At 35.1% G+C, this 124,703-nt stretch overlaps 1 protein-coding gene across 4 annotated transcripts; it reads left to right on the forward strand.

Annotated features, from left to right (window-relative positions):
* Positions 1–54,336: 54,336 nt before the first annotated feature.
* LOC128868041 (transcription factor E2f1) lies at positions 54,337–120,843 on the forward strand. Of its 4 annotated transcripts, none has more exons than XM_054109775.1 (6): positions 54,337–54,503; positions 101,008–102,436; positions 102,541–103,374; positions 108,705–108,927; positions 109,010–109,912; positions 118,985–120,843. In XM_054109775.1, exons 2-6 carry the CDS (start codon positions 101,882–101,884, stop codon positions 119,095–119,097), a joined length of 2,628 nt encoding a protein of 875 aa, XP_053965750.1. In that variant the 5' UTR covers positions 54,337–54,503; positions 101,008–101,881; the 3' UTR covers positions 119,098–120,843. The 4 variants fall into 4 exon arrangements, with proteins under 4 accessions (XP_053965750.1, XP_053965765.1, XP_053965758.1 ...); XM_054109790.1 differs by having other exon boundaries at positions 54,337–54,492; XM_054109783.1 differs by lacking the exon at positions 54,337–54,503 and adding an exon at positions 56,690–59,007.
* Positions 120,844–124,703: the final 3,860 nt, after the last annotated feature.

Here is a 124,703-nt window from a genome sequence, read left to right on the forward strand (position 1 = left end):
GAAAATTTTCTTTTAGTAAAATATTTGATTGTAAGTCAATTAGTTCTAGTTGAATTTCAACAGGGGCTTCTTGCACATCGAAATTGAAAGGTTGGCTAATTAATGATAAAGGTTTTTCAATAGCTTTGAAATCTTGAAATCTTCTTTGGAATTCAGAATGCAGGTCTTGTGTTATTGTACTATATTTAAAAAAATCTGTATTTTTCAATGATTCTCGCCGTGCTTGCAATGAAGGGAAATGATTTAATAATTTATTATTAAAGTTTTCAGCAAATAAACTTAGTTTTGTCATAAATGCTTTGACGTTTGAGTGCATATTGAAAGCGAATTGTTTTTTCCCTTGTAGATTTATATTTAGTTCATTCAAATATTTTACGATATCTACTAAAAATGAGAAATCGTTTAGCCAAGCTCTATTTTGCAATTCAGGAAAATCATGTAGTTTTTCTTTTATCGACAAGAAGGATACTATATAAGGCTATTGGGCAACCGCACACTAAATACTAACCTCAATGGTGGTGTGGAAACTAAAAATTCCAGACCTTTGATTCAAAAATACCCAATTCATGTTTCTACCGGTGTGGCAATATTGGAAAATGTTATAAAAAATGCACATTTTTCAGCGCTCTCACGAGAAAAAGAGTTTCACATCTAGTCATCTATGGCATATGCCGTACTCACAGGCATTTCGAACCTAGCGCGATCTCCTTTGTGTTTGACGAAAAAACCGCCCTGAGAGCGATCGTCGCGAGCGACCCGTGTGAAACACACGAGGATTGTTTTAAGCTCACGACATCGTCCACACTAGTGTAGTTAGCCGACCGCCCATTTTATTAAGACTATTATATATACAGTACGCACACTAATAATGCTGATGTCAACAAAATCTCATAAAAGAGTTTAAAAAAATTTATGTGCGGAATTTTTCAACGGGCCGGATAAAATTAGCAAGAGGGCCGGATCCGGCCCGCGGGCCGGCTTTTGCCCACCCCTGGTCTACAGTAACAACCCGGCGACGATTTGTGAGCTCAGAGCCAATATTGAACGCGAAATTGCTGGAATTTCGGCCGATTTATGCAAAAGAGTGGTCGAAAATTGGGTTCAACGATTGGACTTCGTAAAACGTACACGCGGTGGTCATGCAAAAGAAATCGAATTTCATACTTAAATGTATATGTTCAAACTCGATAATAAAAAAAAAAAAAAGTTAAAAAAGTCAAACCGTTTGTGTTTTATTCAAAAAAGTTCAAAAGTTGAAGCGCTCTTACTGAAAAACCCTATACTAAACTCTGTTGTAAAATGGAATAAGCTTGAGCTTATGTGCGTGCTCATTCAGTCGTTGCTCAGACAGCAACGAAGTAAAATGGGCGAAGGCTGCGTTGATTTTTTTCATATATCACTAACACAAACTCAGTTTTTTCGTAAATAAACTGCTGTCATGACCCCGGTTACATCGGCCCAATCAGCTGATTTCTTCAAAATCGCCGAGAGCCGTTTAACGCGCTGATGTTGACCACACCTCTGTACTACATTCACCCTGTTCTAAGCGTTTCCTTTGACTTTTCACACGAACGAAAAATTCTGGTGATATCTACACCATCCCAAATTATTGTAAAGACGCAACATATTGACAATTTTTGATTTTGACTATTTAGTTAATCTTTCAATTTCAATAAGTTTTTTATAAAAATACAGTTCATTCTATAACAAACCATAATAATCCAAGCCACAAACTTTATACATACAAGATTTATATATCCTCGACAAATTTTCATCAAAATTTCAAAATTTTTAATCATGAATTTGAGATACGTAGTTTTATAGCCCATTAAATTTTAGTAAAAAGTAAAAGTTTGAAGTTGCTTAAAATTTTTGTTGAGTTTTGATATTTATTTTTCCCTGAAAATATTGCCTAATGTAATTAAATGCGAAAGTTGTGAATTTGCATTTGAATTAATGTACTGTAATGTAAAGATCCCGTCAGGTCCTGGATATTTGAAAGGTGAAAATGATTTGATTTGCAACCAACTCCAACAAACTTACTTCAAGATGAAATTGCAACAAATTGAGATTCAAAGGATTTATTTTCTAGTTTGGGAATGAATGCAATTATCCAGAACCTATCAGCGGAAATTCTTCTTAATTAGCATAAAGCAAATAAGCGACTATAGTTTCGGCGGTTGGCACATCAATTAGCAGGAAAAATCATTTATGAAGTAAATTTTGTCAAACCCATCACTTCGCATTTCCGTACTTTTAATTTTGTTTTACGAATTTTAACAAAGCCACTATGCACACCGTGCCAACTATGCCCATCGAACACAGAAGCAGCAGGAAATATGTGGGTGCCCCTGCCTTTGTGCGGAAATGGCAACACTGAATCAATTGACATGTGCCAAACACATACATACATACACATAATCAATGGCACACGAGTTACAAAGCTAAATGTATATGTGTATATGTGTGTTTGTATGTAAGAACCTGAAATGCTTGTTGCAACTACAAAAATTTACACCTTTTTAAGTTAAGTGGTAGTTTTTGCGCGAAAATAAGAAAAATTAAATAAACATTGAAAAATCTAAAAAAAATGCGCATGTATGTGTCTGCAAAAAGCTGTTAGACCAATATCTGTCAAAAAACTCTACACATATACATGTATGTATGTATGTTTGCTTGTACGTGCAGGCGACGGAACAGTGGTTTTCGTCGTATCGCTGAAAGCAAGCAGTCAGTCAATCAAACAGATAGACAGACAGACAGACAGACAACAATCCATCCATCCCTTGAAAATGCTTTGACGAACTTGAATTCGGCAAAAAGGGAATGACCCGCAAGCGACAAATATATGGGTTCACAGAGCGCATACATATATACATACACACATATGTACATATGTAAGGGGATATAACATTTTTTCGACTGCTGGTGATGCTCGTGGAATGAGGGCAGTGAACGGAAGAATTTAGTATGAGTACACGCGTACATACCTACATGCATACAGTTACTCACAAAATTGAACTGTGTCGTAAAGCTGAGAAACGGTTTGATATTTTTTAAAACTTAATTTAAAAAAAAGTTTAAAAAAAAATGTACACAATAAAGACAGGTGGAGCTCCATTTCTTCATGTGATATTTCGAAACCCCTGTGGTCTCAGTACAATATACGGACGACTCAGAAAGTCCAGGGGACTTCACGGCATTCCATTTTCAAATTCGTAGTTGTGTTTACCGGTCATTAGACGATCGGCTCACACGCGGAAATGCTAAGTTTATCGTTTAACCCATTCTCCATTGCGGTTCTGGGTGGCTGTAGATATCTGCCTCTTGAAGGTATAAAAACGGTATTATGGTACTAACGGTATTATCTACCTGTAAAAACAAAAATACAAAAACTCGAATAATTGCGGTGACCAGTTTAGCGTTGTTAGTTCTTGGCCATGGAGCGACGTATAAGATATCCTTACGGGTCACCATCCTGTTGAAAGCCAATGTCCGAAGCATTTAAAGCCAAGTTTTACACAGGTACACAAATGTACTTTTAAAATCTCAATACAAAAGCTTCTACTTTTATTCGCTTTCAATTTGTGTTAACCTACCAACACCTTCTGGTTGTCATGCGACTTCACACATAATTCAAACTCCACAAAACTTCAGTGTAAGCTTGACATAGCGTGGTTGCAATTTCCTACCTTTGCTTTCCCATACCCAAAACGATCTATTTTGGTCTTGTCTGACCATGTAGGCTCTTGAGCGCCGTACTTTTCCGCAAAACGCAACCTCCTGTGCCGAATAGCGGTTAATTCGGGTTCTTTTAAGCGAGTCTTTTGCAGTATTCACTGTTCAAAACTTATATCTGAAGCGCACGTCGCTTAAAAGGGGCGAGAGAGCCCACTCGAATCGCTAATCAGACCTTATCAATGAATGCTGACGGACTGTCTAACTGCAACTACTGACCAATTGCACCCTATTCCCCTGATTTGAGCTGCTGTTTGAATGGTGACTAAGATTTGCTATGTTTGAGTACCTCGAATGGTATCCTGTGCGTCTCGGGAAGTAGGAGGATGAAACAAAGAATAGCCTCTAAAATGCCCACTTCTTGGGGGTAAAGGTAACATGCAATCCGTTAGTTTTCCTACAAAGCTGCTTTGAAATGATCCCGGTACTCTTTAGGGGAGCTCGGTAAGAACTTTCTGCACCGATGACTCTAAGACTGAAAATGGTACTAGAGCGGAATGGCATTTGGACAGTAACTTCAGGTGATTTTTTGCTTTAGACATGATGAACACGGAGTTTCAGTCGGAAATCTTTGCAATACTTGGCCGAGCTCCTCCTCCTATTTGTGGCGTGCGTCTCTATGTTGTTCCACAAATGGAGGGACCTACAGTTTCAAGCCGACTCCGAACGGCAAATGGTTTTTCTATGAGGAGCTTTTTCATGGTACACTCGAAAGTTTGTCATTGCCTGCCGAGGGGCGACCGCTATTAGAAAAAACTTTTTGTTCATTTTGGTATTTCATGCACAGAGATTCGAACCGTGCGTAGGTTCCGAATGGTAATCACGCACCAACCCATTGGGCTTAGGCGGCCGCCACCATACTTAATACTGAAAGTAGCAGACTGGATAATTTAATTGAATTAAATCAGGGTATGTAGTTTGTATTGATAGCCATGCTCCTCTGGAAACCTTCGAAAGAGCTCACACCTCTTCGAAAATTGTTGACGAATGTAAGTTAAGCCTAAACTCTGTTGTAAAGTGGAATAAGCTTCAATTGATGTGCCTGCCGGGTGTTCGAGGCAACGAACCAAAGCTCACCCGAAGCAAAATTGTGAGACTACTTTCGGTTGCCAGGTCATAGGGGACTCGGCCGCAGAATTCGGCCCGTTCATTTCACTCGTAATCACACACTCGTTCAATCAGTCGTTGCTCAGACGGCAACCGAGTAAAATGGGCGAAGGCTGCATTGATTTTTTTTCGTATATCACTAACACAATCTCAGTTTTTTCGTAAGTAAACTGCTGTCATGACCCCGGTTACATCGGCCCAATCAGCTGATTTCTTCAAAATCGCCGAGAGCCGTTTAACGCGCTGATGTTGACCACACCTCTGTACTACATTCACCCTGTTCTAAGCGTTTCCTTTGACTTTTCACACGAACGAAAAATTCTGGTGATATCTACACCATCCCAAATTATTGTAAAGACGCAACATATTGACAATTTTTGATTTTGACTATTTAGTTAATCTTTTAATTTCAATATTTTTTTTATAAAAATACAGTTCATTCTATAACAAACCATAATAATCCAAGCCACAAACTTTATACAAGATTTATAAAAACTCGACAAATTTTCATCAAAATTTCAAAATTTGTAATCATGAATTTGAGATACGCAGTTTTATAGCCCATTAAATGTTAGTATAAAAAGTGCAAATTTGAAGTTGCTTAAAATTTTCCTTGATTTTTGATATTTATTTTTCCCTGAAAATGTTGCACATTTTTTCAGAAAAGTTATCAGAAAATTTCGTTGATTTTTGATATTTTTCCCCTAAAAATGTTGCATATGCTACAGAGAAATTGTAGAACATTACGGTTTATTCTTCTGGAAGATACTTCTCTATAAGGAAATTGCTGGATTTGGGTAGCCAATAGCATTTATTTCGAATGTTCAGCAACGTATTGTAGTTTTAGCTATCAGAAAAGTATTCCGTACTAAATGCAATTTGCTCAAGTCTCCAGACTTTTTGTCAGGCAGAGGAATTTGTGAAGAATTTTGTGCAGTGAAATCTTCCTTTGGCGGACACTCACCGTCAGTCCGCCCAAGAAAGGCGTTCACTCCAGACGTTACGGCGGCCCACTAAGGCTTGGTTTAGGAAAAAATATCCGCCCGATTCCGAAGTGTCCGTTTAATAGAGGTGTTCGTTAGCGGAGGTTACACTGTATATAAATATATTTTCAACCAATGTATTATTATAAAAGATTACGAGTGAGAGCAGAACGTGGACTCTATATGCAGAGTCCAAATTTGTATCGATAACTCGCGAAACGTATCCTAACCTGCAAATAAATATTACTTTCTGGCCACTAGTTGAAGAACTTGAACTGCATTCGTTGCTACAACTGTCCCTGCAGGGATATTCACTCAAGTACGAGTGCTACATATACACACAGTAAATGGGTACCTTGTCCTAGGATGTCATATGCGCCAGACATTTGCACCCTTGCGCAGTGCAATGCCAATGGCTTTGGCACGGTTGGAAGCCATTGCCAATGGATTTACGTTTCGTTCCGATTCGTGCATTTCAATTTTCGATTTTCTGTTGCTATTTGTGTTCGTTCGCCTTGTGTTCTGCATATTTTTGGCAATGCTACGAACTTACCGATTTTCGCCATGCAATATGTGCACACACACATACATATCTACATCCATACATAAATGTCATTTTCGTGCATTTGATCTTATTGTAATTTTTGTTTTGTAACAATCGGAAATATTGAGCATGTGCGAAAAGTAACAACAACCATTGCGAATGAGCGCACTTCAGCACCCCTCGCTTAGCGCATAACCTTAGTGGCAAGCAACTGCTGGAAGAAAGGAAAAAATTGCTGCCAAGGATATGCCAAACACTTAAGGTGGTACATCAGCTAAGGGTGTTTCTTGTTGCGCGACACCCATGCAAGACGGACGGTAACAGACAGCCAGTCAGCTAGTCAGCCGGCGCATATCCAGGTGCGTTGTTTTTTTTCTAGTTTCTTTGAATGCGTTTTGTTATTATTGTTGCTTGTCGTGCTCTACTTTAAGCCATTGCGTTAAACATTTCCTTCGCCAGCTTTTATTTTCTTTTATCATGCAACAGCAATGAGTATCATAACTGTATTTGGGATACCGGCGTGCTTGCAGCTGCTTTTATTTTTCCCTTTTCATCTGCCCATATTGAATTTTCTGCTTTAATTTAATTCAATTCAAACTTTTTTTTTGCGTTGTATGTAATCATTATCGATAAGTCGCACCCCACAATTAATTAGGGAAATTTTTCACACGCGTGAAAATTTACGACAAATCCGGTGCATTGCAAATTAAAGAGTTTTACCTTCGGAATGCAGAATACAACGCAGCAGCTCGTGATTTGCAGCATTCAGCCGATGATTTTCCCAGTGACACACGGGGGGTTGTGTGGGAAACTTTACCGCTAATCAGCATTCAACAAATGACTTCACGTGTTGCTCGCCGCTTTGTAATTTGCCTAACATAGAAATTTCCTGCGTCGAGTTGAGCTTCCTGTCTGTCTGTCTGTTGTTTTGGTTTTTTTTTTTTTTCGAGCGTTCACTTTGTTTTGCTTCTTTCAGCTCCTACACACATTCATACGTACACTTGTGGTCTTATCAACGGTATTCAAATATTTGACAGGAAAAGCGCAAACTAAAGACTAAACAGCTAAAGGCTGAAGATATCCTGCACTCCAACAAAATCTTGATTCTCTCAGTCAAACAAAAATTCTTTCAAATTATCTGTCTGTGCTAAGCTGTATAGTACCGAAGAGTTGTGTTGTTGTTCTTGTTGTTTTGATCTTTAGTGATCCTCTGGCTTTGCTAAGTCCATTCATGGTTCCATTCAAGCGTCAAGATACCAGTATTTGAATTCGTTTGTGTGCATACTAGATATGTGAGTGGATGTGTGTGTGTGTGTTTGTTTGTATGTCGTGTCATCTTTAGTTTATCATTTATAGCAGTTTTGTTTGTATGTCCTTATAAATAACTTGGTTTCACTTTTGCTGCCCCGCTGCCTCTTGCCTCTTGCTTGCTTATTATCGTCGCCTTCGCCATCAGCTCGACGGTGGTGACCCTTGTCTTTTCCATCCATTGCTTTTTGGCTTGCCGCGCTCATCTAAAGATTTACCGATCGCACAATAATTCTTGGAAGTGCAGCTAAAGTAAATAGTTCGGCTTTGGCTTCTCTTACGCGTCAATTCCCTGGTTCTCTACATTCCTATATACATACACACACATATATATATATGTATGTGTGGGCATACCTACAGTACTTAGTAGCTCTTCTTCATTTTCGGTTGTTGTTGCTGCTGCTGCTATTTGCCTTGAAGCAATGGTAGCACCGTGAATCTGCCGGATTGCCAAGAAAATGCAAGTAAGCAATCCTCCGGACGGACATTGTTTGTATCCCAAATTTAGAAACCGGTATCAGGTAATAGCGGCGTTAGTTTTATTGCAGAAGTTTTGCCGTTGTTTTTTTTCTCGATTATTATATTCGTTTGTGTATACACTTACATAGGTTTGTATGCGTGTATGTGTGAACAAGTAAAAGGAAAATAGTTAGAATTTCATTGTTGTTTCTATATTTATTTATGTGTGCATTCTTGTTGGATTCCAGTCCCGTCCACTTTAGTCAATAAACGGAGGAGATACATTTTACGATTTGGGGAGATGGTTTGAATGAATTTGTTGTTAGGTCTTAAAACTGATTTCCTTCAAAGCCGCTTTGCTATGACAAAGGCAATGACAGAACAGAATTAGAAGTAGAACATAAATTGGAGTAGAAGTTCAAGTTGGTTGCGCCACATCATTATTATAAGTTTTTTCTTCAATGAAAAGCTCCAAAATGTTTAGAACCGCATTCACTTGGCACTTCACGTTTTCGTGGTTTTTGAAAGAGATTTTCAAATAGTCTTTTTAAACTTTCAATCAAATCCGCAGAGCTGGGTACATTTTTTTGAATGCCTTCGGTTGAAGTGAACTGTATTCTTGAAACAGCCTTGATCGAAGCGTGTGAAAATCAGCAAGCGTCAGGTCTGATACCTACGGCTGATTGGATAAGATTTATAAACCACTATTTTGTGAATAGTTTTTATCCCATATATCAACTCACTCGTGACTAACTGTATCACCCGGAATATATTCAGAAAATCCAAAATACAAGCTTTTCTTGGCAAATTGCTTCATATAAACGTCTCATAACGCCCAAATAATAGTCCTTATCAACTTCCCGACCTTCTAGGAAAAATTCTTAGTGCACAATACCGTTGTAATCCATGCAAACCGTTAGAATCGCTTCCTTTTTGACTAAAAATGACGTTTTTTTGGTCTTGGCTCATTCGAAGCGCTCCACTCACTTGCCCGATGTCTGGATTGCGTGCCGTACTCATAAACTCACGTTTCATCTTCAGTAATAATGCATTTGCTGATTCAGATTCAGATTCGGATTCAGCAATGGCGACATAAACGCGGCCTCTTTTTTACGTGAACGGATACATCACCAATGTTCAAGTCCTCTGCCAACGCTCTGGTGGTTAATTTGCTGTTATTGGTCAACTTTTCTCTCACTTTATTGATTTTTTCATCAGTTCTCGATGCACGTGATAGTTTTATCAGGTTTTAACAGATTGCAATAAATAATTCCCATCTAGTCTCACCACCCATATAATATCACCTTCCATGTCAATGTGTCCAGCTGGCTTGTCTTCACGGTAACCAGCTATGGCTCAGTACAGAATGGTGTTTTTATGGTGTTCACGAAGCATTTCTGGTATTCATCACGAGGTTTCAACTTAAAAGACAGACAGTTAACTAGCTTTTTTATGAATCAAATTGCTTTAAGGCGTTTAGAAATTCTCACTGGTGTTACTCCCAATCTCGCACTGAGTAATGCCTTCAAATCCTCGTTTCCGAATTTATTCACTTGGCGTGGCCGTTCGTCGTCTTTGGTGGCAAAGATTATTATTTTATGGCATTGACAACAGAAATCGCATAGTTTCAAAGTCAGATCAGAACATGTTGATCGTAAGTTTCTTTAAGCAAGAATTCATGCTTGGGACAAAAAAAAATCGAATATTTAAACTTTGCACAATTGGCATATCCTGACTCTAAATACGAGGTGTGTTCAAAAAGTATCGCGAATTTCGAATTTTCGCAGGTTATGTATATTCGATTTCGGTTTTTTTGTGGCGATATGTGGGTATTCATGTCTCTCACTCATGCCGACGAAATCGGCCATTGTGAATGTTCAGTTAATTGTTGACAGCTGCTTTGCTTGCACATGTTTCCGCTCGTCTTCGATTTTTACCTATTCAAAAAGATGGATCAATGAACCTGTATCAAATTTTGTGTGAAAAACGAAGTTAAGTGCACGAATGCATTCCGAATGTTGACAGTGTCATACGGAGAAAAAGCTACTTTGGACCAAAGCAAGGTTTATCGGTGGTACAAAATGTTCTCAGAAGGCCGAGAAGATGTGAACGACGAAAAGCGTGCCGGACGCCCGAGCACTTCAACAACAGACGAACAAATTGATGAAGTGAAGAAAATGGTATTGGCCAATCGTCGAATCACCGTTAGAGAAGTTGCTGAGGTCCCAGACATACCGATTGGCTCGTGCCATTCGATTTTTTTCAATGATTTGGGCATGAGACGGGTCGCCGCAAAATTCGTACCAAAACTGTTCAATTTCGACGAAAAGCAGCATCGCATGAACATTGCTAATGAGATGTTGGACTCTGTCCGCGACGACCCAAATATGCTCCAGAGGGTCATAACTGGTGATGAATCGTGGATTTATGGTTATGATGTGGAAACCAAAGCTCAATTATCTCAATGGAAGCTGCCGCACGAACCAAGACCAAGTTCGGTAGAGTGTAAAAGTTTTGCTTACCGTTTTCTTCCATTGCAGGGGCGTTGTGCATCATGATTTCTTGGCACAGGGTAAAACGGTCAATAAGGAATATTACCTGCAAGTTACGCCCGGATTTGTGGAAGAACAAAAAGTAGCTCTTGCACTTCCTGCTCACACATCGTTGCTTGTACGCGACTTTTTGGCCAAAAACAACACACTAATGATGCCACAGCCACCGTATTCTCAAGATCTGGCCCCCTGTGACTTTTTCTTGTTCCCAACACTGAAGAGGCCCATGAAAAGACGACGCTACGCTACGATTGACGAGATAAAGACGGCATCGAAGGAGGAGCTGAACAAGATAAAAAATGATTTTTGAAGGGCTTCTAAGATTGGAAAAAACGTTGACACAAGTGCATAATATCTCATGGGGATTACTTTGAAGTGAACGAAATAGATATTAAAGAATAAATAAATAATTTTTGAAAAAACACAAAATTCGCGATACTTTTTGAACACACCTCGTATACTTAAAAAAAAATTATATGTATTTTTTTTTAATTTTTGTAAAATGTTTTTATTTTTGTTGTGAAAAAGATTTTTTTCTTTTTTTTCAATAATAGCTAAGACTAGTCATCTCCGAAAGTATCATAGTGAGATTCCCATAACTTTAGGGGTTATATTCAAATATATAAATCGAATCAGTAAAAAATCAGTTATCTTTTTTGTTTTTGTTTTTAAAATTTGATTTTTAAAAGTATGCTTTATCGTAAATAAAAAATAAAAAAATTAAATGCACCGAAGATATTTGCGCTTAAAAAACTCCACACCAAAATTTTCAACATTGAATAAATCTCGAAATTTAAAATTTTTTGTTTAATTATTTTTATTTATTTTACTCAATCCTGCAAATCAACCAATTTTTAGAAAAATGTAAGACTTGGCTTGGAAACGCTCAAAAGTTAAATTTTTATTTGATATTGTTGAATTCTAAATACAACTCTGCAAACCAATCCTACTCTCTTATAGTTCACTTACATGGAACTTTATACTTGTACAATTATACGTTAGATAGTAGGCGATGCAAGAGAACTTTGTACTTATTATACGTTAGATAGTAGGCTATGACAAAAAATGTAAAACGGCAGTTAGAATAAAAACGTGAATTACATCGGCACGAGTTTTTCTTTCTCTGCGCGGAAATACTGCTTCAAATGGTTATGGGCCCAGGTATCGACTTGGGTTTCTAAGTTCACGGTCAACATACATAAATAGAAGTTGTAATAATTCGGTTGATTTGCTTATCCGGTGTTAAAAGCAATAGTCGCGGTAAAATGGCTAACGCTTTAGCCAACATCGAAAAGTTAAGTGGGGAAAATTATACCACTTGGTGTATTCAGTTAAAGAGTTTACTGATTACTCTAGATTTGCGGAGTGCAGTCGTGGATAAGTGTCCGGAGGAGGAGCCTGGAAAGACCATCTGGATAGTATGCGACAGAAAGGCTCTCGCTACTATAACGTTGAGCGTCAAGCCAAGTGAGCTGATACATATTAAAAACTGTACCACAGCAAAAAGTGCATGGGACACGTTGAACGCGCTCTACAAGGCAGATACGGCGTGTAGGAAAGTTAACCTATTTAAAAAACTGATCCGATTTCAATTCAGAAGCAACGAGAAGTTTTCAGCTCAATTGAAGGAGTTCTGCTGTATTGTAGATGACTTAAAAGAAGTTGGCATATCCATGGAGGACGACTTTTTATCAATTTTGTTGCTTTGTTCATTACCAGACGAAATGGAGAATTTTGTGGTGGCAATCGAGAGCAGGGACGCATTGCCGAAATTGGATAATCTCGTCGCGAAGATTCTGGAAGAGGAGCAAAGGCACGGCGACAAATGCAGTAGCGCAGAAACGGCTTTTTCGGCAAACGAATCGAAAAGACGCGTTGGATTTTTTCGAAATAAAAGCAGCGGCGGCAGAGGCGTAAGGAGTGAGGTTGGTGTAGGTAGCGGCAGAGGCGCTGGCAGCGGTAACAGCAGCAGAACAAGACAAAAGGAAAATGGAACAGCGAACGAAAGCACAACTTCCAGCAGGTACAACAACAACAATATAAAGTGCTTTAAGTGTGGACGGAGAGGTCATATACGTTCTCAGTGCAGTTTTCAATCAAATAATTCACTCGTAGATGATAAAGCTTGGTCGTTAGTAGAGAAAGCGGAGAATTTGAGCGAGACTTGGATAATCGACAGTGGCGCAACGTCTCACATGTGCAAAGATGCTAAATTGTTTAGTTCTCTTGTTTGTGTAAAACATAGAATAGTTTTAGCTTCAGGTGCTTGCGTTTATGCACGCGGAAAGGGCACGGTTAATCTGAAAACAAAGTACACAACTGTTAATTTGAGAGACGTTTGGTATGTACCTGATCTACATTCCAATTTTTTTTCAATCGCTAAAGCTGCAGAGAGTGGAAATGTCATCACATTTACAGAAAATAATGCCATAATGCAAAACAAAAACAAAAAAACAATTCTTACTGGTGCATTGGAAAATGGCATATATGTTGCTAACGTTTTAGTGAACAAAAGTGCGGACTGTGTAAATGGGGTTAGTGATGACGCGAGTGATTGGCATAGGCGGTTTGGCCACATAAATACAAATGATTTAAATAAACTTTCAAAAATGAATATGGTAAATGGTTTGAACTTTAAAATTTCAAAAAACACTGAATGCTTTACGTACGCTGTATGCAAAATCCATAGTAAGCCTTACGTGAAATATAGCGGCATTTATACAAAAAGTGTATTAGAACTTGTACATACGGACTTGTGCGGGCCTATGGGTGTGAATTCGGTTGGCGGTGCATCGTATTTTATATCATTTATAGATGATTACTCGCGATATAATGCAGTGTATTTTTTAAAAAGAAAATCCGAAGCTTTTGATATGTTTAAACTTTTTGCTGCGACCGCGGAGAAGCAGACTGGCCGCAAAATAAAAACGATTCGTAGTGACAATGGGAGAGAATTCGTCAACTCTCAGTTTAAAAATTGGTTACGAGAAAAAGGCATTCGGCATCAAACCACTGTGCCGTACAGCCCTCAGCAAAACGGTGTGTCTGAAAGAGCCAACAGAACTTTGGGGGAAATGGCGCGATGCTTATTAAGCTCTTCTAAAATGCCACAATCATTGTGGGCTGAAGCGGTAAGCACGGCGGTATATATTAGAAACAGGTGTCCTACGAAAGTTTTAGGTGCAGTTACACCTTACGAGAAATGGCATGGGCGTAAACCATCGGCTGCACATTTCCGTACGTTTGGTTGTGATGCAGTGGTTCTGCAAAAGGGGCCAAGACCACGCGGTAGTAAGTTTTTGCCGAAAGGGGTTAAGCTAAAGTTTGTTGGCTATCACCCAACTACGAAAGGTTATAGATTAATTAACTTACAAACGAATCAAATCACAATTGCACGTGATGTCATATTCTTCGAAAATTCATTTGAATTAAATTTAAGGGGCAGTGATGTCAACGAAGAAACATTTTTTATTGAACTTCAAGCAAAACCGAGTAGCGCTGAAGAAGAGTTAGTAAGCGAAGACAGACGTGAGGAGCGTGAAGACGAAGGCAGCGAGCGTGAAGAACATTTAAGAACTGAGACTGAGTCTGATTACGAGGAGGGTGTTGCTGTAAACAATAACAAGAGGAAGCGAGGAAGGCCAAAAATGGTGCGTACAGGAGGTGTAGGAAGGCCGAGAAAAGTCTATTGTACAGAGGCTGGTCCGGAGATGCTGAACTCTGTTATTGAAAATCCGAACACGGTCCGTGAGGCGCTAAACTCTAAAGATGCTGACAGGTGGAAAGAGGCAATGAGAGTAGAGTATGAATCGTTGGTGCGGAACGCAACATGGGACTTGGTGGATCGACCAGCTCATAAAAATGTTATCGGCTGTAAATGGGTTTTCGCAATAAAACGTAATCCGGATGGCTCAATTAAGAAGTTTAAGGCGAGGCTAGTTGCGATGGGTTGCGCACAAAAATACAACGTGGATTACTGCGAAACATTTGCTCCGGTGGTACGTCATTCAACAATTCGTCTAGTTTTGGCATTGGCCGCGAAACACAAGTTGCTGGTTAACCACATAGACATTGTTGCTGCATACTTGAACGGCGATTTGGAGGAGACGGTTTATATGTGTCAGCCACCCATGTTTGGAGATTCGAAAAATGTTAATAAGGTATGCAGACTTAAGAAGGCTTTATATGGCCTGAAGCAAGCCGGTCGAGAATGGAACCGGAAAGTTACGCAAATATTGCTGAAGATGGGATTCGTAAGGTGCAAGTCGGACCCATCGGTTTATATTCGTCGCAGTAATGCGAATGTTAGCATTATTGGTCTCTATGTAGACGATATGATTTTGGCATGCTCAAACAAGCATGAGATGCGGAGTATAATAGCGGCGTTGAATCAATACATTGAAGCGATCGATCGCGGGCAGATATCATTTTATTTGGGGATGGAAGTTGAACGGGATGGTGATCAAGGTGACATCACTATACATCAGAAGCGATATGTCGAGCAACTTCTTCAACAATGGGGCATGGAAGATTGTAAACCAGCGGCAACTCCATGGGCTCCAGGCACGGTGCTTCATAAATGTGACAAGCAGTGCAGTGACTTGAAGGCGAAGGACTACCAAAGTCTTATTGGCGGGCTTATGTATCTGGCTGTCATATCTCGTCCGGATATTGCACATGTGGTGTCAAAGTTATCTCAATATAACTCACATCCGCATACAGAGCACATGCAGGCGGCAAAATACGTTCTTCGATATTTGAAGAAAACACCTTATGGTAAATTAACTTTTTCTGCTAGTTTTGAGAATTTTGTGTGTTTCACAGACGCTGACTGGGGTAGCGACAGCTTGGACAGGAAGTCCTATACAGGTTATTTTGTTACAATGGCTGGTGGAGCAATAGCTTGGGAGTCGCGAAAGCAGTCTGTGATTGCGTTAAGTTCGATGGAAGCTGAGTACATAGCATTATGCCAAGGTACTAAAGAAATAGTTTTTCTTCGTGGTCTGTTGAATGAGTTGGGTTACCTGGAATATACAAGAGGCCCTACTTTGATTGTGTGTGACAACCAGAGTGCGCAATTTATGGTGAAAAATCCCATGGTGCAGAAACGAAGCAAACACATCGACATTCGATACCATTATATACGAGAGAAACACGAATGCGGACAAATTGAGGTCGAGTATGTTCCGACAAATGAGAATGCAGCCGACATACTTACCAAAGCATTGGGGAAGCAGAAGCATATTGAGAATTGTAACTTAATGAATATTGAAATGTAAACTTGAATTTTTAAATGTACAGGCTTGGTTTGAAGGGGCGTTTGTTGAATTCTAAATACAACTCTGCAAACCAATCCTACTCTCTTATAGTTCACTTACATGGAACTTTATACTTGTACAATTATACGTTAGATAGTAGGCGATGCAAGAGAACTTTGTACTTATTATACGTTAGATAGTAGGCTATGACAAAAAATGTAAAACGGCAGTTAGAATAAAAACGTGAATTACATCGGCACGAGTTTTTCTTTCTCTGCGCGGAAATACTGCTTCAGATATATTTTTACAAAATTTTAACATACAACTTTGAAATTTGTGAGCACTATTCTGAGAGAAAAACAGCCAACCAGCATAATGAAGAGCTGCCAAAAAAGAGGTAATGAATATTCGAATAGTCTCTCGGCATGAGTCAGTTGGTCGCTAGATCGATTCATTAGATTGCCAGTCAAATCTGTTGACACTTTACACTTGCACCAAACAAACGACACAAAAGCAGCAGTAGAGGGCAACGACAGCTGCATACAAAACCACCAACAGCCAAAAAGGAATGAAGAATACCCACACATTTAAAATATCTAACCTCTAACAATGGGGTTCGTCTCGCACGTTGCAGTTTAGTGAGCTCTTACAAGCGTCATAGTACTTAAGCCAGTTTTTATATTTGACTGGCTGTTTTGATTTTAATACAAACCTTTTTTCTTTAATGAATAATACATGCATACACACATACAGTTACACATAGTGTTTGCCTCTACGTGAACGTACCCACTATGCGCAGCCATCACGCGACCTTTAAAAGTAGTCGCGTTTTTTGCTAAGTAAGTAAGTATGTATGTCAGGACATCCACATAGCTTCAACTCTTCCTCCTCTTCCTTATGTATGTACAAATATAGGTATGTTCGTACTGTACGACATCGTGTGCTGCCTTGAATACGGGCTGCACCCCGTAGTTACAGATGCAGAAGCTCAGCGGTAGCCTTAGTTGGTTTAGCGTGTGGCACTCATATTTGCTTTATATTCTTATAAATTTTATTAATGTCCTTCGTGTTTAATTGCTTTTTGAAAACTGCAGTTTTTCATGTATTTTAGCATTACTGCTGATGGTGTTTTCTTTTCTTTTCATTTCATATTTATTTCTCTAATGTATTATAGGTATATGCGGTGGATTATGTTAAGTAGTGGTTGTGGCATTTTGTACAAAATTGTTCTTACAAAGTAAAATACTCTTTCAACCCTTAGCTCAATTGGATGCCTGCCCGTGGTGTTGCAGTCCTAAATATGTAAATGGGTGACACAAGGAATTGTGTAGGTATGGAGATTAGTTGCAAATAAAAGAGTTCGTACTGATTATATTTTCCTAAAATAAAGCATTTAAAAATACCGTAAGTTGATTGGATGGTTCTGCTCTGCTGGCGACAAATCTGTTTTAATCCCAAAATTATGAACAATACCCACAAATATACCCTCATGATGACCATGGAAATAGAGCATTATTTGTATAAATTTTGATTCAGAATTTTTAGACAAATTTCGGGTATGCAGTTTTGTTGTCCATTAAATTTTGGTATAACAATGAGACTCAAAACTTGCGTTGATTTTTGATAATTATTTTTTGTCCATATAACGAGTGCCAGAATTTTTTTTTTATGTGGAGAAAATGCGTCAGACCGCCAGAAAAAAAATTATCAAAATTCCACGCTGTTTTTAAGCCACTTCAAACTTGCACTTTACTATACTAAAATTGAAAGGACTACAAAACAGCATGCCCGAATTTTTTCTAAAAATTCGGAATAAAAAGTCATACAACTAATGCTCCATTTTCTGACTAAAAAGTTGAAAATTTTTATGAAAATTTGTGAATTTTTTTTTTTAATTTTGTACAAAGTTTCAAACATTAAGTCATATTATATAAATAATATAAATATTCACAACATTTCAATTTTTCGCGCCGCTAGTATTGTGACCGCCTCAAAAGTGCCGAAAGTTTACCGAAATAAAGTTTCACTGACCACAAGCCACTGTCTCATAGGTCGACATGCGCAAATATTGAACGTACCTTGTTTCAACAATTGCAGAAGTTGCAAGAACGAGGAGGAGGAAGAATTCGTTAGGCACCTTCTCTGTTACTGTCCCGCCTGGCATGCCTTTAGGTTAAGATACTTTGACTCTTCGTTTCTAAATGATACTGATGATCGTAGGGATATAAGTGCCAGCCAGAACAATGGGTTTGCACTTAAAACTAAAAGGTTTAGAGAGGAGTAGCAGATAAACTCTGCTACTGGGGTATCACAATGAATCGGCACGGTCTAAGTGAGTTGGTCTTTGCAGTTGGTTAAATGGACTAGGCTATATTTTTTATATAACTACAGTTAGTTTAGGACCAGGTTTCAAGTACATTGCTTAAATCATTCATTGCTGGTAGATCACAAAATTTTGAAATTAGTTAGAATTCACATTAAGTTTTTTTTATGCGTAGCTATAATGCACAATTTGTATGTGAATTACAAAAAAAATTAATTTTAAATGTTCTATCCACTGTTTTCTTTCAAAAGGATGCCAAATTTTCAAGTGATGACAATCAACTGATTTCAACCTTGAACTGATTCGTATTCTTACATGGAGTTATATGAAACTTATAATTCTGTAAAATTTTAGCACTTGACATTCTACTAAATCAGCATTAGCCATGATATTGAACTGATTTTGGTATAATTTTATTGCCTATGCCTAAGATAGTACTCTATTCGTATTTCACGTGAAATAGTTGCCAACATCGGGGTAATGCCTTCCACGACAATGATGTTACCTCTTGTTTTCATTTTTTTAAGACTAAGGTTTCTGAGCTCTGTTTGAAGCACATTCCTATTTATCATAAGAAAGTATATAAGTCACCTTGGCATACCAAACGGCTTAGGCACCTAAAGAATCTAAAAAACAAATTCTCTAAACTGTATAAAAGGTCTGGAGACCCAATGCACTTCTCAAAATTTCAATGCCATTTAAAAGAGTTTAACTGTTTGAACAAGTTCTTATATAGAAATTACATCTTGAATTTCGAAAACAATATTATTTCGGATTCGAAGGCCTTTTGGCAATTCATCAAATCAAAAAAGTCTTGCTCAATGGTGCCAAACAATGTTTTTTATAATGGTAAATATGCAAATTCTGCCATAGAATCTGCCAATTTATTTGCTGACTTTTTTTGCTCTAATTTTGAACCCGACCTAGACTCCGATTCTAGTTTGCCCTCTAATAGTTTTTCACCTCTAAATTTTGGGACTTTGTACCTATCTGTTACTGATGTCGTCAAGGGTATTACGAAGCTTAAGTCTACAACGAAAACTGACTCGGATGGCCTTTCGGGCATTTTGCTGAAGAATTGCTTGTGTCTCGCTGAGCCTCTTACAATTATATTCAATAAATCGTTGTCCTCTGGTATCTTTGTTGACGACTGGAAATTTACTTCCATTACGCCTATATTTAAGAGTGGAAATAAAAACGATGTTAGCAATTACAGACCGATTTCGAAGCTTTCGTCTGTCTCAAAACTTTTTGAGATAACAGTAAATGATAAGTTATATTTTGCTGTCAAAGGCCTAATATCTACCAACCAACATGGTTTCGTTGCAAGTCGCTCCACTGTCACTAACTTGTCTATTTTCAATGATTACTGCATTTCAGCCTTCCAGAACAGATCTCAAGTTGATGCAATTTATACAGACTTCTCTAAAGCGTTTGACAAAGTATCGCACCGAATACTCTTGTCGAAGCTTGCATCATTGGGTATACACTCCACTTTTTTGTCTTGGATCAAATCATATTTGTCCAACAGACACTGCGTTGTAGCCGTCGATAATACGACATCCCGTGCATTTATTGCATCCTCCGGTGTCCCACAGGGAAGTATTCTAGGACCCCTCCTCTTTATACTCTTTATTAACGATATTGGTTCTTGCTTTTCATTTGCAGAACACTTGTTGTATGCTGATGATCTTAAAATATTTGCGGTGATTAACAGTGTTAGGGACTCTGAAAAGTTGCAAACCGACTTGCACAATGTCCGGAACTGGTGCTATTTAAACCATCTGTCACTAAATATTAGCAAATGCTTTCACGTAAAATATGCTAAATCAAACAACACTTTGCATACTTCGTATAATATTGCTGGCTTACCTTTGCAATCCGTTGAGGAAATTAAAGACTTAGGCGTTATTTTCGACTCTAAGCTGAATTTCACCAGCCATGTTAACCACGTCATAAGACGATCATATGCGATGCTAGCATTCGTTCGCCGAAATTGTTCTGCATTTACCAACCCACACACTCTCAAAACATTGTATTGTGCTTTTGTTAGATCAAGATTAGAGTATGCCGCTATTATTTGGAGACCGTACCAAATAGGTCTGTCTAATCGGATTGAGAGAGTGCAGAAAGTCTTTCTTCGTTTTGCGCTCCGATCTTTAAACTTTTCTGAACCTGTACCATCGTACCGCTCTCGATGTTTACTAATTGACTTAAAACCACTTGATAGCAGACGGTCTATTCTATCGTGCTCATTTATTATTCGTATTATTTCTGGATCTATTGATTGTCCTTCCCTCTTAAGTAAAATTCAATTTAATATACCCAATATGAGGCTCCGACAGTACGAAACCTTTAAAATTGGCTTCTCGAGAACCAACTATGGGATGAATGCTCCGATTCCTAGGGCATGTTCAGATTTAAATATGTTTTTCAATTCTTCTGGTGCTGATTTTACATGGCCGTATGGCATCTTAGTCAATCATCTTAAATCGTTCTTTTCTTAGTAACTAATAAACTATTGTACATTAGCTTAATATAGTCTGTAAGAATGTATCCATTCAAAGACAATAAATAAATAAATATATTAAATAAAATAAATAAAAAAAAATCGAAGTTGTGAAAAGAGCGTGAAATTTCACACCATTTTCACGGCAAGTTTGAATTGTGTGAAAAATGCCAGTTCGTAAATTTCCAAAAACAATTCCAAAAGTAGGTACATTTATGTTAAAACTATCGCATTTAAAGATCCAGGAAAAGAGGCAAGGTTTTCCTCAGCGAGGAAGAAAAAATCGGGTGGTGGTTACTAGCACGTGGCAGAATATAAGCTGGAGCGCCGGATTAGCCACCATCTGAGCACTTGCCACACAGGCTGTTTCTTCCAGCAATGTTGCGTGCATTATATTAATGATACATAAATGGGCTTAGTGCAATACACAATGTGGCGCAAAATTAATCACCCAACGTCAATCATATTTGACACTTGTAAACTAGACAGCTGCAGTATACAAACAGACAAGCAATGGAGCGCGTAAAGGAGAAAATAATTTTTTTATATAAAAAAAAGTTATTCAGAAACATATTTGGATGCTTAGTTTTGCGTCACCCTGTTGATGTAATTTCATATATTCTTATATATGTAGTATAAAACGCATACTTATACGTGAGCAAATCAATTTGTTGAAGATTTTTTGTTGCTTACACTTGAATTTACAACGTTTAAGGTTGCATTTTGAAATTTTAAGATTGCTGATAAACTTTCACGTGCATAATGAATTTATGCCGTTTTTTGCAACTTTGTTAATTAAAAATCTAAAGTAGTTATGTTTTAGATTTGTAACGCTTGCAGTCCGCCTACAAGAAATGTAGTAGTATTCTAGGTCTAAAAGGAAGAGGTTGCTGTACTATTTTTTTTATTATTGATTTTTATAAAATTTTTTTCCATGACTTTTTCTTATTTAAATTTTTTGAATTTAATTTGTATAAATCTTTTTTAATTTTTACACATTTTGTTTGTTAAATTTTTCGTTTTTGTTTTTGTAATTAAATTTATTTTTATTTTTATATTTTTTTAGACTTATATTTGTTAAACTTTTTTTAGACTTTTATATATTTTTCGAGTATTTTTTTATATTTACAGTTTCTTTTTTTAGAATTTTTTTTAAATTTGTTTTTTAATTTTCATAACTTTTTTATCATTTTTATAATTTTATTTTATTTTAATTTGTATAAATTGTATGTTTCTTAAATTTCTTAAATTGTTTGTTTAATTTATATTTTTTTTGCTTTTATATTTTTCTTAATTTTTCGTCCGGCGTAGTCGAATGGGTTTATGCGTGACTACCATTCGTAATCCGGAGAACGTAGGTTCGAATCTCCGTGAGACAGCAAAACGAAGAAAAAGTTTCTTTCTAAAGTGAGGGTCCCCCCTCGCCAGACAATCGCAAACCTCCGAGTGTATTTCTGCCATGGAAAAGCTCCTCATAAAAAAAAAAAATTTGCCGTTCGGAGTCGCCTTAAAACTGTAGGCCCCTCTATTTGTAATTTTTATTTTATATTTTTGTTAGTTTTATAATTTTTGTTTCTGTTGTTTATAATTTTTTTTAAGGTTTGTTTTTCTTTATTATTCGTGCAGTCATTTTATATTTCGTCCTCTATGTCGATAAGCTTTCCGAAAATCGTCCGCCATTTTGAATTTGGAAAACCTAACTTCAGACCGCAAAAATCCCATTACAAGAAGGTTAATTAAGCGTTTGAGTCCCAACTGCTATTAAAATCTACTATTAATCCCAAACAGAGCACGCTTTCTCTAAATTAGTTCGAAAAGACCCAAGCATCTGTTTTATTTTATCCGAGGAGTATCAAAAATTTTATTTTGTAATGGATTATTGCACGTATTGTAAAAAGCGATATTAACAATAAAAGGAACTTCGTGATGTGCTTGCTTCAGTTAATCTGAGCCCGCAGACTTCAACAGTTGGTAACGCACCTTCAGTTGTCCACACTATTCAAAATGTACTGGGTTTTCCCGACATAAAATCAACAGCTAAACTAACAACTCAACAGTTAAAATTAAAAATATTTTTAAAAGTCGTCCGCCATACTGTATTTGCCACCATAATTTTAATACAAAAAACAGCGTGTTCTTAGTTTAAGATCAATTTATAGGCTTTCTAATGATGAATGAATAACTGAATGAAGCGAGCCTTTCATATCGAGTTCACCAATTTTTAAAAATTAAACTATTCGGCGGCCGCCGTAGCCGAATGGGTTGGTGCGTGATTATCATTCGGAATTTACAGAGAGATCGTTGGTTCGAATCTCGGTGAAAGCAAAATTAATAAAAAAAAAACATTTTTCTAATAGCCCCTCGGCAGGCAATGGCAAACCTCCGAGTGTATTTCTGCCACGAAAAAGCTCCTCATAAAAATATCTGCCGTTCGGAGTCGGCTTAAAACTGTAGGCCCCTCCATTTGTGGAACAACATCAACACGCACACCACAAATAGGAGGAGGAGCTCGGCCAAGCACCTAACAGAAGTGTACGCACCAATTATTTATTTTATTTTAAACTATTCGAGGAATTTTGTCTCGCCTTAAGTTTCCATAATAATATAAAGCTGCTCAGTCGCATAGAATTTTGCAATGAAGCTTAAGTTTTTTCGTTCCAATAATTTTAGAAATTCAATGGTTTTCAATTCTCAATTCAATTTTAATTTAATTAAAATTTTGTCAAATTAAATTTAAATTTTATAATAATTTTACTTTTCTTTAATATGAGACCATTTTTTAAAACAGATCTCAGATTGCAATTTTTTATACTCAAAATTTAAATTTTGTTATATTTTCTGCTTCTCATTAACTGACTTACTAGAATCGCCAACGCTAAGAAATAGATATGCACTTGTTAACTAGTTATGGGATGTGGTTAATCTTCTGGAGGACTACTGCTCACCACACAAGTCACCCCGAAAAGTAAACTAAGACGGTTCAGACGACTGCTGTGAAAATTCCCTCACTTTGCATAGCACAAAAACCTGTGTCGCATAAATCTTAAATTTTAGGGTCTGCACCAACATCCTACTGCAATCGGATAGATCAATGATTTCTTCTGTACAAATTGAGAATTTTCAAATTCTGGGAAAATCTAATTATTCGATAGCATAACATTGCTCTGCTTGGAACCGAAAAACCCTTTTGCACTTATTTACCTTTTCTATTATCTCTCGTTCGCTGCCATGTCTCTGGTGCACACATATTTGTAAGCAAATATACGTACATACAGATAGTATATGCTGCTCCTAGTGATTGCCAAGACTAGTAACGTTTAGTTCTTCCATGTCAGTGCCAAGTACTTTTGCGCTTTCATTACTATTTTATGTTTTTGTTATTTTTTCTTACGTACAAGAGTCATAAAAACTGTATACACATATTGCTCAGCAGATACTGCCTAGGCATAGGGCATAGGACACAGCTCAGCGTCTCATATGGAGAACATATGGGTCTTGCGAAGTGTCTTCTCAAGAAAAGAATGGCTACAGTGGCGATCATAACTCAGCTCGAGATGTTTTTTGTTTTGTAAAATTTAATATGTTTATCTAGTTAGAATTTGTTTTTTCCAATTTCATAACAAAACCTTATCAATGAAATTTTCAAACTTTATAAAAAATTTAGAAAAATTCGATCAAATTTCATCTAAGTTATAAGTCTTTAATCTAAATTTTCAGAAAATTCTTGGGTATGCAATAACATCGACCATGAAATTTTAGTAAAACAAGTGCAAATTTTAAGTGGCTAAAAAATCGTGTCTTTCCAGTCTAATAATATCTGCAGTGGCGATCATAAATGAGCACCTGACTACTTGTTTTTAATATTTACTATGTTTTTCTAGTTCGAATTTCTTTGCTATTGCTTTTTTAACTATTATTTCTTATCAATACTTATAAATTAAACTTTTAAACTTTATAAAGATTTTTTAAAAATTCAAAAAATTTTCAACTAAATATTGAACTTTTAATTAGGATTTTTAAAAAATTCTTGGGTATGCAGTAACATCGCCCATGAAATTTTAATAAAACAATTGCAAGTTTTAAGTGGCTAAAAATCACGTTTATTTATTTATTTCTTGTTTTTTTTTCATACTTTATTCCACTTAAAAATGAATTTCTGGTGGAAAAAATGTCTAAACGCACCAAAAATTGAAAGAATCAACTAAAAAAAACCAAAAAAAAAGAGAAAAGGCTAACATAAGGTGTTGAGCATTTACTTTCATTAAAAGACATCCGAGCATGCACGGAAAATCTCGACATCGTATGCGACGAAAAATGTCAAAAATAAACATTAAATTTTTGAGCGATTTAGTTAATAAAAATTAAATTAAAATATAATAAATTAATTAAAATAGGCACAATACTTACAGCGCGAACCCCTCAGACTCACATTTACTTGTATGCAAGTCTTCAAAAAAAAAATCCTTTCTCTAATTCTTCCGAATCCACCTCGCTTCCAATTTTGAGCTGCCGGGTGGTTCCTCTTTCATTTCGCTCTTTACCTGCTCAGGAGGTTATGCCGGTTTAGGTTGAGGCGGCTGCCTCCCCAAAGAGTGCATGGAGGCGCACTAAAACTGTTGGTTTTGTTGTTAGATGGGATACTTGCAGAATATTTTAGGAAAATTGGTTTCAAATAATAATAAGAATTGTTTGCACGGAAGAAGTGTAGTCTACTAGTCGCGAGTAGCTTGAATGAAATCAACATTTTTGTTTGTTCAAATGTTACGTCTCTGCGGGAACGGGTTGTGTTCAGTGCAGTGGCTATTGAAGGTTAGAATTCCGAAAACTTTGTAAGGGAAGCATGAAGCATCGCCTTGAGAGCCATGATGTGAAAGCTTAGCTTCATAATTTATTTATCAGCTCAAAAGTATTGTGAAAGAATATGGAATGCTCACTTATAAAAAAGGATGAAAGGGTATATTCGTTTACCAGCAGAGCTGAATTTACGAAAATGACTCGGAAACATATTAAGAGACCTTTGTAATTGCTAGTAGCTGTCAATGTTAAATTGAAAAGTTCTCGGTTATCTATATATTTATTTATTGAATTAATTAAAAGCAATAATAAAATTATTACAGTAAAAAGAGCACTAGCTGCCAAGGCTTTCGACTCAAACTATATAATTTAAAGAGAATTAAATGGTAGTTGTATGGAGAGCAGTGAAAAGTTTAGTTGCCGAAGAGCCCGTGGATTGAGTTTAAATATTTTTTTCTATGTGAACCTAATATAATATAATAGTTCTAGGACATCTTTTACCACTGCAACAAAAGTTTAACCTCAAATATTTGAATTTCAGGTTAAACTTGGAAAGTTTTCGAATTTAAACCACTTATTCGATATAGATGAGAAACTGTAAAATATTTAATAACTTTTTTAGGTTTTTTAGCCTTTTTCTTGTATAACAATTTTTTTCCTCATACTCAATTCCAATTCTTCATACTACAGTGTGGGCCAAATAAGACCTACTACTACTACGCAGCAGGCCCATAGTTTGTCTAGCAGTATGCGCAGTTGCTCCATCTAGTTGAAACCACAAATTAGGATACAGCTCCGCCATTGGTCGCAAAAAGTTTTCAATCAATGTTCTGTAAGAAGCTCCTGAAATCGATTCCGGCTTTTCATCCTCATTTTCGAAGAAATATGGACCGATAACTCTAGTGGCCATAAAACCGCACCAAACAGTACATTTAGATGGGTGCAACTGATAGTGTATTGCCCTTGGATTTTCAGAGCCCAACAATCTACAGTTTTGTTTGTTGACATAACCATTTAAATGGAAATGCGCTTCATCCGACATCAAAACATTATTCAAAAAATCAATTTGTGTGGCTAATTGGGTAAAACGAATAGCGTATTGTAGTCATTGTTGGTGGTCTTGCGGTGTCACTGATTCCACAATTTGAATTTTGTTTGTTCTACGCAATGTCGTTCTGGAAATGCCCAATTGGCTGGAACGACGGCGAGTTGAGACAGATGGATCATCTGCAACACTCTGCCGGACAGTTTCCATCTTGGCTTCAGATATTACAATTGATTGTTGACAAGAATAGAAAAACTTGATAATTTTAACGCGTTGTGTTGTACTGTAGGTTCCATAATAAATTTCCAACAATTCAATTATAACGTACAAAAAGAGAAAAATAAATATGTCAAAAAATAAAAAAGTTATTTGTGCTTAACATTAGTAGGTCTTATTTGGCCCACCCTGTGTAACTTAGTGCATGTTCGTAAGTCTTTTATATGGAAGAAAATGCTCAATGCCTCAGCGAAAATCAAATTCAATCAGAACTTTGAAGCTCTTCAACCGTACATCATCATCATCACATCCCTTTGCCCCAAATAGAGCATAGGACCTCAATTCCAAATACCAATTTCCAATTTCTGGATCCATTATGAAAGTGTCCTATCAATTTGAACGTTTTGTCGAGGTTTCAGTGGCAGAACTATTTCCATATAAACACAAATCCGGCGTGCATACTGTCATAGCAGGTTGATTTCCCCTATTTCTGTGGGTAACATGTGGAAACTGTATTCCGTGCGGGCTTAAATTCATGTTTTTATATCTGTACCCAAAAAAACGCAGAGTTCATCCATAAGTAAAAAGCTTAAGGAAGATCTGCCGATACTCAATAACATAAGGCCGCTTCTAACCTGAAAAACAGACACCTTTTGCAGCCGCTCGCTCCGAGACATAGGCTGCGAACTTTGGGAGGCCTTTAAATTGTATATGTCAAAGTAGCATACAAATACAGAAGGTATAAAATTTGTATGTAAGCTTAAGGGGGAACGCCACTGTGTAAATTAAAAAAAAAAATCTATTTTTTTTTTTGAATTTTCTGAAAGTATAAATATTCAAAAATATGTAAAAAAATTATTAACTTAAAATCTTAAAAATTGAATACGCAGAGAAAACTTTAAACGCTTATTCCTCAAAACGACTTTTTTTGATACGGTGGCAACGATTTCTCGAAAACTAATGAACCGATTTTAATTTTCTTGTTCTATTGTTGTACGTAGCCGATTTTCAAAATTTTGAAAATAACTAACTTTTGTGCCTGTTGAAAATAAAAAAACTGGTGAAAAACACACATCAAAATTCAAATCAGCACCATTTTGTCAAAACAAAAAAAAAAAAAACGGGACGTACAACGAAAGCCGCTATTGTGTGGATTAATAAAATGTTTGGTATTTTGATTTCAGATGATTATTCATTGCTGTATCGTTGCCACCAGATAACGTCATTTTTTTTAACTCGTTTCGTTTATTTACATAAATTTGTCAATTTTCAATAAAAATTTACATTAATTTAATACATATGTACATAAAAATTGCCTTTTGTCCGATCCTCGAATAATCATTCCTACTTACAAAAAAAATTCCCAAAAATCGACTATTTTTTAACCCCCCACAGTGGCGTTCCCCCTTAATTGCTCTGAAATGGACTTTAAGACCTGGTCCGATCCGAAAAGAGCTAAACTTGCCAGTGATGTTCTTCCAATGCCTGACGAAGTTTTAAATATTTAGAATGACCCTGTACAACTCGATTCTTCTTTTACTGACGCTTTGTACTCAGACTGATTAAAAACCGCTTTTATTTAATAACAATTAAATATTAAAATTGTATCATACTTAAATACAAACAAAATTTTAATTATTATACACAAGCGGCAATATTACATCTGATGTAATGTAAAATAAAAAATGGATTAAGAATTGGACTACTTCACTTCAGTTTTGAGATATCTTTCAATTTTAGCACTAATAATAAACTCCTTAATATTTCTATTGTATTAAGCACACCATGCACACACGCCAATAAATTATTTCCAAAACCTATTGAGAATTGCATGAATAGGTGCTGCTCGGATGAAAAAAGGCTTAACAACCCTGAAACGAATCCAAATCGAAAGCTCCAAATAAGTAAATTCACACAATAATACCAAAGTCTGTTCAATAGTGCAATCATTTCCGATCTAAGTGGGCTTCTAAATGTCCTTACAAATATTTCCCTACAAACAATTAGCCGCTTGACGCGCGGCAATTAAACAAAAATTTCCCTAAACAAACGAGAAGTAAAAAAAAATCGCGAAACCAGCATTCTTGACGTCGTTACACACCACACCCTCTGCCCATGAGCGAATGTCTTTCTTCCGTTCCATGCCAGCCATTGCCCTATTCATAGCATTCATAGGCTAATATTCGCATGCCGAACGTGTTGCAAATAATCATCACCTGTTTTTGTCGGCTGCCAAGTGTTTACATACACATTCACGTACACGTATTTACAAACGTACAGTGTATTTTCTCATTGGTATGTGTGTGTGTGTACAAATGTTTTTAAACCTGCATGACAGGCACTTTGGTGGCCCCGCTGACGTGCCTTTTAGTAATGCGCTTGGGACGTAGACGCCACCTTCCACGAATAACTACACAACAACTGCGCATATATGCACATACATACATGCATGGATGCATGCAAGCATAGGCGTATGCATATGCCCATGTCTTCAATTGGCTCACAATATGCCTGCGTACAGCGTAGGCTGAAGATGCTTGATGACATTTTGTTTAGGCCAACCGCAATGATCTCACCAAAGTTGCAATTCAGTGTGACTGCTTGAAGCCCGCTTATGGGCCGCTAGTAGACGTTATAGTTGGTGATAATAGTCTCTAGTGTCTGGCATTATTCTACTCGCAGACGCGGTGAGTGAGTTGTTTGTTGCTTTTGGAGTCGTAAAATTTCTGTAGTTGTAAAAAGCAGAGAAAACAATGTATGTATGTGCATATGTGCAACAACAGTGCAAGAAATTCAGGATAATTCGCTAAATTCACTACATACACACATACATGCATGCAAACATAAGTGTTCTGAGACAGCCATACAATAACAACATAGGCGAAAAATACAATTAGACTGCAAGAAAAGTATGTATGTTGAGTGCTGGTTGCATTTGTGTTGGTGCATTCATAGGGGTGTCACACAATTAGTTACCCTCTTTTTCAACCCATTTATTGCATCCCCTAAGCGATTGCAACTTCATTGTTTATGCTTGCGTTGTAGTTGTCTATACTCCATGCAATTCAGTGCGTGTGTTCTTGCTTTTGTCTCTCTCTCCCTCTCACTTCCTCTCTGTCTCTCATTTTCTCCTCTGTTCTGTGTCTCTCACTCGCCGTAGTAATCTAACTGGAAAAGGAACTGCTTTAACATTTATTGTATTCTTGTTGCCCCACGCACCTCAGCTGTTTCTCACACTGCCTGCAGCCCGGTATGAAATTAGTGTATTCGTTGGTGGAGTAACATCCCGAGAGAGAACGTTGTTGTTTTACACAATTTGTTGGTAAATTGAAATTCATGAAATACAGTCACCAAAGGTAATTGAGGAGTAAAGCAAAAACAAGACTCGTTTTTCGCATGCAACAGTGTTTGGCTGGTATACTTGTAAATTGAAAAGTGATACACACAAATACAGTAAAGCAAGGTTAGCGATAAACTGTGACAAAGTTCCGTTCTTAACTCTATACTGATAACGATTAGGCGTGGATTACCAAGCAGCAGGATTACAAATGTCGCAATAACTCTCATATTATTATAAATTTCCTAGTCGTCCTTATTTTTTGGTGAGATTAGGTTTCGAAAATACTACCACAATTGCGTATCTTTGATTCTGATGCATTATTTATGGATATGATATTTATGCTGCATGGATTATCTTACAGCTAAACTGAGGAGCTTCTAGTGCGTCTCGTACGATAACTATGTTAACTTTCCTAATCTCATGAGCGACTGGTGAATTTTGATTCAAGGATGATAGATTCTCAGGTTTGGTCATCAGCTATGGAGAAAAACGAAAGTTGAGCGAGTAAACATCGGCAGCAGAGTTCTGCCCGTTCACATTACTCGTACTCACACGTTCGCCCAATCAGTCGTTGTTCACACGGTAACGAAGTAGACTGTTTTGATTTTTTCCGTATATAACCAACGTAATCTCAACTCTTTCGTACACAAACCGCTGTCATGGTCCCGTTACGTCAGCCAATCAGTTGATTCTTTCAAATTTGCTGAAAACCGGTTAACGTTCTGAGATTGGGTATATCTTCTGAATTTTTTCCTCTGCATTACTCTTGGTATTGCCAGTTTGCCATTTTTGTTAATTTTGAACAGTGTTTTTAAAATAAGCGACATATTTCTATGACTGTCAGTAGTTGAAGTTTGCCCTGCAGCCTTAATGTCTAATATCGATGGCGCAAAATTGATCAGCTCATCGAAGGATATATAGTTTCTTCAAATGGCATCGTAAGTTAAGCATATTTGACATTTGTGAACAAGGCAACAAAAACAATGGAAAAAACACTCAATCTAATTTCTTTTATTTAACAAAAAAAGTTAATCCAACCCAAAACTCATTCATGATTAATATTTTCGCCACCTTGTGTAAGTTGAAATTTTCTGCTCCGATTTGCATAAATAGGGTATCGCAGCAAAGGTTATAAATCAGACAGTATTTCAGTTTGATTATTTCCAAAAGTTTTCGTACAAAATAATTTTTTAAAAAGCACTACTTTTTAATTTTCAAAATTTCGTTCCATATTCCCAAAATTTTTTCGACTAAACTATGAGCATTAAAAATTCTGCAAAATTACCTTTTAAATAAAATATTTTCCAAGGTGGAGTTTCAAAAGCTGAAGGGATAATGAATATTTGAAAGTACTCTACCCAATCAAAAGAGAAAAAAACAAAATTTAAGAAACATAATTGATCAAGAAAGTTAAACTAAATTTGTTGTTTCTAAATTTGATTTGAGGTTTTGGAAAGGATTTACTTATTACGAAATATTTTAACCTAAAGGACGGTCAATAAAATTTCGACCGCGTGGATTATATCACCGATACTAAAATTAACTTTTCTCGCAAGAGGCCTGTTTGCCAATTTTAATTTTGTCCAGAAAATATGCCCAGAATCAGACTCAACAAGCAAATTCAGGGATGGAAAGCTTTCGAATTAAACTTGATTCAAGCGCACCATCATCATCAGGGCAACAGTCGAAGCGGCTTGAAAGAACACTTCTTCAGAAACTTAACAGATGTGTCGAGCATAGAAGTATTGGAATGCTTCGATTTAAGTGGTTAAACAAGTAAATATATCGATTAATTAAAATCAGTCCGAATGTTCTGTCTCTCATACGAGTTCTCCAAACCCAATCCGAACTAAGTTCAGCTGCTTTAAATTGGCTGTAATTTATTTGAATTATTGAAAAAAAAAAACATTTATTATTGTAATTTATTACTAATATTTGACTTTATTTGAATTATTTTGTCATATATAAATCTTTTGTAAACTAAAATATCTATTTTCCACTCACCGCGACCCATTTTATTTTGTTTTACTGTAAGCCAATCAATATTTTGTTCTTTGCTTGAATTATGTCTTTACAATTTTTCTCAAAAATTTCAACCATCGTCCATGTATGTATGTATGTCGGCTTGTTTTTATTCAGCAATACCTAAGCCAAAGTAATGCGATCGATTCTCTACTTCTTGTTGTTGTTTTTTTTTTATTATTTCTCTTTTTTGTCGTCACACTGCATTCCTGCACGATCGAGCCCTTCTCTCCCTCATTCTCTCGCTCTCTGCCGTTATGTTAAAAGTTTTCAAAATAAAGACTGGTGTTGTGTCTAAAGACCAAAGGAGCCGAGGATGCCTAACGACATACAGTAGGCGACAAAACTATGTCAGCGAAACTAATTTTTAGCGAATATTTTCTTTCTTAAAATCGTTAAATGTGCTTGAGGAGTTTCAAATGTAGTTAAGTGGCCAAGTGAATCACTTTTTTGTTATATGTGACGAAAAGTCAGTATCATATCTCCGCGGGATGAAATCGATCACTTTGCGTTTGGGCAACATCAAGAAATATTTCAAGCTTATTTACAAAGTTGTGTAGCCAAAAACTGTCTTCTCTGACGAAGCGAATTTTCATCTAGGGGCTACGTTAACAAGCAAAACTGCCGCATCGGGAGGTCGAAAAATCTGCACGTGGACGTCGAGAAGCTGATTGATCCTCCGAGAGTGACAGCTTGCTGCGGATTTTGGTGCGCTGGTGCCATCTTTGGTTCATTTTTCCTTGCAAATGCTGCTGGAAACGCCATTTCGAAACAAAGGTGAGCTCTATAGGGGCATGAGAAATCAATTTTTGTGGCCGGAAATTAAAGACATGGACTTTGACGATCTTTAGGGCCACCTCGGCGTTACGATTTGACGCCTTAAAATTTTTTTTTGAGGAGTGCCGTGAGGGCCCATTGTTATGCGAACAATTCATTAACGATTCAGGCACTTAAGACAAATATCGAGCAAGCCATTTGCGAAATGGAGTCCGAAATTGTCAGCAAAGTCTGAGAAAACTGTTCGATAAAATTTTTGATAATTTTTTCTCTTCCGAATAAACCAATAATACACTAAAATTAGTTTTTCTTCCGCCGTAGCCGTATGGGTTGGTGCGTGACTCCCATTCGGGAATGTGTAGGCTCGAATCTCCGTGCATCAAACAGCAAAATGATGAAAAGTTCGAGTATACCTTCTGCTCAAATATGAACGAGACATTATCAATAAAACGGTCCGCGGATGACATATGGCAAAAATAAATTTTTTGTTTTTTGGTAGGACTGTTATAAGCTTACATGGCAAATTTCAGCGTGATATGTCACATAGTTTGTTTTCTGTGCTACTGTAAACAAGTCAAGCTCGAGTGTGTTCTTCGAATTCTCTTTTATGACTTCAATTGTCTCAAAATGTTTTCCACGGAGCGGCAACTTGAGCTTGGGAAACAGGAAAAAGTCACATGGAGCCATATCAGGCGAATACGGTGCTTGCGGAACGATATTAACATTATTTTTGTTCAAATAATCGCGAACAAGACATGATGTGTGAGCTGGTGCATTATCGTGATGCAAGAACCAAGACTTGTCGTCCCACAATTCCTTTCTTTTAAGACGAATGTTCTCGCGCAAACGCTTTAAAACGTCTAAATAATATTCAGCGTTAACCGATCGGCCTTGCGGAAGGAACTCCGAGCGCACCACACCTTCGTAATCGAAAAAAACAGTCAGCATAACCTTAATTTTTGAGCGACTTTGGCGTGGTTTTTTGGGTTGATGTACGGCCCTCTTTGAACGATTTGTACCACTGGAAAACACATGCACGCGATAGAGCAGGGTCCCCATAGGTTGCCTGCAACATTTTTACGGCGTCTGAAGCCGAAATTTTGTTGGAATAACAAAATTTCAAACAAATTCTTTGTTCAACTTGAATTTCCATCGTTAAATTCGAAGAACACACTCGAGCTTGACTTGTTTACAGTAGCACAGAAAACAAACTATGCGACATATCACGCTGAAATTTGCCATGTAAGCTTATAACAGTCCTACCAAAAAACAAAAAATTTATTTTTGCCTTATGTCATCCGCGGACCGTTTTATTGATAACGTCTCGTTCATATTTGAGCAGAAGGTATTTCTGTCATGTAAAAGTTCCTCATGAAAAACTATTTGCCATTCGGAGTCGGCTTAAAACTGTAGGTCCCTCCATTTATTGAACAACATCAAGACGCACGCCACAAATAGGAGGAGGAGCTCGACCAATCACTTAACAGAAGTATACGTGCCAATTATTTAATTTAATATTTTTTTAAATTTAGTTTAGTTTTTTTTCGTATTTTTTTTTTTCATTTATTTAATTTGATTTTAATTTAATTTAATTTTCTTTTTAATTTAATTTAATTTAATTTTTTTGATTAAATTGTTTTTAATTTAATTTAGTTCTTTTGTATTAAATTTTTTTTTAATTTAATTTAATTTTTTTTAATTTAGTTTATTTTTTTGTATTCAATTTTTTTTTTTTATTTAATTTACTTTTTTTATTCAATTTTTTTTAAATTTAATTTAATTTTTTTTTTTCATTTACTTAATATTTTTTTTATTTAATTTAATTTTTTTTAATTAAATTATTTTTTTTTTTAATTTAATTTAACGTTTTTTATTGGATCAATTTTTTAAAATTTAATTTTTTATTTCATTTCATTTGTTTTTAATTTTTTGACTATTTAAAAAGAAATTACGCATTCTATATGTACATTTCCGGTTTAATAATTTACTCTTGGAGTGAATAGTTTTGTGCCTTACTGTATGCTTACGCACTGCATACATACATTCATGCAACTGCGCATTCTTGACGCATACTGAACCAGTGTTGTTGTGGTATTCCTTCGTTAATTGTATGGACGTGTAAAGCCATATGATTGCATTCTGCACGCTATAGCCAGCTCAAGGTCCAGTAATAGTACGGAAATTCATTAGAGTTAGCCAGAGACTTTCCATAAAACTCAGCAGTTTCGCCACATTTTTGTTATATACAACAACTGGGAAAAAATTATCATTTTTGGAATGAGCCGGAATGCTATGACACCTTTGAGCTTCTAGCAAGCGAGAACTTGGGCGCTGCGCCATACCAAGAAACCGGTGAAGTTGTTGTGGTATGACAAGAGAAGCTTCAACCGCCGTTTAGCTGCGAACAAACTCATTTTATGGGCTTAGTTTATCTAGTGAACTGGTTGATTAGGATCGACTTCAAATTGTTCACAAGCTTAGCGCACCGGTCAGAACCGACTGCGTTCGCTGCTACAGCAGACGGATGTGTCTAGCGAGACAGAACGCCGATTACGTTGGCTTGATTGAATTTAGATTAATACTTTTGCAGAAAGGAATAGCTGATTTCACCAATTTAAGGAATTTGGTATTTTTAGCCTTTAAAAGAGAGTTTGAAAGTGCATTTGGTTATTGACCGGCAAATCCAAATATTTAATCTTATCTCACTCTCCACTCAGTAGCCCCCCGCTTTCAGACGTAGCGTGCAGGTCCTTTTGCCGATAGAACAAATAAAAAGTTCAAGAGATCAGTAGTTACCTCACAGCAGCCAGCCTAACTGCGTGTGTATGTGGTCTTTGGCAGCCTAAAGCCGGCTTGTGCTGCACTAAAATTCATACATTTGTGTGTATCCACAACAATTGACTATACATATTTCGAAATTGTTTTAGTTGTTATTGCTGTTTACTGTTTGCTGCATGCACATTATTTCATTGCCCTGCATCGCCTTTGGATGCTACCAATTTTCATAAAATTCTTTTAACTTTAATTTTATTTAGTTTCTTTTGCTCTACGACTGTGCACTCTCTTGCACGCTCACTTCCTCTTTCGACCGCTCTCACACCGCATTCTGCATCCTGCGTCAGTGCAGTTGCAGACTCAACAACAAAAACAGAAACAACATTGCTTGAAATACGACTGCCTCCTGGTGGATGTATAGCCTGTTCTCCCTTTTCTCACGTCACGTCAGCTCTGCTGTGCACGGCCATCCCTGCACTACTGCCTATGTTCGTCCGCACTGGAATGCCTGTTGGCAGTGTGGCAGTCAAAGCGCAGCACAGAGTTTTACAATAGTTCAGTTTCTCATTGAAAACGCAAGCAAAACAATTACTTCGTCGTGCGCGTCCACCGTAGCGCCGAAAGTTCGCTTTAGAAAAGAAAATTTGAAATTGAAATAAAACAAAATTGAGGAAATTAAGTTTTGGCAGAAATTTGTTGGGAAAAGTGCAAAATTAAAGTGATCAAACCCAATTTTGGAAAAATTGCTATGTTTATTTGTTAAATTTTGTGCTCGCATACCACAAAAAAAAAAAATAGAAACAGAAACAGAAAAATTCAAAATTAACCGAAACTCCCGGAGCCAATAATGGATTGACAAAATTTAGCTGACATGGCGGCGTTGGTAGGAGGAGCATTTGCCACGCAATTCACCGCACCACTCTTGCAAGCGCGAAAACACTGTTGTGCGCAGACACGGCACGGCATGAAATGTTTTGTTGTTATTTGCGCTATAAATGCGTAAATTTGCGTGCGAAAAAACGCAAAAGAAAGGCATAAACCGCCCATCGCCCACCGCTCAACAGCTACGCGGAGTGCAACCCATGTGTGGCCCATGAATAAAAATGCAATGAAATTTTAAACTTTTTTATCGTTAAAACGCTCGCATTTGTTTATTGTTATTGTTTTATTCATTTTGTGAACTAAATGTTTTGTTGAAACTTTGTTTTTTGGCAAAAGTTGAATTCTTTTGAAATGCTAAATTTTGTTTTCATACACCAAACGCACAAATGTTCTTTAAAAAGCAGTTTTCATTAATTTTGGTAAAGAGTTGCAAAAATTGAGAAAAAAAATCCAAATTTATTGTTATTTGTTATAAATTGTATTATGATTAATTTCATTGTTGGGTTGAGTTAAACAAACACAACGCTGCTACTTGCCTACATACATACATACATAGAAACATACCTATTGCCTTTGCTTGCCATCAATTGTTGGTAATATCGTTTCGTTGCAAATCGTTAATGCCGTTTCGGCGCCATATTGAAAGCAGAGTCACAGCAGCAAAAGCAGAGTAACAACAGCAAAAGCAACAGCAACAACGACAAGAGTAACTGCTGTTACACCAACTATTACTAATGAAACCACCCAGGCGGCTAAAAGTATTTAAACACCAAAAATTACACAAACAAATAGCGAGAGGCAAAACCCGACGACACTCGGAAGTCTTGTGAGTTCTTAGCACTTATGTAGTACTAGTAAGCGGTAGTCATATATATTAAATATTAAGTGAATGTTATCGTAATATAGTATACATATACAGGGTTGGCCATATTAAACTGACCCATGTGATTATTAAAAAAATATGGAAAAAGAAACATTTTTTTGTGTTTCATTGTGAAAAACATTTAATTTAGTTCAAGGAGATTTGTTTACATCACTTTTTGAATATGATATCGCGCAAGTGGTCGCCCTTAGCTCGTATAGCGTAATGTGCCCGTTTTTCGGCGTTTTCCATAGTTTTAGCCAGCGTCTCGGCCGATATGGCGGCTATTTCCCGTCGGATATTGGCCTTAAGTGCGCCTAGTGTCTTTGGCTTGTTGACGTAAACCTTAGATTTCAAATAGCCCCAAAGAAAAAAGTCCGGTGGCGTCAAATCCGGTGATCGTGGCGGCCAGTCAAAATCGCCGCTTTTTGATATCAAACGGCCAGGGAACAAAGTCTTCAATAAGTTGACGGTGGCTCGTGCTGTGTGTGGTGGTGCGCCATCTTGCTGAAACCAGAAGTGCTCCATACCATTTTCACGAACAATCGGCATCACAAAATCGGTTATCATGGCCCGATAACGCTCTTGATTGACGGTCAATGGTTGGTGTTGACCATTTTCAAAGAAGAACGGCCCAATGACCATATCAGCGCAAATGCCACACCAGACTGTAACTTTTTGGTCGTGGAGAGGTACCTCTTCAATAATTTGGGGGTTTTCAGTGGCGTAGAAACGGCAATTTTGCTTATTTACGGTTCCGTTCAAGGAGAAATGGGCCTCATCACTCATAATGATTTGATGACGTTGCGTTTTTACAATCGAGAAGGAATTTTGAATGTACAGCTGAATAATTTCAGCGCGTTCTATTGGGGTGTACTGTTTCATGGTATAAATCTCCTTCGACTGACGCTTCCAACGCGGTATGTCATTAGCTGATCTGAAATTACAGTAAAAAGTTATAGGGTTACTCAATGGGTCAGTTTAATATGGCCAACCCTGTACATATTAATAATTACAATTTTATATTAATCTGCTTATATTAATATTAATGAATTGATAATAATTGCATAAAAATTGGCAAAATTAGGACTTTAAAAATGTTTTTTTTTTTGTTTTAATAAAGAAAGAAATAAAATAATATAATGAAAAATGTATTAAGTAGACAACATATAATTTAAGGGATGGTTTAAAAAATACAGTACTTTCTCGATAATATAGACTTGGTTTTTATAAAATTTCTCCATTTCAATTAAAAAATAAATATTTTTAATTTTTTTTTATTAAAAAACAAATCTTTTTAGTCTTTTATTTTTTATATTTGTTACTTATTTTTTTACAGTTATTATAGATTACTTTCGCTAACAATGCAAGGATTTTAAAATGATTGCAAGCATAAAAAGTGGAAATAACCCTACTGTTTCCATGTGCTAACATATGACTTCACATACTCGTAAAAAATCAAATTGCTGCAGTAAAAGCTAAGCAAATAATTCGAAAAAGTGATCGGTTTCGGTTAATTGCGTATATATGTGCATATAATTTGTATTCTAACCGCAACTCATTTTATCACAATCAGCTTAATTTTTAATCAAAAATTGTAGATAAGAAATAACACAAGCTATGATCACACAGTTGCAATTTAATTTAAGAAAATATTGCAGCTAATGACTAATGCAGTATTCAAGCATTCCAAAAATATTATGCCCATAATGCGCGTATTTGCGAGTTTTACCAAATCTTGGTATCTGTCGATTTTGATTTTTTTTTTTGTGTAAAACAATTTTTACGAATATGCTTAATTCGATGCCCTAGTTTAAGTATAATTGTTAAATAGTCTGTAGGAAATTATTGTTTCATAGAATAAATGTGCAAAACCAAAGAAATAAAAAATGAATAATTGCACAAAGTTTACATATAGCTTTTGGAAAGTATCTCACGTGCATATTGTGACTCCTGTAGTTACTTTTCGAAATTCTTCACTTGCGCCAGGCCTGTTGAAAACGCATTCCTTGCCACTTCTGGCGGCTTCTTAGGTTCTATAAAATATATTTTATTGCTTTAATAATATTTTATAACTGAGTGTAAAGTGTTTTCAATTGAAATTAAACCACACATATAATGTCTGAATAAAAAATTAAAAATTTCCACACCTGATGCAAAAGTAAATTTTTCTCCTATTTTTTTCAACCTAAAATATTCACTCTTATTTCATTGGAAATGCTACACTTTTAAATTTTTATCGATTTTTCTATATTGGATGTCGTCGTGCGTTTTTTCCAAGATTGCCTGCTATCATCAACCAAAACTTTTTGCAAAATGTTCGATGAACAGATCAGTCGCATCACGGTCTTTAAGAAAATAACAACAAACTCGCAATGTTTTAACCGTACTTAGTGAAGAAAGACCGCGTAAAGCTTCACGGCAGGATGAGGCTTTGATAAAAAGACACATTCAGAAGGATCAAACAGAATTAAGAAAAGTATATATTTGCCAATAGTAAATTTAATATTTGTAAAATTATAAATTTTTTTTCTTGATGTTATCTTCTAAATTTGTTCTATGGAAAAATGCGGGACACCAATTTTTTACCCGTGTCGCCAACGCTTTGAAAATTATCATTGAGCTCCAAAAGCTAAAAATTAACTTTTCCGTAAATTTAGTATAAAGTGGTTACGGATCGAGACTATTTAATCTACTATTTAATTTCCTTACACGAATTACAAAACATACCCTATATTTAAAAAGCTAGAAACAATTATTTAAATATTTTTTTAAAGGTACCCTGAAAGGTACCACCGAAAATTTAAAAATATGTGTCGTTGGTGGCCATTGAAACAATTTAAGGGGTAGCATAAAAAAAAAATTAATTGTTTTTAGAGGTCACCCTAACTTAAATATTCATATACCTGTGCTTACAAGCAAAAAATTGCAAAGTTCCGGGTACTTTTGTTTTTTTTTAAATAAATTTTTTTATTATAGAAATATAGCTTATATTACAATAAAAACCATATAACTTTCCCACTAACCATTCTGGGTATACAGTTTTATAGCTCATTCAGTTTTCGGTATGATGCAAGTTTGAAGTGGCTCAAATGTGCCGCTGATATTTGATATTTTGTTTTCTGGCGGTTTTATGAGTTTTCTCCATATAAAAAAATCAATTATATGGAAGAAATTATAACACGGTCAAAATCCGTTATTCTTGAAATGAAAAACTGGCCGCTATTGACAAGTTTTTTCAGCGAAGCATGTTTTTAGAGGCCTTGTGAGGTGTTTCCAAGAAAACCGCTAGGAAAAGTCTATTTTTAATAAAAAAAATAAAAAAAAAATAAAAACGTTCAAAAGCTCTATTTTTTATATTAAAACAAATTTATAGTTTTATTAATCGAAGCATACTTTTGAGGGCTTTGTGAGGTGTTTTCAAAAAAATCAATCAAAAACGTGCAGAAACTCTATTTTTTTTGTAGAAATTGTTCCAAGTTGTTTCTAGATATCACTGCCGATTTAAGTCCTAAAATTGATTGAAAAAATTATTAAAATATCACAAAAGCTGTATCACAAAGATTGGTTCGAAATAATTTTTCCTAATTTTATTTCCCCTGTTGTTTTTTCATCTTTTTATGCTATCTATATATAGATAAAATACATAATAAAAAGTTCAGAGTTTCTCGTTCTTTTAGTTCAGCATAAAATAAAATAATAAAAACAACCTTCACGCGGGCAAAACGCCTTAAAAGCATTTTAAGCATCAGAAGCATAGTTTTAGGGGCGCTTAGCACAAGTACCAAGAAAAATATGTATAATATTATGAACATTAAGCAAAAAAATGTACATTGTTTCAATAGAAGAAGGTGCATTTTGTTTATTTGACATCGAATACAATAGAAAATTAGCAGATTCTGCAAATTACTAAAATCAGAACCCATTTGCGGCCAAATGGAAGTTAGGTCAGCTACATTTTTAGGGAATTTTTATTAGCACAAGTTTAACGCTGCTTTCCAGCTTAAATTAGTTCAGCATCTTTCCATGCAGTTTTTTTTTTGTAGTTTTGGCTGTCTTTCAGATTTATTGGCGACTGAAAAATTAGCATTTAGTGCGTAACATACTTTCAGGGGCAATTGATAGAAATGTATGCAAAAAGTTTGTAAATACGCATTTTATTAGTTTTTAAGTTGAATTTTTTCTGTTTTTTTCCTCAATTGGCTGTTCAATGTGATCATTTAACATATAAAGGGTGATCAATTTAGAGGTATCGGATTTCAAATTCAAGCAAAACAACGAAAATACAAATTGTTTGGGCAATCTTTATTATCTTTTTGTATAACCATTCATGACATTTATTTTTTAAAGATAGTCCCTTTGAAATTTTGGCCGCAACTGCGGTTACGCCGCCCGGCCATCCGTACAAACCAATTTTTGAATCACTCGCTGGAGAACTTCGGTCGGTATCTCATTGAGGCATAAGATCAGAAAATCTTGTTTTCGTGCCGAAAAGTACTTGAGTTTGTATTCATTAGCATTTAAATACAAAAATTAAATTATTTTGAGCTTCTCAGTTCCTGGCAGTTGATTTCGTTTCATTTGCGAAAAAAATATTGTAGAAAAAATACGTTTCATAATTATATATTTTAAAATATGTACTAAATTATAATTTCTGTAAAACCTGCCGAAAACTTCAAAAAACTTCAAAAACTTGTACAGGTTCAATATGCTGCCACTGACTGGCTTGTTAAAGGTATCGTTCAGAAATTCCATCAGGCCTTTTAAGACAATATGCGCTGATTCGGTATAAACTGATTTAAAGTATTTAACGAAAGTTTTCACCACATACTGAAGTTGCTTCTGCACTATGGGGGCCAATAACAGAGAAGATGAGACGTTTTTCTTTCAGAAAAAAAGGCATTCACCGCCTTCCTTTAAAACTCTGTTGAGTGTAATATGGTTTCTCTTTTCAGGGAGTACACTTATCATTTCTTTGTCTACCCATTTCAAGCGTGTTGGCCTTTGAATGCATCTATGTATCTAACGTAGAAAACTTTAGTGCCATCTTTCACTAGCTTACCTAAAAGTAACTCCCCCAAAGCTGCAGCCTGCCACTAGAATACTTCAGAACAATAGCTTTTGTTCTAGAAAACATCAGTGCGGCCGTAGCTTGTTTTGCAAGCTCGCCCGCGAAGCAGTTTCCTTTCACGCCTTATGACTTGGCGTCCAATTCAAATGTAGTTTGTGCACTTTAGCCGCCTGGCTTAGCGGTGGGCGGCAGACTGCCATAAGTTTAAAATTGAACGTTAAGAAGATCAGAGCTCTATTGCGGCCTATCTATCACTAAAAGGTGTAACTTTTTACAGATTCGCTGCCATAGTATTTATAAAGTAGGGAGCGGCAAAAAAGAAGACTTACATCAAATTATTATTTACTTTCAACCTCAACCATTTTCTATTCAAACGTGAAATAAATTAATATCTGCCCATTCACTTAATGCTTGACACGCTAAAAAATTAACAGGTTAACAGCGAAAATAATAAAAACAAATATCTATCGCCAACTTTTTGTCTAAAAATGTCTGTTGTTGTTTGCAGCATTTATTATCGAAACATCTGAGCAGCGGAATCTACTTCAGGCTTATATTTTTAACTTGCAAGCTTTTAATTTTTAATTAACAATAAATGTTGTATTAAATTCCAGGTTCAAAATTTTCAATTACCTATTTTCTCCTAATTCTCTTCAATCCGTTTGAGCCGTAAAGCCACTTCAATTGTTTTATGCATGCTTTATGTGGCTCACTGAACATACCCCTACTTCACAACATACCCCGATAACATACTTGCCTGCATGTACATATGTATGTGTGTGTGTGTGTGTGTTTTGTGCCGTGCTAAACGGCGCATATATGGAATTATCGTTATCGCTTTCGATGGCATACTGTAACGTCATTATTATCAATATTTACCATACAAACATACATATATGTACATATGCATGTATGCGTGCAGGCTCTCGTCATTCAAATTATTTGTATTATCATTATTGGCAGCATTACCTTCGCCATCATCAACACATTACACTACAATTCCACCACCACGGCAATTTTGTGTTGTTGTTGCTGCTGCTGCTGCTACATATTTGTTTTAGAGTTCAATAGCGAAACGCCGGCTTTGCTGCTACGTCGCTGCGCCGGCTGTCATTTTTCGTGCACACAATAACAAAACGCGCAAAACAATAGCAACAATTCTTATTTTGTATTTTGTCTACAAAATGGCGGGAATAATTCATACATGTACGTACATCTATAGCATTTGTTGTTTTGATGTTTGTTCCACCATTCAACGTTTAACGTTTCACAAATTCGTATTCGTGACGAAGACCACGACTACGACGATGACAACGACGACGACGAGACTGGCTACTTATTTATTTCACGGGCTTGTGAACAACGAGTCAACTCACAATCGTTCGTTCGGCCATATTTTCTATATAGTTGTTATTTTTTGTTTTTCGCTTTTGGTTTCTCCAATACACAGCCATACATGTGTTTTCATTTCATTTGGTTGCTCGCATTTCTAATTTGGCTACTCTTTCGCTTAATTCCTCATATTTGTTTGGTAATGTTTTCAATTATCGATATTTGTAATTCAATTGGTTCAAATTATGGCAAGTATTTTCTGCTGTCATATGAGAAATAATTTTCAGTGAAATTAATGGCGGAATTAATAGGCTTTTTGTTTTTTTGAACACATCTTAAATGCTTATCTATGCAATTGTCCTTTCAGGTGGACTGCGCCTACTACTTTTTTCTACTTTTTATTACAAGGATAAATAATATTGTTGGCGCAGCAACGCATCCTGTCAATCAGATTTAGCAAGACCTTTTTTTTAACTGTTACTTAAATGGCGGGATGAAAGTCCACAAAACGCCGGGGCGTTCCACTGTCTGTGAGATCAACAGCTGTTGATTAAGACCTTATTGACGATTTCCGTCTCTGGCGCTCGAAAAGCTCGCGCCTGAATCATTCTCGGCATGTCGACAAGGAAAGTCGAGCGATAGAACTATTAAGGGGGAACACCAATTGTTCAAAAATATGTAAAAAAAAAAAATTAACTTAAAATCTTGAAAAATGACCAAGTTATACGCAATACAATAAGTGCAGGTAGTGAGTTACAACGGCCAATGAATACTTTAAACGCGTTTTTCTCAAAACGACTTTTCTGAACAATTTTTTTAATTTTGTTCATGTATTGGCTACAGTCGTACATAGCCGTTTCTAAAAAATCCAAAAATTTATCTTTTTTCAAGCCTTTCGAAAACAAAAAAAGGGTAAAAACACAAACTCATTCATTCAAACCTGCACCATTTTCTCAAAAACAAAACAAAAAATAAAAAAAAACTGCCACGTACGACGATAGCCATTGATGTATATGTAGGTTAAGAATTTTTTTGGTTTTGAGATGATTTTTTACCGCTGTATCGTGGCCGCCAGGGTGCATCAGTTTTTTATGACGTCATTGCATTAACATTAATAACAATTGTAATTTTTAATATTTTTTAATAAAAATTTGTGCCAGGATAGTTGAATATATGTTAAATAAATTATAATTTGTCCGATCCTCAAATAATCATCCCTACTTATAAAAAAAAATTCATGAAAATCACTTAATTTTCACGCGTTCACAGTGGTGTTCCCCCTTAAGTCAGTTTAGTACGAAGGTAGACCGCACGCCTCGCATACTCTGTTTGGCGCAATTTAGTCATAATTTTGCTGACTCTTAGCCGACTTCTTAGAATCTAGAAGAATCTAGAATCTCAGCTACTTGCTTTATTATAACAAATAAGAAACAGGTGGATTTAAACACAGTCTGTTCTTCGTCTTTCACAATTTCGGTTCAACTCGAATAGTGTGAACCAGCATTTTCACGGGATCTAAAATTGTAACCCTCAAAACAAACAGCCGTGGTTACTAAGAATCTTCTACGCGCCATAGCTTCAAATCGATCAATTGAGCTGAAGGTAGTTAATTTTTTTTTAATTTTCTTAACATTCCAGCAGCGTCCACCGAAGCATGGGGAAAGGAAAACTATACTGACATACGAGTATAAACAGTTAGTTTTACAATTAGCGTGAGCATCATTTGTTAACTGTTGGGTCGAGCTTTTCCTGCGATTTGACGTATGCATATTACTGTATGCACAAATACTGCGATCCTCCGTTTCAGTCCGCCTCGGCAGAGGGTTTTTTGAGAGAAGCTTTTTCATTACTGAATGCACTCGACGGTTTGTCATTGCCCGCCAAGAGGTGATCGCCATCAGAAACAAATTTTTCTATAATTTCATGAGGTTTCTTTCAAAAGTGGCACCTAAATGTGAGTAGTCAATAGTTCCAAGACTGCGGTACCATTTTTTGTTTCATCTTTGATATTTTTCGAGTGGACAGACGTACAATTTCAGACGATAGAGCAACGCATTAAAATTCTAAAAACTTATTATCAAAATGGTCGGTCTTTAAGAACAAAATATCGTAAAGTTCGGGGCTTTTTTGGTGAAAATAATCGTCCAAATGAGTCGACAATTAAAAAAGGGTTGGTGAAAAAAATTTGAAGAAATTGATTCTGGCGAGGATTGAAAAAAAATTGGCGGACCAAAAGATGATATTTCTCACAATTAATTGTACGTTGAATAAAAATAGTGACACCTGAAAGAGTCTAAAAGAATTTAACATTTTTTAGTTTAAGACAACAGCTAGGCGCGTCTTTTGAAAGGCCCTTTATAAGCCGGGAGGCCAACCGAGTGATAGTAACGCTCAAATCACTCGACTACTACGGCCGTTTTGGGAGTTGGATGTTATAAATGCATAAATCTGGAAACGACCTAGATATTGAACAAAATTATATTAAAAACTATTGCATTTTAATTTTGTATCGCACAAAATCAATATCAATACCAATTTGATATTTTCAAAACTTTATTGGAAAGGTAGGGATATCAAACAAAGATGAAAAGTCCAGTGTTAAAATTTCATGCCCATCAGTGCACAATTTAGAGAGTTATAATAAGTTAACCAAGGCAACTTGAACTGAGAGAGTCTTTTTGCTGATTTTTTTCGGGGTTTTTTTCGCAACCGATTTTCATAATTTTTACATCTTAGAAAAGCTGAAGATTATAGATTTGTGTGTCAAAATTTCAGCTTGTGAGTAGGTGGCGCAAAATTAACCATCCAATTTTTATTTCAATACATGTTTTTAGCTTTTGTGTAGGTGGCGCAAAATTAATCATCCAATTATGTTTTTCAATACATTTTTTTTTTTTTTTTTTTTTTTTTTGAAAATTAAAAAAAATTTTTGAGAGATGAAAATCTTTATTTTGACTTACTTACAAAACTTACGTGTGGTCGCGTTTAGTGAATTACGAGAATACTTTCCTTCGTAGAAAATTAAAATTGTTGAAGACCAAAAAACGAAAATGTTAAAAAAAAAATTTCAAATTCCGAGATCAAGTATATGCAGCATTAATGTGAGTGCGCAAAATTAATCATCCATTGTTTTTTTTTTTAACTTTTTCTAAATTAAAAATTATTTTGAGAGGTAGATATCTTTGTTTTGAGCTTCGCGCTTCATTGCTTGTCCGTTTGTATATTCTTCTTAACTGGCGTGATAACCGCTTACGCGATTTTGACCGAGTTTAACAAAGCGCGCCAGTCGTTTCGTTCTCGTGCTAACCGATGCCAGTTGGACACACCAAGTGAAGCCAAGTCCTTCTCCATCTGATCTATCCAACGCAGAGGAGGCCTTCCTCTGCTACCATCAGCTGGCACCGCATCGAATACTTTCAGAGCCGGAGCGTTTGTATCCATTCCATCGACATGACCCAGCCAACGTAGCCGCTGGATCTTTATTCACTGTGCTACAAGTATGTCTATGTCGTCGTAAAGCTCATACTGCTCATAGTTCCATCGCCTGCGATATTCGTCGCTGCCAACGTGCACAGGTCCAAAAATCTTGCGCAGAATCTTTCTCTCAAACACTCCGTCGCTTCTTCGGATGTCTTTGTATATTGCAAAAATTATAAATCTTCTGATATGGTGATTAATTTTGTGCCACCTTGTATTATTTTTTTTTTAGTAGAATATGTAGCATAAATAACGCTATTTTTCCTCGGTCGATTATTGTTTGACTACAGTTCATGCATAGAAAGTGTTTAATGGATATTCCATACAAATTATTTTTATTCTTTGAAATCACTTTCAATAAAATTGCACGTCGTGAATTCCATATGAGTTCCATGCCCATAAATCGCGGTGTTAAGGGGTTAGGTGAGTTTCAAAGGTTGAAAAAAAGAAGATTTTGACTATTTTTTTAGTATATAAAAAGTGAGGAAGAAGTCCAAAATTTTCGTTTTCGTATTTTATTGTAATTTAAAAGAAATTTATTTTGGAATGGAAAAAAATTTTATTTTGATAATACATTTTTTTATAATAAATTTTTTTATAATACATTTTTTATATTACTTTTTTTTTATATAATAATAAATTTTTTTTTTGTAATATAATATTTAATTTTTTTTTATTATAAATTTTTTTGTAATAATTTTTTTTTTTTATAAATTTCTTTTATAATAAATTTTTTTTATAAAAAGTTTTTTATATTAAATGTTTTTTTTATAATAAATGTTTTCCTAAATTAATCACGCAATTATGATTTTCTATAGCAAATACAGCAACCATCTCCTCCATTCGCACCCAGCAACAACTACAACTAAATTTATCTACTTAAACAATTAAATGCAATTTGCTTGCGGACTACAACTGAAATGTGCAAGCGAACAGCTTCCGTTGCTAACATCGCCGCCGAAGGCAAACCAGCAACAACATCACGGGGTGTGCGTCAATAACGAGAATTGCATTTTATTTGAATTTTATGTGTTTTTTTTTTTCAAATTTCCAGCCAAAGTTGTTGACATGTGCAAGTCGCCGTCGGTTCGTCAATTCGTCAGTTCATCAGTGCACAAAGAGCAACACGCTCACACACTTGCATACATAAATGCACACTTACCCTACTTGTATACGTACTTAGCTGCAATTTGAATGGAGCTTTACGCACACACACACACTCACACAAATTTGCAATTATGTGTATTTTTCTTTGTCGCCAATAATTTATTCCATTTTGCAAAATGCACCTCAACCATCTATCCATTCATCCATTCTTATATTCTATCTATCAGCCGCCGAGGCTACAAATCCACATGAGTGCTATCATCCATGCACTCGTCGCTGACGCCTGACTGCACTGCTGTTTATTTGCCTATAAGCGTATGCTCGTATGGCTCCATGCGTGTGTGTGAGTGAGTGCGTCTGTGTTTGTGTGCGTAAGTGGCATGTGAACAAGCCGATTGCCTGCCACTATGTGTTTTACATACCACCAGCTATAGTGCAATAGCTACAACAACAACAACAATAAACACAACAAACAGCACCGACTACAACACAACATCCCCAACCATCAGCAGCAGCAGCATCATCAAGGCAGAAAAACTGCTTCAGCCCAAGCTCACCCCTTTTTTCGGTGTCACGGCGCCGCCGCATGTGTGAAATTTTCAATTTCGACTATTTTTTTCACTTTTTTTTTCCTTCATAAGCCTTTCGATTTTTTCTCAGATTTTATTATACGCACTCAAAATTTCTTCTTCGTTTTCCCACTTTTTTCTTATCTTATGCCTAGATTGTGTGTGTGTTTTTTTTGTTTTGCAATTTTGTTTGTGGTTGCGCGTGTGTGTATGGTGTCTGCGACCCCTGATTTTGACAGCGTGAGTAAAAACTTTTTGCAGTGACACTTTTTTCGCTTGCCACTTCTTCTAAATAAAGTTCTATGATTTTTTGTGTGTGTGACTGCCTCGCATCCTTTTCGTCGTTGCGTTCATCAATTAGAATCCCTATTTGCTGTGCAACATTGCACACCCAAACCCCCCAAATACCTCCCTGGAAGCCAGCGCGCTCGCTCAGCTGCTTATTGTCAGTAGTAGTCGAGTCGAGTCATCTCATTGTCAACTCTGCAGCCACAGCCTCGGCTACTTCTTCTGTGCTGTTCCTTTACTACCTCTTGGCTATTATTATTCCTTTGTGCGTGTGTACGGCAAGCATACATAAATATGTATGTGCGTTGTAGCAAAAAATGGTAGAAAAAAATTAAGTACTGAAAACATCTATGTATCCACTCGTTTGTGTGCTCTTTGTGTTTTTTTTCTATTTTTTATTTTATTTATTTATTTTTATTTTTTGTCTGTTTTTTTCTTTGCGCTGTGTAGCCGCATTCTGTTGTGTATCTATTATGGATATGAATTTTATGGCTGTGGAAAAACTTCCCACGATCCTTGGGCCAAGCACTCACATCTAGTTTTTGTTTGCATTACATTTTGTGTGTATTTCTATGAATTTGTTTAATAAGCCTTCTCTCCTTGATGGGAAGTAACTCAGTATTTTGTGGTAGCCTGCTCGTTCTTCGCCTGGTCCTTATCTGTTTCTCGTCACTTCATTTTCGTGTGTTATAGCAACCTATGCATTTTGTAGCCTTATTTAAATGGAGCGAGCATATAATTAACACTTGTTGCCATTGTTACCGTGTCCAGTGTTTCCTTCAAGTGCTTCTTGCTGTATCTATGTTAGCGAAGTCCGAAGTCAGAGTGTGTAATAGAAAATTTTTCTTTTGTTCTCGTTTTTTTTGTTTTGCAAGCACGCCTTGCAGCTCACAAAGCGTTGACTTGCAGGGCGTTAATCTGGGTCTAAGTTAAGGCTGGCGAAATCCTTTATGTTGACAACTGGAACAACATTTGCACCAAGCCGATTCTAGCCGACTTCTTGCTACTCTTATCAAGCCCATGACCTTTATTCTTCTAATGTTACGGTAATCAATTTTGGATCAAACTGAGATCAAAAAACTTAACCAACTGTTTTTCTTCTTTGCAAAGTTGCGCCAAGTTGTTCATACCAAGTGCAGATTTTTACTTAACTTTAAACCACAGTCCGAGCCTGTGGCAGAATATTCACTAGGTCGATGTTGATGTCATGGGAAGTTGCTCAAGAGTTTTTATTTTTTATTTTTTCATAATTTTTTTTATTCTTTTATACATATTTTTTTTATATATTTTTTTATTATTATTTTTTCATATATTTTTTATTATTTTTATTTTATTTTAATTTTTTTATTTTATATATTTTTTATCATTTTTATTTTTTATTATTTTTATTTAATTTTGTTTTTTATTTTATTTTTTTAAACCATTCTTATTAATTTTTTAAAAGCATTATACAAGCGCACCTAGTCTACTATAAATAAACAAAAGAATACCAATAAGCAATTTTCATTTGATAATTTAACTTGTTTTAGGAAGCATTCTCCAATATAATCGCTATTTACTCACCATACGGTCTGCTACCGTTATGTGTTTTAACCGTCTTCGAGTAGAATTCAGCCTAAGTAAGCTTGATGTTGCATCGTTGACATCATTTTTTAATCGCTGTTTGTGTGAGCTATGGCAAATTGCTTCGTTACTTCAGTCACAGTTGGTATCCAAGATCACAATGAAGGTCGATATTCCTTATGTAACACATGGGCTGAAAATTCCCGGGCCTAACAAACAAGACACGCTTTTTTCGTTCAAAATTAGCTTCATCCATCAAAGAAATTTCCATCAAGAACAACGAAATCATTCCAGCGCCGTTCTGACATTTTAATACCATTTTTGTGAAATTATTTATCTTTTGCCTCAAAATAGGCTTCGGTTTCAGCGATAGATTCTTCGGACGAGCGAAATTTCTTACCGGCGAGCATTTTTTTTAGCAAATCGCTTGTGTAGATTTACCATCCCACGTTACATTTATTTCTAACATCAGCTAATTTAAGCCGCAAGAAATTGCTTGTATATATCTGTAGCGCGTGCAGTTAAAATCTATGGGAATTCCAGTTTCATTTTGAGTCAACTAAGGTCTATGATCAGACTAAACCAGCCCAAAATCCTCTCCAAACAATAAATTTCTCCTGATGCATTCTCCTTATATTCCGGGGTCAGTTAGATTGTACATATAACTTCGATTGACAAGACCTTGACTGCCTCGGGCGTTTTTCCGTGCACACTTACACAAAGTAGAGTCGTTTTCAGCAACTTTAAATTTTTGTGACGCACTTGACTGGTTATTTATCGAATCGGTTGACTAAAATTTTGCTACTAAGCGTCGAATATGCGAGTTCGTGAGACGATTTTGGCAAGCTTAAAAATCACGCAACATGCGGAAAGTTTCTTGAACGAAGTAGTTGCTTAAAATAAATAAAAAATAAATAATTGGCGCGTACGCTTCTGTTAGGTGTTTGACCGAGTTTCTCCCTCCTTGCTGTGGCGCGCGTCTTAATGTTGTTCCAGTTGTTGAAGTAGTGATTTTAAATTTGACGATTTGTAAATGTTACCTGTAGTAATTTTTCACATACATCCTTTTGGAAGATGTTAAAATTTTTGCAAATGACGTCATACGTCCATCAGATTTTACACTTGTAAACTGCACGTAAGCTGCAGTGCGCAAACAGGCAAGCGATGGAGCACTGGAAGTCCAAATAAAGATTTTCATCACTCAAAATCGTTTTATTTTTGTTATTTAAAAAAAAAAAAATTAAATTAAATAACTAAATAACACAACCAAAACAAAAAAGTATTCAAAAACTAGTGGATGATTAATTTTGTGCCACCCTGTACCACTAGATAATACAATAAACAAAAGTTATTCCGAAACAACTACGCCACCTTGTGCTGCTAAATAACACAACAAAAAAGTATTCAAAAAGTAGTGGATGATTAATTTTGTGCCACCTTGTACCACAACAAAAAAGTGCCACTAGATAATACAACAAACAAAAGTTATTCCAAAACAACAACAAAACACAACAACAAAAAGTATTAAAAAACAATAGGATGATTAATTTTGTGCCACCTACTAGCAACAAGTTTCCATATTGGACAGAAGCTGCCGCTTTTATCTAAAAAATTACGAGCATTCTTTCTAGTATCTTTATGCCTGCCCTTTATCTACTACCCCTTTTCCTTATATGTTGGCGCACAGGCAACAGTTTTTATCAGCTACTCCTTTCACTTATCGATTTCTTAGACATTTCCGCCATTTTAGCAGCCGCTCAATTAATAAATCATTTGACTTAAAAGCATTAAAATAACCAATAATTATTAATATGCGCTTAACATTTAAATATTCTATCAGCTTTAATTTGTCAGCATGGTTTTGCACTAGCATATGCACACACACACTCATGCAAATGCGAATTAATAGCAATAATCGCACATTTAAACGTCGTCGTCATCGTCGTCGTCGTCGTCGATGCCAAATGAGGTCGCCATTTAAAATACGCTGTGACACTAATTCGCATAAGTTGGCAACACTCTATGCGCTGCTGCTATCAGCTATCAATTTACATACACACAAGCATACATACATACACACATATGTATGTATATATCTACCTACAACTGACTTGGCTGGCTGGAACTGTCAAGTTGTTTACATTCTTGCGAAATGTTGCGACGAATGCCTGTAACAGTAACAGCAAAACAACAACAGTAACAACAATAAGCGCGTATCATAAATAACAACAAATTTGCCAGCTATTAAGCCCAAGGGGGGGAACTGTAATTGTGGAGACGAGAAAAAAAATGAATGAAAAAGCGGCAATAGCAACAAAAACAACAACAAACGCTAAATACCAAAACTACCAACGACGTCACTTCCGTTTCGCTTCGTGTTTTTTTTTTTTGTTGCATAGGGTGTGTGTGTGTTTTTCAAGGCGTGCGCTTGTGTTAGTTACCCGCCATGTATGTGCATTAGTAACCGGCTGCACGCATACACACTTCGCACACACACACTGCCACACGCTCATACATAGGCATATGCGGCAGCCCAATCTCCGGTTGTCTAGCATCCACAAAAGAAAAAAAGGAGAAGCTTATTGCCTCTCAGCAAACGAGTTTAATTGTTGCGCTCTTGGGGTTTTGTTAGCGCTCTTCGTTGCGCACAGAATTTGTAAACACATGGCATGGCAAACTATAATATGTACGATTGAAACGTTTCAGGGAGTACACGCTGACTGCGCTCTTTGCTTTACGAGAGATTTTGTAGAAATTTGTCATTGGCATATGAAATTGGGAATTCTTTTCCGCTACTCTCCATGCGCTGCTACTTGTTCTTGCACGCTCCCTCTCATGCATAGCTCTTTTTTGTTGCTCCAGTTGTGTATGTGGGCTCCCATACGCTCGCTTTCAATTTGTTGTTATTCTGTAACCACTTTGATTCGGTTTTTCTTTCAACCGCTTTTCCATGATTCTCAATACATATTTATTTCGTTCTACTATGGCATCTATTGCTAATGTCGCTAATTGAATATCAGAAAACAATATCTATCAATTTGCCCATGAAATATTAATTTTTTTTATTTTCAAAATTATTTCTTAAATACCTTTCAAACTTCATGCGCACTTTTGCTGCTATTGCATGCACGTCCGTGTACGAGTATATGTATGTACATATGTATATGCACATCTACATTTCGCCCGCCCACTTATAGTCAAAACACATAAATGTAAGTACGTTTTAAGATGTTGACAGAAAAGATAAAAGTCAAAACAACAATCAGTTCGCTCGATTTCAGTAGCCACCATCGGCTACGAAAATCACTCAGCGGCAATTGTGTTCCTCGTTGCTCTCTATTCCATTCGTCTCAGTCTCCTCAATCTGTTTTCAAGTGTTTTGCCTTCTTTCGGGACTCACTCGAATTTTCGCAGCGCTGCGCACGTTTAGTGCCAAATTTACTGGCTCACTGGCCGGGTTCACTGGTCTTAACTATTTTAAAATACATTCAAATTCTAGCAGTACCTTTTGAACAAGTTGGTGGCGGGGAAGCGGGCGCAACGCGCAGTAAAGCCGGTGGTGTATACGTCTTCGGCTAGCCGCTCATAAAAGTGCGTTGCAGGTAAATTTTTACACTTTTATTTCTAGCAATTTCATTCTTAGTCGAGCTTTTTACGCTTTAATTCGCCGAATTGTTGGTTTTCTCGTTTTTTGCTTTGCTTGGGCAAATCAGAAATTTTGGCCGCCAATAAGAAGTGGTTGTCTACTCGAAAATCCAATTGTTATCCAAATTGCAGCGCCACTAGAGTGCGCACAGCTTAATTTTCTTCAAAGTTTAAACGTCTACCGTCAGCTGCAATTTACGTACGCACGCACATATGTATGTATGTACGAGTATGTACTTATACGGCGTGTAGCATATCACGTAATTAGTCCGCTACACGTTTTTCAGAACTTCGAATCAGTAAATATAGCGGTTTTCAGCTAGCCTCCCTCACTCCCGTGCTGCTGTCGTTACATGGCGGGCGATAAAGTTGACCGAAATATTGATGAATACTACTGCGTTCGCACAGTGGGTTGCTATGGAAAAATATGCATGCAAAAAACACGGAAAATATTTTGCGCGCTTGTCAGTGGAATGCTTGTTTAGAGTGTAGAGAAAAATTCCATACAAAACTACTTAATAGCATTGAAATTGAAGTTACTTACCTTGAGTTATGAGGTGAAAAAACATTTAAAGGTCTGCGCTTGAAGCTCAATTTAGAAACGATTAGCTGAAACGGTCGAGTAAAGCGCTGAAAAAATCCATCTCAAATGGTGATTTGTGCGGGTATGTCAACATGGAGGCTCCGTGAGTTGAGATCGAGCAATGAAAAATTAAAAATTCCGAAGCAGCCAGGAGTCAAGAGACAGCTTGAGCGGAGGTACACTTGCCTTAGTTATGCGATTCTTTGATGATAATACCATATTTCTAGCCAGGCTAATTAGTCCCACTGTATTGCCTTTTTTATAAATCAACAGTTGTCGCTTAAAAATGGCATCCGTAGTGGCTGAAGGAAGTGTAGCGTAACTCTGTTTCGGATTAGTACAGGAGAGTGCAGTTCCATTAAGGGGTGCGTAGGTTCGATTCTACGTTCATTAAACCGCAAAATAATAGAAACAGTTTTATCTAATAGCGTTCGCGCCTCGGCAGCCAATGGCAAACTTCTGAGTGTAGTTCTGCCATGGAAAAACTCCTTGTAAAAATCCATTTGTCGTTCGGAGTCGGCTTAAAACTAGTAGGTCCCTCCATTTATGGAAAAACATTACGACGTACACCACAACTGGGAGGAGGAACTCGGCCAAATACCCTACAGAAGTATACGCGCCAATTATTTATTCCTTATTTTTACATGAGAGTGCCTTCCTATGCTACTCCAGCAAGGCGCTGCAAGTAGTCAATCAGATCCACTTTTGGAAGGAAAGCACTTAGTAGGCTGTAAAACACAACGTAATATTTATTGAAACTGAAAATTCGGTCATCTTTAAATCATAAAAACTGTAAGTTGAGTGCGCATATGCACATAATCATTTTTCGACTTTACTTGCTTTACGAATTCAGGTGTTACTAGTGTCGCCCGAAATATCACGATCAGGGTCTCTTATCTCGCATATCTATATAACATAGAGATAGGCATCACATTTTGTCACCAATATTTTCGCTTTCTGCATAACCAAGTATTATCGTACAACTCAAACTGACAGCTGTCTGCCAAATTTCTAAACGCTGTGCTCCATTGTAAATTGCCACGAATGTTGGTTAGCCCGCATGCCAGTAATTCGGACCTCCATAGTGTTCGCTTTTCAGCTGTTTCATTAAACATACGGAGGCCGCAAATTGAGAGAACCAATTTGAAATAAAGAGCATACAATTTTAATTTCGCTTTCTGCACTTAACACACACACACACACACATGACTGCGCGCTGTACGCAAACAAGCAACAACAGTCGCACGTACGAGAGAGTAGAGCCAATCAGTAGCGGAGCCGTATTCCTATCGGAGTTTGAGAACCAGGAAAATATGATAGTTGTGACCATTGCTTATAAGGGTACTCATTTTAGTCATTCATTCATCCAGATACCTGCGATAATGAGCGCAAATATGGCAGTCCAATAGAGAAACATACATAAGTGCATACATATATATGCATGCGAACATGCGATTATCCACGCGCAATCTCTGCAGAGCGACGAATGTTTGGGGTGCTCCGGCCCTCGCTCGCACGACTTGACTATTTCAGTGCTTGGCATGTCGCTTTGATTATAGGTTGTGTTGTTTGTGGGTCGGAGTCGTTCGCGTGCCCGTGTTCGGAGTAGTCATCCGTCGTCATTGCTGTTTGTATTTAGAGACGCGTTGTTGGTTATATTCATTTTCGATATACATGTATATGTATATATTTTTTACACATACACACTTATATGTATTTACATATATACTGCTTTTGTTATCTGGTCAGGCGGTCTTGTGTTCTTGAATAGTGCTTCAAAGAAGAGACCCCCAATCAACGTTACGCGCACTAACATACATGAAATGTTTGTGAAATGTTGCATATATTCGCTCAAAACATATAAATTAATTTAAGGAGCAACGCAAGGAAGAAAAGTAAAGAATAAAGCAGCTAGAAATTAAGAAATAGAGAAAGTGAGCAAGCAACTAGCCAGCAGAGTAAAGGAGAAGCTCTGAATAGTCAGCACACACAAATTACAACAATTGATGGAATATCGAAGATAACCACAGAAATTTAAGACTGCAAAACAGCAAAGGAGTTCCAACCGCTTTGGTCGCTTTGCTCACCCACGCCTTTCCTAACAAAGAATGTGACACTGCTGTTGCTGGAGCAGGTCGCCGCGACCGGCTGTGCTATCTTTTGCGCGTCGTCTACCGACTTTGAGTTGCACTGAAATCGCCGGAACTCTGAAGCGAAGTCCAACACACACAGACCAATTGAGGTTTTCTCGCCACCCCAGAGTCATTCATTCGCCGCCACAGCTCAGCCGCACTCTGTTGAATTCAGTATTCAGTTGTCAGCCAACAGCCAAAAAGCCAACAGCAGTTCATAACAGCAAATCCACACACGGGGTACCTGTCTATATACAATACATACATACATGTGGTACATGTGTGTGTACATTCATGCATACATAAGCGCACACACAGGCATACCAGCAGGCGCACAGCGTATTCAACATGAGAATCAAAGCGCAAATAAGAAAGTCATAAAAATAAAATAATTATTCAGCACATATCTTTTGCGGCCTTGTCATCGCGAACAAAAAAATATTCGAATTCCGCGTTGCTGTGTGTTTTATAAGTTTTCTTTTTCACATTTTGTGCAAAATATTTGTTAAGGAGCAGCAGCAGCATTGGCGGAAGCACCAGCCATTGCAAAAATAAAAGCGCGCAGTGAACTAACAGCAGCAGCAACACAGCAAACGTTACACGATTAGCCAACACTTTGTAGCCGCCATTGTTAAGTTGTCAAGGGTGGTAAGAGAAAAACATAAAGCAGTGCGCCAATTGGAATTCTTTGCCCGGCGGACTTAGTGACCCTTCGAAGGCTGCTGCGCCGCATCGCGCCTCACCACGCCAACTCACACGCCCAACCCGCGCCGCTGGCGTCACACTACCTTTTGCCAACAACCTTCCGCCTGTCCCGCTTGGCCCTAAAAGCGCCTGACATCCAACTGTGATATACCCTGATACTGATTTTTGTGTTCGTTGTCGTCGTCATCGTCGGCGTCATTATTTCTATTCTTTTTTGTTTTATAAATTGTATGCATACATACATTTCAAATTACGTTTTGTGTATTTGTGTGCCTTTCTCGTTCGTTTCGTTGCCGTCGCCGTTGCCGTTGCCGTTGCCTTTTTGTGGCTCGTTGTATATTTGCATCGTTGAGGGCGGAAACAGCCGCCACGCCGCAATCGTTGTCGATTATGTTCGTAAAATAAACGAGAAATATTTTATGTTGATGTTAAGGAAATGCGCCGCCACCCAATAAAAGTGTGGCAACGCCCGTGCTCTTGCTATTCTTGCGCGACATGATGAAAGTAGAGTTGAAGTGTATAAATGTTTTGCGTGTGACGAGCGTGTAATAGAATCAGTAGCAGTAGTCGACAGAAAAGGCTTTATTCTCCCCTCCCCTCCTCCAGCTCCTCATACTCCTCCTCCTACTACTGCTCTTCTTCTTCGTCCATGTGATATGCTATAAATGAACACAATTTGGTGGTAACTTTTTGCCAGCGTGGTTGAAAGAAAAGAGAAAGGTGGGGAATTCACCTTCCAACAACCAACAAACACAGCAGCCGCTTCCAAAGCGCCAACAATACAGTTCAACTATCTGCGTTGTACAACGGAACAGCAGCAGCAGCCTGCAAAGCAGCAAATCAGCAAATCAATTTTACATGAGATATACAACGCACACATTCGCATTCACACCCATATATACATACAAGCCTACGTATGTTCGTACTCACATAGCAGTCGTAACATTTAAAGCAAAGCGCCATCGAAGCAAACAGTCAACTAACTGTTTAACCAACCAGCAGCAGAAGTGCACAAAGTGCCGCGTAGAACGTGAAAAGAAGGTAAGAAATTTATATTGGCGACGCTTAAAAGAAAGCGTATTCAAAAAGTAACTGCTGATAAATGATGATGATATTCGTTTTTTTTTTGCTTAAAATTTTCATTGCTTTATGGCCAAAATTGTTGCATTGGTTCGCCGTGGCTTTGACGAATTCGAATCATTTTTTTTCGTCCGCTGCTGACGTCATAAGTGCGCATCACTCCGTGAAGTCGAAAACACAAGAAGTGCAAAGCAAATTTTATAAGGCCATACATTTTATTTAAGTGTAAAGTGTTTGTGAAGTGAAATGCAGTATTTTTTAAAGAATTTAATACCGGAGCAAATCGCAGTCCGCTTTTGCGCTCCCTTTTTCGTGTTGTAAATGCAGAGAAAAGGACACTGAATGTTCTGCGCTCTGTAAAAATATTTGTATTTGAGTGAATGAGAAAGTTTTTATAGCGAATTCTGCAAACATTAAAAATATAAAACTGTACAAATTCTACAAAAACCAATCGGATTTATACTACGTTCACATAGATCGATTGTGGTTATCTCTATACTATTGCGAGTACACATGGTTGCAAGTGAATGTACATCGCATTAGGGTGTGCCACTTTTCATCGGTACTGTTTTTCCATCGTAAATGTGAAATTTATTATACAAGGTGGCGCAAAATTAATCACCCTATCGGAAGATTTATAATTTTTGCAAATGGTGTCGTACGTCAATCATATTTGGCACTTGGGAACTAGACAGCTGCTGTATAAATAAAAAAATAAATAAATAATTGACGCGTACACTACTGTTAGGTGTTTGGCCGAGCTCCTCCTACTATTTGTGGTGTGCGTCTTGATGTTATTGCATAAATGGAGGGACCTACAGTTTTAAGCCGACTTCAAAAGACAATGTGGACCCTTTTCATGGCGAAAATACACACAATGCACAAACGGGCATCAATGGAGCGCGTAAAGGTGAAAATAAAGATTTCCATCACTCAAAACCACTCAGTTTTTTTAGTAAAAAACTTATGCAAAAAGTTAGTGGATAATTGAATTTTAAGAATTTCGCTAAAATATTGCGATTTACGTGAGCTGAACCGATTTGGAAATATTTCGTGAATCCATATAATTAAAAGCGTGAGAAAATACCATTCCAGTGAGTCGAAAAACGTTTTCAGTGATACCATAGAAGTTCAAATTGGTCAAAATTGGCTGAATTATTCCAATTTTCCTTAAAATAAATTTCGATAAAATTTGTAAACTTTTTCGTGCAGAACTTTTAAGCTTGAAATTCTTCCATTATCTGAATTTAGTTTTTGGAAAAAATATTTTGTTAAATTAATTTTTTTTATATTTCCAAATATTGCTTTTATCTGAGGTTAGCTTTTGGAAAAAATATATTTTTTACATTAATTTCACATATAAAGGAGGTATTTTCTAATTCTACTATTATCTGAGGTTAGTTTTTGGAAAATATATTTTTTAGAAATTGATTTTATATAAAAGAAGAAAAAATACTTTTTTTATTTATTTCACTTATAAAGGAAGTATTTTCAAATTCTTCTACTATTTGAGGGTAGTTTTTGGTAAATGTATCTTTTAAAAATTAATTTTATTAGAAAGAAGAAAAAATATATTTTTTTTAATTAATTTCACTTATAAAGGAGGTATTTTCAAATTCTTCTACTATTTGAGGTTAGTTTTTGGAAAAACAATTTTTTAAAAATTACTTTTATAAAGGAAGCATTTTCATTTTCTTCTATTATTTTAGGTTATTTTTTGGAAAAAATATTTTGTAAAAGTTAACTTTATTTATGAAGGAGGTATTTTCATTTTCTGCTATTATATGAGGTTAGTTTTTGTTAAAATTTTTTTTTTTTTAACTAACTTTATTTATAAAGGAGGTATTTTCAAATTCTTCTTTTATCTGAACTTAGTTTTCGAGAAAAATATTTTTTTAAAAAATTTTCTGACAAATTATTGTAATTTTGCATATGTATATTTTAGGTTAGTTTTTGAAAAAAAAAAAAAAAATTTGCAAAAGGTATTTTGCTTATAAAGGAAGTATTTTCAAATTCTTCTGTTATCAGAGGTTAGTTTTTGGAAAAAATATTTAAATAAATTGGTTTAACTTACAAGCGAAGTATTTTTAAATCGGTTCAGCTCCCGTTAACCCTAATAATTTTTTCGATGTATTTTGGCGGAAGTCTTAAAATATAATAAATCTTCTAAGTATGACAGAAAAACCGCCACGGTTTTGATAAGGCACCCTAATGTACAATCTTATAATATACATACATATGTACATATGGCGCTTAACAGACAAGGAACTGTTCGATACGCGGAGAATAGCAAACATCTGTCTATTACTCTTTCAGTGAAATACAAATAATTCCAAAAGTGAAAAGTTGCCAGAGTTAACGGACTACATTTTTTTTGCTAAAAAAGTGAAAGATCAACTGATTTATAAAATATTAATTCATGTAGGTATACATAGGCGTAATTTTAGTACTCAGTACACTTATTGAGGTAGAAGTATTTTTTTTACAAGCCGTTCGCCCTTCGTCAGACATTGACAAGCCAACGCGCGCTTTTTTGCATTGGAAAAGCTTCTCATATATAGTAAACCAGTCGCTATTGGGAGGCGGCTTAAAACTTCACATATAGTGGAATATCAAAATACAAACTTTAAATACTTAGGTGAAGAAGGTTTGAACCAAAAAAGTTAATTTCTCTCAATTGATTTAGAGTTCTTGTGTTTCACTGCAAAATTATTAATTAAAATAAAAATGCAATAAGCAAATTACACGACACATAATCCAAAATAATTAAATCAATGTGAAAAATTGCGTTCCAAGGAAAATCCAAAGAAGTTTTATTGATGTGTTGTGTAAACTGTACAAGTATGAAAATTAACAATATTTCGCTTTAATGATTTATTATTAGGGCAGCATTCGCTAATTGCCTTTTCATTCGACATAAAACCGCGACGTGCTAAATAAGTGGATATCTGTGCTATCTTTTAATTTTCCATAATTTCAAATGCTATCAACCATTAACAATTTATATAGCGAAATAGCTGTTCCAACCAATACTGCCAATCTAATACACAAAATACGCCTTAAAATATGCTGCGCCGCAAAATATACTACACTGAAAAGCTGGTACAATGAATTTTCTTTTGCAATTGTTTCCTTGGAAACGCGATTGGACAAAGTACTTCGAAAATTGTTCAAACGAATGCAAAAGTGTATGAATCATGAATGAAAAATATTGCGAAAAATAATAAAACCATTTTCAATCATCAATGCTTAATTTCCTCATTGCTAGGTCAGAAATACAAATAGGAACTCTTGTAATCCTAGGCATCGCTTCGATGCTACTTCTCTATAGACCAACTACGGGCAAAAATTTAAAGCGTCTTGCATCAAGAAAGATCAGCCGGAAATGGTTCTTTGATGGCTTGCTGGATGAAATCTGCAATACTAATTATAAACAAGCGCATTTTCATCATCTTCAGTGGATGGATGGCAAATGCAAAATGCAAAATACCCAAACTTACTTGGTTCGAATGTGTCACAAAAAGAACTTCTACTCCAAATTAATAAAGCTCAGGCCTGGCGTTGCGTACTTTATTGCTATTCTTACTGTGCATTACTCACGGCAAAAGGCTGGATAAAATGATTACTAATGCAAGCGTAGAGGTGAAAATTTATTAGAGACCGTTGAGCAGCTTTTGGATAGATGTCCAACTTTAATGTGTAAACTTAAAAACTGCTGATAGTTTTGAAAGCATTTGAGTACAAAACTCTATAGAATCTGTGTGAAATTAATCACCACAATATACACCCCCCAAATTACTTTAAAGGCACCAGAAGAGAGGGCACAAGGCAAGATAAAGGGAGTTATAGAACTTTGACTGAAATAATTTAGTTAAGACAATTTTGAGCTAGTGAGGCTTTGGGCTCATTTGACTCATATTTTTTACCGATTTTTGTGGTCATAGCATATTTTAAAGGCTTAACGCTTTCGTAACTTTGTGTAAAAATTTCAATCGAATCAGAGCAAAACTGAGGGAATTATAGAACTTTGACTGAAACAATTTATCTAGTTAAGGAAATTTGGAACTGGTGAGGGTGTAGATTCATTGACAAGTTTTCAAATTGGGAAGTTCTGAATATTTATTAATTTATTTTTTATAAAAAAATTTATTTTAGAAAACAAAAAATATTTTGGAAAAAAAAAATTATTTTGGAAAAAAAATTGGGGCACGCACTTTTATAGCGCTTTAAATTCTAGTATAACAAGGTGCAAGTTGCTCAACATTTTCGTTAATTTTTGACAATTTTTTTTCGCTGACGATGTTTCTCATTTTCTTCGTACAAAAAAAGTGCATTTTTAATTGGAGAAAATACGCAAAACCTTCAAGGGAATTAATTATCAAAAATCAATGAACAGTTTGAGCGAATTCCAACTTGAATTTTATTATATTTTATTATTTACTAAAATTTAATGGGTTATGAATCTGCGTACACAATTTTTATTCTAATTTAGATTCTTAAGGCGCGCATGCAGCTTGAAACTCACGACATTCGGTTTTATGTTACCCGAAGGTGCTGGATTTATATCCGGCCTGAACCAACTACAACAGCAATGCTACTTATTTGTATGGCCACACCTATTATGCTTGTGCGCCTACTTATCAATCTATTAATAATTTATACAATGACCGCAAAACTACCTAGAACGCAATTTAATTCAACATGCCAAAATATCCATCATTTCCCTTTCTTTTAATTCCACCTATAAATTACAATGCATCTCAGCTCTAATCTAAACTTCGAAAAGTCAAATTAGCGATAAAAAATAAAATGTCTGATTTGCAAGCAGCTGAAAAATCGCTTTCGCAAACAAACGTAAAAAGCGAATAAATGTAGTAGGGCAGCTAAAGCCTGCAATAAAATATGAACAAACAAGTGAAGTGCAAATAAATATAATTCGCCAAAGAAATACAAAAATACATACACATAAATGTATAGGCGAAGCAAATTTTGCGAAAACCAGATTCAATATTTAGGTGGCAGCCAAAAGAAGCGAATTCGAATAGCGAGCAAAGTGTCAATATAAAAATTAGTCACAAAATAATTAGGGACGAAAAAGAAAAGAAAAAAACAAAAGAAAAAACCAAAATCACAAAAAAACAAAAAAAAAAGGGTGGTCCCACATTATCATATGCAGCTACTTGAAATAGTGTATTTTTACAACGTAAATTAGATAGAAAGGTAAAACTCGTTTGCGAGAAAGAAATTTTATCGCGAAATTGAGCCACACGAATTTAGTACAAAAGCATACTTAGTACGTAAGATGTGGCGATAGATGTGTGCAGAAACAAGTTTTGTTAAAATACTTTACATTGCTAATTTACCGCTAAATTTGTGGTAATCTGAAAGTGCTGTGCAAAAATATTTTTTTGTATTTTTTTTTTTACTTTTTTTGTTGTTTTTGATTGTCAAAGTGAGAATGTTAAATATGTGCATATTGTGGTTTTAATGTTGAAAGCTGTAGATTGGAATTTTCATAAAAAACTATAAGTTCGTTAAACTTTGTTGGGCGTTGGGATTAAGTGAAAACAAAAGTGTGCATAATCTATTCAGTAACTCGAAAAAAAACTAATCACTCGTCATTCGTTTCCGCAGCAGGAAAGCAATGTGATTTTTTTACAATAATATATTTTTTTAACTTTATTTTTTTAATATAAAATTTTTTTACGTTATTTTTTTTTTAATACATATGTATATATATTTTCTTAAATTTATTTTTTTTATTCTTTTTTGTTTAAATTTTTTATTATACATATAATATTCAAAAACTAAATGCTATGGAATTATCTACCAGATTATAATAAAAAAAGTTCATTCCAATAATATTTCTGTTCTCAAGCTCTTAAAAAAACGTTAACCTACCTAACCTAGCATCAAAAAAGATGATGCTCAATCTAGCATATGTGGATGAATATAAAGTCGAGTCGTATTGAATAAAAGGATTTTGTCCTGAAAAATTGCCATTCCTTTTTTGCAATCACTTCCTTCTTTGAATAAAATCTTTTTTCTGCCAGCCATTTCTTAAAATTGGGAGAAAATAGTACCCTGATAGACGGGACAGAGCCAAATCCTGAGAATAGAGGATGTTAAACGAGTTGGAATCATATTTCCATTAATTTTGCGACCGAGATTGCTGAGGCGTAAGCTGGTGCATTGTCGTAATGGAAAAGGAAAGCCGCTCGACTTCCTCGATTCCAACTAATGCCACAGTCAAAGAAATAGCCCAATCTGACTGAAACTTGGCGTGTATTCTTTCAAGAAATGGTACTAACTAAATATAACCTCGATAAACGCCAGTAGTGCCATCTCGCTGACTTTGCACGGACTTTTCAAAGGACGCTCGTATATGGAATAAAGTTCAAAAATCCAAGAGAAAAAAATTGTAAATCCCCGCGATTGTTTAACCGCTTAAAATTTGCACTTCTTTTACTAAAATTTCATAAAACACGTTATTCCGTACCCAAAATTTGTCTAAACATCTCAAATGAAAAAATTCAAAATTTAGATAAAAGTTTTATAATTTTTCTAAATTTCAATTTCAAAATTCTTTTAAAATTCAAATTCAGAAAGCGCCTGTAATTTGCACTTATTTTATTAAAATTTCGTAAGCCATGCCCGAAAATATTCTAAACTGAATGAAAAAGTTCAAAATTTAGATAACATTTTTCTAATTTTTCTGAATTTCAATTTCCAAATTCTCTTAAAATTCAATTTCAGAATGCGCCTGAAATGTGCTTAAAATTTCATAAGTCTGCGTACCTGAAAATGTTCTAAAATCTCAAACTAAAAAGTTCAAAATTTAGAAAAATTCAACCAAGATTTATTTATTTTTTCAGATAAATTTTTTTTGAATTTTTCTAAATTAAAAAAAAAAAATTTTTTAATTAAAAAAAAATAACAAAAAATTTATAATTCAATAATTTAATACTCAATAATTCAATTCAATAATTTAAAGTTTTCAAAAAACTTAAGTTAAAAAAAAATAAAAAAAGTTTGCTCATAAAAAAGTATTTTTTTTTTTAATTTTTCTAACTTTTGTATAAAATCTGAAAGTTTTATGTGTACGATTTTTAGTCAAAGAAAGAAGAATATTAAAAATAAATAAAATAAACGCAATAAAAATTGTAAATATTAAAAAAAATTATGATGCACTCAATCATTACGCTCGCGACTGTCTCTATAACAGCTGCTTTAACACTGATTCCTACGGGGAGTTCTGTCATAAAAAACACCCTATATATATGTATACATCTATATCTACACGCACATATGTATGCTTGCTTTACATAAATAATCGAAATGAAATCAGCTGAGAGCCAGCATTGATTTTCCCTTCCTCATTTAATTAGCAGCTCAAGTTCACTGCTTGCCGTCAAAGGATGTTCGATCCACCCAAAGTGTGTTGTTGTAGATAAACTGTCGATACTCAATCGATTTCTTTTCGGCAGCAGAGTTTTGCAAAATTGTAAATCGGCATGCAAGCGTGAAGTTGTAGATGTGCTAACACAAGTAAGAGTCCTGCAAATGCAAAATGTATGTGTGTATATGCGGGTACCTAAATGTGTGTGTGCCTGAGGCGTAAATGAGTTTATTTCGTTTTTCCGCCAATGACTCGCGAAGTTGTGTACACTTTTGCACGCACAGCAAACATTGCACCTCATCCAATTGTACATGTGTGTGTGTGTGTGTGCATGTGCTTAAGTATATATTAAAAAGCAGCCAATTTAACAATGATATTAAAAAATATTGTATCAGCTGCTGCTGGTTGTGTTCCATTTATGTATGTATTTGTGAAGCAAATCAAAAAACGATGATCGCCGCGTGCTTGGCATTTAACTAATTTTGATGTGCGGTGAAGTGACGATGAGTGTGACGGTGATGATGATGATGATGATGGCATTGGCAGCAAACACAAAATAGTCAAGTACACTCATAGCTACATGCATACATACAAACATATGTACGCGCTTGTGCACAAAAGTATTTTACGTTGCTATTTTTGGCAACATACACACACACATATATATATATATACACATAATATACATGTATGTATATATATACTGCCTACCTTAAAGTGGCACTCAGCAACCAGAGCATAATAAAAAACTTGAATAAATACCGCTGCAAATAACAACAACAACAAAATCGCATGCACACCAAAAAGAAAAAAGCGGAAAAAAAAAATACAAAAGGTAAAAGGTAAAACGCCAAAAAATCAAAACCGTAACCAAAATAAGTTTTTATGAGTAGGTACTCGTCGTAGGTAGTTGATTGCTTCGTCGCTTCATTACTCGCTCAAATTTTTTCACATTCCAATTTTGTTACTTTCTGCTGCTGCTGCTGCTGCTGCTTGTCTTCAAATGTTTTTGTTATTAGTGTAATTCGCAAATGACACAAATACGTTGATTTTGTTGCTGCAAATGTGTTTTTACTCAATTCATTTGCTTATTTGTTTAATACGTTCCATTTAGATAAAAATGTGGCAGCCGGCCTTAGCGCTGACTGTTGCTGGCAGCTTACTCAACTGTTGTTGGTGGCTGCCACCACTATTTGTTGCTGCTTTGAAGTCCATGTTGCGCCACTCAAAGCTACCTACTTTTTAAGCGTGTAGACGCATACATACATACATATATGCGTACCCTGTAGGAAAGTAAAGTAACACTGGACAGGCCCTTTTCTAGCGAATTTAGAATCATGCAAAGAACGCAAGCTCTTACCATTTGCTTGCAGGGACTTATGAATTTGAATTTCCTTCCTTTAAATAGCCGTTTATTAATGCGCATTTGCGCTCACATATTTAAGTCGCTTTATCTTTTTGCAATATACGCAATTTTTCTCCTTCATTTTTCAAAAAAACATGGTTCATTGTATAACAAAAACCTTATCAGTCAAAGTTCCAAACTTTGTGCAAAATTCACAAAAATTCAACAAAGTTCAACAAATTTGCAAAATTTTCCATTAAAATGTTCAACTCTTTAAACAGAATATTTAGAAAACTTCTGGGTATGCAGTTTTATAGCGCATTCAATTTTGGTGTTTAAGTGTAAATTTGAAGTCGCCCGAAAATCAGGTTGATTTTTGACAATTTTTTTACAACGATATTGAGCATATAAAATTCTTCCGCACATTTGCTTCTCTTTTTGCGTTGAATTTTATCTTCCAAAAATTCAGTTGTTTCTGGTTTATTCACAGAATCTCGCGCATTTGAGATGAGTTTACATAAAATTGTCCCAAGGCATTAAATCAGACAATCTTCAAGGCCAAATTAATGCAAAATATCGTGAAATCCTTCCTCCCGGAGTGAATAGATTTTTTATTGTTTTTTTTATTTTGATACGATGTTGAGCATTTTATTCCATATAAAAGGACACATGGCCTATTTTCTTTTGCGTTGAATTTTATCTTCCAAAAATTCAATTGTTTCTGGTTTATTCACAGAAACTCGCACATTTGAGATGATTTCAAATGGCCAATTTGATGCAAAATATCGTGAAATCCTTTCCCCCGTATTAAATTTCTTGTTTCGTGTCTCGCACTGTCTTTTTCAAACCACTTGCCATACACAAAAAGCCAAAAAATATTTTGATCATATCTCGATGTTGTAAATCTTTGGCAGTGAGCGCATTTTCAGCTGCTTTTCCGATAAGAAATAGTGCACCAGTGACACCAGCAGCGATAGTTTCAATTGAACGAGCGCGACAAATGTTCACTGGCGGTTTTGTGTAGACTTAAATGTAGCAGACTTAAGGTTTTTGATTCATATTATTTTTTAATTATTTACTTTTAATTTTTTATACCAAACGAAAATTTGCACAATTTTGTCAAATGTAGTTTTCACAGATTCACTATTTTCCTAGTGCACTTTAATTACCTACATATGTATTTTTCCAGTGCGATAGTTTACATAGAACACGAATAAACCGCAATATCTCTCTCTGCCCGACTTGGGCCGGCCATCTTGTGCATCGGCATGAGTAATGATCACACAACCCAACGGCCGAATAAGCAAGAGGGGAAATTGTTTGCTGCGCCTCTTTTCTACTTTACCCCTGTCACACTATAAAAAAAGATGTCGCTATTCGCATTATGAGTAGAGAATGGCTTCACAATCTCAGAAATCCTTCTAGTTCTTAATGAAAAGTCTGTTACATTACCACAAGATTTTCCTGCAGGGTATGTAGGGTTATCTTTTGAAACAACAACAACGACAACAAAAATTCACCTACCTACCTACTGATGTACGTACGTACCTTCATAAGTATGTGGCTCACTCACTTAAACAATGACACCGAATTCTTTGCCGGTTTGCGGCTGTTTGCTAATTTTTCTAATACATTTGCAATATTCCCTTTGCATTTCACGATATAAATAAATATGTGCATACGTATCTACAAACCCACGTCAAAAATAATTGCCAACGAGCGGTATGGTGAAGAAAAAAGTTCATTATTGTGAGCACTACTCTGCTCACTCAGGCGTTTCGATGTGCCCCACTTTGTGACGCCTTCTGACATCCAAGCTTATTTGGTACGTCTATCAGACGCGACGCTTAGTTGTTGAATGTGTTTGGTGTAATACTGTGGACACGTACTCGAATGTGTGATCCAGTCAAACAGGGCACGCTGGTGTAGGACTAGAAATTTTTGAAATTGAAACGCGCAAATTGGATGCTTTTATTTAAAAATTTCAGCGCTTAATATAAACGATTAACTTCAGCTGCTGGCAGTTAAACACAAATTGCATCGGCACGCAGTGGACCTTTTTTGTTCTTACGCCAACTTCCTACATTTAGTTTAATTATTCAAATAAAGTGTGACTCCATATTGAGGCTTGAGAAGAATTCTCTTGTGGAGCTATTGTAAATTAGTAAAAATAGTTTCTGAAGTACCGGCGATAAATTATCAAAATTTTTCAAGAAGGTGGACAAACAGCAACGACTGCCGCACTTTGTTAAACTCGGCCAAAATCGCGTATGCGTTTAACGCGCCAAATAAGAAGAAGAAGAAGAAGACAAATAGCAAAAATAGAAATAAATAACAACATAAATAAATTTTCTTTTTTTTAATTTTTTGCAAGTTTTTGAAAAATTGTGAAACATTTGAGAGAGTGGAGCTACAAATTTACCCGAAAAAATTAAATAATTTTTTTTTTGTAAAATTTGATTAAAAATTTTTTTTAAAAAGGTTGGAACTATGGAGAGAGTGAACTACAAGGTTGCACTGCATGCAATTTCGTTCCCACAACCATAGGTTCTACCTTACCGGAATAACCCGGATTTATATCCAGCCAAAGACAGTCGCTCCAAACACTTACAGGAAATGTTTTTACTGTTACAACAACTGCATTGGATACCCAAAATAGTTCTAAAAATTGTATAAAATGTTTTTTGTTTTTAATTTCTCGTTAGTTTTTTAAGCGTTTTCAACTATAGAAAAAGAGAGCTACAAACTTGTATAGCCCAAAAACTGAAAACAAATTTTTTTTTTGAAATTTTATTATAGTTTTTTTAATGAAAATTCAATTTTTTTTATTGTTGTTTTCGTAATTTTATAGTTTTTTTTAATGAAAATTTGATAATTTTTTTTTATTTTTTATAAAAACTTATTCTTTTTCCCCCATTTGGGGAACAACATGAAGACGCACACCACAAATAGGAGGAGGAGCTCGGCCAAACACCCAAAAAGGGTGTACGCGCCAATTATAAATAAAAATAAGTTTAATTTTTGTTACAAATTAACAAAAAAAAATAGATATAATAAAAAATTGTTGTCTGATTATGAGTGGCACTCAGGTACCTTTATGCATATGTATGTATATTTGGCGCCTAATTTCTTAGTTAGATAATTGCTTGACTTTCTTCTCCAGTTTCCAAAAGGCAGAGGCTTTTTAGTATATACCTACAAGTATATGTATGTATGTTTATATAGAAATGCACTCAGATATTTGCCGTTCTCTGTAGAAGAACGAACGTCATTGGAAAGCACTACACTTTCTATTATTTGGTGTTTCAGATCCACAGTGAGCTATGAGCCCGGGCCACACACTCGGCTACGGCGGATAGAATACCGCAATTGGTAATCAAATTTGCTGATAATAAAATGCTCTGTAACCGTCGTTGACACTAAGGTTGTTTTATTTTGACGTATTTCCTCACTTAGATATGTAGGAAAAGAAACATTTTAATAAGGTTTTCGTTTTAATGATGTTTTTCCAGAAATGGAGGGACCTACAGTTTTATGCAGCCTCCGCACGTCATACAGTTTTTTAAGAGGACTGTTTTTTTCTTGACAGAATTACACTCGCCGGTTTGCCATGGCTTGCTGAAAGGCGACCACTATTAAAAAAAAGGTTTGCTACAATATCATTTTGCGTTTCACCAATGTGGAATCAGAACTTAATTATGCCCAAATTTTAGTTTTCTTCATCTACATATATTTTTTTGGTACTTTTTTCATAAATTTTCAGTTTATTGGCCTTTGATTTTAGTAATTTTTGAAGCACTCTGAGCTTCAGGGAATTCCAAAAATTTGCATTGAATCTCGAAATTAATGTAATTTTTGAAAGATTAAAAAAGTTCTAGCCGTTGCTTAAAGAGAAGCCAGAATATCAAACGCCTTGCGCACACTTTCCTTTTGAATTAAGTAAATCAAAGTAAATAAATCGCGAATATCTGTAAACACTTTAGAATAATTCAATTCACCAGCTCATGCATGCACTTGTACATACATTTATACATACATACATACATAAACACATTAACCTACTTGCATATTCATAAGCTTTCTATTTAGAGCACAGAAAACGGCCTTAAAGTCATAATTACATGGGTACTTACTCGCTTATATATCAAAAACAAAAAAAAAAGGAAATAAAAGCTTGAAGATGTTTGCACTGGAAAATGTTTTAAATGATTTTTAATTAAATATTCAAAATTCTGTCAAATGTTCCAAGTTTATATTGGCAACATCACCTTTTTCTCTAACTGATTGAAAAACAGAAAAAATATGCTGCGTAAAGTAATTCCTTTTTCAATTCGTACATACCTGTCTACCTACTTACTAAAACATTCTCATGCATATTTAATTGCCGCAGCAAGCACTCTGAGCTGGGTGACGTTGCTATCGCCGCCCTTGTTGGTCCCATATTTTTCACATTTTATTTATTATTTATTCCACTTTTGTCATTGCTCGGGGTATCTCTTAACTCGTGTTTGCCTACGTAAGTATGTACGTAGCTACCTTTGGAATTTGTTGTTGCTGGTTTTTTTTTGTTTCTTTTGATTTCTTTTTAATTTTTTTTTTTTTTGCATCTACTCGAGTTGTCGTTTTGTGCGACTTCTTCATATTAGTAATTTTGCATTTAGTCGCTCATTCGCTAGCCGCCACAACTCACCTACAATTAGCAGGCGTATTGTCATTCGTATAAGTTGTATGGGCGAGGTGCATACATCCATGCACACATACATACATATCTGTGGACTGGACTGAAAAAACAATTTAAATTGGCTTAGCGCTTTATGCTTGTCAAGCACAAAATTACTGGCTTCTGACTTCGTCTAATTTTGAAAATATTAATCCGGCGCAGCTGGAACTGCAGCGTTCATCTTTAGAGAAAGTTGAAGTAAAATATTTTTTATTTTTTAATATTTTCTACTCGGGGATTTGTTGATCTATAAGCAAAACCTGCTGAAATGACATAAGTGGTTTTTGTCAAAAGTTCACTTGTGCATGTGTGTGTATGTGGGGGCATGTGTGTGTATTGTATTTCTTAAAAACAAAATTAAATTAAATAATTATAAAAAAATAAAAGCGCAAAGCACGTACTTGGTAGGTATATATGTACGTATATATGTTTGTTTGTGTGTATGTGTGTATGTATGTATGTAATCATGTATGTGTATATTTCTCCTGAGCTGCCAATTACTCATTAAGTGTGGTTTTTTTGCTAAAAATACTATCTGCCTACTTTTATGTGCATACAAACACATGCAAATGCATACCCACACATATACATATCTACACATATATAGACCAAGTATATGTAGATTGGTTTTATTATTTCTTCTATGGGCTTCTAGCACATTCCCTTGCCTCCTCCCTTCTTCCTTTAGAGACCTACTCAGGGCCGCTGATAATCGGTTGCTTCGCAGCTCATATTCAAATACCCTTTAATATGAGCCACTTTTATTCACTTGCGCTTATTTGTGTGCTAACTTGAACCACACTTTAGTATTAGCATACGTACACAAGCTCAAGTGCGCTAAATTGGAATGCGAAAATTAAAAGTTAAAAAAGCAAAAACAAAAACAAAAAATGAAAAAAGTAGCACTCAAGCGATTGATATATTTAGGTTGAATGGTGCATTTATTACTAATTTTCGCTTAAAAGTAGTCGCAATTGTGTTGATATTCATTGGGTTTATCACTAATACTACATACACACACTTGTTTTTATTGTTGGTGCTGAAAATCGCTGAGATAAAACACTTTGCTGAAAAATAATAGTTGTATTGATTGTTGTTCTACTTATAAGTGCACATGTCACGTTACATACATGCACATATGCATACATACATACCTTTGTATTCATACCTTTATATACAAACTTGTACCGGGTGGTCCAAGTGCACATAACTTTACAAATAAAATTAAATAAAAAAAATTAAATTAAATTAAATTAATTTGAATAAAATAAAATAAAATAAAGTAAAATAAAATAAAATAAAAAAAAGAAAACAAAATAAAATAAAATAAAATAAATAAAATTAAATAAATAAATAAATTACATTAAATTAAATTATATTAAAAAAATATAATAAAATATAACAAAAAAAAAATTGTGCGGACTCCAATCGCACTTAAAAACATCGCCAAGTAGGTTGATAACAAAATGACCCCAATAATGTTTATGGTTTATGTGATGGCGCGCTATTTTGCTGGAACCAAAGATCCCGATCATTTCAAGTTCATGTCTTTAATTTAAATTCACAAATATTCGGCAATTGCGGCCTCCAACTTTCAAATTCTTTTATTTTTTTTTTATTTATTCTTTATTTATTTATTTTTTTTTTTTGTTTTTTGAATATTAAACTTTTTATATATTGAACTTTTGTTATATATGAAAAATGAGTTCTATACACATACATATATAAAAATAATTTTCTATGAAAGAAAATGCGCAGTACCATTAATAAAATAAATAGTTAAAAATCAATTTTGAGGCACTCCAAATCTGCATTTTATTGCACTAAAATTGAATGAGCCATAAAACTGCATACTCAAAAGTTTTCTAAAAATTCTGATTGAAAAGTTGTACATTTTTCATGAACAATTTTTTTAATTTTTATGAATTTCGTACAAACTTTGGAACTTTGATTCGCATGGTTTTTGTTAAATAATGAACTATATTATTATTGAAAATTAGTTTAAATTAAATTTAAAAAACCAAATGTCCAAATGGAGTGTTTGTGTTAGATAAGAGAGTTTTTTGTTCGACCGGTCTATTCCGCTTTTGTTAATAAGACAGTTTTATGTTCGCCGAATGATGCAAAAGGGCTAATCACCAAGCCAATTGAAGTTTTTAAGCAAATATTCTGAAATTTTTGTGCCAAATTCTCAACAGGCCACGGATGAGATCAATGGCGCGCCGATTTTATTGTAGTTAGTTGAGTTGCAAACTTTCGGCTCCTCCACGGTTTGAGTGGCGTCGACTGAGTTGCTAAGTCTAGCGAATTTTCGACCTGAACTTATTTTCAGTAAATTCACAGCACTCACTTCAGAAATTCTTTTTGCAGTATTTCCCAACTTTGTTCAAACGTAATAAGACTCATTTCTCTCCGGAGATAATACTGACTGGCCGTCAGGGCTTTAACGCGAAAGGCACGATTTCAGTGTTAAGCTACCATACGAGTGAAAGTGTGGCTTATCCATTTGCGGAACACCCGGTTAATATACAAGTAGATACAAGTGGTATACTGTAATTTTTGTGTGCATGTGCCTTTGTACTAGTATGTGTGCGTGCTTGGTAATACCTGTCAATATATACGAGTAGAAAACAACAGTAAAGTACGATGAAGATTTAATTGACCCTGAGGAAATATACGAGTAAGCGTGGAAAAAGTATTAATTATTTCCGTACATTATTTGAAATATTTTCAAATCGAAGAAAAGCGTTGGGATTTGGCTTGCAAATTTTCTTGCATTATTTCTTATTCTATTTGATAACATTTTTTTAATACAATTTTTATTATTAATTTTTTTCCTATTAAATTTATTTCTTATTATATTACTTTTTTTCTTATTAAAATTTTTTTAAACAAAACTTTTTGTATTAATTTTTTTATAATTCTTTTTTTCTTTTTAAAATTTTTTTCTTATATAGATACATTTTTTTTCTTATAATTTTTTTTGTTTCTTTTTAATTTTTTTTTGTATGGAGGTTGAATTAGTTTTATAAGTTTTTTTTCGAAGATTTGGGGTTTTATTGTGAAAAAACGGTACAAAATCTTTTATTTGAAGTATTGGCCATCGCTAGCTACAACTTTCGCCCATCTTTCGGGCAATTTCCGGATGCCGTTTCTCCAAAATTCTGGCCGCTGCTTGGCTATCCATGACTCAACCCATATTTTGGTAGCCTCGTACGAGGAGAACCGCTGGTCCGCCAAATCGAGACTCATATGCCGGAACAAATGATAATCGGAAGGAGCTATGTCTGGACCATACGGCGGGTGGGGTAACACTTCCCAGCCAAGCGTTCCAAGGTATTTTTTGACAGGTTGAGCAACATGCGGCCGAGCGTTGTCATGTTGCAAAATAACCTTGTTGTGCCTTTTTACCGTTTCCGACCGTTTTTCTTTCAATGCCCGGCTTAAACGCATCAATTGCAGTCGGTAACGATCCCCCGTGATTGTTTCGCCCGGTTGGAGCAGCTCAAAATATACGACGCCGACCTGATCCCACCAAATGCAGAGCATGATTTTCTTGCCGTGAATATTCTGCTTGGCCGTCGACGTTGATGCGTGGCCGGGCAAACCCCATGATTTTTTGCGTTTTGGGTTATCGTAGTGGATCCATTTTTCGTCGCCAGTCACCACCCGATGCAAAAAACCCTTCCGATTTTGTCGCTCGATCAGCAATTCGCACGTAAAAAATCGCCGTTCGACGTCGCGCAGCTTCAACTCGTACGGGACCCAATGTCCTTGCTTTTGGATCATTCCCATCGCTTTTAGACGCTTGCAAACGGTTGATTTATCAACGCCCAATGATTCAGCAAGCTCTTCTTGGGTTTGGCACGAGTCCTCGTTTACCAATTCCCCCAATTCCGCGTCCTCGAACTTTTTGGGCTGGCCAAGACGCTCCTTGTCTTCGGTGTGAAAATCACCACTTTTGAATCGTCGAAACCAGTACTCATATGTTGAAATCGACGGAGTATGGTCTGGGTAGGCCTCCTGCAGCAATTCACGGGCTTGGGCTGTATTTTTTTTCAAATTGAAGCAGAAAAGCAAAGCTTCCCGCAAATTGCGTTTCGACGGCATGAAAGTTGACATACTCGGAGCACGAAAACACTGCGTTGTTTATACTTCAGCGAAATGACAGATACTGATAAACAAAGCCTAGGGATGAGGCTTTGTCATGAATATATATTCAGTATTGCCAACGCGATAAAGTGATAAATAGCGCCATCTGTGTGTCACCTTTAAAACTAATTCAACCTCCCATATATACTTTTTATATATACTTTTTTCTTAACATATTTCTTATTTCACTTTATTTTTTACTTTACTACTTTGTTGTACAGTTGTGGCCAGATATAGCGTACCAAATATAAAGTAGCCACCTGTCCTTAAAAAAGCCACTAATAATCACTTGGGTAGTCTAGCACATCACTTTCTTAAGATTAAATAATAAGCCGCAAAAAAATATCAGTCTTATCATTGAGTCCCTCCGCTACGACTATAAAAAAATGCTATGACTAAATCCATGTGATCTCGTAAAAAGTGCTGCCAAATTTTGATGTTTCGACACCAACTGGCACGAAGAATCAAACAAAAAAATATTTCTTTAGCTTTATTTTGCAGTTATTTCCCAGATAAAATTAATTTTATTGGAAGTGCCTGTATCATATTTTTCAATGAAGAAAGGCAGCAAATGCAGTGCAAAACATTGTGAAATGCCTTTAATCCTTTGGGAATGAATGACACTTTGTAAGGAAAATTTGTTAAGCGCCTAGACTGTTAAGTGCCTCTGCAATCCTTTCACAATCTGCTCACATTTGGTGAAACACTGCCTAAATTTTGGATTTTCTTGTAATAATTCCAGAACCCGAGCGTATTGGTGACGCGCTGCTGCTCGCGAAATTTTCTATCTCAAACAAAAATCACATACAAGTAAATTTCTTCAAAACAAATCTATATTAAAACATTTTTATTAAGTTTATTACTCACATTTTACAAATTTTACCGTGTTTTTATAAATTGGTTAAATAAAAATAATAGAAGCCGCCACAAATAGGCAGAGCAGGTCGGCCAAACACCTAATACGCGCCAATTACTTATTTTTATTTTTAAATATTTATTGATATTTTGGTATTTCTTTGCGCACTTTTTTTTTTATTCAGAATTTTGTGTGCCTGCTTTTTTAATTTCTTCGATGTCCGTTTATCCGATGTCAATATCGTCTCCCTTCTGTTCAGCTCTAAATAAAGTTTTCGTAACAACTCCCCAGTTGTAATATAAATTATAGTCCAATAAATTTATGCGCAGTTCATTTATAATTTATGAACATTTATTGGCAACGGATTCCCAAGAGCCAATAACACCCACCCAAGAAAACAACAACTTGGGCATAGATACATATATACATACATGTACATCGTACATGCTTTTGGAGAGGAAAAACATCTGCAAATACATGAAACAGTTTACATGTGTGTGTGTATTATCCCAGCAAGCATTTGGGTTTGATGCAAGTACATGCAATATCATGACTTACGAAATTGTGCTGAAATTAGACGCGTAGAATTCTACGCTAATAATTTATATATTGCAAATAATTTGGCCAAATTATCAGAACTCAATTAAGACATACGAGGTGGCGCAAAATCAATCACTCTATGGAGGATTTATAATTTTTGCAACTGGCGAAGTACGTCAGTCATACCATATTTGGCACTTGGGAACTAGACGACAGCTGCAGTATACAAACAGACAAGCAATGGAGCGTGTAAAGGTCAAAACAAAGATTTCCTACTCCCAAGTTTTTTATCTAGAAAAACAAAAAAATTTAAGATTAATTTTGCGCCACAATTCGCGGAACTCCAAATTTTTTCCTTTTTTTTAATTTTTTAATTAGTACCATTAGGATTAAAAAGGGTTTGTTACATACAAGTTTTTATGCAGCGCTATTACAGTATGTGCATGCATACGTGCATAACGATGTGCATATCACCTTTTATTATATATACGGATATCAATTGGATCCCAACAAACGTTGACTAAGGCGCAATATTGGAGCTTAGCAAATAAATCTGCGGTCAACGATCACCATTCATTCGGCAAAGCATGCACGTACGCACGCATTAAGTCATGTACATATGTATGTGTACATGTATGAGTATACATACACCTACATACATATATATAAATAAATATCTATGTATGCAAACCTGTGTGTGTGCTTGTGTGACTCAAATACGTGCACATCCCAGCAGTTTTAAAGCCGGTTCCGAACAATTTGCTTCACTGCGTATGGGTTGCCATTTAAAGGCTACATGCAAAAATAAAAAAAAATTACTTTAATATTTAGAACAACAACAATCATAAGCAGTTTCTGCAATTTGAAAATCAGGAACGCTTGTTGGGACATTACCCATATACAAATCCCCTCCTAATCAACTCAAACCTTTAACAGGTATTTTAATAGCCACATTGATATAGTAAACAACATACCTTCCACAAAATGCCTGCCACAGTCTAGTATATACAGGCATACCTGTCTCGCTTCACATGTTCTTCCTCCCAATGGCTTTGTCGCTTTATACACACAAACAGGAATAGAAAATCAGAAAACAAAAACACGAAAACAAGCAGTACTAACAAAATACCAAAATGCTCCAAAGCAACCGGCTTGAAAAATTGGTTTTCCTCTTCGGCCTAATGTCGTTGCAGACGGGAAAAGGAGAGTGAGCAAATGTGAAAAGTGCTCGCGCATGCTTTATGTATGCATGTGTATACGAGTACATACATATGTATACTCGTATAACGTGTTGAAAAATGTTTTTTTTACTTTGTTGTGTACTTCTCGTTGTTTTCGCTACACGCTCACTGCTGTTCTTGCATTTTTCATTGAATGAAAAAGCAAATCAGCTGTAGCTGTTGGTGGGAGTGTTTGAGATAACACAATACACCCTGCCTGCCTGCTTCCACCTACTCACTCCCATCGCTTTCTCACGGCGCTCATACCACTTGCAGCTAATTAAAGTGATTTTCTCCCTCTCGTTCGCTGAAAATGTTCCACTCGTTCACAATTCGTTGCTCTGAAGATGCTCAAATTAATCCAACCCTCCATATCACATTTTTGATGATGCTCCATTGTTCTCAACGTCGCGTATTGCTGCTCTTTGCAGCCGCTTGTAGTACTCAATTTTTTTTAAGTTCCACTCTTGCATACTCACATGTGTTATTTTATGGAGATTTTGGGTGGCAAAATCGGGCTCCAACTCATGCTCTCTCGCCTTCTTTGAAGCACTCGCTCTAGCGCTCTTTCGATTTAAGTTATCAACAATAGCACAACACTTGACTCGCCGTCGAAGCGTACAAACTCGTTATTCATCACATGTTGTATTTATTGTGTTTACGGTACACCAACATGCATATGTGAGGGTGTGTGTATATAAACGATTTGTTGTTTTAGTTGTAATCAGCAGCTTTACATCGCCCCGCCGCCAGCATCACCGCCCCACGAACTTGATTCACCGGCCATTTAAAAAGTTGTTGTTTATCTTTGTATTTGTTATTGTTTCTTTTTTGGCGCGTCATACCGATCCACTTTGCTCTTAGTTGGTTACTTACCTCTGTTTCTGGTGTTGGCACCTCTTCTCTCACTACTGCTTAAACTCATGCACACTCACACTTTGGAATTCTGTGCTTGCTGCCTTTACATTTTTTCTTTTTACTACCTACTTATGATTATTGTTGAAGATTCAGCATTGTATTTGTGAGCAAAATAAAAATAAAAATACAAAAAACCATGGAAAATGGGCAAAGGCTGGCAAGGCGTCGCAGAAAACGCTTTTGCGCACAAAATGCAGAATTCGCAGTGACGAAAAGGAAAGTGAAATTGTTTTGGTAGCAGTAAGAGCGTCTAGCTTAACGCTCATAGTAAATATGTACTTATTAATACGTATTTACATATCTAAAAGCTGTTATTTGCACGCTTTTTTCATCTCCATTTTTCGAGATAATCCATATCATTTTCTTTCTTCAGTTTTCTTCTGCGTCCTTATACGTCTTTAAATTCAAGAAAATCTTTGCCAATTCTTCCGGAATTCTCGATGTAATACATTGTGAGTTTTATTATCGATTTTGGCGATTTCATTGGTAGATAAAAAAGTGCGGTAAACTGAGGTAATTTTTAAATGGGCCCACTGTGTGGCACTAGAATCGAAATGCAGCTTATTTTGTATGTTTGGGTAAATTTCAAAATTTATACAAATTTTATAAAGATGTTTATTAATTGATATTTTGTAGGCCTCCTTATTGTTCTAAAGCTGATCTTAGCCGAGACTGCGCATAGAGCTTACAAATGTTTTGGTATATTCGGCTGTTATTTTCTGGCACTTCTCTCTGGTCACACCTCTTTTAAGTCCTGTCGGTATTGCTTATGAGATTTTTTTTATAGTTCGCTCAAGAATATTCCATAAATTCTCAATTTTCGGGCGATTTCGCTGGCGTTTCAATCACTTGGAGGTAGTTCCAGATAAGCCATTTTTGAGCAGTAGTCGATTTGTGTTTTTGTTCGTTGGCTTGATAGTATTCGTAGCATCGGCCAAGAGCTAAGTAAAGATCGACCGAATCAGTTTTAGACCATTTGCGCAAAAATGTTACGCAAACTAATGGATTTCTTTTCCCCCATACTAATATATCCCTAATACCCAATTTCCCAGCACTTTACAATAAGTTATTTTGAGTAAATTTAAATAAGTTCTTTTATTCATAGTTTCCTTTATAAACACTTCCAACTTCTGCTGATGGCATAACATCTTAAACCATAATATGACCTTCACTGTATTTTACAGTGCCTCACAAGTTCTTCAGTTCTTCGGTTGCAGCTCTGGATTAGGTTGGTGTCAGATAAACGTCTTTCCATCGGAACCAAAAATATTGAATTCGCTTTTATCAGCAAAAATGAAATCATTCCAAAAGGTTTCGTTCTTTATTAATGAATCCCTGAATGAACCACAGTTCGTATATTCATCTTGCTTTGAACAGCACAGTGTTTCGGCACCCACACAAGTTCAAGCTATTTCCAACTTTCAAAAAAGCTCAGCAACAACTTACATTCCTGAACTATTCTTGATGATTCTAAGGCCTTTAAATCAGCTCTGGAGAGATTGCAGACCCTGAATTTAAATCCAGAGTCCTAATGATGCTTTCGTCTTAATGTATTTTAGCAAACCGCACTCTAGTCTTTACGGACTACAAGACTGTCGGTGCATCAGCTGAACTTCTTTTATTAACGCTGGAGCACCTATGGTTGGGACTTTCTTGATTTTCCTCAATATCCATATTTTGTTATCGTCTATAAAAATTCAAAATAGTACAATAGGCTGATGCGCTCTATTAATTATTTGATTTTTCGCTTAGATTGGTCTCCTTCATGACTTTTCATGGGCTTTTCATGACTTTTCAAAAAAAATTTCCAATGACAGACATACTGAATCCACGTTTTGCACGAAAGTAGGCAGGCATGATGCGAGAAGACCACAAGCGCTTCTTATAAAAGGTTAGAGCGTAATGAACAGTGGCTGCGCTAGACCAAATGTGTACGTCGGCGACATCAACTTCGCGAGGCCTCTTTAAATCGCAGTGAAAAAAACCGTAAAATTAAGTGAGCCAAATTATAAAATAATTTATGAGTTTAAAGAGTTTTATTGTTAATAAAATGATGAAAAAAACTAATTACACACAAAAAATAAAATAGTCGAACTTTTCGGCTTTTAGCCGCTATTTCAGCTTCGATTGACAGAACTAACGAGGATAGTCTGTCTTGGCTGATTGTGCTTCTCAAATAGGTTTTTATCTATTTCAACTTTGAGAAGCTTCTCTCAGCGGAAGCTGTGCTGACCGGAACTGTGAGCATGATTCTAATTGTAATATAAACATTTGGATATATTTCTTCTAAATTATTTTCTAAAAAGTATTGAATGAGTTGTTTCGCGTCGTTGATAGAGTCTAGTGAATTAGTTTTTAAAAGCTGAAGTTGTTCATATAGTTCGAAAGGCTGTATATCACTGTTACTGTACCTCAGTAAAATGTTTGAGAAGATCCTCTTTTGGCATAGATTTCAAATAATTGATATCATAAATAAAACCAAATTGCTCAAAATATTCATTGAGCGCTGTAAATCGACATTCGGTATCAACTATTATAGCATCTACCATTGTGTTAAAATAATTAACTCTGAACTGCATTTCAGGAGATTCAACTGGTTCATCAGTATGTTCGCAACTAAGGATTCGTTTATTTCTGGCTATTATTTTTTCCTTAAACTGAGACTGAATTTCATAAGTACTTTTCTCCACAAATAATCTAGCTTCTGTTACACTTTTTGCAAATCCTGTATTTCGGAATTCTTGAATCTAGCTACAAAACGAACGTAAAGTATCAATAGCGACTTGCAAGTTGACTTGAACCGATTGCCATAGTTTACTTTCTTTACATCTCTGTCTCTGGAGGGTCCTCCAGACATGATAACCTTAAATATTTTTTAGTTAAGTTTGGTAAGAACGCAATATTACAGGATACAGGTTATAAGAGTTGGTTGATGATTATTACACAGGGCGGTCCTGGATAAAGTGAAAATACGAAAACCATGGATTACGATACATACCCGGAACATTTTTTGTCAAACTTTTTGTCGGAAATGAAAAAAAAAACGACTATACAAAATTTACGAGTCAGCTGCCAACTTTGTATCATCATCATCATCTCACCCGCTAGGCAACTACTGCTGGATATAGGCCTCCCCTAAGAGCGCCACCTTGATCTGTCGCGGGCCGATAATCTCAATGGTATTAGCTCTTTATCCATGACCACCCTGTATATGTATGTACGTACGTGCCACAGATCGAATATTTTTATTTTATAGTCACTATTAAGAAGGCAAAGGTAAGTAGTACCAACCTACTTATTTTGTTGAATACGTAATGCAGAAGCAACTCTTTATAAGCAAAGTCTTTCTATGGAGAAATGAAATAATTCGTTGTAGGTACCTATTCATTCATATGATTTTGTACTTATTGTAGGAACACCGCATGAGATATAGGTATGTATGAAAAAAGAATTCTGTGAAAATAATTGTTACGAATTTTGACGCATACAAAATATACGCGAAGGGATTGGTCGGTAGGCGAAATATTTTTATTATTTCGAGAAAGAAACACTAGCGCAGTTTTAAAAATAAGTAGGTAGGTACTTTACTTATCTACATAGGTAAATATAAAATTGAATCTATTTCTTTATTAACATTACGAGTATTTACGACTTATAAAAGATATAGGTAATTATTGATTTTGACGAAATAATTTTTCTTGATCACTTTGCCGAAAGTACGGTCTTTCTGACCGCATTTCACTCCAGGAAGAGCGACTTTTGAGGCCTGCTCGAGCCGCAGCGCGCTCTAGCGGATTACAAGACTTTCGTGGCCGGCTCGGCTTCGTCTCGGCCACCATCTCACACCCGCCAGGAAATCCAACTTTCTGGCCTTGGGTTGTAATATACTATCGTTAAAGTCGTTAAGAAGTTGATGTTGACTTACGTTAACATTAGGTATGAAATTAATAACAAATAACGTAAAACTTTTATCCCCTAGAACTGTGCACTAGAACGTCGGGGTGATGACTTTACAATACAATAAAAAGAAACTTTGCGCTTGCGAGTCTGCAAGTTGCCGTATAAAGAAATTTACTCCCACAGACAAATGAAATATAGATAAATAAACTAAACAACACGGGGATTCCCCGTCCAGAGTCTCGTGGGCCGTGCACGAAATCGAGTGCTCGATATTGGTATTGGACGCTCATAATGAAGTGGGCACACACACATTATGTTTGTATATATGCTAAACTAAGATCTTTTGCACATATAACTGATTTATTTATTGCATTCATAGGTTTACCTGCACCCATGAATTCAATCAATAAATAAATGATAAATGCCACACACATTACTTACAAACATTTTCACCCAATACAGATATCGTGTCGGGCAGTGTGCGTGGAATTGCTCATTAGGGCGAAGCCAGGATGATTGACGAAACGAAAATAAATAGGTAACTCGTTTATCTGCGAGGCCCCCTCAGGCGCGAGGCCGTCGGCGGTGGCCGACGTCGCCGACGCCTAGCGCCTCCACTGGTAATGAAAGTATGCGTAGTTGAGTTTTAGAAAGTCGAATTAATTTCCTCGCTAAGTCATACCAATAAAATGGGTTATGGGAACCAACTTCACGTGTATGCTTCGATGTTAATGAAATTTTGCAAACAAAAAAGTAGATGACCAAAAAAACAAGCATCGAAAGAAAGATACCAAGCAACAATCCCATAGCAACGGTCTTAAGTGCAAGCGCATAGTAGCAAAATTATTATTTCATAAAGGAAAGTCCCGATAACGTTATGAGTTATGGTTTTCAAAAATGTTTTTTGTCATCATTTTTTATAATATACAAACATATTGTGTATACATATATACAATATATAACCACAGAAAACCTGATAAAAACTGTGGTTGGAATAAAAAACGCCATATTAGTATAATTTTATGACAATGTCGTCAATTGCAATTTTGGGCTCCGAAGAAATTATCGCGAAAAAAATAAAACAAGAATTGGATTAAGTTAACTCTCCTAGAAAGCGCGCTTAAAATTTGGAATACTTTTCCCATTCTGAGATAACAAAAGCACAAACCACTAAAACGCTTCCACTCTAACCCGAAAACAAAATGTTACTAAAAAAGCCTAAAAGTAAATGGAATGCGAATTATCAGTCGAATTGACTAACATGAGGTTCACAACTACTACTACCTAACAAGCAACACTTTCTGTAACGATACGACTGTTTACAGCAAGATAACATCGGCAAATGAGTACACGCAATTTTAAAGCGATCGGCAAACAGAGAATAACTGTAAACTATGTTAGTCGAATTGACTAATATTATTACTCCAGTGTTAACAAAAGTTAAAATGCGTATAGAACTTTTAAAAACAAAATATGAAAAATAAAAATATAAATGTCCGCATTCCCATGCAATTGTTGTTGTATCAAAGCTCATAAATTCACTTCGAGAATGAGCTGATTCCTACTCTGCTGGCCTTACAAAATATGTTAAGCTAACAGTGTTACAAATGTAACCATAACTTCCTCTCAATTTTCGTATTAATTTAAAGCTGCTTTTAAAATTTGAGGAGCACGAAACTGACTCTAGAGCTACTATGTTCTCAGTATTCATATCGAATCTGAATCTGCTAAGAGCGATGTCGGGGAGAATCGTACCACACAAATTAGCCCATCCTATTTCCATTATTTGGAACTAAGAAATGCTAAAAAAATCAAATCAAACGCATGAGCTCAATTAGCAATCTAAAGCATTGTCAAACATCAGCTGTTTGAGTGAATTCAGCCTTGCAGTGGCAACATTAGATATTAGTTGGGGAAAAATACATCCATTATATTTACGTAAAATTTTTACACAAAGGGTTTAAAACTGTTTTGTGATCGATCTTTAGCTACTGGGCGATGCTACGACTACTCACATGCCGGTCAACTTTCTGTGACTTTATCGAAATTTTTTTAGCATTAAAAATGTCTGAACGAAATCGACGAAACCAAAATTGCACATAATTAGCTGTTACAGCATCGGCACCATAAACACCAATTCGCAATTTCAGCGGCCTGGCTTGCATTCTCGCCTTTATCAAAGAAAAACTGTAAAATTTACAGAATTTTTTCTGTGTTGACTTCCATTGTTAACACCCTGTAACTCACATCTGAATGGAACAAACAAAAACAGCAAACGAATTTTTTTACTGTGAAATGTCACCTTGATAAATTTTAAATTGTTTGATCGATAATTTACGAGATATCGATCACTACACCCATCTGCCGAGAAAATAATGTATTTCTTTTTCCCCAAACTAATATATCGACATGTACTCGTATGCGTAGGTACCTAGTTTTGACTTTCATAAATTTGAAATGAAAAAATACAAGCAAAAAAATTTATAGCCAGAGTCCAACGATTTACAATAAATTGGCGCATTTGCGTAAAAAATTAATATGCATACTTAATTCATGCACAGGGAACTGTAAAATCGAATCGCTCATTTAACCAGCAGATCAGTAAGAAATTATTCGTAGTGCAAAGTAACTTTTATTGACAACATTTAGAACAAAACTAGACTCCACTTTGGTTGCCTGCACTGATGAGAATGCGAAATTGTGAGTTTTTTCGCGCTCCATCATTTTTGCTGCTTTTGCATCATATGCAAGTAGTTTGCCGCATTTCTCCTTCACTTATGTACATGCGTGCATTTATATGCATCTTTAGCGATTTTACTATAAACTCCGTTGATTTTCTGCGCTGCTCACCGGGTTACACTTAAATTACTTCAAACTGTTTAATCAGTTAAAAGAAAAAAAACAACGAATGTACTATAAGGCGTTATGTATGTATGCATGTATGTGTGCATAGTGTATATGTATTTGTGTATGGATTTATATGTATACTTGTATGTGCTTGCTATCAAGTTCAACGTTCAACACAGCGATTTCATGTTGTTAGTAATAAAATATTTTTAATTTTTTTCGTAGTTTTTGCTCGCTTGCATGTGTTTTTGTACGTATGTATGTATGATGTATAAGTATATAAATTTACAATACTTTAACTGATTATGCACCCTACTGAAGCTTTCATTTAACGTCTGCGAGGTTGGGCACTGTGGATGGGCTGCTTTTTTTTATACATAAATCCATATGCTTGTATGTATGTTTGTATCTGCTTAAAATTATTTTCTATCTGCCTTTGCCTTGCGTGTCTTCTACGAGGATTTGCTTTTTTTGTTTTGTGTTTAACACTTTTCGCGTTCTCTTCCGCCTGCACCGCCATGTAATACTCGAGATTACTTTTAAAAACGGATATATGCATGTGTGTGTGTTTGTGTGTTATGCTCACATAAATCACCGTATTAATATTTGCCGGTATTTACCGTATTTATTTCATTAATGCACATGTATATATATGTGTACGTATGTATGTGTGTTTGTACTTTAGATAAGTTCCTCTTCTTACCTCCTTTTCTGCCCGTTCAGTCGTAACACTTCATTGTCAGGGTTAGTCTTTTAGTGGAAGTTCAACTGTGGTGAATTTTTCAAGTAAAGGTTGGTAAAGAGGTGAGAATTATATCTATAAGGTTCGTAGTGATACATTTTAGAAATAGCAAAAATTTTTTGAAATTTTATTATTTTTTGATTTCGCACATTTTACTTTTACCAGCTTACCTTGAGCAAAGAGTGAATAAAAAGTAGAACAAGTTTTGTTGAGAATTTTAATTCTTACTCAAGTTTTCATATATATACAGAAGGAACGACGGACATACAGACATGACTAAGCCTCTTTTAAGTTTTGGAGGGCTCGAAATCGTTTTTATCCAAATTTGTAATCTGTTAGCGATGATGTTGAGAAAAGTCATTCTATACAAATCTATGGAATCTATCTAAGCTCGAAGACCGTTAGGTTGTTACAAACAGCCGTTGCCTAAGCAAAGTTATTGTACTCCCTTTCAAATTAAATATATTTTTCCCTTAAGTTAAAGATGCACTTCAGCAAACATTCTTTTAATGGCCTTCCCGACTGGCAATTTCTGCCCGATTGCATTAAAATGGCAGTAGGGTCCCGGATCGAACAAATTTGCTTAGTTTTCTGTCGAAAAGGATTACGGAATTACTGAAGTGTTGCAAAAATTAAAGAAATATCCAGCCACAAGTCTGGCTCTTTCAACCCATGCCTCGTGATACAACCCGCTTGCGCCATGATAATAAAAAAATAAATTGCGGCATGACGTATTGTATATTTTCGAGCTAATTCTTCGAGTTTACTTTTCCGAAAATTGTTGATCCCTGTTCTGTATGATTCAGAGCTGTATAAAGCGAGATGATCTAAATGGAAAGTTGGGAGCTTAATTTTAACGGTGCAGAAAAGCGCACCAAATCAAAGCTAGTCAAATTATAATATTTGAAAACATCAGAATTTTCCTTTTTTCCATTTAAATTCAAGACGCATTCATTAAAAGTGGTGGCACTAGACCAACAACAATGTTTTGTACGTTTGATTGTCACGGCAAAGTAGAAAACAAAGCCGAATTCGCCTTGTTTTATTCTGTGTTGACAGCCACATAGACACGGCGAAAGAAAAACACCAAATCAGCTGATTTACCTTTAATAGATTCGCTTTGTTACAATTATTTTCCAAAAACTCCAATTGATAGGAAAAATGTTCAAATATTTCAATAATAAGCACGGGGCAATGGATTTCACGACGATGGAAATAAGGAAAAGAATGTGTCCGAATACCGGTCACTCATCGGCAGGCAGTGGCAAAACTTCCCAGTTTATTTCTCTGCCACCGAAAAGCTTCTCATTAAAAAGCATCTGCCATTTAGTAGAAGTCTCTCCGATTGTGGGAAACCATCAAAACGCACAATACAAATGGGAGGAGGAGCTCGACCAAACACCTAACTGAAGTGTGCGCGCCAATTATTTAGTTTTATTTATAATTTTTATAAAGAAAAAACTCACTTCAGGTACATATTTTCAAGTCGGCCCATCATCGTGAGCGTTAAAATTTGTCCAAAATATTTTATTTTTTATTTATTTATTAGTAAGTCTTAAAATGCAATAAGTCTTACAATTTCGTTGAAAAAACCGGTGCCGGTTTTTACAATAATTTTTTTTTTGTATGAAAAGTGGTGATGATTCTAAGTATATGTGGGCCAGCTTGATGAGAAAAAACGACACTGCACAGTCAACCAGCAATAATGCTTCTACGATTCATTCAAAGGTTTTAAAATATAATCATCATAATCGTTTTGGGCTACAGCTTCTTTTGAGTCTTGGCCTGTTGTAGAGCTACTTTTCACCAGACTTGCCATTCACTCGCAAGATGTTGCGCAAAAATGTTGCCCAAAAATACTGAATTTCTTTGTATATATGTATATGTGTATATTATATATTTTTGAACTAAAAAATGCTCCATATATTTTTTACATAATTTTATGTCCGTCTTTTAAGCTTAAGCTGCGTGTGTTCCACTGCTTTCACAAATTTGCTGATATCCAAAAATGAAAAAAACAACACAATTTGCATTTCGTACATCTTCATTGTTTTACTCTAAATAAATAAAAAACAAATTCAAGAAAAAAGCACTTCAGCCAATAAAAAAGGCTAATTCAATACAGAATGCGGCTACTATTTTAACAACATATTTTTCCTCCTTTTTGTAAATATAATTTTTTTAACTTTTCTTATTCCCCTTTTTCACAATTTGGGGTTTCATCGTTCTAGAAATGTCTGGCCTGCCACATATCAGTGGAATGCGACTTTACTAAATTATACTCGTCGCTTAATAATGGTGGCTCTTGAGCCGAAAATACTCTCGTGTTTAAACGCTGTTTGCTTGATTGTGTACAAATCATGTAGATAGATGTGTGTGCGTGCCGCTGTTGCTGATCGCCGTTGTTCATAATCTCAAATCAGTGATGTACCAACGTACATAATTCAGTTTTGCTTTCGTATCGGGTTTCGGCATGTTTTCGCCTAATATTTCATTCATGCGAAAACAGATACCGTTGGCTCATTCGCTACTTCATACGAAAGTGCATACATCCATATGTACGTACATATGTATGCAATAGTATATGTTGGTGGATTTTTGCCACGATCTGTGTGCTCTCATCTGTTGCAATTGCGGCTTAATGGGCAACTCGAGTAGAGTTGCTTGGAGTTTTGTCATTCAGGCCCTCGCCAAAACGTGCTATCCCGCCGCCAATGATGCTTCAGTTTCGGTAGCATCAGCAAATTCTTTTCTTGCCCACCCCCCATCACCCGCCTGAGACATCTGGTGCTGGCGCTAGCCCTCACTTTATTTCTGATGTCTGTACATACATTCAAAACACGTTAATACAAACATACACATCCATATTCACATATACATATGTATGTATATTGGCTTTAGTATCAGCTGTGATTATGTTGTGCTTTAAAGTTTTTATTTATTTATTTCACATATAATTTTAACAATGTTTAAACTGTAAATTCAAAGAAAAAATAATAAGAAATCAATTAGTAGCCGCATCAGTAAATTTCGAAATTCACTGCTACTTCGTACACTCGGTTTGCCATGGCCATTAAGCGCCGTTGCTCAATCATATGCGCCAGTTATTAGTTGCTTGGCACACAGTCAGTCAGTTGCGAGTAGTTGCGCTTATTCAGTGGCAATGGGTGATCAAGTAATTTAAGTAGTTTTATAAATGCATACTTGTGTATGTATGAACGTGTGCATGTATGTGTGTGTGTGTAATGCCTGGTTCAGTGTGTTCGATTGCGTTGGCCCTAATTGCGTGCAGTTTGATTGTTTATTAGAGTTGTTGGAAAAGAAGAGTAGCTCTTCAGTTTTTGTTTTCTTGGTAAACAACCTTAGAAACATAATTTTTAGATTCCAATATACGCTAAAAGCCGGTGTGGAAGAAATTCATAGGAAAAATATTCGTCAGCATATTGAAGTTATATATGTACATATTTTTCGGTGATTCCCCTAATTAGAAAACATTCACTTACACTGATCAGTGCAGCCTGTAATTTTACGCGTATGCGCTCTTGGGCGCTCAGGCGACATTTCGAACAGTTTTGGCTATTTTGTTTTTTTAGTGTTTATTAGTTTTGTATACAAGTTTAACTCATTATGCAACAAAACCATATAAATCGTTTGTACAAACTTTGTACAAAAATTATGGAAATTACTCAAATTTTAATCAAAATTTTAAACTTCTTAACCAGAGTTTTTAGATTCTTTTCTAGGTATGCAGTTTGGCTAGAATTTAGTATAGTGCCGATCGCTTTGGAAAAAACGGTAAAAAGGGGGTGATAGAGGGGTGTATCCCCATCTTAAAACTGAAAACAGAACCTGCCGGAGGCTTATAGTTTTTAAGTAATTTAATGTTAAAGTTCTATAATTTAGCGAAAAGTTGGTGTTGCCATACACCTGAAATGAAAACGAAGTTCGCACGCAGGGATGTTCAGTGGAAGGTTCATTGTAAAACTGCAGTATTTTTTGCTGTAATTTAAAGTTGAGAAATGAATTTGAAAATAAAAACATACAACTCATTTAAACTTAAAAACAATGATATTAAGCGTATCACAAAAAATAATAAAGTAATTAAAATTAAATTAAATTAATTAACACAGTATTTTTGCGTGGAACTCTTTATCGCGTAGGCGGTCTTCGGCCGCGCTTCATAAAAATAACCCTCATCAGTCCTACTCCGGCTACGCAATCCACAGTATTTTTGCGTAGAACTCGTTTTCGCGTGGGCGGCCTTCGGCCGCACATCAAAAAAATAACCCTCATCAGTCTAACTCCGGCTACGCAATGCACAGTATTTTTGCGTAAAACTCCTTTCCGTGTTAAAACCATTGAACCCAAAATTAAAACGTCATATGCGTGTATGTAGTAAGCAGGCACAATAACCCCCATTCCCATCATTAACACTAAACTCAAGTACTTAATTTTTGTTTTCATTTGCAGGCATCCGGCAACACCATACTGTTGTAATTCCAATCTTCTTCTTGTTCGCGCTTAAAATTGGAATGTGATTGCATAGGCAAATGAATTTGCATTTAATTTTAATAGATATAATTAGAATATTAGCATAAAAATCGGTACAAACACGCGTGTGAGTGTATATTTGGTGATTTATAGTGAAATGTTAAAAAATATAGAGTGTAATGTGGCAAATTATACTGATGTTCCCAAGGGCATTTTGAATGTAAATAATTAAAAAATTATTATTTCCCGATTAATTTAAAGTTATAAAGAGTGTTCCTTAACACCTCACTAACATCTCCACCAAGTTTCATTAAAAAAAACATTATAGTTTGCCAGAAATTCCAAGATCGGCACTGTTCTAAACTCCAGCCTGCAGTTTTATAGCCCACTCAATTTTATTATTATAAAGTGAAGATTTCGAGTGCCTCAAAAATCACTGTGCTACTGTGCGTTTTCTTGCATATAAAACCAATTTCTCAAAGTGTATGTTAAGTTAGCAGTGCATACAAAATACGGTTGATTTTTGGCAATTTTTTCTTGCATACAAAGTACGTTCGACAACACAAGAAATATAACAAAATTTCGCCAATGTAGTATGTTGGTAGAGGGGATGAAGACTAATATGTGTAGATACCTGTGTGTATCGACAATTTGACAGTTTTGCGGAATTTAGGTGGGTCGAAGTTTCCACCATTTGCACATTTGTATGGCAAATCGGCTTCGGAAACCACATGATTTATGCGTTTTAGACACACAATTTACAGTTCAGCAGTTCTATGTGAAAAGCAACGGAGAACATTTTAACTCTCCAACTCCTCAATAGATGGCGCTTTTTTGTCTCTTTTGTGGGAAAGGGCAAACAGTACTCATAACAGAGGCATATAAAGGGTAGAAATGTACCATAAATATATTTACCATAAAATTCCGCTATAAGTCTCTTAATACAACAAAACTAAAAAATCAATTTGAACTCCAGAAATAAGTAAAAATAGTGACTTAGTGCACACTGCGTTAATTAACTATAGCGCTAGTACAATTTATTTCTTATTATATTTAATTTTAATATTTTTTTTTATCAAAATATATCATAGTTCATTCTTGCGCGCTGAAATGTCGGCTTGCGAGCAATCGGAATTGTCGTCGAGTGTTGTAACGTTGGGCGGTGGAATGGTAACGGTGGCGGAAGATACAAATTCAGCTATATTGGGAGCGCCAACGTCCGCGACGACGGCGGTGGTAGCGCCGAAACCATACAAAAACCATATAAATCCAAGTTTCGAAGTTTTAAAAAAAATTCGTTAAATTTGGAAATTGTTTATTCCAAATTTTAGAAAACTTCCGAGTATGCAGCTTTATAGCCCTTCTAATTCTATTGAAATAAAGTGTAAATTTCAAGTGGCTCAAAAATCGCGTTGATTTTTGAACATTTTTTTTGCTAGCGGTCTTTGGGCATTTTCTCTATACACAAAAAATTTCGAACATTTGCTATATGTTGTCGTCAAGGAAAAAAATTATAAAAAATTAACAGAATTTTTTGGAAACTTCAAACTGGCTCTTCATGGCCAATCGGTGCAAATTTTGTATTTATCGGTATTTTAGTAACGAGTCAGACCGCTACCAGGTGAAAATCCACTAACTCCAAACTCGTACGTTTCTTTTGGATTTGAGACCTGGACTAGTGCGTGCTAGTGATATTTTCTTGTGGCTGGTGAATTTTACTTGCCGGTGTCCTGGAAAGTGTCAACTGTTCTCCGCTGAATCTGTTTTTCGCTAGTTGTGAACTTTCTCAAATCCAAGCCCTATTTAGCCAATATAAATTGAATTCTTACGATCAGTGGATGATACAACATCTCCGACAAACCAGAGATTTACAAAGCTTTCCGGGATTGAATGCCTACATATGTATGCATATATGTATGCATCACATCAGTGCAAAAAGTTTGTATGTACATATGTACCCTTGTGCTCATTTATTATAAAATGTGCTTCATATGGAAGAAAATTTTGAACACCTTATGGGAAAAAAAACAGTTTAAAAAAATCATCGCGATTTTTGAGCGATTTCAAATTTACACTTTCTTATGCAAGGTGGCGCAAAATTAATCACTCTATCGGAAGATTTTTTTTTTTTTTTTTTTGTTTTTAATTTTTGCAAATGGCATATTTGGCACTTGTTAACTATCATACTTATATATAGCTGTAGTATACAAACAGACAAGCAAAGGAGCGCGTAAAGACCCAAATAAATATCCAGCACTCAAAATCATTTTATTTTTTAAGTTAGCAGAAAAACAAAAACAAAAACAAAATAAAATAAAATAATTAAATAAATAAAAATAATAATAAAAAAAATATAAAAATTAAAATAAAAAATAAAAAAATAAAAATTTAAATTAAAAAAAAAGTTGGATGATCAATTTTGCGCTACATTGTGCTAGAATTGAATGGACTACAAAACTGCGTACTTAAAATTTTCTAAGGATTAATGATAATTTGTTGAATTTTTGTGAATTTTGTATAAAATTTGCAACTTTGAGTTATTTATAAGTAGTTTTTGTTGTAGAATTCTCCTTTATAAAATCAAAAAAGAGAAACTAAATACCAGAAATAATTTAAACTTGGTTGTTCGCTGCACTTCTATTATTTTGGACACAGGTGTATGTACGTACATATATACATACATACATATAATAATATTATGTATTCTCGGTCTGTAAACCTCTTCCTGTTGCTCGCTGGCACTATCTATTTTTTATGTAAACATTTTTTTTTGTTAGTGCTTTTGCATTAGTCATTTTTCATTTTTTCGGTTCAGCTTTTCTGTGACTCTCCAATTCTGTTCTGCTTAAGCCACTCACTGCCGTCGGTGTTTTTTTTTGTTGTTCTTGTTTTTGTTTTTTTTTGCTTTTCTTTATTTTTCTTTTTTTTTCGATTCCTAGCACTACCACTTTTTTCTCTTATCCTCTTATTTGCCAAGCAGATGTCAATAAACTCAATAATTGTACAAAAACATGCAAATAGTTTGGGGTGGGGGGAAGTAAGAACAAAGATAATAGAAAAAAAGCCACAACTAGCGCTTTATTGAAAATAACGTTATTTTCAAAGCTAAGCTGAATGGGCAAATATGTGTGGATAAGTACTACGCTTACAACGGACACATTTCTTTATTGGGAGTAGAGCTGCAGCTGAATTAAGAAGTGAATTAAACAAATAAAAAAAAAATGGAATTTCATAAAAAATAAGAATTTGGTAAGTGAAATGGGGTCGCATGCGTCTTATTTGGGAAGAATGGTTGTTAAGTGGTACTATTTGACTTAGCATGAAAGTGAAGGCGCGATTACTGCTAAAATTAAATATTTTATTTACCACTTTTTTTTTGAAAAGTGTTTTTTTAAGTGATATGTGTTTAATGCCAATATTTTTTTTCGGCTTGCAAGTCTTGAAACAGTTGTTAAACTCTATACTCGAATCGGCATTGAGTGATATTTTTGGCTTAGTGAATAGCGCATGCAGTTGGATCTGGTTTTTGACCCAGTCTGGTCACTGGATACTCTCTTTTTTTTTTTTTTTTTTTTTTTTTTGAAAGAAATGTAGTGTTTTTGCACGCAAACGCGATAAGAGAAGACAATTTTACGGCGAATTGTGTCCATGCTGTGAAAAAGCCCGCAACATGTTGCTAACGTGATGCTAGCAACATTTTTTAACCGCTGTTTAAATTTTTGTGAAGTGATAGTTTTTCGAATTTAAAAATTGTTGTTTTTAATTGAAATTCAGCAAAGTTTGTAACAAATCTGGCTGAAAAGTAAACTTGCTTAAACTCTTTATTTTATTACCACAATTCTTTGCTTTAATATTGAAATACGTAAATAATTATAAGTGAAATACCAAAACTTAATAAGAAGAAGAACATGGCTTTCAACGTCTCAATGCAGAATGCCACAATTTTTGCACCCACTATGTAAGCAGCTTGAGCTTTATGAAAAACTCCTCATAAAGAATATCTGCGTTCGGCGTCAGCTTAAAGCTCTAGGTCCCTCCATTGGTGGAACAACATCAAGACGCAGATCACAACTGGAAGGAGGAACTCGGCCAAACACCCAAAAAAGGTTTTTCATTAAATTTGTTTGTAAAAGATTTGAATTTATGGATCTTAATTTATGGATGCCAATCAAAAATACCTATGAGTTGATGAGAAATATTAAACTTTTCAGCAACACCGGATAAAGTGAAATAAGTTGTGTTGACAACATTCCACAGAAAATTACTCCAGATCTTCTTTAATGCCCTTTGAGGCGAAAATTGATAGAGCATGATCGTTAAAGGTGGCATTTATAGGCATTTTCTTGGGTTTTAGAGCTGCATAATTAGCGTGTTTCCTTGGGTTGACCAGCTCAGTATCACGATCAGTTCCCTCTGGCACGGTCTAGATCGTTTGTATGGGTTTTGGCAGCACTAATGTAAAACTGTTGTTCTGGTAGTGCGAAGAAGAAGAAATATCAACTATTTTTTACATTTTTCCACAAGAATTGTGGTCGGTAATGTCTTTGGTATACTTAAAACAAGATTCAGAGGATTACTTCATTTCAAGGGAGGTACGGATTTGTACCCAATCGTTAAAATAAACTTATTTGAACAACATTTGCCTGTTTTTTGCCATGACAGCATTGAAGATGAAACAATAATTGAAGATGAAGAATACAATTTTTTTAAGAAAACGCTACTTCAACTGAAAATCTTTATTTTTCAAGAACCAGCTAATTGAAATGTGATGGATTTGCCGTAAAAGTGTTTACCTACAAGCGCGGCATTCAAATTTTTTACGAAACTTCAACACGAAATTTATTGCTTAAATAAAATTTACTTCATATAACTTCATTTTTATGTACGCATTCACTCATTAGTGCTGCTAATTACAAAAAACTGTGCTGCCAAACTAAATACGAAAAAGAAAACGCCCAGAACGGAGCTTAAACTGAGCCAGATCTCATCAGGATTAATTCGTTATTGTTACATTTGCATGCAAAATTTCTATGTGGATCCCGATCAATGACCATTAGAACGCTGCTAATGTCTCCGACACTCACTACCCACACCAAACAATGCATTTGTTGGCGTGCACCGGTAGTGAAAGAGATATCTATGGACTAAAGTTGCTCCTGAGTACTAAAATCAATTTTATGATTTTAGTGGAGCCACTGTCATTGTTAGTTCAGTGATTTAACTAGCTGATGGCACAAAGTTTAGCTTTCTAAAAAAAATTTTTAAATTCTTTAAAACTTCCCTCGGCAGTTTTGCTTTCAACAAGCCGTTTCCTCAATTCATCAACTCAATATACATATATTATACATATGTTTGTATGTATGTACTCAAAGAAGCTAGTTTGCTTCATTTTATTTCCTCTGTTTTCTAATACAATGAGATTCGACTAACTGTTGGACTAACTGGTTCTCCATACCAAGCTATTTTTGAGTTCAACGAGCCATATACATTTTCTTTTTGTTCTTTGTTTTATTTTTTAATCTTAAATTTATGCTTTTGCTAAATTGTTGTTGAGAGGGCATAGCGTACACTAAAATTCATACTTTCCTTCCTGCTAATTAACATGCCAACGATAGCATTTCAATGTTTTCCTCCACCGCCAACTTGGCCTTCTTGCTCGCCACCAGTACAATTGTGCATATTTTTATATATCTTTATATACGCCTGTGGTCAAAATAATAGGAGTGCGAAGAGTTACCAGGTTTTAACTACATTTTGGGAAAATGGTTAAATGTTTTTGTAAGAGAATAGTGCATGCTACAAACAAAAACCATTTAACTCAAAGCTCCAAACTTTGTCTAAAATTCTCAAAAATTTTAAAACTTTACTATCTTATTTTTTTAGAACTTTTAATATAGAAAAATTCTAGGTATGCAGTTTTGTAGCCCAGTGCAAGTTTTAGATGGCTCAAAAATCGCGTTGATTTTTTACAATTTTTTTCGCGTTGATTTTTTTTACAATTTTTTTCGCATATTTTGAATCCCTTTAGTGCCAGTTTAATGTTCCACCAAAGTTGAATGAGATATATATTTTTGTTCGCTGAGGTGTTGAGCATTTTCTTCCATACAAAAGACTTCTACATATTTGGAAAAAACTCTCAACTTCGGATAAAATTGTCAAAAATCAACGCGAATGAGCTATAAAACTGTAATTTCTAAAGTTTTTGATTAAGGAGTTGAAAATTATAATGAAATTTTTTTGAAATTTGTTAAAGAGTGTGTTTTGTACGCAGTTTGTAACTTTGTTAGGTGGCGCAAAATTAATCACTATCGGAAGATTTATAATTTTTTGCAAATTCCGTCCTACGTCAATCATAATTGACATTTGTGAACTAGACAGCTGCAGAATACGGGTACAAGCAATGGTGTGTGTAAAGCTCAAAATAAAGATTTTCATTACTCAAAATCATTTTTTTAGCCTTTAGTAAAAATGTTATTCAAAAAAAAAATGGAATGATTACTTTTGCGCCACCCTGTACTACTAAATAACAGAACAAAAAAACGTATGCAAAAACAATGGAAGGATTACTTTTGCCCACCTTTTACTACTAAATAACTACAAATTTGACAGAAGCTGCCGCTTTTATCTAATAAATTAACTAAATGTTTATAAAAAACTATCGAAAAAAATTTAGCACCAAAAATTATTGAAGATGAAGAACCTGTATGTAATACAAATTTTTCGCGAAATCGGCATTTTTCAAGAACCAACTAATTCAAACGTTATCAATTTGCCGTAACAGTTAATACTTAAAAACGCAGCATTAACATCTTTTTATAAAAAACCTCATCAACACAAAAGATGAAGTGGCTTAACTATGTGAGCGCAAGTGTCTGTACGTTATACTTACATACATAAATTTATTATGTACATACATACATACGTACACATGCACTCGTACATTACTCACACCCCATCGTCTTACTGACTGCCTGTCTGAGTTGGCTGACCTCTTATTCACATAAAGTGGAGTAGTACAAACTACATATAAATATTATTTTAAAACCTCTACTGACTTCTAGTCGCTAACTTCACTATTCTGCCTTGTTTTTTTGTTTTTCTTCCCTTTCACTCGCTTCTCTGCGTGTTTATGAGCGCAGCATTGCTGGAAATTCTCATCGTTAGACTGCCTTTGGTTGCTGCTGCTGCTGCTTGAAGACTTGAACTCACATTCACTATTCTATTTATTTCCTATTTTGTTTCTTGTTTTTTTATTTATTTTATTATTATTTTTTTTTTTATTTCCCTCAAGCGACTTTTTTACGCATTCACACTAATAAATAGTTTGTTGCAAATTTCGTTATGCAAATAAAACGGCAAAATGAAGTGACTTCAAAAGGAACTTAAAATACATAAATATGCATATGAGCAATAAAAATAGCGTAGCGGGGGAAAAAAAGCTCATGAGCTCACACATTTAAAAATCGAAAAGCAAAGAAAATACAAGAACATGCATATCAACGGCAATCAGAAAATAAAAGAATTACTGTTCTCATGTTAATTGCCTTATGTCATTTAAATAATAATCGCGTTAAAATTAACTGTAGTTTTCTTGTTTTTTCTGTTTGTTTTTTTGTTTTTCTTTTATATGTATACTGAAATGTGGGTAAACGCGTAAGAATACTTTTATATTCGAACTGATAACTGCTTAATTTTTTTTTTTTTTGGTTTTTTTTTTGCGGACGTGCGTATTTTACTACTACATTCAGACGATCGTCGTGCTCGCACTGCAATGAACAACCAAACTAGTCAACAAATATTATGGTTCTGGAAGTAGGTACACCTGATACCAGTTCGATAGCGGCCAGAATTATACCAGTTGCAAAATGAAGAACGAATTTTGAATGCTAGGGAAGTATGTATTGTTGTGAATAAGTCGGGCGTTAATGATGCGCGCAATGAGTAGAATTGTTGATCGTGTCAATCCCTTTGCAAAGTCACTCCTTCCCACTTAACATAAGAAGAGGGTTGGCATCCACTTGACAATCTGCGGTCTGCTCCTAGAAGGGTGTGCTTGGCGCCAGCTCAGGAGTTCTGGGCGAGCATACAAACTTCTAAGGTGGCGAAGTATTTCAGGTCATGTGTGGATCGGAGGCGTTCGAGCGAACGTCTGAGTTTGACAAAATCTCTCCTCCCGAATTTGGAACACTATCTGCGATTTATGCATGCTGTGAGACTCTTCATTACTTCAAGTCCTTTTGCGTCAGTGCGTCAGCTGAGTGGAGGTGGAATCATCTCAGCAACTTCTCCTTAGCTGCCCTCTTTCTAATTATTCCATAAAGTTATCCGGGAAGAACAATGCACGCTATTCTTCAGCGATTTATAGCTCATTCAATTTGGAGTAACATAACAGTGTAACAGTTTAAAGTGGCTCGAAATTTTCGTTGATTTTTGAAGAGTTTTTGGGTTGATGGTGATATGCATATCCTTCCATATTACGAATGCGCGAAATTTTTTTACAACTTTCCACTTGGACTACAAAACTACATATATCAAATTTTCTAAAAATCCTGATTGAAACGTTGGAAATTTGGTTAAGAATTTCTTGAATTTTTTTACATTTTGTGTACAATTTTGTACATTTTTACGTTTTGTTGTAGTATAAGTTATATTTTTAAATAAAAAATATAAAAAATAAAATAAATGACAAATAAATAGTCAAAAGTTTTCAATATGTCGCGCTGCTATTATTGTGAACACAGGTGTACTTGCATACATATACATACATATACATACACATATATACAACAACAACAATTACTAATTTCTCAAACTTTTTCCTCTCATTGCAGATGTAATGAATCCTTAGGTGCTAATTTAGTGAATAAGAAAATTTTAAGTACAATAAAAAAGTTATCAACCACAACCGCAACCGCAACAACAACAACAACAGCAACCACAAAACAACTAGCATAACTCAACGGTAAAGTAAGAGAACGTAAGAACGCACGCAACAAAAAAATACTGAATCAAAGAAGAAAAAAAACGTTTTTAATTAGAAATCAAATAAATTGAAAGCTCCACGCCCATTCGCCACGAGTAAAATTGTAGTGTGCAAAGGTGATTGAAACAAGCGGAAATAGTAAGACTAAGCAAAGAAAGTGCCAGAGAAATGCATGCAGAGCAACAAACACAACACAACACAAAACTTAAAAAGGAGAATTGAGCACTGAACGCAAAAAGTAGAAAGCCGAAAGTAGAAAAAGCACTAAGAAATAAGAAGTAATAAATTAAGCCAGCAAAGCCAAAATACGTAGAGAAGAAGCGGAGGAAATAAGTTGGAAGAAGTGAATATCACATTTAAAATAAATAGTTTACATATATTTTTTTAAGTAAAGAGTTTCTAAAACTAAGCAAAGCAAAGCAAAGCAGCAAAAAACTATACCTACATAAAAAGAGAAAATAAAAATAAAAATCTAGTTTAAAGTTAATGTCTAGTTTTTGGCGCCAAGTCGTAAATCACGGAAAATCAGCAAGCAAGCCAGGTCAACAATAGCCACCTCGTCGTAAGCTGACAATAAAGGAGCCACGAAGGAAGAACACAAATACACACACACACACACACACTTACAAACGAACTTGTATTTGCTTGCGTCGTCCAGTCGCTGGGAGACAGAAAGACAGCGCTTATACACACACACACACGCAGAGACAAACTGCGCAAAGATGCCCAAATATTTTATTGCTTCAGCAGCAACAACAACGTCAGCAACATCAGCAGCAAGCGCAGCTTACAGCAACAACAACAATAATAATAATGGTACACCGCAAATGGTTATCAAATCAGCTGTGCGGCAACTCTCCTACGACACGGTCAGCACTAGTGGCAACAACAACAACAATAACAACAGCAACACGAAACGCAATTCGAATTCAGCATTTGTATCGTCGTCATCGTCTGGTTCATCATCGCCAGTGTCGATGATGATGCAGAGCGGCGAGCACCAACAAAGGCAACTAAAGTCGCAAGTCATCAGTAGCGCCGCATCAGTGCCACTTGCAACACATCTGCTGGATCATGGTTATGGTGTGACGCTGAAGCAAGCACCATCAACTTCGGCATCAGCAACGTCGTTGTCGTCGTCGTCGTCGTCGTCGGTGGCAACGGCGGCGGCGGCGACGACGACGCCCGCAACTTCTAACTTCACCGGCAAGTACACGTCCACGGCGGCGAGTAGAAATCCCGCAGATTCCACACCACACATAACGGAGTACTATAAGGTGAGTGTGTGCACTTGTAAACTGAAATATATATGTATGTGCATATGTGTGTGTGTACTTTATTGCTTATGCATTTCTTCTCTATGTTCGATTTTATTTTGCAGCAAGTAAAACGTCGCAATCCCACGTCCGTTGCCGAACAAAGCAGCCATCCCAAGAAGCAAGCCAAACATCAGTCTGCGTCGTCCGGTGATTTTGCCAGTAATGTGGTGGTGGTGCAGCAGCCGCCATCGCGCTCACAACAATTCCAACATAAAACCACCAAGCAACAGATGTTGGTGCGCACAAGTAGCAGCAACAACAACAACAATAACAACCATATGGCTAGCTCACAACATCAACGCGTGGCGGCAGCGTCTACATTGCATTTTGCCGCGCCCTCACCGCAACCACAACGCCCGCCATCGTCTGCCTCATCGACTTCATCGTCGATTGCGTACAAAACTGGCACATCCTCGTCCGTCTCTTCATTACCCGCCTCGAAACGCACACCCGAAGGTAATCGCGCCGACACCTCACTCGGCATACTGACGAAGAAATTCGTCGATTTGCTGCAAGGCTCACCGGACGGTGTTGTCGACCTCAACGATGCGTCAGCCAAATTGCTGGTACAAAAACGACGCATCTACGACATCACGAACGTGCTGGAAGGTATCGGGATACTGGAGAAGAAGTCGAAGAATAACATTCAATGGAAGTGTGGCAACTCGTTGGTGAGTTCGGATCGTACGCGGGACATGCAGCTAGAGAATGAAAGACTCGAACAAAAAGAGAATCAGTTGAATATGTTGATCGATCAGATACGTGAGGAGCTGAGCACTGAGATATCGAATAACAATCAACTGGCCTATGTGACGCATACCGATTTGAAAAGTGTCGATCTGTTTAAGGATCAGATAATAATCGTTATAAAGGCTCCACCGGAAGCCAAACTTGTGGTGAGTATCGAGTATATGATTACTAGGAGGATAATTTTATTATTGGAGAATGATTCTGTGTGTGTAGAAGTCCACGGATGTGGAGAAAGTTTCTGATTGCCATTCACTTAGGAGTGGCCAGGACAATTCTTTAGCAAACAGTCCAAGCAGCTCAGAACTACCGGGCTTCGTCCAGGGGCGGATCCAAGAGGGGGGAAATAGGGGAAATTCGAGAGACATCATAAAAGATGGCATAATGAAACCACCTGCAGAATCGCCCGACAATTGTAGCCGGCTCTGAATATTAAACGCGCAGAGTCTCTGTTAAGCCAAAACAAGCACAGTCCTAGCATACTGATCTCAGTTCTAACGAGGCACTACCTAATAGGTGGGCTCGCCCAGAGGATGGGTGTGCAACCACATGACCTCTGCTGAAGCTGTCTAAATGAGGGCGAGAAAGAGACGATATCGCAACTTCTGTGCCATTGTCCTGCTCTGTACAGACATAGTAAACCTACCTAATGGTTTACCTAATAGTAAACACCTCATAAGATGATAATCTATTTTAATGAATTGAAAGATCTCAGTTCTACAGAAGTCAGGAATATTCTACAATTTCTGAAAAGCACACACTGCTTTTAAGAGAGATAGGAACCAATTCCCGACGCGGCATCCAACGTCAATTCGTCAGTGAAATACACTAAACTATCGTTCCTGAGGTATTTACAAATCTGTAAGCTGAAGCACTGAAGCAGCACTGAGTGTAAAAACCGTCACTGTGCCGAACTGTCTGAAAAGGGACTAACGATATTTCTATTTCTCAATGACTGTACTAATGTGGGGAGATTGACCTTAAATCCAGTCAGCGTGCAAGAAAATTTTAAGCGAATGTGTGAAAAATATGATATTATTTTTCAAGAATAAAGCCTCATTTGTTACTCTGGTGCCTTTAGCATAATTATCTGAAATTTTTCACACCATTTTTGAGGTTATGTTGATATTTTATGTACAAATATTTCGTGAAACATCAAATCTCTCTCCATTCCCAACAAATTGTGCTTAATTTCCTGTAGAAACTCTCTGAGTGTCGTTGTAACTTCATAAGGCTCTCCGCATAATTTTTTGGGGAATGTCGCTGAAATAAACGTTCTTGGTCAAATACTCGGTTCAGCCATGCAAATCTGACTGTCTGCCGACTGATGGGAGTGATAGATTGATGACGAGTCAATTTCAAACGAATTTTATGATCTGGAGTTTGAGTCTAACAGAATTGTATGCCATCGTGAAAGGCATTTTGAAGGCACCAACGTTTAATTCAATATTGTAGGCCTCAAAATGTATGCTTACAACTTTTGATTTGTAATTGCCACATGTTGAATTTTATTATAGTTGTCAAGCCTTCAGTTGCTAGTGCTCGAAATTAAAGTTTAAATTTGTAATTTATTTACTGTTTTAAATAAATTATAATCATAATAATATTTTTCATACGAATATACTTAGAAATTATAGAAAAATGAGCGTCAAACTACCATTCAGTGAATAATTAAACGACTTGCATACTCGCAATACCATCGATAGTTGACAATCGATAATCGCTTGGTCGTTGTTTATCCCTTACTATTAGGGGTTTATCGTGTATGCATTTTCATCAAAAATACTACAATTTATTCCCAAATGTGCCTTTGCAGCGGTGCCTTTGCAGTAGTTTTCTGACGACTAGTTACTCATACGCCCAGTAGATCCAACCAGTTGTAAATAAAATCGTTCATATTTTTGTGGATTTATAAATAATTTCAAATGACATATATTTGCATATAATTTGTGTCGTTGGATGAATGCTTAAAAATAAATATTACTAAAAATATTAAATATATATATATGTATGTATGCATGCACGTATGTATGACCAGTGAGTCTGAAACTGAATTAGTAACTCATACGCCCAGTGAGACCAAAATTACCAAATTTTAAGTATCTATTCATGATACAAAAAATTCTCAAGAAATCAATGCGGATAATTCAATTTAGAAACAAAATTAATTAAATTTATTGTGTATAAAGTCTAAAATTTTATATATGTACAGAATTTTTTTATAAAATAATACAAAATTTTAATGGTATTTAATTTGTAATATGAGTAATTTCACAAACTTCCTCGTATTTTCGCCTTCATTTCATGTTGCTGTTAATTCTATTTGTTTGTTTGTTTGATTAAAAGTCAAACCAACAACACATTTGCCGCACAACATTGCTGTCTGCATTCCGTGCACCGAAGCGCTAAGGCTATTTATAGTATTTTTAATATTAAAAGAATGCTGAAAAAAGCATTAAATTGAATTTATCTCGAATTCGTTGCTGAGCTACTGCTGATGTATGTTTGTATGTGTATATGGAGGGCGACAATTGTGAGTGATTGTGTTTAGAAATTTATACAATTGTTTCAAATGGTTTAGGAAAAGTGAAAATTCACATTGAATTTTATTATTTGATCGTAAGATTTGCTTGATTGAGACGTATTACCACCCACAAAAACGCACTTCTACAAACACACACACACACACACACACACACACAGACTCACACTAGATAGCACATAATTGCAAATCTCAAAACATTCAGTCAGTCATCCAGTGCCTTGAGCAACTGCTTGAATTGCTTGTTGTTGCCGCGTGGCGAGAAACTCGTGTGGGCACGATTTGATGCAGCTTTGTTGGCGGCCGAAAGCAATACCTCACCGCAAATAAAATGAAATAATAACAATGGGAACGCGACGTCGCAGCGGCAGGCGAGAGTTAGTCGCCTTAGCGCAAATACGACATATCATTTCTAAAAATATACAATACAACGCACTAGTGCCAATGTGGAGATATCTAAGCATATACACATACATATTCGTACATATATGTGTGTCGATTTTTTTATAAAAGAACCTATTTCGAGTTAGCACTTTTTAGCTGTAATACACTAAATTATTTGGTGTTGAGACTATATTTCGATTTCAAAAGTACAAAGCTAAAATTTTGCAATCTATTAAAAACAAGCTAAATAAACCCCTAAATATTTCACATAAAATCAATTTTTTGTTTTTTTTTTTTGTTTCATGCGCAAAAAATTGTAAATTCATATAAGTGGTTTAAAAAACAAATCATCAATTTCTGTATATTTTTTTTTTTTTGTTTTTGTTATACTCGTACATCACAAACGTTTATTTGTCAATTTGGCAGCACATCATTGGGCAAATGGTCAAAAGGAAAATTTTTCATTTACTATGTCCAAGACAATGGGCTGAGGTTGACTGTTGTCGATATGTATGTATATATCGCTGTGGCAGTGGCTTAGGCGTTCAAGTGCTACAGAAAACGGGGGAAGATTACAAGAAAACAATGCCATGAGAGCCAATTGTGTTTAGAAGAAAGAGTTTTTCGGAAATTACCGGTAGGCAGTCAATGGGGAACTCTGAGTGCATTTCTGTCCAATAAAAACCAACTGTGCTCATAAAAACCAACTGCCGTTCGTGGACGGCAAAAAAATATAAATTAATTCAAATTCAATTTTTTGTAATAACTTTTTTACGAAAAAAAAATTATTTTGAGTTAAAATTAAACACTATATTGACCTTTACGCGCTCCATTGCTTGTCTGTTTGTATACTGGAGCTGTCTAGTTGACAAGTGTAAAATATGATTGACGTACGACGCCATTTGTAAAAATTATAAATATTCCGATAAGGTGATTAATTTTGTGCCACCTTGTATAATATGAATAATGTATGCTTCAATATGGCCCAATGCTCCAACTTAGAACTCTAAGAATGGATGATACTGATGATAATGATACTTCAATGTCAAATTCCCGTTTTCTTTATTATCGATTGATAATCTGGCTATTGAATTAAAAAAAAAAGATCCACAATAATCTTTCCAGTCAGCAGTGGCACTATGAACTTCTTAGATGGCTCTGTGCCTTTTTTATGCCACTGCATAGACTCCTGCTTTGACTCATACGCCTAATAAAGCCTAACATAGTTGTGTTTCAGGCAACAATGCGCTTAAAAAATTCTTCGCCGTTCTCGTTACACAAATTCCAAAACTCGTCTTGTTGTTGCTTTAAAAATTGTTGTTAGCATTCTCGGCATGCGCGGCAGCCGCCGTAACCGAATGGGTTGGTGCGTGACTACACCATTAGGAATTCAGAGAGAACGTAGGTTCGAATCTCGGTGAAGCACCAAAATCATTTTTCTAATAGTGGTCGCCCTTCAGCAGGCAATGGCAAACCTCCGAGTCTATTTCTGCCATGAAAAAGCCCCTCATAAAAAATATCTGGCGTTTGGAGTCGGATTGAAACTGTAGGTCCCTCCATTTGTGGCACAACATCACGACGCTCGCCCCAAATAGGAGGAGTAGTTCGGCCAAACACGGTTTCGTTCGTTTGACTTGTGTATTCTTCGATATCTCTAAGGCTAATGAATCTTCTATATATAATTGTATTGAGCGTCCAAGCGAATTCTAAAGTTCTACTTTCCAAACTCATTCAACTCAAACGTTTTTCACGTCCTCTGGTCCGCAGATTAAACTTTTCTACTTTAGAGGTGCAGTATTTGTTCGTTTATTTTAGAAAAAATTCACTCCAATAAAAATCATGAAATGACAATCATTTTATGTTAAAAAAATTATCATCTGTTGAGGAACGCTGCCAAAGGGACAATTTTAGCTTAATGCAAATCCCAATTTTTCAGATTGGCTCACCTTTTCTAGTGGTTTCTAGCGGCACTCGAAGCTTAATTGAGATCCTTCAAATAGAAAGTCAAAAAGGAATGACGCGCTTTTTGTCTTTATTCATTTTCATTTGGTTTCCTACGCCTTTTCTTAGCAAAATTAATCCAACTACGCCACTGTTTGGCTACTCGGCACTTGTCGTCGAATATAGAACGTCGATTCGGCCGTCGGCCTTTTATTCGCGCATACTAAGTATACGCATCAAGGAATGTATCTAAACACATGTAGATATGTGATGTATGTATGTACAGTGTGTGCCAAGCCAGACAGTCAAAATAACGACGAGAAGCAGCAGCAGCAATCGTCGGCATTCAGACAATCGTTAGCGGCGCACAAAAATTCGCGCGTGTAGACCTGAAATAGTCGCCGGCTATTTTCGTACTCATCATTTTGGTGCGAACTGTGGTGTGTGAAGTAAATCACTGGAAGTTGGTGCCTACTAAAAACCAAAAAAAAGTAATACTAAAAATTTAAGTAAAGTTTTTAATTGAAGTCTATAGTCAATTGTACTGTTATTACTGTGCTTAATTTTCTATATTTTAGTAATTTCCTTTCTATTTCTTTTCGATACTTGCAGCTACCTGACACACTTTGTCCACGTGAGATCTACGTTAAGGCCGAGAACAATGGCGAAATTAACGTATTCCTCTGTCACGACAATTCACCCGAAAATTCGCCAACATTCTCTTCACCCGCCGCCCCGCCGTACCGTCAGCAGCCGCATCAATTCAACGATCCACTGTTCGACGATATCAGTCGATTGACACCTAGTCTTGATGACGACAAACGTATGCGCCTAGGTGAGTACTAATTTCCAATTGTATAATTACCCTTATTATTCTTGTTGTTTTTGTATTTAATTCTAAAAACTCTTGCATGCAGGTTTACCCCCACTTTCATCGTCAAAAGCATCGTCAACGACGTCCACGAGCGGCAATACATATCCCGGTAGTGCCGCACCCCTCGCACGTTCCGCACAACGAAATCTCAGCAAATCAATTGAGGATGCCGCACGTCAAACTGCTGCTGGCTCGGCTGATGGCAATGGTGTCGGTGGAGCAACCGATTATAATTGTGATATCGTTGGCAGCTACCACACACAACAACAACAGCGACAGCAACAGTCCAGCAGCAATACTGGTGCACACGATGGCAACAACTACAACATACAGCCAACCATAACGCGACCAGTGCTGACGCAAGCGGAAGCCGAACGCATTTACGAGCAAGATTTCGATTGTGAGATGTTCGGCAGGCGTAAACTGGGCGCTGCGTATGGCGGTAGCGGCGGTAGTCAGCGGCAGCAACAGAGTAGTGATTCAACAAACCATACGCTTAATAGTTGTAGTAACAATAGGAAGTCAGGTCTTAAAAACGATGTATCCATGGTGAATAGTGCAATGGAAGAGCATAAAGCAGCAGTTGAGGCATCAGCAGCAGCGACGGAAGCGACGGTCACGGTCACACCATCGTCGTCGGCAACAACATCGTCATCATCTACAGGTGCTGCAGCGAATAGTAGACGAAGTGATAGTGCCGCAGCTGCTGCTGCCGGTACTTCGACCTCAGCGGCGTTGTCATCAATGCCAATAACGCACACACCCTCAATGTTTGGCGGCGGTGGCAGCCGACCATCCACCAGCGAGAGTGGCGGCATGGCACGCATGGACTCGCACATAGCAGACATGATCGGTTCGCATGGCGGTAGCACAGGCATACGAAACGCGCTGATTTCGAATTCGCTGAACCTCCTGAGTCCGGGCCCATTGCCAGGCGTGCAGAACTGTAAGCAAATCTCCAATGTTTTAATACGCTTTATTTTCCAAATTAGTAGTAGTAGTAGATTGGGTACAATTGCTCGGTAGTAGAAGCTTAATTTTTTTCCGATTTTGTTTTTTTTTTTTTGTTTTAAGTCAAATACTCTAACTCTTGTTCGAACTTTATTTTGCGAAATTTCGCAAATTATGCGTTGATGGCTTTGACTATTTGCATCATTTGATTTATTTCATTTAAAACTACGTTTTAAAATATTTTACTGCTAAGTTGGAGGAGTGCCGCTTATTGAAGGAAGGAAACTTTTGTATTATTGTAGAAAAAGCATGCTTTCATTTTCCCTTCCTATCATTCATGTTCCTGTTTATCACGCTTTCTACTATAAATAAAAACCAAAAACACTCAAAAGTTGATAACTGCATACATACATATAATATGTATGTACAGCCATTATAAACTAATCAAAAACTATCGAAATTGTGGGAATTGTGGAAATGGTTGGAGTTGCTGACGCTTTTTTTTTGCGCTCACTCCACTAGACTCACACCTTCTCTTCTCTTCTCTTCTTTCTCTCTCTCTCTCTCTCTTCATTGTGGCTCACTCTACACGCATTTAATCAACGTCATTCATCATCAACGGGAAAAACTCTTGTCGGGAGCTCTGGCTGTGATTTGCGTTTTTCAACAAAAATTCATTTCGCATCACAGTCTGAGTTCTTGCTGAGCGCTTTTTCAAAATTCAACAACGAGCCTGAAATTTGATAAAACGATCGATTGAACTGAATGAATTGCAATAATTGAAAGCAAAAAAAGAACAAAAACAAAAATCAAAAAAAAGCAATAAAATTGATTAACTTGAAATCATAAAAATTAAAATGAAAAACAAAAAGTAAAAAAATTTAATAAAATTTCGTGCTACGCTGTACTGGATAACTGCACTTTAAGCGACGCATAAATGCATAGTAACGTAACAAACATATTCACGCAACTTTTCAATTGCACATGCAACTTTAATACTCGCACTATACGTGTGCTTACATACATACATACATACACGCATACATATATAACTACATACATTTAAAACAAAAAAATTAACTCACATTCAGCCAGCCCCCTGTGTTAATTTAATAACAACATCGCCTTATTTTGTGTGAAAAATTCATATTTATTTTTTGTATTTATTTCTCAATGTAATGGGTGGCGCAAAATCAATCATCCAATTTGGTTTTCGAATAACTTGTTAAGGGGTTAGGGGTAGTTAGAGGCCAGAAAAAATTATGATTTTCAAAAAAAATTTTTTTAGCTAGTCAATTGCTTTATTTTACAAAAATAAAAACATAGCATTAATACATCATGTTTCGACTTGACTTTGGCAAAATTAAAAAATAATAATAATAATAATAATTGTAAAAGTTATCGCTGTTTGTGTGGAGGAGCCCGTTTCTCCAGAAGTTCCTTGCGGTGATCATCACAAGCCCTTGGAGATTCATCTAAAATTAATCGGACAAGAGAAATTCGTTTTTTAATAGATAATCTTGTGCCTGATCAAAGCTTTTTTTGCTCACAATTAACGGTATGGCCTCAGGAAATATTTTTCAGATTTTCGAGGAAAAAATCGAAATTTTTGAAAAAAAAGTCCTTCGAATTTTTCAGCTGCTGCTTGCTACTTGCTCTCGAACGCTCCGAAGCGCCCGAGCACCTTTTGTTAATTGGTGAATAACTCGAAAAGTATTTGTCGGATTCACTTCAAATTTTCACACAATATTTTTAAGATATTAAGAAAAACCAAAAACAAAAAATCTAATTTTTTGAAAATTCTGACTACCTCTAACCCCTTAAGTAAATAAAAAAAATTATTTGGAGTGATAGCAATCATTATTTTGACCTTTTCGCGCTCCAATAAAGAAAATAAATAAGAAATAAAATTGGCGGTACACTTCTGTTACCTGTTTGTGACGTACGTCGTGATATTATTCCACAAATGGAGAAATCTACAGTTTTAAACCAACTCCGCATGGCAAATGGTTTCTTATGAGGAGCTTTTTTCGGGACAGAAATACACTGGAAGGCTTGCCATTGCCTGTCGAGACGCGGCCGCGATTAGAAACAACTTTTTCTGTTTCATGACCGATATTCGAACCTACGCACTCCCGAATATTAGTCACGCACCAATCCATTCGGCTACGGCGTTCGCTTCATATTTCTCAGTGACTACTAATGAGTGTTAAATTTTATATGAAATTACTGCATTCTAATTATTTTTTTATTTTGGATTTTTTTATTTTTTAAATATATCTACTAAATTTTGAAACCATACAAAACGACAACTCAGCCCAAAATATTATATGAATTTATATGAATCCAATACAACTCACAGCTTACCCAACTTAAAAGAAAAGGACGTGGAATAATTTTCAAGCAACCCAACCAAAACATTTAATATTTTTTTAGTTTGAATGTTTTGTTTTTTATTGAAAACTTAAAATCTTAACACTTAAAATGTGTAAAAATTAAATCAATTCATAATTAAAAGTACAATTTTGTGTCAAAAGAGGCATCTGCAATAATTCTCAAATTTAAATTTAAATAAAAATTTTAATATATAATATTTTAGGTTTTACTTTTTAAAAACTTCACAATTTGTGTTAAAGTCAGAAATGAATAATAATAAAATTTTTAACCTAACCAAACATGAAAGCAGGAGCTCAGTCCGAAATCTAAGTTCCTCACTACCAAAAAAATGCATTTAAAGTTTACAACTTCTCGACTTTATAATAAAAAAAAATATATAATTTCAAGTTTTTGCCTTTTTTTTATTAGAAGCAACAAATTTGGCTTCAAAATTTAAACAAAAAAGTGCTTAAATTTATAACTAAATTTGTTTGAGAACTACCAAATTTAAAAAAATGTATATACACACATGCATACATACACATACATATGGGTATTTCCACGATGTTGGACGCGTTATTCATAAAACTTTAGAGTTAAATAAATCGGAAAGAAACTGAAGTGACTTATAAAAAATATATCAACTAAAGAGTCCATTGGTTGAAGAAAATTAGGCGCGCTTGAAAGCCCGGTGTCGTCAAGGAAATTGGCAAAAAGGAGGTGATGGACGGACGTGGTAAAAAGAGAAATAATTTCATGGTACATTCAAAAATAGGCAAAACTCTGCGAATATTGTGAGATTTTTTTTTCTTAAACTCTTTTTAATCAAGTCAGATTTCGGTCCATTACAATCAATTCAAATTTAATGAAAAATAATTTGCTATTTGTATAAAATATAATATCGAACACGACGGATTTTCTGTTATTTTTATATATGTATATTATTTTATTATTTTAATTAAAATTAAAGAACAAAAAAATATGCAGCCCGCGAAAAAAATTGTTATTAAAAAAATGTTTATTCACAATTATTTGACTAGTTTTGACTATTTTTCTTTTGTGTTTAATGTTCAGTATTTTTTGTTTTTTTATAAAAATGCATATCTCATTGTTTAACAAAAAACCATATAAAAAATATCATTTTGATCAGTTTAGATTATTTTTCTTTTCTGTTTAATGTACATTATTTTTTTTTATAAAAATGCATATCTCATTACCTAACAAAAAATCATCAAAAAAATTTCATTTTGCCCATTTTTACCTATTTTTCTTTTGTGTTTGTTGTTCATTATTTTTTTTTTTATAAAAATGCATAGCTCATTGTTTAACAAAAAACTATGAAAGTCCAAATTTCAAACTTTGGCCAAAAATTAAAAAAATAGGAAAATTTTCATCAAAATTTCAAACTTTTTATAGTTTTTAATTTATAATTTTTTATAATTTTCTTTTTTGACGGTGTTGCGCATATTTTCCATATAGCAAATCCACGGCATATTTTATATGGAAGAAAATGTATATAGCAAATGAGGCATCTTATGTGTGTACAATACATATGTTGTATGTATGTATATATCTTGATTTTTTTAATTTTTCTTATTATTTATTTTTTTTTTGTAATTTTTTATTTAATAATTTTTTTAATTTTTCTTATTTTATTATTATTTTTTTAATTTTTTTTTTTAATTTAGATTAAAATTATAATTAATTAAGCCCCATATATATGTTGATTTTCCTAATTTTTTATTTGTTTTTTTTTATTTTTGTTTTTTTCTTATTTGATAATTTTTTTAATTTTTCTTATTTCATTATTATTTTTTTCTTATTTTTTATTTTATTTTTTTTTTTACTTAGATTACTTAAAATTATAATTAATTACTCACTAGCTGCCAGGAATATCGGCTTTAATTATTTTTATTTCTCTACAAACCAAGACTAAACGAGAACTCAGTTCCAAATCTGATTTTTTATGAAAAAAAAACATAAATTACGATTTTTGTTAAAAAAAATTCAAGTAGAAAAAATTTAGATTTATATTTGCTTTTAGTTGATTACTTATTTCCTTAATTTATTGTTAAAAACTGTAAACTTTACGATTTGCGTTTAAATTAAATTAAATTATTTCATTAATTTTAGTAATATTTTTTTTATACTTATTTAATTAGTATATTTAGAAATATTTTATTTCTTTTGAGATCATAAAAACCGAGAACTCGGTACAAATTTTTTTATTTAATATTTGAATGGAATATTTTTGAAAATGTTTTACTTCTTTAGTAATCATAAGAACCGAAAAGTTAACTTACTTTATTTCTTCTAATGTTCCCTTTTATAAATATAAACTAAGGCTTTAAAAAAAGCAAGCGGAATAATTCTTGGTTTCAGAAATAAATTTTTTTTTCTAATTTTTTAAATCCAAAACTGGCTCAATTCATTACTCAATATAATACTTGCCCTAACTATTATTATTTTCTTCGTCAGGATTTCTTCTCTACACCTCGTTTTTTGAAAATTATAAACGCAGCACTATTTTTTTCTGTAAAAATATATTTCATGCTACGGCAAAACCTTAATCGCCAGATTATTTTTACACCTTCCATAAACCAAGAATTATAATTTTATTTCTTCTATTGATCCTTAAATAATTTAGCATCACTTTCTACAATTAGTCTCTTCAAAATAATTTGAGTAGCAACTCTCGAAATCACTTTTAATAAAAACAGGGACTATTTTCGTGCCTTTATTTAATTGCGAACAAATATTCTAATGCATAATTCTTAATTTTAGATTTTTTGACATTTAGTTATCAAAAATATACATATTTATGAACTCACTAAGAACCGTGCGACAAAAAGAAAAAAATTTTGCAAATTGTTGAAGAAAATAAGAATTTGTAAGTGCCAATTAAAAATTAAAAAACGCAACAACAGCTGTAGTATAAATGAAAAACAGTAATATCGTAATATAACGAAACCGCAGAATTAATAATAAATCAATCATCAAAATAAAGCAATTCAAAAATCAAACAAAAATTTGAAAAAATTCGAAAAGATCAGAAAAGTACGAAAATTTAAAAATTCATTTTGGAACTGAATTCTCGTGGTTCTGCATTGCATACCATGAAAAGGTGAACGTATTGTAATTGAAATTTTGTAGCACCATGAGATTCAGCTCTGGCGTGAATTTCAAAACAAATCCAATTCTACTACTACTACTATTACTACTACAACTACAACTACTACCACTAAGCATAACTCCTTGCTCATGCACGCACATACAAAAATAAATAAAACATGCATATGTGTGCTAGAATAAAAAACCACAATGTTTCAACACCAACGCCGAAATTATTTTGCGTTATTCTTACATGCATACACCTGTGTTGAAAATAATAGTAGCGCAATGAGTTAACAAATTTAAATTATTTTAACCTTTTTTTTCTAATTTTTTTATTTTTGTATTTAAATTTTTGTAAAAGTATTGTGCATTCTGCAACAAAATCCGTATAACTCAGAGTTTCAAGCTTTGTACAAAATTTATAAAAAAATTAGCAAATTAAAAAAAACAAAAATTCGCAAAAATTTCCAGCTTTTTATTCGGCATTTTTAGAGAACTTCTGAGTATGCAGTTTTATGGTGCATTCAATATTAGTATAACAAAGTGAGAGTTTCAAGTGGCTCAAAATTTTCGTTGATTTTTGACAATTTATTTTCGCTGACATGTTGACCTTTTTCTTCCATATAAAAGACTTCCGAATATGAGCTTTCACATCGTACGCAAAAAAATTTTCAAAAATCAACGCGATTTTTTAGCGACTTCAAACTTGTACTTTATTATACTAGAATTGCATGTGCTATAACTGCATACCTAAAATTTTTCTAAAAGTTCTGCATAAAAAATATAAAACAAAATTAACAAAATTGACTAAGTCTGATGAAATGTTTATTAAATTTAATAAGTCTGATGGCATTTTACTAGATTTGTTAAATTTTTGTGAATTTTGCGCAAATTTTTATTGTAGAATGCGGAATACTTAAAAAAAAAATAAAATTAAATACAAAAAAAGTTAAAACTAGTTAATTCGTCGCGCTTCTATTATATTGAACACAGCTGTACATATATACTCATTTTTAATATGCTAGTTATATCCTTTGTTAGGTGTTTGGCCGAGCTTCTCCAAATTGTGGTCAGCATGTTGATGTTTTCACACAAAATGGAGGCAGCTTGAATTGTATGCCGCCTTGAATGGCAGATGATTTTTTACTAGAACATACATATCAATTTTCATACTAATTTTTAATAATATTTCTAATATTAAAAGGGTAAATTTATCAGCTTTAATGTTTGGTAGATTGCCACTTTCTTTTAAATTTCAGTGTGAAATTTTTTAGTCATATTTAAAAACATGATTCTTCTTCTTCTTCTTTGTTGACTTTATAACCGAAGAAGCTATTTTGGCCAATCTCAATACTCCTCTACTTGGTTTTTCAAACGTAGAAGACGGCTTTCCTATTTCGCTGCCACCACCAGTGGAAGCGTGCTGGGCCCATAACCATTTGAAGCAGTATTTCCGCGCAGAGAAAGAAAAAATCGTGTCGATGTAATTCACGTTTTTTATTCTAAGTCGGTTTTACATTTTTGGCATCGCCTACTATCTAAAGTACAAAGTTCCATGTAAGTGAAGTACAATTGTTCGTATAAGAGAGCAGGATTGGTTTTCAGAGTTGTATTTAGAATTCAACAGCATCGAAAAATCATACGGGTGAAACTTTTGTATTCACTCACACAATATGGCCCAGGTAGCGTAGTCGCCCCTGCTAGCGCGCAAACCATCAAATCTTGCCCTCAAACATTTTTCCGCAAGGAAATAGTGAGAGACTATTCATAGACCCTGTTTTTTCAACGATAGGGAAATTTAATCCGCAATTGCCTCAAAGTAACCTTGGTTCGCAAGAGCGATTCGCCAGTGGATTTCAAGGCCGTCAATTCAGCTTGAATGTGTCCGGAAAGTTGTGCGCTATGCTTTGCGTTCTTTGAGTTTCACTGATGCAATTCCATCCTATAAAATTCGGTGCTTACTCATTAATCTAAAAACGCTAGATATTAGAAGGACGATTATTCTCCCTCACTTAACTTTTCAATTTGATAAGTGGGGCATAAGTGGACTCCCCAAAGCTACTCGAAAACATTTATTTCAACATTACTCATCGAAACTTACGGAATCATGATATTTTCTAGTAATGCTTCCAATGCTCCGATTTCTAAAATTTTGAGAGAATTTAATTCGATTTCAAATCATATTGGCCTAGATTTTTCTTCAACAACGAACCACTTCAAATTCTTACTAAATGAATTATTGAACTAAATTCTTAGTACTATCTATGTAATATTCTTTCTCTGTAAATCATAAGAAATGTTAAATTTTCTTTCATTCATTACAATTGTTGCGCCGCCTTTTATCCACCTTGATGTAGCACTGCCGTTCTTCGCTCTACCGACACATATATTCCCCTTCGTTGTCAAAACTGTTACGCTCTCACACGATTCATTTCTGTAACTGTTCAACTAATTCAATTGTCAAGCACGTGCGCAAATGGAAGCACGGACATTTTTTATTTTTTCTTAAAAGATCGTATTGGATTCTCACGGATGATAGACACCAAGTTTGCTCGTTAGGTATGGTGAAAAAAAAATTTTGTTTGAGGGAAACCTTGGATTCGACGTCATTCATATTGGGTTTTACAAAATTTAGCTTTAGCTTAGTGAATTCGACAGATATGCCGACGTCATTCGTTTTGGGTTTCATAGAATTTAGCTTTAGCTGAGTGAACCCCAAAACGAATGACGTCGGCATATCTTTCAAATTCGCTCAGAGCCGAATAAAGGTCTGCACCTTTAGGTAGAGGTAGTACACCTACTTAGAGGCAGTACACCTCTAAAAATCTTTTCACCATGTTGGATTCTGACTAGTGATCGGGTGTTAAGTTAAGCACAAGTGTAAGACTTAAATTCTTGATCTATGAATTGTAAAGAATTTGTAATCAATAGTTGCATAAATTTACAGATTTTATGGCCTCTGGTGACGATACAGCATGCTTGACTGAGCTTTATATGTGTTAGTGCAGTCGGGTGGCGTCCTGTCACACATACTTGTTGTCGGTAAAAATCAAAAATTTTAGATATTAGCGTCAAGCACCCGACACGCACACATATAAAGTTCTTGTCAAACAATGCTTGACCGTCACCAGAGGCCATTAGTGAATTTCTTACAGCACTTAAAGTACGGTTTTTCATTTCGCACTCGACTGCACAACAATGAAACTAATAAATTATAAGTTTATTTTATTTTTGATTGAATTATTTAGCGTTAATCTGTAAGAAATACTGCATTTTTAGACTATTCAATAAATAAATAAGTAAATAAATTAACAAAGTTTTAAAAAACTTTAAACGGATTTTAATGTTAAGTGTACCGTTGATTTTAACCCGATCGACATAACCTAACTAACTATCTAACATCTATTACTTGCAAATTGTATCGCATATTTTTTGTACAATATTTTATAATTTTCTACATTGTAGTATTCTCTGATTTATCAATTTCTTACACGTTTCTCTTCTCGTATTTTCATTTCATCCAACTGCCTGATTTCTGCCGCGACTCTGCCATCATCACACCACGCCCACACAATAGACTTTGATGATCTGCCACCGTTCCTACCCATCGAACCACCGCTCGATGTCGACTACAACTTCTCACTGGATCAAACCGAGGGTCTTATCGAGTTGTTTAATGACTTTACCTAAAATTTTAAATACAAATAGAAATAAAAAAGAAGAAATTTAAAAAGTAAATATAAATAAAAAAACAAACAAAAACAAAGAAAATAGTTGTTTAAGCAAGTAAAATAATATATTCAATGTATATGTGTAGAAATAATCACAACCACCAATAAAAGCAAAAAAATGCAAAAAATTTAAATAAATTAAAAACTTCTGTACGCTACTGAATGGAGAACGAAGTAATATTATTATTAAAATTATTATTAATATTAATTATTAATACTAATTTAAATTTATAAATATATTCTTTATATAAATACATATATATACTTTATATATACACATATATATATAAACATACAATAGATATTAATAATTGTTAATACATACATACGAAAAGAAGCGGTAATAAAACACACAAGCCGAAGCTCTCCAACAACTTCAAAATATAAATACTTCAAAATAAAAAATAAATTAGTGTTTGAAAGCAAACGCAAAAGGTTTTAGTAGGTTTGAGGGAAAGTAGTGCGGCGCATCTACACACACACACACACACACCCATACATACAGTTCATTCTTATTTAAAGTGAATAATCCTTTATATACATGTGGGCGTACGTATGTACATGCATATATACATATGTATACAACAATTCAAATAGATATTAGTAAATGTAATTATTAATAATAAAAAAATAGCATAAAACAAATACAAACGAAGAGAAGCAACAGCAGCAGCATTAAAGCTACTTTTTAAGCCCCGCAAAACCAAAATTTTGTAATTAGCGAGAGAAGGCAGGAGTGTAGAAATGTTTTAAATAAAAAAATGAGAAAATTTAAAATAAAAAAAAATAAAAAAAAAATAGAAATTATAAAAAGTATAAGATTTAACTGATTTTTGAATAGCAAACAAAAATTAAATGTATAGATTTGCCGACAGCATGAAAAATTATAAAACAAACCGATTGGCAACAGCAAAAATAACCACGAAAACAAAATGAATGCAAAAAATAATTTTATAAAAAAGTATTTGATTTCATAATATTTGCTAATAATTGCCACTGAGTTTTCTTGTACACCAATTAATTTCATTTTACTTCAAAACGCAATGCTGTCACGGCATTAATTAACATATTTTAGCAAGAGCAATTTAAAAACTATTTTTGCAGCAGTAAAGCGACAGTAAGCAGCACCACTGGAAATTTTGAATTTTTTGAAATTTTTGAAATTTATGAAATTCTCGCAATCTCATTTTTTTATATTCAAAAAAAAAAAAAAAAAAAAAAAAAACCAATTGCCGCTAATTTAGTTAGTTAGTTGTCAAGCGTTGTCGCTTTCTTAATGTGAAATAGTGAAATGAGAAAAGCCACTGCAGTCCACCCATTTATTCCATTAACACTTACCCGCGTATGCCGCTTAATTGTAATGAACAAAACAAAACAAAAACAAACAAAAACAATTACTACCTTGTTAATAATAAATATGTTCTGTTATAAGAAAATATGTACAATAATATGAAAAATGCTGATGGAACTTTTGTCATCTGCTGCTCACCACAGTTCACTTAGTTCAGTAAAAGAATTTAGTTAAAAAGTGTCTTCAACACAAATACATATACATACACACACATACTTATTATTTTACTCATTAGTGGACTTCTGTTGAATTTATGTGTTTTTATAAAAGCAGAAATTGTTTAATAAAAAAATAAAATGTTTCTTGAAAGAAAAAAAAAAAAATTAGCGCATTTCGACAAATGTAACAAACAAACTTAAGTTTATGTTCATAAAATTTGTTTTCTTTTAGGCTCGGCATGCAACCGCAAACTTCAAAATTCAAAAAGTTACGCAACAACAAAATAATAGGCGCATTGAGTAAAAGTAACCTATTGCCAGAAATTAATTCAAAAAAATAAAATGCAATTTTTAACAGGTTTTTGTGCTATGTGTTAATGAGTAAACATTTTGCAATATGCATACATATGTACATTTACAGTTAATAGGTCTATTTATAAGTTCGTGCGGTTTTACAACAGATGGCGTAACTTGATTATTATTCCATCGATCCACATTTCCAAACATTCATTGGAGAGCTACTGTCGTAAGGCACAAACGTCAGTATAAGTTTTTTATTTGAAGCGTAAACAACAATATTTTTACCACACTTGAAAATGTCGAATTTCGTGCCAAATAATGTGTTTTTGCGGGGAATTCTTCTTCATTAAAGTAGTAGTAAGCGATGGACAATATTTTGAATATTAAATTTGTAACCATTTTACGTCAATAAAGTTTCAAATTTCGAAAAAAAACCGCACGAACTTATTCATAGTCCTATTAGATGAGTTTAATCTGATTACCAGATTTTGAAGGAACTCAAAAATTACTACATACAGCTTTCAGCTCATACATATTTTTCTTTTTTTTTTAGTTTTTGGCACAATTCACTGTTCCTTTTTTGATCACTTTCGTTTTTCTGCCCAAAAGTATGCAATGCATGGAGAAATTAAAGCATTTTGGCTATCTATGAAAGACATCCATCCATAGCTTTTAAATTTAGTTGAAAAACACAACTTCAAATATTCTCTCTTCATTTAGTGGATTAATTATTTATAATTAGTTCTCATGTAAATAATAATAATAAAATTCTCTCTTCAATTCTGGAATCAAACAATTGAAAAGTCATTATTATTAGTAATTGCTAGTAGATTCGAATCTCGGTGAAACACCAAAATTAAGAAAAACATTTTTCTAATAGCGGTCGCGGCAGGTAATGGCAAACCTCCGAGTGTATTTCTGCCATGAAAAAGCTACTCATGAAAAAATATCTGCCGTTCGGAGTCGGCTTGAAACTGTAGGTCCCTCCATTTTGTGGAGCAACACCAAGACGCACACCACAAATAGGAGGAGGAATTCGGCCAAACACCAAAAAAAGGTGTACGCGCCAATTATATATATATATATATGTATATATATATGTGTAATTGCGATCACGCCGACTTTGAGGGCATAGTAGCGAATTGGAAACTCATTGATTGAAAAATATTTCTGGCGTAACCAAATTACGAAACTCGCAATCGAATGTGAATCCTTACGAAATAACGAGTTTGTGGACGCAATACGAAGTGTGGTAATAGAGAAATAAAATACCGCTATTTTGGTGCATTCGTTTCAGTTGATGATCACTGGCCAGTAGTGTTGAGATTTGTCTTTCGCTCCCTCTCTCTCTCTCTCTCTCTCTCTCTCTCTCTCTCTCTCTTCTTTGGTAATAAATTTTTAAAAATGAAACTACATATTTTTATACATATATGCATACATGCATACATACATATACATATATTCGTGCATATATTATATATTTCTGAATTTATTATTCATTCAATGGTTTTTCTTTTTGTCCAAGAAATCATTTCTGCATTAACCATTCCTATGTATTTAGATTTTTTTATTCATACAGCAACTGAAGTTCTCATGAGAGAGATTAAATGAAATAAAACATGAATCTCTATGCAATTAAGAAATACTTGAACGTATGAACGAAAAATGGTTTAAAAACATTGCAAAAAATTTAAAAACTATTTAAAAAAATTTTTGTAAAATTTAAAAACTATTTAAAAAAGGTTTTGTAAAATTTAAAGACTAATTTTTAAAATTTTTGTAAAATTTAAAAACTAATTTTTAAAATTTTTGTACAAATAATGAGTTTCTAAATATTCACAATTCCATTTTTCCGCATGGCTTTTCCCATATTATTATTTTTTTTATGAGCTGGTGACTTTACACATCCTTATATCTGCAAAAAATCTAAAAAGTTTTTTCATTAATGAGTTTCTAAATTCAAGTCGTACACCACCGCAATTACAGCAGCTAAAATTCTCGTGAGAGAAATTAAATAAAATAAAGCGTGAAACTCCATGCAAATGAAAAATATTTCAACCTATGAACGAAAAATTATGTAAAGAAATTACAAAAAATCTGAAGCCTAATTCTTAAAATTTGTGTAAAAATAATGAGTTTCTAAATTTTCAAAATTCCATTTTTTCGCATCTCCATGGCTTCTCCCTCATCAATTGCTGCTCTTGAACAGTCGAAGTGCCGTGCCATGTCTCTTATAAAATTTCAAATATGTATGTATATACATAAATATGCATTGATTTAAATCTTTCAATTTAGCCCAACTGCCGGCCAAATTAAGTAAAAAAATATGTATAAGTATGTCTCCAACTTGCTTTCCATATCGTATTAATTTCTTTTAAATATTTTCACAGACAAAAAAAATGTTTCCTTTTTTTAAGAAAATCATACATACATATATCACTTGTATGTGTTGTATGTATATCAAATTTCAAATTCATATTAAGCGCTTTAACATTAAAAACTGTTAAATTAAAGAGTTACATTAAACATTACATTAAACTGTTACATTAGCAGGGGTATGTACATTTTTTTATTGTTTTTCCCTCTCTTCATTGCTGCATACCTGCATACCTGATTATCAGTTAAATAAATCAATATGAAGCGAAAATCAGTGAAATCAATTAGTTTCTCTTACTGGTTGTAAGTAGTAGACGTAATTCTGTAGAGCGTTTGCTCTTAATATATATTTTTCCCCCTTTTCTTTTTAATACTTTGTACTACTCTCAATTCATTTGACATGCGCAAAACCTATCAAAAACCAACCTAAAGACCTAAACAAATTTTATGTAATTAAAAACTAAAAGCTGTCATAAATGCGACTGATTTGCCGTTGGGGGGACAAACACACACACACACAAAAACACAAGCAGAATAGGGCGAAGTTATAGAATTAGAAGAAAAAGAAGTTACAAATTCAAAACTAAACATAAACCAAATTATGCTAAACAAACAAACGCATATAATTATAGAGCAGATACGGCAACTTAAATACATTTGTGTAAATATTATATAATACAAAAGCACGTGAAAGTCAGAAATATTAAAAGCCAAGAAATGATTATTTGTTAAACTCTTATCACTACACACATACATATATTACAAATATCATTATTATTACTATTATTATTATTTTTTTTTTAGTAAAGAACCAACACTTTTAAAGTCTGCAAAAAAAAACGACAAATACAAACTTAAACAAAAACTAAATGTAATTTTCTTTCCAAAAAATCTAGAAAACTAGTAAAAAAATAATATAAATTACAAAGTCGAGCAAAAAAAAAAAATAAAAACATATATATTAAAACGAATACATATGAAGAGTTTGATTTTGTAAGAAAATGAAGGGTGAAGTACTGATGCACTGAATACAAGAAAGGGATCAAAGAGGCTCGGACAGAGGCTTGTAGAGATTTTCGTTGTAAGTGTGATTGAGAGGAGCGTAGAATACAAACAATACTCACTAGTCGTTTTTCTCGACATAGAGGGGGCGTTCAACAATGTTAGCACAAGATTCATAATCGAGGCTCTCAATATGTTAGGCATAGACATAGGTCTCAACGAATGGATAGAGAACATGCTTAGAACTAGAATAATCATCGGTGAGGTAGGCAGCAGCACGGTAAAACGCTCTGTCAACAGGGGACCCCCTCAGGGAGGAGTCTTATCCCCTCTGCTGTGGTTACTAGTCGCTAACAACATCCTTACCAAATTCAACCG

The sequence above is a fragment of the Anastrepha ludens genome, chromosome 2 (genome assembly GCF_028408465.1).
Source record: "Anastrepha ludens isolate Willacy chromosome 2, idAnaLude1.1, whole genome shotgun sequence".
NCBI lineage: Eukaryota > Metazoa > Arthropoda > Insecta > Diptera > Tephritidae > Anastrepha > Anastrepha ludens.

Excerpts from the sequence above, each read along its gene's own strand:
- LOC128868041 (XM_054109775.1), top strand. The coding sequence starts at position 101,882 with ATGCCCAAATATTTTATTGCTTCAGCAGCAACAACAACGTCAGCAACA. Across the intron at positions 102,437-102,540 it reads ACATAACGGAGTACTATAAG|CAAGTAAAACGTCGCAATCC; the intron begins GTGAGTGTGTGC and ends TTTATTTTGCAG. Across the intron at positions 108,928-109,009 it reads CGACAAACGTATGCGCCTAG|GTTTACCCCCACTTTCATCG; the intron begins GTGAGTACTAAT and ends TCTTGCATGCAG.